General features: G+C 51.6%; 1 protein-coding gene across 1 annotated transcript; it reads left to right on the top strand.

Moving 5' to 3' along the window:
• Window positions 1-21,742: 21,742 nt before the first annotated feature.
• COL13A1 (collagen type XIII alpha 1 chain) lies at window positions 21,743-102,915 on the top strand (the record flags this gene model as incomplete). The annotated part of the gene is made up of 37 exons (XM_081256793.1): window positions 21,743-21,748; window positions 22,072-22,098; window positions 24,855-24,890; window positions 27,767-27,793; window positions 30,322-30,372; window positions 38,185-38,220; window positions 39,032-39,058; window positions 39,669-39,695; window positions 42,822-42,848; window positions 43,698-43,724; window positions 45,594-45,650; window positions 50,330-50,434; window positions 52,797-52,823; window positions 53,591-53,626; window positions 63,800-63,844; window positions 64,757-64,789; window positions 65,615-65,641; window positions 68,131-68,184; window positions 69,175-69,243; window positions 70,744-70,797; window positions 71,957-72,001; window positions 72,368-72,436; window positions 73,768-73,791; window positions 75,528-75,590; window positions 76,634-76,678; window positions 77,032-77,184; window positions 77,958-78,056; window positions 79,381-79,425; window positions 81,859-81,900; window positions 82,878-82,904; window positions 83,858-83,938; window positions 89,123-89,176; window positions 90,613-90,666; window positions 91,699-91,734; window positions 97,750-97,827; window positions 100,784-100,822; window positions 102,458-102,915. The coding sequence occupies 37 exons, from the start codon at window positions 21,743-21,745 to the stop codon at window positions 102,458-102,460; spliced, it is 1,755 nt and encodes a 584-aa protein (XP_081112919.1). The 3' UTR covers window positions 102,461-102,915.
• Between the last annotated feature and the right edge of the window lie 25,612 nt (window positions 102,916-128,527).

Here is a 128,527-nt window from a genome sequence, read left to right as displayed (position 1 = left end):
TTAAGACCATTTTTCATACGTCTTGGAGTGTTAAAAGGTTCTTAAATCATAGTGCCTACAAGGAACAGGTTCCTGACCCTAAACCCGCAGAAAGTCACGTGCAGGCCTCAGACCCATTGTCCCACCAGAGACAAGATGGGATTTCCCTCCCCTTGAATTCCTTTCCTGCTTCCTCCAGGATGGCAGCTGGCGGCTGGCACAGATGCCCTGGTCACCTGACCAGGTGCTTGAGGGGGACTCGGGCAGCAACGGTAACTCACCGTTTCCTTCCGCCCCAGCACGGAGCCCACAGGCAGGGATCAGGCTCGGCAGCCCTTCTGCCCCGTCTTTGGGAAGGGTTGTGGAATTATTGCCTCACGATGGTAGGTCTCTCTTCTTGTTTTTTTTTTTAACAGGAGGAGAGGATGTTGTTTCTCTTTTTTCACATCTCTTCTTCATCCTGGCCCCAGCCCTACCAGCATCCCTGCCACCAACCCCAGCCCCTATTCTGCACACTTTCTGACCCTAGTAGCATGGGGGTCCTGTTTCTTCAGAAGCCAACTGTGTAGTCTTTGCGTCATGTTCAGGGGCTGCTGACATGGCTGGAGTCTCCTGACATCTTCCCAGGCTGCCTCAACCTGTCCCCAGGGCAGGTCACCACTGTCAATCCCCAAGTGACTTTTTGATGGGCGTTTTTTCCCATCTGCTGAAGTCACAATGTTCCTGACCTCTTTCCAGGCCTTGCCCATTGTACACTGCCTTCAGGGGATTTCAGCTTCCCTGAGTTGTCCTGCCCCGGTGCCTGGGATGTGCTGTGGTCCCACAGCCAGCTCCTGAGTGAGGTCAGAGGTCAGGAGAGTAGCTTGCATTGACCATCCGGGGCTCCAGTGAACGGTTTATTAGCCACTGTCTCCATTAGGGGCTGTTAGCACATCAAAGCAGTATTTGTAGAGCCTGGTGACTATGACAGACGTTAGATGGTAGCTGTAGCTACACCATAACCTGCCCCCCCAGGTGAGGTGGAGGCTGAGAGAAGAGAGTGTCACTTTGGTTCTTGACTACAGCAAAGGCGAGATGAGACCCAAATGTCCACGTTCCTTAGCATGAACTTGTGCTTCAGTGCATGACATCCTGTGTTCGGAACTCGGTGAGTTTTGGCTGCACGGGGCAGTACAGGCAAAAAGAGTGGATTCTAGAATCAACAAGATCTGGGTTCGCATCCCAGTTCTGGCATCTGGGAGCTGTGGGAAGTTGGGCTCATTATGGTGTCTCTCAAAGCCCAGGCTTTGCTTCTAGAAGGATGAGGATTACAGTGCTGCTCCTAGAGGCCTGGTGAGGGGCCCTGGGACCACATGTGTAAACCACGTGGCACAGGAGGGCACTCAGTGAATATGATTTTCTCACCCCTTGGGGCGTGTCCAATGTGAGGGCACTTTGGGGACCTTCCGGGGGCCACCCTCGCTCAGAGGAGGCTGCCTTCTGGTCAGGGCTGTGCTTGACTCAGTGCTGTCATCATGGGGACTGCTTGATGCTCTGACTCCTCCACTGTCTCCCACCAGTGAGCAAAAGGACCAGCTGCTCTCCTGTGATGCTGAGGGGCTGAGGCAGACTGGGTGCCCTGGAAAGCTGGCTTTGAAACGGGTGACGGGAAGGGAAGGATGCAGGAGTGGGCAAAGGGAGAAGCTAAGCTGCGGTGTAGTCTCAAGGAAGGCCCAGCCCACCCCGGGGAGCTCTGGAGCCGGGATGGCCCTTCAGCGCTGTCCCAGGTTGGGCTCGGGGGCTGGCCTGCTGTGGCGGCCTTGGACAAAGGGCTTCTCTTCAGCCAAGGCAATCCTTGCAAAGAACTGACGGTGAGGGCTCTGTGCCAGCAGCACCTCTGCCTTCCCTAAGGGAGCCACGCATCCCCCAGGGGAATGCCAGGGAAATGCCAGGTCCCGGGGAGTTTCTGGGGCATTCCTGTATATGCTTCAGAACTTGTGGATTCGTCAGACTCAGTGAATATGTCTGTTCCCCTTCAGCTCTGGCTTTGGAGGATTCCTCAGGCTCAGAAAAGTGGGAGAATCAGGGGGAGCTCTTCCCGAGCCCAGTCCAAAGTCTGGACACCTCAGGGGTTTCCCAGTACACTTCGGACAAACGCCACGCTCCTTGCTCTGGCCTTCCAGATCCTTTGAGCTCTGGCCCCCGCCTGCCTTTCCTGCCTCATCTCATGTCAATCTCTTTTTTTCCTCCCAAAGCTCTAGGGCAGAGCTGCTAATAGAACTTCCTACAGTGATGAAAATATTTTATACCTGTACTGTCCAATACAGTAGCCATTAGCTATATGTAGCTATTGAATACTTGAAATGTGGTTAGTGAGACTGAGGAACTGAATTTTTAATTTTATTTAATTTTAATTTAATTTTACTTTAATTTTAATGGCCACAGGTAGCTAATGGCCACTGAATTAGATATCACAGCCCCAGCTATAAGATCTTTTTTCTGTTTCCCAGACACCCAAGCTTGTTCCTACCTCAGGGCCTTTGCACTTTCTGTGTGGCTTGAACGGAATAACCATCCCTTGGATCCTCTCACACTGGCTCCTTCTCGTTTTTTTTTTTTTTTTTTTTTTTTTGCGGTACGTGGGCCTCTCACTGTTGTGGCCTCTCCCGTTGCAGAGCACAGGCTCCGGACGCGCAGGCTCAGCGGCCATGGCTCACGGGCCCAGCCGCTCCGCGGCATGTGGGATCTTCCCGGACCGGGGCATGAACCCGTGTCCCCTGCATCGGCAGGCGGACTCTCAACCACTGCACCACCAGGGAAGCCCCTTCTCGTTTTTTAAGTTCCAGCTTAGTATCACCTCCTCAGAAAGGCCTTCCTCCACCATCTAAGCTAAAGCATTTTCTCATTTTCTCAAATTCCAGCCTCTCTCCAGTACATTACCATATTTTAACTTCAGGGCAGTTATCAATGCCTGGACTTTTCTCATTTATTTCTGTTTTTTGTTTTTGTTTTTGTTTGTTTTCTTGTTTGTTTTTTGTCTATTGCTTGCAACTAGAAAGAATAATGACAATGTAGAATCTAATATTTACATACCTCTTACTGTATGTTAGGTACTGGTTTAAGTGCTTCACATATATGATCTCACCTAATTGTCACAGCACCCCCATGGTAGGTATTGCTTTACCCCCATTTTACAGATGAGGATACTGAAGCTCAGAGGTTGACTTGCCCAAGGTCACACGCCAGGACTCTGTCTTTTTCACCTCTGTAACCCCAGCACCAACTTAGCACAGTGCCAGACACAGAAAGCAAGAGCTCCATAAGAAACCATTGACTGTGGGCTGGCTAGGACTTTGCTGGGTGGGGAGGCTGGGCTCGTGTGAGCTCAGGATTGGCCTCCAGCGCTGGGTGTGGGCACCGGCCCTGCAGTTCTGTGGAACCCCAGGCTGGAACAGTGGGCTGGAGGTGAGGTCCTGGGTGGTGCTGAGTGTGGCCTGCCTGCAGTCATACCCACCCAGTCCTGGGAGCCCCCAGTGGGCTGAGTGGGGAGAGCGGTGGGGACTGGCTGGGCTCAACTTACAAACGTTCCTCCTGGGCAGTGAAGTGATACTCTCAGCCAAGGTGGACTCGTAGCAACTGAGGCAGGGGCTGGGCCAGGGACTGGGGCTGAGCTGGGGCTGAAGCTGCTCAGCCTGTGTTTATTGTGCTTTCCCGGTGCCTCGGGCAGAAAGGGACCAGAGCTTTGGAGACCACCCAGCCTTTCCCTGCACAGAGCTCTCACACAGCTTGCCCTCCCCACCGAAGCCCTGGCCTCGGGCTGTCCAGCTGCAGAGGGTAGGGTGGAGGGGCTGGGTACAGTGGGTAGAGGCTTCTCCGCTGTGAGCTCCTTCATGCGGATCAGCACCTAAGACAACCTGGGCTCCCGGGGTGCCCTGCCCCCTCTAAACAGCATCTTCTCTTAATTGAAAAGTCAGGTAGGGCCTCCTGTCGGAAGGCGACCTTCCATGAGGAGGGGACAGTGGTGGCCACCAGAGAGGCTTCAACCTCTTGATGCCGTGTCCCCATTTCCTGTGGGCTCCGCAGCCCACCCCTTGTCCATGTGCAGCCCCCCGCCCCTGCAGGGAGGGCTTATGGGTGTGCAGGAGCTTTGGACGAGGAGCCTGAGAGGCAAGCATCGGTTCCATCGAGGCCTCTCTTCTGCTGGGTGGCCTGGAGTAGCCTTCTTAACCTCCCAGCTGGGGTTCAGTGCTCCAGAACTCTCAAGAGTTTATACACATGTGAGGTCAAAAGCAAGGGCAGAAAGTCAGAGCGATGTTCATACAAGGTTTCATGTCGACTCAGTAGTCTCACTTCCTTAGCCTAAGAAAATAATTTATCACAAGAGAGGTGCTAAAGGCACAAAGTTATTCATCATAGCATAAAATACAAAAAACAGAGACTTCCAGATGTAGAGCCAACAAATCTAGGCCAATCATGCTATACTGTGCAGCCATTTAAAAAATGTCGCTTGGAAGGCGGCACAAGGGTCGGAATGCGATTACCCTGTCATGTGAAGTGAAGAAAGCAGCATCCCCTATTGCGTGCTCGCTAATTTCAACCCTGCCTAGGCATGCATGGGGAGGAGGATCAGAGGGGAGAAGGGAAAATGGAAACAGTTGTGTGAGAGCAGGGGGCTGGGGGCTGATGCTTTTCTTTCACGAAATGTCCTTTAATGTTCCTAAAGAGCTGTTATAACAATAAATACATGTCAGAAAAACAAACCAAACTTTTTTTAGAAAGCAAAGCCAAATGCAAGATCCAAAGGGTTTTCACTCTTCTCAGCTCAGACGTGTCCAGTTCCTTGGCCCCTGTTCACCGCAGTACGCTGCAGCCTCAGCACAGACATACGAGGTCACCCAACTCGCAGTGCAAACCAGGTCCGACCCCCAGCCTGTCTGGGTTAGGATATAAGACCACAGAGCCCAACTTCATCCTAGATTTTTCCTTCTGCCTCTTCTCCTATCACATGTTTAAGGCCCTCTCAGTTCAGAAGATAGTGGTTTCCGTCTATCTCTGCTTGCCACCAGACTGCGGTTAGCATTTCTACATCTTCAGTTTATGAAAGTTCTTTGACTGGCAGTTGTGCTAAGAGCCTGGCCAAGGATGGCAAATATGTTTCCTCGTGGGAGCCAGCTGTGATTGATTGGTTGGGGCTGCCACAAGTAGGAGAAGCAGCATAGAAATAGATTGGTTATGTCTGCCACGGGCCCTGGATAGATGAGTAGTGAGGGGTACATATCCCAGGCATTTGCTATTCCAGAGTAGTCTGGTACTACAAGTAGGGCTCTGACATCTGGGCTTCCATCTCAACCCTGCCAGTGCTTCCCTGAAGAATCTTGGGTACTGAACAACTTTGTCCTGTATAAGGAAGAGAGGATGTGCCCTTACTTAGGCAGTGTGCTGTGTGGAAAGAGGATGGACTTCTCAGTCTGATGGACCCAAGAGAGAATGCCACCTCCATCATTTTTAGTTATTTGACCTTGGAAAATCTATTTAACCTTACTGAGCCTTGGTGTTTTCATCTGTAAATTAGAATACATGCAGATAAGATGTGTTATGAGGATTAGAAATAGTGAATAGGAAATGCCCAGTCTACTGTCTGGCACACACTAGCTGTTATCCTGTTCAGAGGGTTTGGTGGTACCATCCAGGCAGGTGGCATGGAAGAAAAGGCCCATGCCGGGTTGCCAGCCTGCTGCCCCTGAGGCTATGTATGTCGTTAGGGCTAACTGGCCCACAATTACATATGCACACCTTAACCATGACCTTGTGGGCAGATAGCACAGCTGCTTTAGACATAATTGAGAGACAGAGACAAGCAAATTTTTCACTTGATTATGCTGTTATAAGTTAAAACAGCAGTCCCCAACCTTTTTGGCACCAGGGACTGGTTTCATGGAAGACAGTTTTTCCACGGAACGGGGCTGGAGTTGGGGGATGGTTCAGGCTGGTAATGCAAGCGATGGGGGTTGGCGACCCCTGAGTTAAAACACTCTGTATTATGACCAAACATTAACATTTATTAATTATTCATCACAGTATATATTTTTAATTGTGTGCATTTTAAAGTAAGATTTAAGAAAAATAGATACCCAGGGCAATTAAGCACCTCATTAATTGTTAATCTCAGTCACTGCTCAACATAACCCTGCTTTACCTCCAAGCCTGAGTAAAACTCAACGTTCTAACTCACCTGCCACCCTAAGGCTCGGGCCTTGTTCAGTGCTAGTCGTCAGTTCTGGGCTTCCATGCCCAGCAGGAGGAGGAAGGCAAAGAGGGGAGGGACGTAAACATGCTTGAAGGTGGCATAACTAAGCAATTCCACACTTGGTTAAAGCTAACTCTCAAACATAAATTCAGTTTGCAGATACTGTTAGGACACTGTTTCTTCACAGACTTCTAGCTCCGTGATAACCAGTGGATCCAGCCATCCACCCATTCATGTCCTCAGCAAGGATCTACTGAGCACGTATTCTGGCTGTGGAATTGGAACACGTCAGGCCTGGAAGATCCCCAGAGATTATGTACGGTGAATTAGCAGCTCAAGGACCAAATGCAGCTTTGTTTGGCTTGCTGAATAGTTTAAAAAAATGTTTTAAATTAGTATCAACGTTTAGAAATCAGAAGATTTTGCATAAAATATCCAATATTGGCTTTTCTTAAATATTTTCAAGATCTGACAATAGTGTGTCTTCATCCCCACCTGGCAGTACTTGGTTGGAACTGATAGGTGGTAACTGTTTTAGGCGCCCAAGCAAGCCTTTAGTGCTTTGCCACAGCCTCTACCACTCCCTATCGCACTACACCTGGCCTGCTTCATTCACTTATTACTTGTCTGGCTGTACAGACAAGTACAACTCCAGTGCCTGTATTACACAGGCACTGGAGTTGGCAGCATCTAATCTCCCTCAGCTTCTCTTAGAATAGTGACTAAAGAGTAAATGATTGCACCCATCAGAAATCTTATAGTCTAACAGATACAAGGAAGAAAAACATGGAATTGGCTTTCTCACATAGAAATGAGACCAATAACTAACTGAATATCTTGAGGGCTTGGAGAGAATCGTGCACAGTACTCTGGGGTCATGGTAAATCAAAACCAGCTACCTAAAGGAGATGGTGTAGAGCTGCGGTGTACATGTGGTGACCTTTGCTGGAGAACTCTGTGTGCCTTTTGGATGTGGCAAGGGAGCATCGCTTGCACACTGCTGACTTCTTGGGGAGGACCCTAGGTGAGGAGTGGGGGTGGGGCAGGAGGTAACTCTTCTTGGGAGGTACCTCCAGAGCTTGTGGGAGGATCTCGCGGCTTCCTGGAGATTCAGTCAAGGATGACAAGTTCAAGTGAGGTTCCAGATCCTTATCGAAATAAGGGTCAGAGCCAGCAGAGTCTGATGGATGCCCCAGCCCTGATTGATTTCCACCCTGACAACACAGGGGGTGTCTTGATAGAAAACCTCTCCCCATTCCCTGGGCCCCCATCTGTGCTCGGGCAGCCCGGCCCCTCTGCCCTGTGCCGGAGGCCACTCCAGGAAACTGGCGGCCAGAGAACAATGCCTGCCCTTGGCCTCAATCTGCAGAGTTGGGTCTGCACTCTCCATCAGCGAGAACTGTCCCGAGATTTCCTCACTCAGGACTTGTGATTCTGACCCCAACCTGGAAGTGTCAGGACCCAAGGAAGCAAGAAAATACGTAATTTGTCCCGCGGGTTCAGAGCTGGTGACTTTGTACTGTTTTATTCAGATGCTTGCCCAGCCCCATCCATCCTGCTCTGCTTATCTCAGCTTACCCTGCCCCCTGCCTGTTTGTTCTTCGTGGTTTCCAGTGTTTTGGGGGCTCATCTGGGAGGCAGTGCAGCACAGAGGCTAACGGCCTGGGCCCTGGAGTCAGCCTGCCCCTGCCAGCTGTGACCCCATGCCGGAGACACCACCTCTCTGTGCCTCAGTTTTCTCATCTGTAAAATGAGGGTCACAAAGATGTTCACCTTATAAGGCTTGTACTTAATATGGGCTGAATATGGTCATGTCCATAAAACACTAAGAATGGTGCCTGGCACATGGAAAGAGCTCTCTGTGTTAACCGTACCTGTGCTTAGAACAGAGGAAGGTGTCATAGCCTTCTGGGATAGGATGTCATTTTTTCCAAGTTCATAACTATAGTAATTATCATAGCTACCATTTACTATATGCTTACTCTAAGCCGGGAGCAGTGTTTAACCTTTTACCTGTATTCTCTCCTTTACTCCTTGAATTCCAACAAGGTAGATACTATCATTACCCCCATTTTACAGAAAAAGACACTGGAACTCAGAGAGGTTAAGCAACTTGCCCAAGATCACACAGCTAGCAAGTAGCAAAGTTGGAATTTGAACCTGTGGCTGTTTGGCTTCAAAGCTCATGCTCTTCCCATGATTCTGGGCAGTTTGATAAGTGAAAAGTACAAGCTGTCAAGTTTCTAACCCGCTACTTCTAAATAAAGAAAGGAACAACGAAGCCATGAGACCGAGTGTGCGTGTGGCTGGCTGTAGTTCCTGCTCAGACAGGCAGTGTCTCGGTGGGGTTTACAGTCAGTCCTCAGTGGGGGAACTCAGGGAGCCAGCTTTAAGAGAGATGAGAGTGGTCTGAACTTAGCCCATGGATGAGGCCATGCACAGTCGTCAAAGGGGCTAGAAAGGACTTATTGCAGATTTTCGTTCTCAACGGTCTAGCCCTCTCGCCCTACCCCCTGTCTTGCTGACTCTTATTTGCTTTCATGGAAGCAATACATGTAGGGGTTAAAAAGGAAAGCTTTAGGGTATAACTGATTCCAAGTGCCAGCTCTGCCTCTTACAGCTGTCTGACTTTGGACAAATTATTTAACTACTCTGGGCCTCAGGAGCCCCCTGTGGAGCAAGAATAGCAAGAATAGCACTGAACCTCCCTGGGTTGTGGTGGCTAGTCAGTGAGGTAATGCATAGCTTTGCAGCTAAGGACATGCCTGGGCTCCGGCTGTATGACCATGGGCTGCTAATGTGACCTCCCTGCCTCAGTTTCCTCATCTGTTAGGTGTGGATAATAATAGTGTCACCTTGCAGGGCTATTGTGAAGAGTAGGTGAGACAATGTATAACAGACTTGGCTCTTGATGGAGGTTGGTGAGTACTTAATAAATATTAGTGTTTATGACAATGATGAGACAAAAGACTCAGGATGCCAGCCTCATAATGAGTTGTCAATAACTGTGACTTTAATATAAAAACAAAAGCTCATCCTTGGGAGGTCCAGGCCTGGTTGTAAAGACAAGACCTACGAAGCCTGTGGCCTCTCCCAGGCCTCTGGGGGGTAACGTCCCGTGTGGGTCTGACCAGGGTCTCGACCCCTGGCCAACCCCTCCCCTCTCTCCCTCCAGCAGTTGCCTGTGGGGCCCGACCTGCAGAGCTGTGACGTTTGAGCTGCCCCGAGCAGGGCCTGCCACAGGAACTCGGATGCAGTGGCCAGATCCGGTATCAGGAAGAAGGTCTGGGGTCAGAGGTGCGGTGCCTCGGAGGCTTGTCCTCCTGCAGGACCCATGTGACAACCGAAGGGAGAAAGCAAGCCCCGGCTCAGGGCTCCAGTGCAGGGGGGCGGGGTGGGAGGAGGGTGGCAGTCCAGTGTCTTAAGACCACTTGGCGCTTCCAGTGCAGTCAGTGGTCACTGGGCCCAAGTTTGCAGGCGAGCGGGCTGCCCGGGGGCTGGAGTCAGAGGGGGAGACAGAGTTTGCTGGGTAGCACTTCCCCTGCCTGTACCTCAGCCTCCCGCCCATAAAATGGGGCTGCTGATACCTGCTCCAACCTTTCAGGGTTGTTTTGAGGATCAAACGAGTAAAGATAAAACAAGATCCTTGAGAGGGCGGAGGGCTGAATGTCAATGAGACAGCCCAGTCCAGGCACATGGCACCCCAGGCAGGAGCTCGCCAGGTGGGTGGTAGCCAAGAGGGAGAGAGGACAGTATCCCTCCAAGATCCACAGCAAAGCCGGCTCTAATCTGGACGGAAGTCAGGGTCCGGCCCCTGAACCCAGAGGGGTAGCCGCAGTCTGACTCTGGGGGTTCCTGGCCCCAGTCTTGAGGAAGAAGCTGGCCAGAAGCTCAGGCTGAGGGACAAGGTATCTGGGTGTCACTTGGAATGGGGAGGCATCTCCTGAGCTAGAGGAGCCCCTGGGAACAGGGATGGTGTCTGACTTTCACAGCATCCAGCACAGCAGCCCCATGCAGCTAGGGCTGAGGAGATGTTTATGATAATAAACACTAGTGCAGTGAGCATGAAGGGGACACAGCTCACGTGTGCAAAGATGCGGTTGTCTTCCCCCTCCCAATACTGCGTTCAGCTTTGCTCTCGAGCCCCTGCCTCTGCTGCGGGTGAGAGAAATAACCTAGAGAAACTCAGCCACTTCCTGTTTAATACTCAGCCCTTCAGACTCACCACTCAGTTAATTCAGGACAACATCCCCTCCTCTCTCATCCTCCCAGGATTACAGCTGCCGTGGCGCTGGGGAGGGGACACAGGTGTGGCCGGTGGCCATCTTCGGTCGGAGCCGTTGTCCATTCTGCGGGGCCTGGCGCTGCCCTCTGCTGTGGCCTCCTGCCAGCCAGCAGCCCTCATGGCCACTTCCTGGAGCCTCGGGGCTGCTTCCCCAGTCACGGGGCACGCGGGAGTCTGGGGTGGTGGGAACTGCGGTAGCTGGACTGGGATGTCCCCTCCCTCAGCGTCCTCAGCTGTGGCCTTCCTCTTTGCCTGCACAGACTGACCCCCCCAGAGCCATCTTCATGAGGGTTCCTGGCCCCAGACACTTACCCTCACCCATTGCCAGCTAGGCCTGGGATTGGCTTCCCCAGAGACATGGAGCCGTGTGAAGAGTGGGTGGAGACTAGAATAGAATCGAGGTTCTGTAGGAAGGAGGAAGGGAGAGTGGGTGCTGGGGAGACAAGAGAGTCTGCTACCCAGACACCCCCTCCACATCCAGAAGTGCAGGGCAGGGCACCTGAGCCTCCCCCATCCCACTGCCTCCGCCAGTCCCCAGGCCCTCGCCAAATAAGATGGGGAGCAAGGTCATGAAGAGGGACCACCTCCATGGTGAAGGGAGGGGTTCACTAAGGGCAGAGGGCTCCAAGAGCCCCTGGAGCTGGCCCAAGACCGCATCAGGTGGGAAGGCAACTTCCATGGTGTCTGCAGGAAGGTGACCATTCGAGTTGCCCTCTGGTGGCTCCAGATGTGGCAGCAGCAGGTCACCGGGGACCTCCTGGGTCCAGGACATGAACTACACTGGAGGGGGTCTTGCTGGCTCCTGTCCCTTTTGTGCTCACACCTCCCCAGTCTCTCTGCCAGTCTTGACAACTGGCTGGGGACAGGGGGAGAGGGCTGCAATGAATGCTAGTTCCTACCCCTGGCATAAGGTACAGCTGGGGAGTCCAGGATACCCAGCCTCTCCACCTCTGTTGCCCCCCAAGCCTAGCCCAGTCCTCCCTGATAAGTCAGAAAATGACCCTCGTGCTTTGCCTACTTGTTTCCCTGTGTCTCACCTCCCAGACGGCTCTAGTTCCAAGATGACTAATAGATTTCACCTCATGTGCCAGCTTGTGCTGATTGATAGTGGCCATGTTGGAAAAAATTGTGAAGCCTTGTCAAGGTGCATTGTGGGAAGACTAGCTGTGATCGATTAGCAGTGTCTGCCACGAGTGCAAGAGTAGAAAGTGTGGTGTGTGTGATTTTAGCTGCTGCCCACTCCTCTCAGGACCTGTTATTCTCCATCAGCCTGAGCTGGAAAGGTCTGGGGATGTCTTGTGGCTGACATCGTCATGGGACAGATCAGAGTCTCAGTGTGCTGGGAAATGGTTAACAGTTGGCTTTTGGGGTCAGGGTGAGGCTGCTTTGTAGCTTTTGCCAATTTCTGTGGTGTGAATACTCCCACCGTGGTTGAATTTCTAGCTGCCAATGTGAACACAGAGTTGGGAAGAGATGAGCACAATCGGCCCTCACAAGACACCATTTGAGTACTTGTATATTTTTTCTAAGAACTATAAAGCCTGCCACCCCTCAAAGCTCTGCCAGTGGTGGGCTGTTCCAGGAAGGGCACTGGACTAGAATTCAGGATCCCTTACCAGCTGTGAACCATAGGTGAGTTACATCCCTTCTGAGCCTCAGTTTCCTCATCTGTAGAATGGGAGCTGGATTGTGGTGAACCTCAGTACGGGGAAGCATTGGTCACAAAGCATGATTTGTGAGACATGCTCCCGCAGCACCGAATCCAGATGCTCTGCCCAGAGGTCTGCCGTGACTCCCTGTAAAGCCAGTATCCCCGCCATGGGACTGCACGGGAGAAGGACTTCCTGTTCTCTTTGATGTGCGCCTCAAAGGGCAGAGGCTGCCTCAGATCTCGTTCAGTTTCCCTTAACATGCCGTCATGCTTGTCCCTGACAAATTTCTCTCCATGGTTTTTGAGCTACTCGCGTTTCCCTCCTTCACCACTCCTCAAGGCAGAGTTTGCCCCCTTATTTCACCTACATGTGTGCCTCCTTCAAGCACGGGGGCCCCATGGCCCTGGGAGGCTGTGCCAGGCTGCTTGCACGCCACGGTAGTGGCAGGCCTGGGTTCGGCTACCCGCTCAGGCACACGTGAGCTCCATGACCACGAACACATACTTAAATTCCCTGGGTGTCGGCTTTTCCATCTGTGGAATAATAATAGTCGCTACTTCACTGGTTTGTTGGGCGGTACATAATGTTCTTTGCATAGTGTCAGGCTCGGAATAATTGCTCAATAAATGAATTATTATTTGTCCTAACAAGGTCTTGAGTGGAGGCAGAACAGGCCATCCTATAGAAGAAGATCCCCAAAGTTGGCAAACCATGGGTGGAGTGAGGCCAGGGCCTCATCCTAGGAGTACAGGCAGGACTATAGGCGCAGGGGGAGTCCAGAGACAGGACGGCTTCTGTTAGTCCATGCAGGATTCCTCACTCTTGGCACTATTGACATTTGGGGCCAGATAATGCTTTGTTGTAGGAAGCTGCCTGTGCACTGCAGGATGTCTAGCAGTACCCCTGGCCTCTACCCACTAGAGACCAGAAGCAGCCTCCCAGCTGTAACAATCAAAAATGTCTCCAGATATTGCCAGCTGTTCCCTGAGGGGTAAAATCGACCCTGGTTGAGAACCCATGTTCCCCCAGACAGAGTGTGACAGGCACTGTTGTTAGCCACCCAGGTCCTAGGAGAGCCAGGGTTACAGAGCATCTGTCCTGGCAGGATGGGTGGGTCGGCACGTGGCAGAGCCAAGTGGCAGGTGGTCAGCTGCAGGCAGCCTGGCAGCAGGCACCAGGCGGCGTAGGTTGGGGCTAAGACCCCAGCTGCTGGGAGCCCAGCAGTCAAGCAGGGTCAGTTCACGCCTCATATGACGTAGAACCTGGGCACACTCTGTGGTTCTCTGCTTCTCTGTCCAGGACCAGGACTGGATCCAAGGTCTGGACAGGGCAGAGCCTTCTGTACGGGGGTTGGGGAGGGTGGTAAGAGGGGAAGAGAGAGGAGGGGCCCCACCCAGCCTGATGACCTTGATGACCTCCAGTCTGGAGAGCACAGGCTTCCGGCTAAGAGAGACCAGGTTCAAACCCGTGCTCTGTTACATGGAAATTAAACCTACAAAAAATAACAGATGCTGCCATTTAAGACAGGGAGACCACCTTAGGCAGGTTGCTTAACCCCTAAGCCTCACGTTCTTCATTTGTGAAATGAGGATAATGCCAGCCTCACGTGGTTGTTATAAGGATTGAATGTGCTGTTATAATGGCCATGTTTAGCATTATGTCTCGCACGTCATAGGCACTGAGTAAATGTGGTTGATTGAGTGAATGGGTGAGTCCTCACACAGCAAACCTTTCTCCCTTAAATCCTTTTGTTCGTTTTAGTTCTCTTCTCTGGAATTTCTCCAGTTCTCTGACATAGGAAACTGTTGATTTCCCAACGGAAGGAAATGAGTTACTCATCTCTGTATCACTAGAGCATCAGGCCTGGTAGATATTAGGTGCTTAAAAAATGAAGTTTTCCTTCCTCAGAGGGCAATGACTGTGCCTTATTCATCTTTATAGAGCCATAGACCAGCACAGCGACTGACACACAGCAGGCATTCATTAAATGTTTGCTGAATGAATAAATGAACATACTAAAGATGGTTCAGAGAAAGGTGTGACATAGAACACTACTTGGGATTCTTTATTGGAGTCCATGCCTACGTGTCCCTTTAGGAGGAACATGACTGTCTTACTTGGAGGAGGTCAGCCAATCCCTGGGAAGGGCAACAGTGGCCTCACCGAGGTGGTAGGTGACAGGATCAACTGCACAGCCATGAGAGACAGTGTAGTTTGTTAGGAAGACCCCTGGATGGGGAGTCAGGAGACCTGGGTTCTGGTCACATCCCTGCCACCAATCTATGCAGTGACACTGCATGGTCACTACCCTCCTTGGGCTTCTGTTTCCCCATCCATTCAATGGGTGCTTGGTCATGCCTTGGTGTGACTCTATCTTTTGGTGCTTGGCCAGGGTGACCAGTCAGTTAATAGCCATGTTACTGAGTGTGGCCAAGTGACCCACATTGGAGACCAACCAGTGACATCAAAGCACTACTGATTTTACAATCGGCTCCCCAGCCACCTTAGAGCTGCTGGCCTTTGAACACAGCACTAGGTGAAGCATCCGCTCTGAAATCCAGAGGTCTGATAAAAGCCGCCAGGGGCAGGGCAGTAGTTAGATTTTCCAAGGGGCCTAAAGATTTTCCAGGGGGACCCTTGAGGACTGTCATTAACAGGGGAAAAAATGTTAGTGATAGAAAAAGTCTTTTTTGATAATTCCTCTATCCCGCTCCCGCTGCCTAAGGTACAGAATCAACTAACAAACAGGGGCTTTTCACATTCCTGAAGTCTGTGTAAGTGACAGGTAGGGGACCACTAGCCTGGAAGAGCTTGACAGAGCCAAATTCCTTTGCATCGGAAAAAGGGGCCCATAAAAGAGAGATGAGAGGGTTGGGTCCAGAGAGAGGGGCCAGAGGCTGAACACAGCGGGCATCCAGGGGAGAGGACTGGAGAGGGAACAGGTCTGTGGGCGATTTGGGGGTGAGGTGAGTTGCTTTCTGAGTGAGAGGCATGGAGAGAGGCAGTGGGATGAAGAGTCAGGAGCTCTCCTGGTTACTAGCGGCTTGTCCCTGGGGGAGAAGCTCAGCCTGTCTGTGCCTCAGTTTCCTCATCTACAAGGTAGGCATAACAGAATCTACTCTGGAGTGGAAAACACTTAGAATTGTGCCCGGCATGTAGTAAGGACCACAGGAGTGTGTGCAGTGATGGTGATGGGGCTATAAAAAAAAACCTTGAAATCGCCAGTAGAATTTACATCACTTGGGAGGACCCAGCAAACTGCCCTTCAGGGACTAGGCTGAGTGCCAAGTCTCACGTTAGCTGCCCGGCAACACCTGGTGATACCTGTGCGGCCGAGGCTGCTAACAGCGAGCCGGGCCATCACCAGGGTTCTGCTGTGTCACCAGGGACACCCCACCTCCACCACCACCAAGAATCTGTGCCCTGGGAGCCCAGCGGGTGCAGGACATCTGCTCTCCATGTGGCTAAACCGTCCCCAAATTGCCGTGGGCTGAACTTTGCCACCAGCCTGTTTCTCACGAGGACACTTCCCCCCCACCAAGAGGCACGGACCTTCCAGCTGGGCTGGCCCCTCTGGCAAGTGCACTTGGGGGATATTTTCAGGTTCTGGGTGACATTCCCCTGCCCCTCAGCCTAATAGGTCCCAGATGTCCCCTCCTCCCTCGACCTCCCTCCCTCTCACTGTTCTGAAACCTCACTGCCGGCCCGCCTGGGGCCTCCTCACCCAGGCATTACACCCCTTGACTGTTTTTTTTTTTTTTTAATTTAAAACATTTTGTTCCCCCTTAACGTGACGGCTTGACAGAGGCCAGCATGAAAGAGGCTGTTTCCTGCTGGAAGGGGACCAGGATGGAGAAACAGGCAGATGAAGGCGGAGAAGGAAGCTGGCTTTGGGAACGTGAGGAGCAAGGGGAAACATAAGCAGTCTTCATTGGCTGAGCATAAAAGAAGCGACGGGAGTAGCAGCTGTCTTAACGTGGCCAGGTCACCAGGGGCTGGGCAGACACACCGGGCCCAGCTGGGAATCCCACTGGCCCTGGGGCTTTGGTGACTCATGTTTGCAGAAATGCCTTTCAGTTTGCTATCTTTCGGCTGCTGCTTTTTCTCTCCCTTACCTCCCCACCCGTCCTCCTGCCCCTTTTGCTGACCATTTGAATTTGTAATTCTCGGCCGTTGTCCGTAATGAGATAGGGCTCTTGCTGAGGCCTGTGGGAGGGAGGAGGGAGAGTAGCCGCAAGGAGGAGGAAAGAAAGGAGAGAGCCTGGAGGGAGGGTAGGGCCAGGGCACAGAGGCGGGCGGTGAGAAAGAGGGAGTGGGCAGCGGACCCAGGAGGGCAGAAAGCCTGACTCAGAGCTTAACAGAAACCAGGACAGGCCCGATAAACATCAGGCGGGGAACCCAATGAGAAACCTCCTTTGGCCCCTGCTGTTCCTGCCTGTTTTCTGTTGCATTTCATATGAGCGTGGAAAGACAACGGGCATGCTGATAATCACAGCCTCCAGGTTCTGTAACACTCTGACCCTTGGCAAAAAGCCTTGGTGCCCAGCGCCCTGTGTTCGGCAAAGCCACCGTGTGCCCAAGCTGGGGCGGGTCCCAGGGAGCCCGTTTTGTGGGGGTCAGAAGCTGAGGTGTGGAAAGGACAGTTCAGGAAGTTAGGGCCCCGGCCTGGCTGCACCTGGGGCCCAGACCTCTGGATTTCTCATCCAGTGATAAAAATACAGAGATGAAATAAAGGGGGAAGAGATTATATTGGTGACAGTGGGCCAGGAAAATACAAACTTCGAAGACCAGATGGAAATCCCTCAGCTGAAGAATTCTTGGACGCTGCTTCTAAGCAGCCTTTAAGGCATTGGCACTGACCCTGGCATTTTCTCTCTCTCTTTCAGGACCTCCTGTAAGTACTCCCTCGAAGCCTGGTCTCACGCATCTGAAAGGCCTTGCTCCCTGCTGGTAACCGGGCCCTGGGTGGGGGGATTGAGCCCCCTACACCCTCCACTGAAGTCTGCAAGGTCCCTCCAGAAGGTTGACTGGGCCGTCATTTTGCTTTCCACCCACCTCTGCGGCCTCCAGGGCCAGACCGTAGTTGTGCCCCGGGCAGAACACGTCCCAGTTGCAATCTGAAAGGCTGGTTTGCCCCATTGTTAGCCTGCTCCTTTGTCCCCCAAAGAGGCAAGTGGAGTCATAGAAGCACCGAGTATTAGAATGAAGAAAGAGATCATCTCTGGTCGGTTCTGGTCCTTGAAAGTCCCCTGCCCTTTCAGTAAACAGGTCGGTGAGCGGCTCTAAGCGTCGACTGCTCCTGAGGATGCGGTGTCCGCACCGCTGAGTGGGCATCTCCATCTGGCCAAATCACTTCGGGCAGGTGGTGGTTGGTGGTGGTGGCAGGGGTTTTATGTAAGAGAGTGATGTCAGCGGGTTAGCTTGGGAAACAACACAAACTAGAGGCAGCCTGTCGGGCTCCTTCCCCTGGCATCACCCTAAAGCCAGAGGCAGGGCGGGGGAGCTGAGCCATTTCCAGAGAACCTGAGAAGAGCCCGAGGAGACCGTCTCCTCGAAGTAATGGATCCAGAGAACAGGGGCATGTCTTCTGAGGACAGCATTTGATATCCCAACAAAAGGCCCAGAGGTCGCCGGGGGAGCTGGGTATCGGAGTTGAAAGGGCCGAGCCCTTCACATCAGATCTTTCTCAAGCATACTGAAAGCAGCCCTATCATCATCCCTTCCTCGGAGAAGTCATTTCCATAGCTGTTCTCTTGATCTGAACCAACAAGAACAGCCGCCTAAGTTGTAATAAGACCACGGTGTTCCATTCCATCTGTGTCCTGAAAGGCACACTGAACCTGGGCTGACGATCCCGCCCAGCTCGCTCGCTGCTCAGTTACAGAGAGGAAAATCCTGTCATTCCCTGAAAAGAGGAGGATGATTTATCATCCATGTTTTGGATGTCAGATCTCAATTCCTGTCATCAATCTTCCAAAATAAACTCTGCCATAGGAAACTTCGACAGACCACCTGCTGGAAATGGGCTGCTTTTCCCCTTCTTTGTGACAAAGCCAAAAAGAGTCCTCACCTCCCCCCATTCCAGGGACCTCCCGCATATACCTCGTTCCCACAGCCAGGCTGCGGGGCTAACCCAAGTCAGCTCTGGGTCCCTGCCTGACTTGAGGGCTGCCCTCACCAGGAATGCAGCATCCTGAGAGCCTCTGCTGGCCTCACCCCACAACTTTCCGCAGCCAGGGGCGGTGCCGTCACTGCTGGGGGCTCTGCAGTGCAGAGCAGATCAGTTTGGGGGGGGGGCGGGATATGAGCCTCTCCTCACAATCCCTGCCTGCCCAGCCACCACTCCCGTGGACTGAGGGAGAGGAGCCCAGGTAGCTTCCCTGAATTCTCAGCTTGACGCAGAAGAGGCCTGAGTCTTCACCCAACTCTGGCTGAAACCGCAAGGCAGGGTGAGGAGGAAATGGGAAGCTGGCCGGGGTGGAAATCACCCCCTAGCCCGTTCTCTCTGCTTCCCGCAAAGGAAGAATGCCACCAGCCAGAGGCAGGGAGAGGGAGATGGCAGCTGGTCGCAATGCCTGTCTGCCACCCTCTGGGTGTTTTTCAGGGGCACCTCTGGGGTGACACTGGTTACTGTGGTCAGTGCCTAGATACCACAACCATGGAGGATAGATTTAAGCAGCAGCAGGAATCATCTGAGTGGTGGGGCCCTCCACTACCCCACCGCTTCTGTCCATGGCAGACATTGCTAATCAATTAAGAGGCTTCTTAACAGAATGCTTTACTCAGTCACTACCAATCCACTGGAGTCCGCACTCAAGCTGACAGTTGCTGGCCATCCCTGCACTAGATCTAAGAGAGAATTTCTTAATTACAGGAATTGTGAGACTGAAGCAGATGACCAAGGGAAGTATGCATGTCTCTTTCTCCGAAGGAATATAAGGAAATGTATGATGTCCAGCTGCCAGCCCTGGTTGAAAATGATCCTTGCTGAAATACTGGCTAACACTTACTATGTGTTAGGAGCTCTTGTGCTTTTATGGAAGCAGTGTAATTGAGTGATTACAAGCATGGACTCTGGAGGCAAGCTGCCTGGGTCCGAATCCTGGCTCTGCCACTTCTAGCTGTGTGACCTTGGACAAATTACTTTACCTCTCTGTGCCTCAGTTTCCTCATCTATAAAATGGGAATAGTAATAGTACCTGCCTCATCCAGGTGTTGTAAGGAATATATATAATTATATGTATGTATATGTATATATGTGTATATGTATATATATCATGCATACATATATATGTGTGTATGTACGTATATTTTTTTCCGTTTAGAATGTATTAACTCATTTAAATTCTAGAAACAGAAGACTTCCCTAGATGATCCCCAAAGATTCTGACAAGTCTTTAATTTTCAGGAAGAAATTATTATTCTTGGTATTTTTATAAATTAATTTACTATTTCATTTTATTTCTACCCCATCTTATTCCAAGAAACATTTCGGGGTGATTTACAAACTAGATAAGGAAACAGTGGAGGGGAGTGTGGAGAGCAGAGGCAAGAAAACAAGGAGAATCCAGAGCTGATGACACCACAACATCCTGTGCAGATGAGCCACAGACGCAGCTTTGAGCTTCTTGGTGGTCAGAGCAAAGAGGGAAGCAGAGCTGTTACAATAGTCAGGGGGCAGTAAGGTGGGAGCACCCCTGGCTGTTGGGGGAAGCATAGCTTTCCCTGGTGCTGAGACCCTAGAGAAGTTCCTCCCACGTACAGGTGATGTCGTTGTTCAGTACACAGGAGCAGTGGGGAAACTGCCTCTCTGTCCCTATCGGGGTTAGACCCCCTGTGTGAGGTTGGGAACTCCCCACAGGCCCGTCTGCCTTCTGGGACAGGAGGGAGGTGGCGGCCCCTTGTTGGCCCACTCCCTGATAGCATTTAGAAATGACAGGAAGGGGGATTGGCTCAGTGCTACAGCTCTGGTTTGAGAACATTGGGTGCCCGAGCTGTCTTTGCGGAGCTGGGAAAGAAGGGGCTGAGTCCCCCGGTTCGTGGTACCCGCCCTCAGGTTCGTTCGTTCACAAACATGAATTAAGGAGCTACTAAAAGCTCAGCACTCCTTAAGGCACTGGGGACACATCCGTGAACAAAACAGAAAGTGCCCTGCCTGCCTTGGGAGCTTACGTTTTAGTGCCTGGGGGCAAAGCAGAGTGAAAGGGTGGGCACAGGCTCTGTGCCTATGGGGCCACTAACCAGCATCCCCCGAGCTTGGTTCTCTGTGGGGGTATCACCCCACCCCTGCCCCCGCCTCTGGGATGTCCTCAGGAGCAAGGGACCCGGTGGGTGGGGTGGTGCCAGGGGCATTACTCCTGGTGCTGCCTGCGTTGCCTCAGCAGCCCTGAGGCAGATGGACTTGTCTCCGGGTGGGCACCCTGAGACCCCCTCCTGGCGCCGCTGTGGGTGTATGGGAAGAGCAGGACATCTGGAAGGAGAGAAACTCACCTGATGGCAGAGCCTCTGGAGGGCGAGACCGGGGGCCAGCTCCACGCACCTCCCGGCCAGTCCTCTGCTTTTCTAATAACTGCAGCATTCAGCGCTCGCTCCATGCCGGCCCCTGTGCTGACTGCTCTACACAAATCATCTCATTCAGTCCCAAGAGGTAGATATGATTGTTCTCCCATTTACAAGATGAGGAAACCGAGATACAGGGAGGCCAAGCGACTTGCCCCAAGTCACCGACAAGTAAGTGACAGCCAGGCAGGCTGACTCCAGAGCCCTGCTCTTAACTAAAGCCTGCTTCTTTCTCCCTTACCAAGACCGCATCTCTCCTGACCCCAGGCCCCGGCCTTGCCAGGGTGGGGCTCAGCTCCAGAAGCTCTCTGCAGGGGGTCCTCCTGCTCCGCATGGCGCCCCATGACACCTCACCAGGCAGCTCCTAGAGCAGTTTCTCCGCCACCCTCTTGTATCAGATCCATCTGGAAGTTGGGGGCCAGAGTGAAAAACACATGACTTTCTCAGAAGTTGCTTTGTTCCTGAGCCCCCTCCTGTGCATATTACTATGCGAATATCTATTATGATCAACCTTTTTTTGAATGTTTTCCTCTTTTCAGTGGGATTTCAGATCCATCATATGGAGTCTTTAGTCTATACCCAGAACTGTTCTAGGCAGGAGTCCTAGGGTCATAAAAAAGAGCTTGAGAAAGACATGGCTGTGGTCAGTGAAGACAGACTCCTGGAGCCACACAGGGTGGGGTCCAGCCTCCCGCTTCGCTGCCAGCGCCAACCCATTGTAGAGAGGGTGGCCTGAAGCTAGTTAGAGGCATTAAAGGAAGTAAGTCCCACTGCCCCCTTCACCATCCCAACATAGAGCAAGAGGCCCCCTAGAGAGGCCCCTTCCCACCTCCTGCTCCCTGGCCATGGTCCATCAGCTCAGATGGGGCAGGCCCAGCAAAAGTGTCCCAGGCTGACTGGCTCCATCAGAGCTGGCATCTGGCTTCCCCTGTGTTGTAAGACAGGGAAGACCAAGCTCCAGCCCCTTGGGCACTTTCCCAGGCCAGGACCAACACACATGAGTGGGGGACACTGAGGCACAGAGGCTCAGAGAGAGGGGACATGCCGGTGAGTCCCAGAGCCCTGATGATCCTTGAGGGACAGAGATATGAAGGGACATTCTTGTCTTTCTGTTCCCTGCACCTGCCCTGAGCCTGGCACAGAGGAGACTGCTGCTAACTGCTTTTCTGAATGAATAAATGAATGAATGAGTGAGTGAATGCATGCTAGAACTGAAAGGAAGCTTAGTGATTATGGCCCCCTCTTCATTTTGTTCATAAAATAACAGAGGCTCATAGGGCACAAGTGACTCCAAGGTCACACAGGTGGCTGGGCTCTGTGGAACAATACCCTGACCTTCCTAAACTTCACTCTTTCCCCCTTTATTTCAGGGTCCTGCTGGAAGACCCGGCCTCCCGGTAAGTAGCTTTCATTTCTTTTTTCCTTTGCACCTCTCTCACGGGCTCTTTCTCAATCCAAGGACAGGAGAGGTTGGGTGGCTGCTTTCCTCCAGGTGTGTCTGGGTGGGAGGCCTCCCTCCAGCGTCTCTAACCTACAGCTGAGGGTGAAGCTCCTTGGCACCTTTCCTGGGGCCCAGGCAGGCAAATGACTGCATGCAGGCCCATCCAGGGCCACACCTGACTTCCATACTGGTGACCCTATAATGGGGGGCTGGATGGGGAGGCAGTCCCCTGACTTACTGGGTGTCCTCCTTACTGGTATGCACCAGCTTAGTTGAAGGCCACTGTCCCTGCTTTGTCCTATGTCCTCTGGTAAGAGTAGACTCAAAAACTTTGTTTTCCGCCCAGTTACCATTTCTGAGTGCTAGAGAGGCTGGGTCAAGTAACCATGGGGACTCTGGGACAAAAGTATCAATAGTACTAACAGCCATGTCTCACTGAGACCTTCATAGGTGCCAGGCACTCTGCTAATCCCTCTTTATACATCTGATTTGTTCACCAACTCAATGAAATGGGTATTATTATGCCCATTTTATAGATGAGGAAACAGAGAGAGGTAAAATAGCTTGTCCGATTGTCCAAGCTTCAGTTGTAGACCTGTTTGGGGTCCCGTGTTACCACACACCATCCCATACTGCTGTTTCCTGCGGTCCGTACTCGACATTTGAGGACCATCTTTAAAGTCTTCAAAGACGTTGCCCTATGGGGTGTAGCCTGGGGCATAGATGCATTGAGTACCGGATACCGTGGGCCCTTGGATGGGTAGTGGCTCAGGCGAGATGCTGTAGCCAGCCAGAGGGCCGAGGTGGGCGTGGAAGGGGAGCCAGGGCTGGCACCAGGCTGCCCTCTCTCCCTGCACTGAAGGCCACACCCCCTGGATTCCAGAGCCTTCTGTGTATCCCTCTTATCCCTGTTACTCCTCTTTTAGACATGAATTATACTGTAACCTCTTGACTAAACCAGCAGCTTCTAGAATTCATGTCCAGCAGTGACTTTTTAAATGAAATGCATGTGGGCAAATGTTTAGCCCTTGAAAATGAAAACTCTCCCAGCAAGTACGAGCCCTGGAGCAAAGGAGGACAGAGGACACTGTCCCATGAAATCCAAGGAGGGGGAACATCAGCTGACTGGGAGAATGTGGGCAGACGTTGTTTTTTTCTGACAGTGTCCACCTTTAAAAAGCATTTGGGGGCAATTCTCAGAGCAGGGGCTGCCGCACAGAGTTTCCAGCCTCTGGCCATTCCATGCCAGTCCCTAACCCGAGCATTTTATGGCCAGGACTGCAAAGAACATTAGTTTTAAAAAAGAAATGAAAAGAAACCAAAACACACCTCCTGCAATATCACTCAGAAGCCCAAGAGTGAGTGGGTTGTTGGGAAGTCGGAGCCGACGACCAGCAGGCCTGTCACCCTCAGCAGGAAGGGTCACAGTCCTGCTCGTGCTTCCGAGCAAAGGGACCTGGGAGTGACCCACAGAAAGATTTGCTGATGCTGGTCTCTTGTGAAATACAAAAGTATGAAGTACACACGTGCTTATAAAAATCACTTGCCTGTGGCCGTACTGGGCTCACTACCTGTAGATGCAGTTTACACAGCACTCACCAGGTGCCAGGCACCCGGAGTTAGCATTCCAGAACCATTGTCTCTTGGCATCCTCCCAGCAGTCCCGGGAGAGAGATCTGGATGTTCAAGAAACAGATCCACGTGTGTATGTATATATATATATATATATATACACATACATACATACATATATACATATATATATATATATATATATATATATATATATATATATATATATATATATATATAAAACAGATATCCACGTATCGCTGCAACCCTGCCACTCTTTCCCAAAGCCTGAACGCTTTACTAAAGATACCTTCAGTGTTGACAGCGTACATGTAACAGCAGCCTAATCCAGAGCTGGTTGCTATTCCCTGGTGCATCCACATACATCTTGGGATGCTAACCGTCCCTCGGGGTGTTTTGCCTAAGTGAGGTCAGCAGACACAGAATCACCCCAGAAATGCCCACCCTTCGGGGGAACCCACAAACCCAGCTCTCTCCTGCCGGGACAAACACCGTCTGATTTTCAGCCCCTGTTGTTTTCCATCCTTCCAGGCCCCTGGCAAACCCCAAGCCCCACCCCAGATTTTATGGGTTTGCACATATATGATTGCAAAAAAATATTCTCTACCAAAAGAGGGAGGAACAAAACTTAATAAGCAGATTTCCAGCATGAGAAGATGTAACCCCTGGCTGCAAAACAAAACAGCTCCCTCTCAGCAGCTGAAACTCCTGTTGCGGCTGAATCCACAGGGCGCGCTGTTGGCGTGGGACAGGGGGTGGGGGCTGGGTGTGGCGGTGAGGAAGGGCAGGACTCTGTTGGTGGCCTTCGCAGACAGAGGGCCTGGGGAGGAGCTGGGGGACGTGGGCGCTGCTCCCCAGCTCCGGCAGAGATAGACCAAGGGAAGTGATTCACCCATCTGTCACACGGGAGCTGCCACTCACCCTGCTCCGTGGCTTCAAGTTCCACGTGACGAGGATGCGGCCAGTCTGTGGGACTGAAAGGGGCGAGTTCACCCACATGACGCCTGGGAATCATCCCAAGTGCCCATGCAAACCAGATCTTGGGTGTGTAGCTAGCCATGGGGTCCTTCACGTGCTGGCCTGGCTCCAGTCACATCTATATGTTTCTGCCTCCATCAGGGGGACAAAGGTGCCATTGGGATGCCTGGACGTGTGGTGAGTTGGAGCATCTGTGCCTGCTTGTGTGGCCATTGCTTGCTTCCCCGGGCTGGCCTGTCCTGCAGACCGTGGCAAGGAGTTGCCTACCCCACCCCAAGGAGGGGTCGGACTTCTCCCTTCCCCCACCCAAGTCTGCTTCAAGGAGGAGGGAAAAGTTTTATTCCAATCCTTCCGATCTTGCAATATGGCTTTACTCTGCAGAGAACTGCCATGGCAAAGGAAAAATCCAAAAACTGGCATGAATAAAGCTCATCGCCAAATCACTACTGAGGACTCCCACCCACTCCACTCCCTAACCTCCCGAGGCTGGCAGCTCACCCCCAGATTTATAGCTGCTCCTGCAACCATCCCCCGGCAAGAGCAGCGAAAGATGGCAAGAAATGCAAACTGAAAATGCTCTACAGAAACTGCAGTGGAGCCAGCTTCCGGAATCATCTTCCCTAGACAGAGGCTAGTGATGCAGAAAGGGCTTGCTTCCAGGCAGGGCCTCCAAATCCTCAGCAGGAGGCTGGGGGTTAAAACATTCATCGTTTCCAGCTGAAAACAATAAGATGATGAAAGGGAATATTTGATAGGGAGCTTGTATCTCAGAAATGGGAAGGTTGGTGCTAGGCTTTAAGGTCCCAGCACCAGGGTTTTTCCTGGTGGCTTCTAGCCTCTGAGAGGCTGGAATGGGCAGCAGCTGGTGGCAGCCTAAGGCAATGATGGCTACACGCTGGCCTCACCACCCCCCAGCCTAGTCTAGGCCGTGGCCCGAGCTGCTCTCCCCGTCTGACCTCTAACTCCCCACCAGCCGCCAGCCTCAACCTCCACCCTGGCTCCTGGTGCCCCAACTTGCCCCGTGCCATCCTTCCGCGTCACTCACATGCTTTGCCTGGTAACCTCACCTCCTGGGCCGGGTTGGCCTTAGGCCTGGGTGTGGCATCCTGTGTGAGTCTGCTGACCTGGTGTGAATCCAGTGCTCAGAGAAAAGGCACCAAGTCATCGCTAACACTTGAAAGTGCTGCCGGTGTGCTTGGCATTGTGCTATGGGCCTTCCACACGTCAGCTGATTCGGCCCTCACGAGAACTGCATGAGGTGGGCCCAGTTTCTACCCCACTGTTCAGATGAGAGAACTGAGGCTCAGATGTTAAGTGTCTGTCCCAAGGTCACAGGTCTAGGAAGTGGCTGATCAGGGACTTTAACCCAGGCAGTCTGACTCCAGACCTGTGCTCTTGACCTTGATAATGGAACTCACCCTGCCCAGACCCCCTCCACTGGTATCACAGCTCTAAGGAGGGTCTGATCCTTAGGAAGAAGCCACAGTCCTAGGCCTAGGACCTGGGACATTTCAGAGGTTCAGGACAAGTGTTCCACGTCACAGAGCTTTGAGCTCCCCAGGGCTACCCAAGAACTGTCTGTCAAGACATGGAGGCTGGGAGCCCTGGGCCACCCCCGCGTGCAACTGTCCAACCACGTCCCAGATCGCAGCACCGTGCAATTCCTGCCTGACCCTGTCTCTAGGCTTCACTTCTCTAACTCCAAACCCTGAGTCCCCCAGGCTGTCACTGGGTCCTTCTCTGTGTAGATTAGGGAGACTGCATTCAGCCACCTTTCTCAGAGGCTGGCTGTGGGTGGGCCTGGGCCAGGCACGTTCTTCACCATAGCCCTCCGAGATCCTGTTTATCAATGAGCGTGTTGGGACTCAGTTTGCCCAGGATTGGGGTAGAATTGGGCCTTGTACCCAAGACACCAAAGTCCTTGCTCCTGACAGGTCAGCTCCAGGAGTCTCTACCCGGCCTGCAGCTGCCAGCCTGCAGGGAAGCCTGCAAAGTGCAAAGCAATCCCTCCAGGCCTGCCCCTCCTGCCCTCCTTCTTGGGCCCTGTGGATGTGTCCCCCCCACCCCGCCAGGGAAGTGTCCACCTGAGCCTCCGGTGGAGCAGGAAGGAGAGCCACAGGAGGTCTCCCCATTTCCTTCTACACAAAGCTATTTTCAAACCACTTTGGTGCTTTCATGCTGCGTGTGCTATTTTAAATGTGACAATGGACCCATTTGGCTGCACAGTAGGAGTCCTGGCATGGACCCCCTGATAAGAGCTGGGGTGGCCAGTGGGTGTGAAATGCCTGAGTTGTTCCCATGATCCACCAGAGGTGGCTCCATGGGCTGCCACGAATGAGGGTGGATTGGGGCCGTCTATCCACTGTCACTGTGCGCGCAGGGGTCCTTGGCCATGACCCACTTTCCTCTGCACCCCGGCCACGTCCTCCATCCCCCAGATGTGTGTGTCCTTCTATCTGTCTTCCCGTGTCCCTCCTCGCATCTTGCCTGGCCACCCCTAACGACTCCTGTCGCGTCTATTGGCAGTTTTGTGCTTGGTATTCGGTTGGACCTTCAAAACAACTAGACTCCACCTCACCACAGAGTCCTTGGGAAAGTCTCTCCCACGGCCACCCCCTCCTCAAATGACCCCGGCAGCTGGGGCCACGGCTCCTCCGGCGATTTTCTGACCTGGGTGTGTCCTCCCTTTTCTCTGTCTCTCTCTGTCTGTCTCACACATACAGACAAACAGACACACACACACACACACACACACACACACACACACACACCTGGCAAGGGGGCCTCGTAAGGCCCCTTCCTTCTTAGTTACCTGGCTAGGGCCGGCCCTCAGGCTGAGACACCAGCCGTCCACGTGCTGTGCTCGTTGGACTCGGGACCTGTCGTGTGTCAGCATCTGTGTTTGTTTTGTTTCTTATTTCACGGTGACTTCCTGTGTTGGGTTGTTGTGCCATTAACACGAATTCTTGTGTGTGTGCTTCTCTCTCATCCTTTCTTTTTTCTCTCCCTCCCTGTCTCTTCCCTGCACTCCATGTTGCATGTGGCCGCCACAGGGAGGAAAGGGCCAACCAGGCGAGAAGGTGAGTCCACACTTTCCCCTCCGCACTGCCACCCCAGCCTCTGCTCCACCTCCTGGACTCTTGGGGGGGCTTCCAGAGGCCCCCGTCCCCTCCTCCTGGCACACAGGCCCCAACGGAGCATGCCAGCCCGGCCTGCTCTGCCCTCGCAGCCTCTCACGGCCTGGTTTCCTAACAGCTTCCGCACCATCGGGCAGGAGTCTTGGGATTCCTGGACTAAGGTCCCAGCTTCCCTGGCTGAGGGGGTGTCCCCTGCCCACAGAGGCTGCATGCGGCCTCTTCGCACTGATTTCAGCCTTAGGCACTCACCCTTCCCAGAGGCAAGGAGAGCAGCAACTGCTGTTTTGTGTAGCTGGTTCTAGCCCCTCCCTAGCCCTCCACTGGTCCCTCAGATTTAGACACTCTATTTGTGCTGCTCCAGAGAGAGTCCCCCCAGGGAAACACCCAGACACACTCCCGAGGTTATAGAGTGGAGTCTCCCAGGAAGCTAGAAACCCAAGGGGCAGTCCTGGAGCATCAGCCCGGGTGGGTTCTGAGGGTTTACAGAGCAATGCTGCTAACCAGCTCGCTCTACAGATGAGGCCCAGAGAGCCGGTGGGGCTTGCCCAAGATCCCACAGCCATAGTGATGATTGGGGGCCAGAAGCAGACCTCCTGATACCCAGCTCTGTATTTCCTTGCCTGGACATTGCAGCATGTATTTCTGCAATAGTCTCTGTCTCCAAAGTAACAATGACAACAGTAACAATAGCACCTACCATGTATTAAGCATAAATTGTATCAGGCGCAGTTTTAAGTGTTTTGCTCTGTTCTCCCAAGTAACGCTGATATAGCCCTTCCAGGGAGGCTTTAGAAGTCTCATTTACCTGAGAGGGAACTGAAGCACAGAGAGGCAAGGTCACATACCCAAAGTCACACAGCAGAAAGTGAGAGAGCTGGCGAGGAGCCCTTATGGTGTCTGACTCCAAGACTGGGGTCCCTAACCACTGTGCTATGCTGTCCTCCAAATGAAATGAAGACTGTGGGTCTCACCCTCACAGGGGGCTAAACCACCCAGGAGAAAGATGGGGGACACAATCACTGTAAGGAAAATAGCAGACACTTGCTAGCCCCTTCGTAGACCAGCTGTCCTTTTAAGCACTTTACACCATTATCTCATGAGATTTTCACATCCACCCTATGAGACAGGTGCTATTATCCCTGCAGTACAGATAAGGAAACTGAGGCAGAGAGACGTTTAGTAGCCCAAGGTCAGCTGTCAGGGAGCAGAGCTGGGCTTCAAACCCGAGTGTTCTGGCTCCTAACGGTCACACTACACCACCTTGTATAAAAACCCTTGTGTAATTACAATGGCATAAACAGTTGCTAATTTGAAATCACTCCTCACCTGCGTGTGAGGCGTGACATTTTACAAATGCATTTCCGTCCTTTGCCCTGTAAGCGCAGCAGAGCCGCTCTCAGCATCCCTTCACAGAGGAGGTACGTGGGCTCAGAGAGGTTCCATGATGGCACAGCAGGACCTGGAAGTGAGGCCTGGGTGTTTCCTCTGCCAGGAGGGGTGGACTCCTAGTGGGAAGCAGCATCCTGCCCTCCTCCAGCCGGGCACAGTCTGGATCCTTCTGCCAGAGCATCACCTCCCACCCCCACCTGTGTTCCATACACCCTTCATCCTCCTTCTGTCACCCTTCCCCAGCCCCCAGCAGAAACACACACACACACACAGAGGTTTATCTAGGCAGCTGGACCACATGGTACTTTGAGCCCCCAGCCCAGCATCCACCATCCTCTCTATGTTGATAACTCTGCCCCAGACTTAACCTCTCTGTGTCACTCTCACACCAGGACTAGAAGCCAAGGCAGCTCCAACCTTCAGGCTCAGGGCTGCTGGGCCCACACAGCAAGTGTGTGTCTTCTCCCCACCCTCTCTTTACAGCAGCTCCAGCCCAGGGCGGGCGGGCTGCTGTTCAGCAGTTACAGGGTGTGAAGCCGTGTGGCCATTTGGGGCTGGGGAAGAAGACCTCAGGGGGTGTGAAACTTGGCTGGGGCTGGGGCAGGTTGGGAACACCCTGAGCAGGGCCCTGTGGGGATGCCTCTGGGGCCTGAGCAGCCATGGCTGAGCTGAGGCCTCCTCTCTCCCTCCCTCCCCCCTCCCCCCTCCCTGTGCCTGCTCTTGCCCATCACTGCACCGAATCCTTTTCTCCCGCTTCCGGCCTGGGACCCCACCGCCCTCTTTCCCTGGTCCCCACATCACATGCTCTTGCTCACGTCTCTTCTATCTTCGTTCCTCCTGCTTCCCCACTGCCCTTCTCAATCCTTCTCGAATGTTCCATCCATCCCCTTTTCATCTCCTCTCCTCTGGGTCCCTCACCTTCCCCCATATCCTCTGCCCCGCTTTGTCCTCTGGCCTCTGGCTCTCGGGTCCCACCCTCACCCGCTCCGCCTTCCCCACCTGCCAGCTGCCCCCTTCTACTCTTCCCCTCCCACCCCTGCCCCCCTCCCTCTCCCCCTCCTCCCTCTTTCTCTCCCCAACAGGGGGCCCCAGGAGATGCCGGGATGTCCATCATCGGTCCCCGCGGCCCCCCCGTAAGTGGCTTTTGCCTTTCCTTGGGGTGGAGGGATGGGTGAGTTAGTAAGGAGGCCTGTCGGGGTGGGGGGCAGCGTGGGTCCTGGCCACGCCTCTGGGTGTGATGGCTGCCCCGGGGACGAGGTCCGCTGGGCCAGGCTTCAGTGCTGCTGTTGATGTTAAAGAAAGCAGCCTGACTAAACCTACCTCAGTTACAGCCTCTCGGGAGGGTTCACAAGGCCCTAGCCTCTAGTCGTGAAACAAGAGCAGCTGTGAGGCGGCCCTGCTGTTCACAGGCAGAGGGAGAAAGCGCTGGCTTCTCTCCCGGGAGGGCGGTGGTGGCCATGCTCCAGCTTTCCCGGGGACACGTTCCAGAAGCCCAAGAAGCAGTTAGCCCAGAGCCCAGGTCTCCTGAGCCAAGCACCCACTCCTGCTCTTGACAGAGCCCAACCCGCCTCTCGCCCTCAAAGGCCCTGTTTCTGTGCTCAGTGCTGGGTCCCAGTCCCCTCCACCCAGTGGCTGGGGGCTTGGGAAAAGCAGAGAGCCTTCCCCTCAGATATGCTTCCTTAGGGACCAAGAGGGGGGCGTGGGCGATGCTGCGGGAAGATAGCGCGACTATGGGAAGGAGGAATGGCTGTTTTTCTCAAAGAGCGTCCGACCCAAGGGACTTTGATAAAATCGCCAAATGTCGGGGTGGAAAGGACCTCAAGGATGGTCTAACACAGCCTTCTCAGAAGGGGAAACTGAGGCCTTGGGAGAGGAAGGGGCTTGGCCAGGGTCCCACACATAGAGGCCGAAGCAGGGTTAGAACCCAGGACCCCAGGCGCCCAGGGCTCCCCCCACAGCAGCAGGCTGCAGTCTCCATGCTCTGCTGTGCTCTTTTCCTGACCTGCCGTACATGGTTGAGAGGGGTGGGGACACAGAGGCCTAGCCTCATGCTCCCAGAGCCTAGCCCAATGGGTGATGAAGCCCCCCTACCCATTCCCCTGCCTTCAATGGGAAGCGGGAGGCTCCTACCCACTGACTAGGGAGAGGAGGGGGGTCAGAGAGCAAATTGCTAAGCTGGCGTCCAAGGCCCTGACGGCTATGCAGCCAGGAAGGGGCTATGGTGAGAGCTGGGAGCAGAGAAGGAGAACCGAGAAGGTCAGAGAGAGTAGCCGAAGGATGGAGCTGGGGAGCAAGGCTGGCGGGCAGGCCAGGGGCCTGGGCTGGAGGCAGGGCTTGAAGGGGCCTGGGCTGCGTGGACAGGCCTTCCCTGCAAGGTTTCTACCAGCTCAGACCACGCGACAGTGCTGAGGGCTGACACTTTGCACTGTGGCAGGCAGTATCTTAACACCTTTACACATAGTAGCTCACTTAATCCTCATGAGAACTCCACAGGTAGGTACTATTAGCACCTCTATTTTATAGATGAGAAAAGCAGGGCACAGCGAGGCTGAGTGACTTGCCAAAGGTCATACATGAGAGTGTGGCCATGGTGCTGGGATTTGACACTCAGCCCGGGCCGTGTGCTCAGAGTCTACACTCTGACCCCTGCTGCTACCCAGCCACGGGGTTCCCATCACCTGTGCTTCTGGCTCACGTGGCCACCGTCCCGGTGGGCTGTAAGCCCCCTCGTGTACTGGGGGAGCCACAGTGTGGATGCCCTGAGCCCAGGTGGGGTGCCCAGCCAGGGGGCGACTAGGAGATGGGGAGGTCACAGAGAAAGACAGTCCCCCAGGTTCCAACGGCAAGGACTGAGTCTGGGGTGGACCAGTTAGGAGGACAGGGCAGTAACACAGAATACAGGCCCTACCCTTTGGCCAGTATCTCTGTCGGCCTCCTGGTCGGACCACGGATGTTCCCTTGTGTGAATCAGGCTGGTCCTCTCACACCCTCTTAGCAGCATCTTTCAGCAGTGTCGTGTCAGCTGGATACCTAGAAGTGGTTGAAAAGGCCCCACTACTGGATAATATGCTCCGGGGTCAGGGTCTGCCTCAGCTCCCCCTGCTTCCAGCCCAGCGTGTATAACTATACCCACCACGCTGGACATGGTTCCAACGGTGAAAATTACCTTCTGTTCCGGTAATAGCAATAGCTTCCCTCTCCTGGACACCTAGGAGGCATGCTAGGTCCTACGCTGAAAGCCTGTGTATGTGCCAGCCTCCTTCAGTCCCTCCGGCCCCCAGGAAAGCTGCCAGCCCATTTCACAGAGCGGGAAACAGAGGTCCATAACTGGCCTGTGGTCACACGGCTCCTCAGTGCTGGATCTTGGTTTGGGCCCAGTCGGCCTCATTCCAAAGCCAGCATTCTTTCTCCAACACCGCCTTCCACGCTTTAAGCTCTACTGTTTAAAAAGGATATTTACCTTGAAAAAACAGTCCTCCCTGTGAGTGTTGTGTCGATGTTAGGAGAGGCTTTATGGCACCAGGAGGCTTGATCAAGCCCAGTGTCCTCGGATTTTGGCCTGTGTGTGTGAGACCTTCACCCAGATGGCTGGGGCCGCCCCTGCTGAGTCCTCGCTAGACACCAGGGCAACCCCCTTAGCTCCTCCTAGGAAGCCACCTGGAGCTGCTGAGAGCAGGGGACCGCAGGAGACCATGGGACCGATTGCAATTAAGGGGTAGAGGTCAAGTGGGCAAGCCCTCTGCGGCCCGGGATGATGGGGAACATGTGGCTTTCCACTCAGCCAGGAAAGGCCTAGGACACATGCTGCTAATGAGAACCAGCCTTGCCACTCTCAGGGGCCACCTGCCTCCTGTCTTGCAGCTTCGTAAACGGTCCATGCAAAGGGGGCACCACCCGGGCACTTTGGAGAAGGATGGTTCACATTCCAGTGAGGCAAGATGCCGGAGCAACAGACCCCATTAAACTGAGCGGGAGGCTGGGACCCCGAGATGTTGGCTGGCCCCACAGGCACTGGGGAGGTCAGCTGCCAGGCTAGGAAATGCACCCCCTCTCAAAGGGAGCTCATTCTTTCGCAGAGACCCCAGGTTCTCTTCAGGGGCCAGGAGGAGCTTTCCAGCCCTCATTCACAAGGAGACACCAGGGCAATATACCCATTGAGTGTTTCTTCATTTATCCGTTCCATTAATATTTGTCAGGCACCTACGACATCCTAGGTGCTGGGTAGACGATGAAAACCTGACTGCAGCCCGCTTGCCCCTTTGCAGAGAGAAGCCATCCCATAGTGATTATAGTACAGACAGTCAGCGCTCAGCTGGGGGCTGTTAGGGAGCTGTGGAAGATACGGAGGAGGCACCTGACTTGGGGTGAGGGCAGGCAGGGAAGGCTTCCGGGAGGAAGAGTTAACTAAACTGTGATCAAGGAGGAACAGAGGTCCCAGGTACCAAGGCTGGGGAGGAGTGCTGAGACTCCAAGGCAGGAGCGGTTCCTGTAAACTACCGGAGAAATGGGGAAAGTTCTTTCCAGAGCAAAGCAAGAGCAAGGATGGTGAGAGGGAGGTTGGCGGGGTGAGCAAGGGCCCGATCATGAAGGACGCAATGTTCGGGAGTCAGGATTTTACCCCGAGGGCAATGCAGACCCCTGGGGTTGTGTTCTGCTGAGGAGGGACACGATCAGACTTGCAGTTTACAAAGCTCCCCTGGGGCTTCCCTGGTGGCGCAGTGGTTGAGAGTCCGCCTGCCGATGCAGGGGATGCGGCTTCGTGCCCCAGTCTGGGAGGATCCCACATGCTGCAGAGTGGCTGGGCCCGTGAAACATGGCCGCTGAGCCTGCACGTCTGGAGCCTGTGCTCCGCAACGGGAGAGGCCACAACAGTGACAGGCCCGAGTACCGCAATTAAAAAAAAAAAAAAAAAAAAGCTACCCTGATCCTTCCTGCTCCAGCACGGAGCATGCTTAGAAGAGGCTGCAGGTACGGGGCTGGCAGGAAGGGACTTGTAATCGTCAAGGCCTGGACTGGAGCATAGTCAGTGGGAGTGGGGCTGGTGGGAGGGCTGGACTGGCGAGATATGTTGGAAGGGGAATTGATGGAATTTAGTGATGATAAAAATGGGGATTGACGGAGAAAGAGGAGTTCAAGGTGACCCCACCTTTCGGACTTGAGTAACGGAGTGCCTGGCAGTGCCCTTCCCCAAAGGGAGAAGCAGATTTTGCGGGGGCAGATGAGTTCAATCTGAAGGTGATAGATTTGGGATGTCCTTGTAATGTTTGGCCCTCCCTTTGCTGCCGGAGGTCAGAGTGAGTGGAGGCGGCTCACGAGGGTGGGTCATACACACCCCCTCCCAACTCTGCGTTCAGTGACATCACTTTTCAAGCTTAAAACGGGCTGTGGTGGGAGTATTTACAGAATCACAGATTTACAGAATTTGGCAAATGCTGTACAAAGCAGGGCTCTCCTCTCCCACTCTCCCCAACGTGATTAAGCATTTACCAGCAGAGTCTTGTTTAAAAGATAGCCAGCACTGACTTGGGGTAGCGGAGGTAGAATAAGGCAGGCTCTGGACAGATCTACGACTGGCCCTCTTTCAGGGGTTAGATAAGAGGGAAGGGAGAGCTCCTGGTAGCGTCCTTCCTACCAGAAACTTCAGTTTGTGTTGCTTTACCCCACACAAATGCAGGCAGGAGGAAGGTAGGGAGGAGTAGACGTAGGGGTCCACTTCCGAAAAACAGGGATGCACTTGGCTCCCTGTCTTCCCTGGCCTTGAATTAAAGGCAGAGATTTTAGAGAGCAATGTAAAGCTTATTTCCCTTGTTCTTGTATAGAAGGATATAACATTAATCTGTAAATTAATCTACAAATAAATCTATCCATAATTTTAACATGATCCTAATACCCATGAATCTGGGGGGTGGAGTTAGGAGTCCAACAAAATAACATTCAATTTCATTTGGAAAAAAAAAAGTTATGAGAATTTCAGAAACTTTTTGAAACCTAGAGTAAGGGGGGTAGGGGAGGAGGGGTTTAGTTGTTCTACCAGCCATCAAAACGTATTATAGAAACAGAGCAATTAAAACAACAAATAGAACAGAAGTAAAGTCAAACACATCTGGGAATTTGGTCCATGATAAAGGCTTCATTTCACAATAGAGAAGATAGATTGTTCAGGAAATGATGCTGAGACAACTGACAAACAGTTTAGAAATCAGAGTAAATTTCAAATGAACAAAATACTCAGATGTAAAACATGCAGCCATAAAATATAAGGACAAAGCATGAGCAAACATTTATAATTCTGAACTGAGGAAGTCCCTTCAAAACATGACCTAAAGACTTCCCTGGTGGTGCAGTGGTTAAGAATCCGCCTGCCAATGCAGGGGGCACGGGTTCGAGCCCTGGCCCGGGAAGATCCCACATGCCACAGGGCAGCTAAGCCCATGCGCCACAACTACTGAGCCTGCGCTCTAGAACCCGCAAGCCACAACTAATGAGCCCGTGTGCCACAACTACTGAAGCCCACCTGCCTAGAGCCTGTGCTCTGCAACAAGAGAAGCCACTGCAATGAGAAGCCCGCACACTGCAACGAAGAGTAGCCCCCGCTCGCCTCAACTAGAGAAAGCCCGTGTGCAGCCATGAAGATCCAATACTGCCATAAATAAATAAATAAATAAATAAATTTTTTAAAAAGCATGACCTAAAATAAAACCCAGAGGCCACAGGAAAATATTGATATGTTTGTCGGCATAAACGTAGAACTTCCATACAGCAGAAAATATACCATAAAAAAGATAAATGCCAAATTGGAAAGAATATTTGCAACACATATGACTCTCAGTTACTATTCTTGACAAAGAGCTTTACTCAAATCAGTAGGAAAAAGATAAACGTAGTAGGAATTATTGGTAAAGAATACAAACAGGCAGTTCACAAATAAATAGGATGAGTCAATAAACGTTGGAAGAGAGGTCCACCTTCAGTATAGGTATGAAGACCTGGAAACTAAAATCCATTTCCAAGCCTCTCCAAGTGCCTCACCAAGGCCTGACCTCTCCAGGAAGTAGAGTCCCAGTTTCCATTTGGTCAATGACAACATTCTTCCCAAGATCCCTGAAAAAGCTTTGGTTAGCCCTGGATTTGGCTCTGGGTTGGAGAGATGCATCCTGCTACCAGGGACAGCTCTGTAATTAGCAAACCATGTCATTATCCCTATCATGTAAACATTACGCAGAGTGGGACTTGAAGATGTTTCTTGGAATCCTCTCCTCCTGACCTCTTCTTCAGGCCTCTCAGCATTCAGCGTAGCTGGAAGTTTACACTGGGTGGTATCCAGGTTTTCTTCTTAGTGCTATTCTTAGCATCACTTATCCTTGAGAGGAGAGAGGCCTGGGGCCCTTCTGGTACATGAGTGGCATCTCCACGCTCTTGCCCTTCGGGATGCTTCCCACAAGCCCATCCCGGGCCCACAGCATGCTCCAGCTGGCTCCCTGCCTGGACCCTGACGGCAGGGACCCCATCCCACCCAGCCTTGTCCCCTCGGAACAGAGGCATCCATGTCCACAGCTTCAAGGAAGACCCAAGCAGCCTGGAGGTGTTTCAGGTTTACAGCAGTTGGACCCAGAGGAATCTTCCTCTGGATAAGGGCCAATTCTGAAACGACTGCTTGGCAAGGACAAACCTCCATTGATCCTAAGACATTGGATCAAAGACAACCTTGCTTTATTCTGGTGCTCCTAGGTTCAGTTCAGTTTAACAAACATCTGATGATGGCAGCTACCATTTCAGTAGGCTTTACAAATATAGCTGAACGACCCTATGAGTTTATACAGTTATCCCCATTCTATAGATGAGGAGACTGATGCCCAGGGAGGTTAAGCCATTTGCTCAGAGTCACATAGCCATTGGTGGCAGTGGAGACACGATTAGAACTCAGTCTGCCAGAGTCAAAACCCCAAGCTTGGGAAGAGACTGAGGCCATCTCAGTCAAGGGGAGACTTCAAGCTGAAAGCTAATCGTGTGAAAGATGTGGTGTGTCCACTGAAAGGCAGGTGAGCCAGGGTGCCCAAGCAGAGAGTATGTAGGAAGATGAGGCAGGAAAGGAGCTAAAATGGTGCATCAGGATGAGATTGAGGCTGACCTTGAATGACATGTGAGCAGAAGAGAACCCTTGCTGGTTCTTGAGAAGGGGAGTGACAGGACCCAGCTTTCTTAGCTCTCCATCACCCTGGACCACCTGGTCAGCCCGTTCCAGCCCTGGGTCTGCACAGTCTCAGGCTTCTTCTCACCTCCGCACTTCTCTTTTGTCCTGAATCTGGCCAGTGAACCAGCTTCTAATCTCCAACCTGAATACCGATCTGTGCACTCTGTACCTCCGGAAAAATGGACATGATTGCTCTGCATCCCACAAAGATTGGGGGACCCAGAGATTGCCCAAGCAGGAGAGCCCTATTAGCCAGGGCGAGAGGACAGTGGGCAGTCTGACCTGTTCTGGTCTGAAAACACATTCCAAAGGCCAATTTCCAACATCCAAACCATCGTTAGATAGGTGACCATGAACAATGACTGTGTAAGTGAAGAGGACTTAGACGATCCCAGTCCAGGAGTTCAGCGCGCTGTAGGCTGAGTCCCCATTGTCCTTGCTCTCCATCCCACTCCCATGCCGAGGTTCAGAGCATCCGGGTGGGCAGTTAGGAACTCCGGCAGGCTACTTCCCAGAAAGACCCAAAGGATGCTGGCCACCTGCTTTTCCCTTCCCCACCCCACTCCCTGGAGGAGATTTCCTATGATGGTCCATCTCCTTTCTCCATCCCGCCTCGCAGCCTGTGTCTCTCACGGATGATCAGAGAGGAGTGGGAGGGAAACCACTGACGCTCTGGGAGCCAAGGTGAACCGGGGACTAAGGTGTGGCTTCCTCTCCTCCTCACCCACACTCACTCCTCTCCTGCTCTTTTCAGGGTCAGCCGGGCACTCGAGGTTTTCCTGGATTTCCGGTAAGTGGAGAGGACTGGTCAGCTGTGCCCCTGGCGACTCCTGGGCCTGGCTGTGTTAAACTTCAGGCAGGGCCGGCCCTCAGACTGCCTTTGCCATTCCAAATTCCCATCGGTAAGGACCCTCTCCTACAGCCTTTCGTGGAGACTAACTGAGGAGAGTAGCCCAGCACTCGGCTCATAGTGCAGGAGGGGACAGGGACATCAACACGGAACTACAGGGATGGCAGACAGGACAGGCTGTGAAGTCACAGGCTGGCCAGCCCTGCAGGACCCTGGACTGTGGGGCAGATGATGCACCACTCGGAGGCCACCTCTGACCTGGCTTTGAGAGCAGATCTGCCTGCTGGGGGCAGTCATGTGGCCCTCTGGATGTCCTGGGAGCCCTGCCTAAGGCCTAAGACAGATTATGAGAGGAGGGCAGGGAGCAGCCAGCTCCCCCTTTCCCGCAGGCCTCGGTGCTGGCCAGCCCTGCTTTCCAGGAACACGCCCTCCACTTTCCACTCGAGGTGAAAAGGACTTTGATACCATGGCGACTGCCACCCGTCAGGTTCTCCCTCGCGCCAGCACGGGGCAGGTGGCATTTCGTTCACTCACAAAGACCCCTCATGGGAGATTCTTTTACTCCCCACTTTAGAATGGGAAACCGAGGTTTAAGCTTACGCATGGTCTCATAGCAGCAAGTGGTGAAGCAGAGATGTGAACCCTAACTTGCTACAGTGCAGAACCTGTGCCCTTAACTACCTCTCAGGCTGCCTCTCTGCCAGGACAGCTGTGATACTCGGTCTTTACATCTGGCCTCTTTCTCTTTCAGGGTCCCATTGGGCTTGACGGCAAACCGGTGAGTGAACCCTCTCGGGCTGTGGGCTCCCCCCACTTAGTCCAGGTCACTAACCCGGGGTCTCCTAGTCCTTCTGCAAGACCCCGACTCCTTGGAAGACGCTTCAGATAAAGTGAACATTCTTGGGGCGGAACGTCGTTGCCAGTGGGAAGGGGAAGAGAGGCCATTTGAATGAGTTGCCCTGTCCCCCATGAGCCTCCCCTGGGCACAAGTCCACGGCCTCCAAGCTGCACTCTCAGTATCTGGAGCAAGAGCCATCCTAGAATCTGCTGATTCCAGGGCCTCCTGGAAGAGGCTGGAAGGTAGTGAGGCAAGGAGGCCGCGGGAGAGGAGAGGGCTGGAGAGCTCTAGCTCGCGCCCTCCCCACCAGCCCCGCAGGGCGCCTCCTGTGTGCTGCTCGGCGTCTCCATCTGGGTCGAGCGCCGACACGTGCCCAAGTCCACAGGGAGGCTGCTTCCCGTCCAGAGCTCCTCTCTGCTCATCTCAGTCCTTTTCACTGGGCCCCAGGCGCACACGTTCACGGGAGGAGCCCTGTGTGACTGGGGGATGGGGCTGGGGTACTTCTGGGGTGCAAATGACTCACCCAGCACTCGTGCTCCTCTCGTTCCAGGGCCGCCCCGGACCGAAAGGGGAGACGGTAAGACCCAGCTTTCCTGCCTTCCCTCGAGGGGTGCGGGGGTCAGCCTGGCCCTCACGGGCCACAGAAGCACTGCGCGGCAGCGGGAGTGGCCGGCCCACGGTCACTCCCCGGCTGGGTGCGACGGGTCCCCCTAGGTCCTCGCTCAGCGCAGGGAGGAGAGGCAGCAGGGGGCTTTTCCACCTGAAGAATGAGGAAAGGGAGGTCCAGGGAGCGTCTGCGCTTGGCCAGTGTCACACGGAATTAGCAGCTAGTGTTCCCAAACCGCCACTCTCACCCAGCACTCACGGGGGGGCCGAGAGGCACCCATCCAGCACTTCGTCCTGAGCCTAATTTCCTCATGCTCCCTGCTCTGGGCCTCCCAGGGCTCCAGGCGCTCCTGCCCCAGCCGGGCACAAGGCAGACCTGGAGAAGCAGACCTCTGCCCCCACCTTCCTCCTGGCCCCTTCCCACCTTCTGGAGAGCCTTAACACAGTCCGTGCCACCCCAGAAGGAATAGTGATGGCCATCAGCAGGACACTGCTCTGTAATCCTCCTAACAGCTTATCATCCCCACTCTATGAAAGGGCAGATCAAGGCTCAGAATGGTTGTGTGTATTGCCTGAGGTTACACAACGCCTAAATAACAGAACAGGGAGTGAGACCCACGTGGTAGGCTCTTACCCTCCACCGTGTCTCCTTCTGCTGCCAGGGCCCTTTGTTTAGAAAGAAAGGGACCCTTCTAGGGGACTCCCCTTTCTGCCATCCCTCTGCCCCACCCCACTTCACCCCCCCGTGAGTCTTCCCCATCTGTTCCGGGGTCAGAACTAACTTGAGCAGGGAAGGGTAGGGCCACCCCTTCTCCCGTGAGCTCACGTCAGTGTGATAGGTCCCCTGTCCACCTCGTAGTCATCCGTCAAAATCCGACAGGCCACAGAGCCATTAGGCTTCTGTTTGGCTTGGCACGGGGACCCCAGGCTATTAATTCAACACGCTGTCTAATGTAATTATCTTGGCCTGCTTATCATCTGTCCGTCTCCCACTCGCCTCCCTTCCTGGATGGTTTACCTGCTGCTGGGCATCCAACATGGGGGGCTGGGGCTCACCCTCACATGCTTAACCTGTGCCCTCACCTGTCAAAAGGGGGTCACCTCTGCCCCACCCACCTCACAGTAGCCCCGAGAATCTGATGTAAGGTGTCGACAGGATCGGGGCCCCCCAGGTGGCGTAAAGGAGAGCCAGGACTCTGTGTTCACTGCTTGTCCCACAACTCACAGGGCTGTCCTAAGGACGAGAGGAGTTAATTCACACCAAGTGCTTAGAACAGTGCCTGGCACAGAGGAGGCACAAGAGGTGCCAAGCTAGCATATCGCCCTGACCTGTCCTAAAGGGGCAGAGGCTCAAGAGCTAATCGGTGCCCTGTGTTGTTGGACCTTGAAATACTTAAAAGAAACGTGAAGTTCAGATTTTTGTTGTACTCTCCTTGCTCTTCAGTATTTCAGTTTATTGAAATAAAACTGTGTGAGATCAACAAAATACCTTGGGGACCACGATTGTCCCATGGGCTGCCATTTGGGATGTCTGGACTCAGTCCTCCAAGTCTCTGCAGTCCCAAGCCCTTGGGTTCTTTCTCTGGGCCCCTGGCCCTCCTTCTCTCATCATACTCCTCTCTCTGTCCCAAGAGAGGGTGGCCTGGTACGCTGCAGTCTGGTTCCCTGCCAGATGCATCATATTCTGCTAAACTTGGTGCTAAACACTTAGCCAACTGCATAGGCTGGGGTGCCACATGGATTGTCCCAAAGACCACTTGTCTCTTCCCACGAACCTCCTGGGAATTTCCCAGTTTGGGGTTGGTCCAGTTGTCAAGTCGGGGACAAAAGAAGGCTTTCCTCCCACCCAGATGGATCTGTCCATGGGCATCCTGTGGTCTTCAAACCCCAAAGAGACTGGCCTGGCAGGTGCGTCCTCACAGGCCCTGACGAAGGCCTGCAGGATGGAAGGGAGCTCAGGGCCCCAGAGGCTGGGACACTGCCTGTGGCTCCAGCCAAGTTTAGAAGCCCTGCCCCCTGAGGTCCAGCCCAGTTCAGAGCGCGTGGCAGAGTGGACACAGCTGGACCTTCACGGTCCCAGTGCCACCATTCACTGAGCCGCAGGGCCTTGTCTCCGTCACCTCGTCCGGGAGATGGAGTGACGCCAGCGCCTTCCTCTCGGGCCAGCGCGGGTGTGAGCTCAGCACATCCTGAAAGCCTTGCCTCCGAGGGGGTCCTCAGAACAAGGTGCGCCATCCTCCCCCCTCCCCTCCACACTGGCCAAGTGTGAAGCCTTCTCAGCACTGGCCTCGGGTCAGGCTCCTGAGAGACCCAGCTGGACGCCATGTCCTCAGAGAACTGAGGAGGTCCACCCTGCACCCGGGCTCCTTCCTCAGCTCTGCGAGCTTGACAAGACACCCTGGAAGGAAACCCCGAGGTCCCTTATGTTCCTCCGAGGAGCCCAGAATATTCTTAAGTCGCTGACTCCCTGCTTCCTCTCTTTGGCCAAAGGTTTCTCCAAAACCCCCAAAGTCTGCAGCGCTGCCCCAGCCCCCGTGTCCCCAGAAGCCCTTCCGGTTCAGTGGGGTTGATGCTGAGGCCTTGGAGAGTAGGAGTTAGAAGGTGCCTTTGGCTCTGTGAGGACGTGGCGTGAGTGCGCAGTAGCAGAGCCCTGCCTGACGTGGCCATGCAGCCTCCTCCGTGGCTGGCCCACAAGATGCTGGTGGTTGCGGGAGTGAATGAAGGATGGCACCTGTTCTTCATCGCGGCCGTGTGCGGGGGGCAGGGCACACCTAGTCACGTCCACGGGTGGCTGAAGGAGCTGGGCCACACCAGCTGGAACATCTCGGGCACCGGAAGACCTGGCGTGGGTGGCCAAGCCCAGCCTTCGGGACTGCAGGCTTTCCAAAAAGTTTCTTGCACAATCCTACGCAGGCCTGCATCTCTGATTCTGCCCGCCTTCTGTGTGCCACTGACCTGTGTGTGTGTTCCTCCCCACAGTGCTTGGCGGGTCCCCCAGGATAGCCAGTTGGTACCTCGCCCCAATGTTTCCCAGCAGAGAGGCTTTGGGCCCTGAGTCCTTAGCCTCAGTTTCTAACTGTCTCATTTCTCTTCTTAGGGACCTCCAGGACAAAAAGGAGAAAAGGTAAGCTGATGGAGGTTTTCTAGAATTCTCATCTCAAGAAGCAGCCTTCCAACAGGTAGAAAGGATTATTTTCAAACTTCAGATTTTATCCACAGAACCAGGGGAATCCCCTGTACCCTGTGGTACATGGTATATGAGAGAGAGAAGGGAAGCTGCCCTGTGTGGGGCTCTTCTTTTGGGGGGAGGGTACAGCCTGGAGCCTGGTCCTTCTCAGCCTCTTTCTCTGCCCATCCAGCCTGCCACCCCCATGGTATTTCCTGAGCACCTCCATGAGCCTCTAGGATTTTGAGGTGTCAGTTTGTAAACCACTGGCCTGGCCCTCTTCCCAGCCTCCTACCTTCTCTGCTTCCTTGAGTTTCTGATGGGGGCTCTTCTGGGCTTGCCCCCAGGCGGATGGTGCAGGGACCTGGCACCCCCGGATCCAAGAAGGCGTCTCCGAGGGCCCCATTGCCCATAGCCTGCCTTGGTGTCTACTATTCCCATCCATGGGCTCCTGTTCAGTGCCATTGGGTGGACCCACCCAGAGGGTCAGCCTTTCCGGAAGCTTCTTCCAGCCAGGCACGGAGCATAACTCCTGACTCTGCCGTCATGGCATGTGATGTATGGTGGCAGAGTCCTGCCCTTGGCTCTGTGGAGCCACGTCCGGGCAGGCCCTGGAGGTTACCGCCCTGCTGCCAGCCAGGCTCGAGGGAGGGAATCAGTTCTCCTGCCTGAGAGAGCTCAGCCCAAGACAGAGCGGGGCAGCGGGTGACGCACATGCATGGTGCGTCCCCAAGTCCTGAGGTTGCCCCCACGGTACAGCCCCACAGCAAGGGTCTGATTCCTCCTCTCCTTCCTTCTCTTCCCCAGGGTCAGTGTGGAGAGTACCCACACCGGGTAAGTGAACCCCAAATACTGATCCATCCCGGGGGCACAGCCCCCAGTTTAGCCTCATCTTCTTCCCTGCAGAGCTTGGGGACCAGGAGCACACAGCCCCCCTCTGCACTCAGCAGCCAGAGTGGTGCCGTGACGGTGGTGGTGTGTTTGGCCAGCTCCTGGGGGTGTGCCTGGTAGTCAGCGTGTGTGTGTTTGTGCAGAGCTGCGTGTCTTGGTACGTCTGCCTCTGTGCTGGCTGGGCCTGCACGCCCCCCGCGTGTGTGTATCTGGAACTCTGCACGCCTGGCTGTGTGCTCCTCTGCACATGGCCTTCAACGGAAGGCCGTGCGGCTTGTGTGAGTCTGGGTCTGGCTCCCTACCCAGCGTGTGTGTGTGCGTGTGTGTGGGTGTGTGTGTGAGAGAAAGAGAGAGAGAGAGAGAGAGAGAGAGACAGCTTGTGTGTGTCCATCTGCCTGCCCTGGCAGAATCAGAGGGACTTTTGGATTAGTCATTGTTTCAGAGGACCCAAACCTCCATGGTGGGAGATAATTGGAGGCTGACTGAATCAATTCAAGGGTAAAGTCTCTGTTTTGCTTCTTTAAGAATCAAGGAAGCCCCTCCAAGTGGAGTGGGGGATTTCGGGGCTGGGATGATCTCCCATCCCCCCTGGCCCCCGCCCAGCTCCTTCCTTTCCCTTGCTTCAGCCCAGGATACAGAGCCCAAAGTCTGCTGTCGTCCTATCAGGAACCCTCAGATGTGTGTGCCAACATCAGAGAGCCATTCTTGGGGATGGGGTGGAGTGAAGGTGTGCAGGAGCCCCAGTGAGCTGGGACCAGAGAAATGCCCCTCTTTTTGTGGATCGGCCTTGCCTGTCTCAGTGGAGCATCTTTAGGTGTCCATCCCCCTGTCATAGGCTGCATCGTGCCCACAAACACACACACAGTGTGGCCGCCCTGGGCGCCCACCCCTGCCAGGGAGTGGTCTTGAGGGAGTGGAGAGAAGCACAAGCCAGACTCAGAGTCGGTCAACTTGGCTCCAGAAGACCACTGGGAGGGCCTTGCTGGCCGGGTCCGGCCACTCAGACTCTGACCCCTGGTTCCCAGGCCAGGGGGAGGCCAAGGCGGGGACAGCCTTGAACGTCAGTGGCTGGGGTGGGGGCGAGGCCGAGACTGGGTTGGGGGCACAGGCCGGCAGCAGCACAGACAGAGCCAGCCTGTCAGCGGCATGTGCTGCAGGGAAGCAGGGGCCCTGGTGTTCCGGCCAGCCTGATCCTGATACAATAATAGAAGGTCAGCTGTGTTTATTTGAAACGATGGGCTCACAGGATTGTTATGTTACCCAAAAGAAAGACAGCATCCCCCAGCACAAAAGACAACACAACTTAAACGCTTTGACAGTGTGTCATCAGCCCCGAGAGGACGCATGGGGCTGGTTAGGAGAGAGCTCTCTGCCCATCAGTGCACCCCAAGAAGAGGGAGCTGGCAGGGAGAGAAGGCTCCACAGGGCCACAGGGCACAGAGGAGCCCAGGGTATGACTGCGCCTGTGTGGGTAACGAGTCAGGCCGGGTGAGAGTGGATGTGGGGATCCAGCCGCTGGGCAGGGCGAGGCAGCTGGCACCTTCTGTTTATCTGGAAGAGCGTAGGAAAGCAGGGTCCTTCTAGGGCAAGGCATCTGTTGGCTTTCTGAGGGGACTGCAGACCTGATGGGGGTGGCAGGCCTCCTGGCCCGCAAGATACAAGATCCAGGCGGTCCGGGCCCCTGTTCCAGCCTGTAGCATCCCCAGGGAGGGAGGGGGAGGAGGGGTGCGCTGGGACGGGGAGCTGGTGTCTGGGCCTGGCACTCACTCTCCCCATTGCCCTGTCTCCACCTCCACCCCTACCCCACACCAGGAGCACCTAAGCAGGTCTCTAGCAGCTCTGCACTCCAACCAGATAATTACCCTGAAGGTTTGTAGGTTCTGGAAGGTCTCCAGGCCCCTCTGCTTAGAGGCTCCCTAGATGCAGAGCCCAACATTGCACGTCCCCAGGCCCCACAGTGGGAGGGATGGGGCCGCCCATGAAGGCAGCAATGACCTGGAAAGGCCACGATTGGGCTCCCAGGTCCCTAGCTGGGTGCATCCTCAGCCCAGGCGGCCCCTGCTTCCTAATGCTCATCCCAGTGGCCTCGTGTGAGTCACAATGCTTTCAAAAACGAGAGGTGGATTATATGCCGTCTTTCTTTTCACACGGGTTCTAACCTCTTCCAAAAGCGAAGTGCTCAGCACCCATGGGTTGAGAGTCTGGAAACAGCAAGAATTTCCAGAAATGAACATTACATTAGATAACATGATTGCAAGTTGCCTCCCCCCCAAAAACGTGGTTGAACATGCAAGAGACGTCTTTGTCCAGTGTCTATTTTCCAAGCCCACTAGCCCCAGGGTGAGACCTCAGTAGCACTTAGCTGGTGCCCACACTGGCCACACCCTCGGGATCCGGGCTTGGCTCTGCTTTTGACTATCCTCCCCAGATCCGCTGACACCAGCCCTTCTTGTTTAGCCAAAAAAAGAACCCAGAGGTCGCCACACACCAGCCTGGCTTCAAGTACCAATTTAGGGTGGTCCTGTGGCTCCCAAGCCAGAGCCTCGGAGTCTGCGCCCCTCAGCCCGCAGCCTCTGTCCGGGACCAGGGACCGGCGGGGCTGGCAGTGCAATGTTGGGCCGCATGTTAGGAGGCCTCTGCGACCCAGCTTGGCCATGGAGGGCAGGTCTGGCCAGGGGGGCCACTCTCTCAGTCGGGGAGTGCTTCTGGCCAATACCCCGAGGGCCCGCCTCCTTCCAGGGATGGGGTGCCATCCAAGGGCAAGCTCAGCACTGCACCCACAAGCATCAAGCGCCCCCGTCCACGCCCGCCCTCCTGTGCCTCACACTCGCTAATCTCTCTTCTCTCTTCCTCTCCTCCCTCCTTCTTGGCCGCCCTGCCATCCTGGTGGACTTTCAACCCTCCTGAGCCCCTGCGATCTTTGACCTTTGCCCTCTGGCCTTCCAACTCATCTTTCTCCTCAGCTGCTGCCTCTCCTCAATTCAGTGCGGCTGGCTCCACCCCCAGTCATTAAAAGGCGGACCTTCCAGGTAGACACCTCCCTTTCCCAGACCACGTGGGGCTTCCCAAGGGCTGGTGAGTCTCTGGTCCCTGTCAGGCCAGCTGGGGCTATAGGTGAAGCGAGAATCTCACTGCACTCCCGTTACATTAATTTGGACAAAAATGGACTCACGAATGCCGTAGACGTGGAAATACACAACTCCCGGGCCCAGAAGCCACAACTACTACCCCACCATTACTACTCACGACAGCCATCACTGTGTGCCGGCCACTGGGCTATGCATTTTACAGGCCTCATTTCATTTAATTCTCTCAGTGGTTGTATGAATTAGGCATGATCATCCTTATTTCACAGATGAGGAAGTAAGGCTCAGAGACATTAAGTAAGTTGCCTGAGGTCACACAGCCAATAAATCGCAGAGCAGCCAGATTCTCCTGCTCTTATTAGCTGTGTGATTTGGGGCAAGTTACTTAACCTCTCTGCACCTCAGCTTTCTCATTCATAAAATGAGGATAATAACGGTTCCTACTGCATAGGGTTATTGTGTATGCACAGCACTGGGAATAATTCATGGCATAGTGCTATAATTAAACTGAGGCTCAGAGAGGTGAATTTGTACCTAAGGTCGCACAAACAACAAGAAACAGAATGGGAACTGGCAGCCAGGTCTTCAGACCCCACATCCAGGCTCTCTCAGTTGGACCTACACCCTTTATATTTAGAAATGCAGATTGCTTAGCATCTGATCACTTGTAACCTGAGTTTGAGAAGCGAGGGAATTTGCAGAGGAAATGTAGCCCACAACTGACAGGTGTAATCGTTGTGAGCAACTGCTTCCTTCTCCTGCCTAACTAAGCCAAGGAGGCTGGGATAGGACCAGATCACAAAGAACAAGAGACCACAGACCCACGGATCCAGGCATAGGCATTGCAGCTTGATGCCAGGCCAGGAATTCCATGGCTGCCACCCATGCCCCTAGCCTTCCTTATACTTGGGGTCAGGGGTTACCCCCAAGGCCACAGGGGTGCTGGAAGTGGCAGGGCTCCGAGATGCTCTCTGAAAACCTGACAGCAGGGCCTGGAGCCCCCATCTGGCCTGACTCAGGAGCCAGGAGCCCAGGGGCCTGCATGTTCAGGCACCTGACTGAACAAGGCTGAAAAATCACTCCAATTTACAGCTAAAAATACAGAGGGACATGTGACACACGTGCCACCCAAGCCTACATATCCCGTTACACCAGCCAAATCCTTGAGAGCCTCCATGTGCTCCTAGCGCTTAGCCCAAGCCTGGCTATTCAGGGGGCCCACTGGCAGCTCAGAGAAGCACCAGGCCCACCCCGCTCTCAGCCACCCCTACCCGTGTCAGACCCCATTTCAGGAGAGCCGAGTCCTTGCTCTCAGAGCGGCCATTCGCCTCAAGCCCCAGCAGCCACCTCCTGGCCTTAGTTGCATTAGCCGCTATGTGTTGAGCCCTTGCTGGGTCCCAAGCACTGTTGTAAGAATTCTGTATGGATTATCTCATGTAATCCCACATGGGCCACCCGGCAGTGGAGGTGGCATCATCGCCACCTCACAGATGAAGAAATTAGGAGGGGCCGAGGCATGTTGCTGCCCCCCTTTTCAAGAGCAAGAGGTGGATAAGCCAGAACTTTTTGTGCTGCCCTGACCTGATTTGCAAAGTAGAGAGAAGAATAGGGGCCCCTGTGCTGCCTGCTGCAGATTCTGCCTAGAGAATAAGGTTTTTATGCTGTCAGCCATGGTGGGACATAAAAAGGCTCGTCCATTTCCTATCAATAAACCAGTATTGATTTCACAGGCTCTATAAGATGCTTAAACATTGGGTCTAACATTAGTTGAAAGAGGAAACTTTATATGAGATATGATGTGCTTAGCAGACGGTGTTGGAAGTCATTGCCAAAGTGCAGAAAGTTGGACTGTGAGCAGTTTTTGCTGGGGGCTTACTTGGAATGAATAGGAATAGTCTGGAGTTCTGAGCTTGGGTCCTGGCTGCCCCCAAATTCTTCTTGTGACCTTGGTTAGGGAGCTCAACTTCTCTGAGCCTCACTTTTCTCTTCTGTAAAATGGGACTTGTGACCCATTTCTGCACCTGCCTTCTCCACCACGGACACTCTGAGCCCTTAAGTGGCTTCTCAGAGGGTGTGGCAGGTTGCAGCCCAGGCCCCAGAGTGGCACTGCTGGTGGCATCTGCCCTAGGATGTCCCATCTGAGATATGATTCAAGCAGATGCTGCTAAAATCTTAGTTCTCATTGTGAGGATGTACACTCCTATTTGTAATCATCATTTTCCTCTGTGGAGTTTGCAGCAAGCATTGTCAGCTCCCTTTTTCATATAGGGAAGCAGCAGTGTCATAGAGGATTACTGAGATCACACTGAGAAGGGTGGGCTGGACTGGAGTCTGGCCGCCTGGGTCTCCCTGCATCCCAGCCTGGAGCGCTCAACACCTGCCAGGCTGTTCTGCCTTAGTCTGTCTGCAGGGCTGGACCCCCATCAAGAGCTGAGCCCAGAACCTCCCTGGAGAGGTCACGTAGAAAATAACATAATGACATGGATCTGCGTAGATCTAGGTTGACTTGGGCTGGCCCTCAGCCCCAAGATCTGGGTCACATGGACCAGGCTCTCTCCTCCTCCTGAGGGAGCATGATCCCACCCCTTCCTCCCTGGGCCCTGGGTCCACCCTGGGCACATGCACAGTGGGTGACAAAGGCTGGGGGATAAGGCAAAGGAATAATAATAGCGACTCCAGAGAGGCACAAAGCACTTTACACTTTCAAAACTCAACTGTCCCCTGAGGTCAGGTACAAATCACATAAGTGACAGAAACAGGCTGCAGGCAGAAAGGATGGGGGAGGGCCTGAGGCAGCTGGAGAGCCCAGTTGATGGCAGCCCCCCGGGAATGTGGGCCTAGCTGGCCAGGGCTCCCAGTTTTTCATCAGAAGCCACCAAGCCAAATTTTTTACATAAAATCTCTTGCCCAATTATTTGGTGAGCCAAACAAAATTCTGTGGCCTCTGACCTAAGGATCTCAGTTGATCCTCTGGGCCAGATAATCAAAAGACAGCAAAAAGCAGTGAGGGGAAACAAGGAACAGCTGTTCTCATTTGATAGTTAGGAGGCCAGGGCGCAGAGATGGTGGATTCGCCACACAGAGGGAGGTGCCGAGACACGCCCAGGCTGCCGGCCACCTGGGCTGTACCCTGGCCATCTGACCAGGCTGGGAAGAGGCCTTCGGTCGGGCCGGGGAGCATCTCACCTGCTCCTCTGCCACCGCAGCAGAGCTCAGCCCTGGGGACCAGCAGCTGATGCAGCGAGTCCTCTCTGGAAGCCCCTCCTCTGGGGGCTAATGTCTTGGCCGTCTCCTCACTGCCACCAGCCCCTGCATGTAGTCACCACCACAGCACCATCACCATCACGCCACCACCGCCTCCCCCAGAGCCCACGGCGGGGCCTCAGCGGGTGCATGGCACTGGGGCGGGACCGCTCTGCAGCCTGGGGCTCTCTCTCTAACGCTTGTTTCCACGAACCTCAGGGTGAACAGGGCCAGGCTGGCATCCAAGGCCCACCAGGGCCACCAGGCCCTCCTGGACCAAGTGGACTGGGGCACCCAGGACTGCCAGGGCCCATGGGGCCACCCGTAAGTAACTCTCCCGCTCTCCACTGCTTCCTCTCCTTCGAGATTTGTCCCAAGAAATCTCTGGAAGCTTCCAAACCTTTCCCTGGAAGCTTCCAAACCCTTCATAACCAGTGGGAACCTGGGTCCCCACTGAACAGGCAGAAACACTTGGCAAGGCCGCTGGATGTGGCTGGCCCCTGCAGGAGCTGCCTGTCCCTGTCACACTCACCTGTTACACTCTGGTTCTGAACACACATTCTGGGACCGTGTGTTCCACTCCAGTCATTGCCTGCCAGGGAGGACACCATGAACAGGCGCCCCCTCCCAGGTTCAGCAGACAGGAGCTTGGAAAGAAAGTTCCCAGGGCCATTCTGATGGCTGTCTCCTGACCCCCGGGCTTAGGAAAACCTGAGTTGGGCACAGTGTGTTCTAAGGAGGTAGCAAGCGGGCATCCGACTGCCTGGCATCCCTAACAGACATGCTTTTGCTGATGTGTGTGGGCTTCCACTCCTGGGCCACCTTCCAGCCAAGTTACACGTCTGGTCGGCCAGGAGGGCCCTGCATCGAGCCTGGGGATTGGACCACTGCCGGGAGGGCCCAGGGGGGCCAACAGACACCCCTCCAAGCACGACCACACTCAGGTCAGTCCCAGTGTCCACCAGTCATCTGTTTGTAAGCCCTGGCCAAGCCCCGACTCTTTCTCAGCCCAATTTAGTGCAAGAAAGCACCAGGGCAGAATAACTTAGCAGGCCCTTGGACTTCTTTGGAGAAAATGGGTTCTCCACCCAGAGCTAAGACTGACGTCAGCAGTTATTAGAGGGACAGGGGTTAAGGACATAGTCTGTTTGATAATGTTTTTTCCACGAGGCTTTTTTTTAAAAAGTGTTTTTCTCCCTTATGACAAAGGCATCATACCTTCATTGTGAAAAATTTGGAACATAGACGAAGTCTTAAGTTGCATGCTTTCCCATACCCAGTGTTCCCCATCATTAACGCTGTAGAGAGTACTTTCCATTTTTCTCCTTAGATCTGCACATAAACGTTTTCCAGGTTGTTGATGTTCTGAATAATATAACAGTTTGTATCCTGTTACTTTTTTCCCTTAATATCGTAAACCATGCCCCTTCCTAAGTCAGGAGTCTCCTGTGATGTGGATTTTAGGACTGCTGGGTCTATCTACAAGGTAGTTACTGAGTTCCCTTCTGTATATTCTTGAACGTCAATGTGCACATCTCTGATGCTTTCATGGTGATAGATTCCCAAAGGTGGAATTGCTGGGTCAGGGTGTCCCTGCCAAAAAGCCCTCAATGAGTACAGCCACATTCCATGGCACTTGGCTTCACATCTGGGCCCTCAACTACCCCAGCTGCCAAAGCTGAGGTTCGGCATAGGGTCCCCCTAGGCTGGGCGACAGCTCTGGCAGGCCAGGGTTGCCATCTTGGCCAGAAGGCGGCACAGCAGAGTGAAAACGTAACTTGCTGGGAGCCAGCTCTCCTGCTCAGCTTGATCCCCGTAACGAATTTTAAATATTTCCATGATTTCTCCCCAGAACGCTGGGGAGGGAAGTTAGTCTCACTTCCATGGGTTTCTAGATGCAAAAACAGAAAACCTGAAAGGAAGTGAAATTTAGGGAATTGAACCAAACAAACCAAGCCAAGAAAACCAAAAAACAAAGCTCAAAATTCACTTCTTTACTGATGGCCCTTGCCCAAACACAGTGGGTAACTCCCGATCACTGAACCCAAGCCAGGTGGTTTTCTTTGTTAGGTTGTTTATAAAGAGAAAAACCAGAAAGCATGCTTTTAAACCAACTGAAAGAGGCCAGACTCGAGCATCATGGTTTTCTCCAGCCAGTGTTTGCCGTCCAGACCCACGCCCGAGACCACGCCGGAGCCCGCCTTCCCTTGTTTCTCCCTCGGGCTCCCGCGGGGCCCATGCCACCTCCCCCGCGCTGGCTGCTGTGCTCACTGTGCCCCAGGGGTGGGGGAAGGAGACAGAGGGCTCCCCCACAGGCTGGCAGGGCCAGAGGCAAAACCCAGGCTTTGCTGGGCAAGGTCGGCTTTCCAGGGAGCGGTTCCAGTTAGGAGGTGGGTGGGTGGGAATCTGGACCAAACCACACTGCCAATTTCACATGATGCCACTGACCTACTTTCCAGTGGGCGAGCACAGCGGAGATGCCCACGGCGCCCATGTGGCTCCAAAGAGGGACATGCGCCTGTTGTCCCCACGTGCCCTCAGCAGGTTTCAGATACCCTTCCAGGACCCTCTGGATCTGCTCTTCAACACATCCAGAACCCATTACAGCCTCCACTGGAAACGTGACGAGCCCCCACCGTTTGCCAGAGGAATCCATCTCCATTCACCTTTTTTCTTGCTTCCACAGGGCTTACCTGGGCCTCCTGGACCAAAGGTGAGGGCCCTCTGGGTGATGCATCAAACGGGCGGGAGAGCTCCCTGCAGGAGGGAGGGGGAGGCGTCACTGAAGGGAGCTGAGAGGGATCTCAGCTGAGAGAAGGATCACGAGTGGCTCATTTCCAGAACGCCCTCGGAAATTGATTGGGTCCCGCAAGGATTGCATTTTTGTGGGCTCAGGCCAAGCAAGTGCTATGGCTGGTATGGAAGATGCGGCCCTGCCCTCCAAGGACATTATGGTCTAGTTGGAAACTCAAAGTTGATGCCCAGGACGCTGTCACAACATCCCAGTAAAACAGCATTTCATAAGGGGCCAGAACTGGAAAGGACCTTCAGGGTCATCTGGTTTCTTTGGAAACCTTATCTGGAAGCCCACGATGTCAAACAGAATCTCCCTTTGAAGCTGGAGTCCCTGCGGCTCTAGGGATGAGAAGTAGCAAAGCACTGATCCCAGCCAACCATTTCACAAATGCAGAAGCTAGGGCCCTGGGGAAAAGTGACTTGTCCAGGTGCCACAGAGGGTCCATGGTAGAACAAAAACTGACCCTCAGGTGTCCTGGGCCCCTGCTGAGTTAACCTTTCCCACCTCCCTCTGCCTCCGCAAGGCAAGGACTCATTCTGAAGAATAGAACAGTCCCTGTTATTGTTCCAGGGATGGCTGGAGGTGGAGGTCAGAGGATTTGGAGTCATTGGGAGGAGGAGGGATGGTAATATGAAGGGGCTGGCAAGAAAACCCCTCTAATGGTCTTCTCTTGGTTCCCCCAGGGAGACCCGGGGATCCAGGGCTACCACGGCCGGAAGGTAAGAAGGAGTGGAGCGGAGGCCCCACCCCCCAGTGACAACCCAAGTGGGGCTCCACCACAGTGCACACAGGGTCCGGACTTCGTCACGCACACACACTTTGCACACATACCAGCGGGAGCCTCGAAACCCTTGAGGTGGGCTGAACAGGGGTTCATGTCTCCACCTGGGGGAGGAAGAGGCTCAGAAGGGGAAGGGCCCTGGGCAAGTCAGTGGCCCCGCTGGACCTCAGACCCAGGAGTGTGTCCCCCGCCAGCCTGGGTGGCTGTGTCTGCACAGAGGCAGGCCAGGTTCTCACTGGCCCCCCTGAGGACCTAGTATGTGGGAACCAGGCAGAGCTTCTGAGTATGGTGGGAGATATGAAAGGGTCCCAACCCTGCTCTCTGGCAGCTCACAGGCCAGAGAGACAGGATTCCTGTACAGATAACCCTGGTGAAGGCAGACTGTGCTAACTGCTACCATTGCAAAGTGCTGTGTCAATATGGGGCGGGGGGGTGGGGGGGGTGGGCGGTGTGTGCAGGGAGATTAATTCTAGGTTGGGAGGAGTTTGGGAATTCTTCTGAGAAGGGACAGCCTCTGAGCTCAATCCTGGTGAATGGGTAATTGTATCGGTTATCTATTGCTGTGTAACAAACCGTCTCAAACTTACTGTCTTAAAACAATTCTTTCTCAGGATTCTGTGGCTTGGCCATGTGGGAGTTCTGCATCTCCTCTGGGCTCACTGATGCAGTCACATGGGATGTTGGGCGGAAAGGCTGGGTGGGAAGGGGGCAAGATGGCCTCATCCACATGCCTGGGGTTGGTGCTGGCTGTGGGCCGAGTACCTCTGTTCTCCTCCACGTGGCCTCTCAGCCCCAGTAGGGCAGAGAGGTTTCCTCACAGCATGGCAGGCCTAGGTCAGCTTTCAAAACGGGTGAGTCCCAGTGCTCAAGTGCTTTTCAAAAACATCTCTTGCATCACATTTTCTGAAGTCCTCTTGGCCAAAGCAAGTCACACAGCCGAAGCATGCAAGTCAGTGGGGCTGGGGGACCCAGCCTCCGCTTCTTCTTGTCCAAGGGTGGCAAAGCCTTTGTGGCCATTTTTAATCCACCACTGTGGTCCTTCAAGCAGCAGATTTCAAGGGAAATGGCATTTTAGACAAGAAAACAATTTGAGCAGAGGCCCAGAGGTGGTCATTACGGTAACTATATAACCTAAAAATCATTTCAATACTAGGCACCACTTACTAAATGCCTACTGTGTACCAGGCTGTCCTTCAACGTGACTTGCATCATATCTAATCCTAAGACCACCTTAGGAGGCTGATACTCTTCTTCTCCTATTTAACAGATGAGGAAACTGAGGCACGCCTGGAGTGTCATAAGCGGCAGAGCAGGAATTCAAGGCCAGGTCCGGGTCTTTCACAGGGTGCCACCTGCCATAAGGAGCCCATCCCGCCCTCCAGGCCCCAGCTGGGAGGCTCTGGCGCCTTCCAGGAGAAGAGACGAGACAGGAAGGAAAGGCAGGACAAGGACGGGGAGGGATTCTGGAAAGGCAGGAATCACTCTGGAGAGGCACATTCCACACGCCGTGTAGCTCTGTCATCAGGCGGTTGCTGTCACCGCATTGTTTTACGGGTGCTTGGTGGGTGAAATGGCAAGACCCAAGAGAGCTTTCGTTAGTTCTGCATAAACTGCAAAGCTTGTACTGTGTCAGGAAGTGGAACTTACAGCCCCCGAGGTTGCCTCCACCCACTCTCGCAGACTCACAGCATTTACTGCCTCTCCTGATGCAGCACGGGGTCGGCTTTCCCAGTAGCAGCCAGACCAGCTCTTTCAAACTGTGAAGAAACTTCAGGGCGGCAGTTTCCCCCCTGGATCAAGGGGATGCCCGCAGCTGGCATCCATACTATGGTAGGCGTCTGCACTCTCCTGCCAACGGGAAGTCTAGTTCATCCAGAAAGGAGGTTGGGGGTCTGCTGCCCTGAGGATGGAGAGGCGTCAGCTTGGGGCTGGGGTGTCATGATGATAGAGGGCCTGGTTCCATGATTTTGGCAATTCTGGGCCAGATTGTGGAAGGAATCATTCAGCCCTGGCTGCACTGAATTTGCAGAGAAAACTAGTGTGGTTCTGCTGATGGAGGGGCAGCTTCTGACCCCTGGGAAGCCTGCTCTGGGGAGAAAAGGCTCAGGGCTGCTAGAGAAGGCTTGAGCATGTAAGGGTGCATGACTAAGGGTAGAGCAGTACAGATGGCTACTTTGAGAAGGAGGGAACTTCCCGTCACGTGAGGTATTCAAGGAGAGGCTGGATAACTATGGGTCTGGGTCGTGTTAAGAGAAACTTCTGTGCCAGATGGGAGACTGGACTAAAATCCCTTCCAGCTCAGGGAAGCTACAGCTTCCTAAGAACAGAGTTGGCTCCGTACCCCCTAGAGAGGAGCAGCCCGCCACCCCACCCTGGCTTGACGATCAGGCCCCTCCAGTCCAGGCCTTTCTTCATCCGCATCCAGGGCTTGTCAGAAGCATCAGTGCTCTTAGGGCTCTCGAGGAATTGAGAAGGCCCTTCTCCTTCATGCTCAACTCATGCTCCCCACTCTTTCTTTCTCTGCCGGACCACCCCCTGCCCTTCCACAACGGCCTCTTCTCCTGGAATCCGGAGGGGCTGTGAGGCTGCTAGCCTCCCTGGGTTTCTGGAAGGCTCCTGCTGCCTCCTCTTCTCCCAGCCTGTCCTTGAGACTTTGCAGTAGGCACTCCTGGAGCCACTGGGTAGTCTCAGCGCCCTTGTCTCTATTCTGGTCCTCACTCTGCTGGGACCCTTGTCCTGTCATCCCTGACGCCACAGCCTCCCAGTCCAACAGAGGCCAGAGGGCATGCACTGGAGACCGATGGCCAGCAGCAAAGAGTCTGCCCCCAAGGACTTGGGGGTCATTCCTCTAGGTCAAGCACTACTCAGGAGGCTATGAGTGCCCGTCCCACTGCCCCAGCCCCCGTGATCACCATGCCCCGGCAGCAGTTTGCTTCCTGTCAGAATTCTGAGATGAAGAGTCTGGTGCCCAAGGACAAGGGCAGCAATACTTCACATCTCTGGTTTAGCCAAAGTCCATTCACTCCCTCTCTGACTCATCCTCACCATGGCCCAGTAGTTTGAGCGCATTATCCCCACTGTCTAGATGAGAAGCTCAGAGAGGTTAATACTTTGCCCAAGGTTGCACAGCTGGTGAACAGTCATGCTGGAATCGGAAGCTAGGTCTCATGAGTCCGAACCCGGAAGGCAGTCGTCTCGCTCCGGTGCAGAAGTGAATGTCTGCTCAGGGGGGTCTCACCCCAGGCTAAGCCATCTGTGCACAGACCACCCTCCCCTGTGGTTTCTCTGGGATGTGGAGGGTTAAGCCCCAGGCTCTTTTCTGGGGCATTTGTCAGATCTCTTTTTCTCTCTCCTCCTCCCCCTCTGCTCTCTGCCTGGAATGAGGCCTGGAGGTACCAACACGAAGGGCAGCTTGGTCACGGATGCTCAGAAAATGAGTTTGCTCCCACCCACCACTCCGTACTGATGGGTGGGGACACCGAGCTGGCACAGAGGCCCCAAGACGCCCCTTGTGTTCAGGGCATGAAGGGACCCGCAGGGTAACTGATGGACCCTCCACATCTGCTTCCATTGCTCTGTCCCGGCAACTTGACACACACGCGGGGCCCTTCTTTCAGTCAGGGGTGGAATTTAACTCTCAGCAAAGACGTCTCTCATCCTGTGAGGTTTGCTGATGATTAGTTCCATCCTCCACCACCACCACCACCCTGGCAGCTGGTCCCAGCCTGGCATCCTCTCAAAGGCCAGCCAGGCCAGCAGGGCAGCATCTCCACCAGCTACTTGAGATCACAGCCCGGGGTCGCCCGCGGGCCCTGCGCTGCCCCAGCCCCGCATCCTGGACACTGTGAGTATTGTAGTGTGCCCACGTGGTACCTATTTGATCCAAATTTATGACGCCAATCTATTTTAAATATGTTGCAAGACGCAAAGTGTGTTTAAAACATTACAACCTTGGCTGTCTTTCAAGAGGCTACGAGTATTGTCAGACTGTGTGTGGATCACAAAACCTGGTGAGAGCCTATATCTAAGCACATGAGAGCTGGTCCACCCGTCTTGGCAGTGGGGCGTGAGTTTGACGCGTGTGGTGGTCTGGGTGTTAAGCCTTGGGGGTTGCATGAAGGACCAGAGCTCTCCTGCAGGCTGCAGGCTGTGCGTCTTCAGACCAGAGGAGGCAGGTTGCGAGAGCCTCGTGCTCACTCAGCCTGTAACTGTGGGTGCTCCCCCTGGAGGCTGCGGGGCTCCCCAGAAACAGGGGTTCCCGGGGAGGAGATCCGATGGGCCCTCTGGTCGGCTGGCTAGGGCACTGGAGCAAGGGTGTGAAGAGCAGAAGCACGCCCACCCCGCCCACCTCCTCATCCCTCCTCAATCCTTCTGCAAAAGGGCAGGATCGTTCTGACCTGCTAGTCAGAGCAAGGCGTCACGTGGGTGGACACGCTTCTGTCGAATGATAACTCGTACCTTACTGGGCCTCTTCGTGCCAAGCTGTACGGGGCCCTTGGCTTGCCTCACCTCATTGGATCCTTATAACCACCCTGTGAGGGAGGTTTTATTCTTAGCCCCAATTTACAGATGAGCAAACCAAGGTTCACAGAGGTGAATCCCCAAAGGGCCACAACTACAAAGCAGTGAGGCCACATCTGTCTGGCCCCAGAGGCTTGTTCTAAATGACTTTACTACCTGGGTCTTATGAACCTGGGGGGACCCATGATTTCCAAACACCTCCCCTCCCAGACCCCCACTTCCTCTACTAGAAGGAAAGAAAGAGGGAGTTGGGCTGTTTTCCTTCTTGTGAAAAGGTTGTGGCTGGATTCAGGCCCTCCTCCGAGCCTCCCAGGCTCTCTATGAGCAGGACCTGGAGCATCTAAGGCAGAGAACTTGGGGTACTTGATGTGTTTGAGTCAAAGAACCGAGGAAGGGGAGTGCTTTTCCCATTGGCACTGATTCCACCCGAATGCTTCCCCAGGGAGCTGGCATGGTCCCAGGACCTCCAATAAAGCCAGGAGAAGGCAGCTGTCTCAGCCCTGCACCCCAGTGGAGAAACCTCCTGAAACCTCCCCACACCCCCTGGCTCCCAGAGGACCTGGGCAACCCCAGGCTCCCTGCCGCACTCACGTGCAGCAGAGCAGTCCGTGCAGATGGAAACCGTAGACGCAGGAGCCTTCTGGAGTGGGGACAGCTCTTGCTTTCAAAGCCATGAATTCCCAGCGGGGGCATCCAGACCATTTCAATTAAAGCAGATCAGGGAGCTGAGACACGGGCCCCAGATCTGAGGCCTCGTGGGGGCTGATGGGACTCCCACTCCGCCAGACTCCAGCCCCCAGCCTGTGCTCTCTGGGCCCTGTTTCTCCTGCACTCCAAAGTCCCCAGATTAATTAGAGCTGACTTTTCTTTTTGGAACTAACTACAAAATCAACTGATCTCAAATCGAGATTACAAGCCAGTCGCCCTTCCAAAGCCCTGGCCTTCGGTGGGGTGCCTGACCCCGGTAATTCCCCGGATCACTTCCTGCCGGCCCTAATTACCGGAGGACCTGGCGTTTCCGCGGTCGCAGGCCTCTCCAGTCTGGAGGTGGCTAGGGCAGAGAAGAGGGAGCCGAGCTGCCTTTCTCCCGGAAGGGAGTCCTGGGAACTCTTTAGGGGAGAGAAAGACATTAGCCCTCCTTGCCCAGCTTTTCCAACCCAGGAAAGGGCACTGGTCCAGACTTAAGGCCTGAGTCACCTGCTGGCCTCCCCCCAGCCCTCCACTCCCCACACTTCTCCCCTGCAGAGAACAAAGAGTCTGTGTGGAGCTGCTCGGGTCCAGGGCCCTCCTCACCCGCAGCTGGGCCGCAGCGGGAGCCTCACGTTAGGGAGGTCTACGCATCTCCCCCTGCTTCTCTGGCCTGACCTTTGCTCAGCTGGGGAGCTGACCTGGAAGCTCCCCACCTCTTTCGAGACTATGTCTTCTTGCCAAGTCCCTGCCCAGCTTGTTCAACAAACAGTAAATCACCAATTAAGAGAGCAGAGCACGACCCGTTTGTGCTCCAAGGAACTCGCTTCCATCCTGTCATCGGGGTAAAGGATGGGTCCTCCTACCTGGAAGCGGAACCAGAATAGAGAACCTATTGATGCTGGTGCGAACTCTGCACAGGGGCAGCTGGAGTCAGTGGCATCCTAAAAGTGGGCGCTTGGATGGCCTTCAAGGTCATTCAGGGCAGCCACCTGTGCTCACCCCAGCACTTTCTTGGCCACAAAGACTGGAATCCACCCCTTCCAGGCCAGCCAGCCGGCGTCCTTGGTTCTTGGCACCAAGGTTAAAGAGCCAGTCTCCCAGGTGGTAGGCAGGGCGGGGCTGGCCTGGGGGTCGCAGGCCAGGTTCCACAGCAGGGACCACTGCCCATGCTCCGTGCATCTGGGGCAAGACCCTTTGTAATGCTTGGAGCGCCCACTTTCCCAGCTGCTGGATGGCCCGGATCCGGTGGCCGAGCTCCCTGCTGGGAGGACAGGAGGTACGGGAGATAAATTGGGGCCCTCGCGTTTTGGCAGACTATGAGCTCTCCCTCCCCAACTAAGAGATTAGTGAGTCAGTGGATCTAAATTTAGGACAATCCCAAACTCAAACCTTTTAAACAAAATAACTTTTACGAAGTGAAACGGGAAAGAAGGAGTCTCTAGGTGTGCTCTCGCAAAGCCATGCCACGAGGAAAAGCTCTGTGCACACAGTGTGTCAGTGTCCTCCCTTTAGCAATGGCCCCGGAAATGCTCCCCGTCCCCAATCCCACCACCCCTGCAAATGAATGCCCTGCCCTCAGCCACCCTGGAGTCCTTGATCATGACTCTCAGCCCGCTCTCACCTCTCCCACCATCCAGAATCAATGTTTTCTGGTGCAGAATGAACCCAGCCGCCGGTTCAGAGGTCAGGCTGGGGCAAGCCCCTGGGGACGAGCCCTGGAGAAGGAGACTGATGAGAGTGGAATGAGCCCGCAGGGTGGGGTCAGCCGGGGCCACCCCTGCTTCCTGCCCAGCAGAGGGGTGGGAAGTGAGGGAGGCCCCGAGATGGGGATCAAGGGAGCCTGGGTCACCTAGAGAATTAAGAGACTCGACCCAGAGGGGAGGGAAGGGGCAAAGGTCAGCCACCCTAACGAGGAGGCTTGCCTCCTTAGAGGCTGCAAGGGGCCCAGATTTCCCCAGAGTGTGCAGTTGTTTCTTTATATACAAACCATCATGGGCTGAAGACAACCCCGATTAGCCCGGAAACCCTCACTCCCAGGGTTCTGCTCTGCACAGCTCACGTGGAGATTGGAAAGCGTGGGCAGACCCCAGCCTCCTCCCCTACTGAGGCATCCCAGGCTGTCCTCCGGGGCAGAAGGAGACCCACTGAGCCCCTCATAGAGCCGCAGTTTTACCCAGAGCTAACGTTCCCTCCCCCAGGGAGCCTTGTTCCGGAACTGCCAACACACCCAGTGTCAGCTCCTCGGCTTTGGCCTCTCAGGAGCAGGGGTGGGTAGGAAGGGTCTAGTCCAATCTCACTTTGCAGACCCAGAGAGAGGAAGTGACTGATGCAGGGTCACACAGACAGCCTTTCCTGGCTCCCCCGCCCAGCTCCCTAGGTGGAGGTGGGAAGGTGAGGGCACATGTACTGGGGGAAAGCTGAGGGAAAGGTGGGAAGAGGAAGAATGGGGCAAACGGGAGATCCTTGAATAGTCAGGGACGCCCAAGCTGACCTCCCACCTGTACCTCCCCACCCCAGGGAACTCTGCCTGGTGTCCTCGGGGTGAGTCAACCCAGTTGGGTTGTTTGCAATTTGAGCAGGGGTCCTCTAAAGGGAAGAGTGATGGGGCCCTCGGCTGGCGCTCTACAGCCACTGTTGCCAGACTTCTGATGAAGTCCTATGGCGCCCTCTGCTGGCTGTAGAGCAGAACTGTGCTCACAGGCCGGCCCCGACTCAGCTCTTTTCCCTGGTGCCTGTGCTTAAAGATTGTACAGCCCTGGCCTGAGCACTGACTTTTCACCCCTATGGGGCACAGACCTGTGGGCCATCCAGAAGAGAGGGCTTTGCCCTGCTTTTGGCCTGCAGAGGGTCTTTAACGGAAGTGACGGAACGCCAGTCACTGGTACCTGCACTTGGCAGACAAAACACCTGTGTCCAAATCCCTGCCCTGTGTGACATTGGCAATCATACCTGGCCTTCCAGAGCCACAGTTTGCTCACCTGTGAAACAGGAATAACATCCACTCCCTCACTGATTAGAGGGGGATTCTTAGAGATTGAATAGAAGAAGGATGTAAAGGCTTAACTCAGTGCCAGACACATAACAGACACAGTAAATGGCTGTGCCTTTCTCCACTCTTTCCCACAAGATGGATTTACCAGAATTTAGCGCCCGGGGCAGGCCTGGGGCACCAGCTTGTCTGCTGTGGTCACTTCTGAGTCCAGCTCTACCACCCCTGCCTGTGGCTCAGGGGTCCTGGTGGGGTCGGGTGAGGGAGGGCTCCTGCATTCGGAGCTAAAGTTTCTGGGCCTTTCACAGAATTCAGAGACTTGGCCCAAAGAGGATGGAGGTGAAGCCATCCCTGGCAGACATGGTTTGTGTATACAGATTACATACACACAGTGGTTCCCGCTGCACTGAGGAGCCAGCTCTGGACTACGGGGCAGAACAAAAAGCTTCAAGAGGAGATGGCATGTGACCAGCACCCCAAGGAGGAATAGGGTTTTGAGCAGAGGAAATAGCAGAAAGGCAGAGAATTCTGAAAACGGGTGAGGTTTTCAGAGAAACAGTGTAGGTGTCAGGATGTGAGGCGATGAGGCCAGGAAGGAGCAGGGGTGGAATGCCATGCTCAGGAGCCCGGCCCCTTTCCCACAGTCAGTGCCGGGCGGTGGCAGTGTCCAAGTACAGGCGTGTTACTGTCCAGTTTGTGTGTTGGCCGCTTATCTGGATGCCAGCGTGGAGGCTCAATCGGGGAGGGGAAAGGTTGGAAGTAGCTCCAGCCTCTGCAAGGAGAAGAGTGGACCAGGGCTTCCTGTAAGATGTCAGGGAAGGAATGAGGTCAGCTGAAAAGATGGAGGCCAGGTGGGGCCATGTTCCCCCTCTGCCTGTGGGATATGCAGCGTGGCCTCCAGGCCCCAGGGTCTGAGCTGCTACCATGCATGCTGCACAACACCCTGAGCCCTGGCTGGGGCTTACACTGGGACTTCTTTTGGGGTTCCCCTCGTGGAGACAAAGGCCTCCTTCCTCCCCTGCACCCCTCCCTCTCTGACACCGCGGGTAAGTCTTGACTCACCTGCTCTCGGCCCCCAATTGTCGCTGGCTGTCACCTCCAACCCCATCTCCTCCTGGTGTGTCCTTCCAAGGAGGGCAGGACACTCCCTGTCCTTCCTGAGCTCACTCCTCCCCTTAGATTTGGCATTTTCGCCAGGAAGTAAAGAGGTTACACAAAAAGACAGGACACTGCCGAGATGGTGGAGCAAAGCCCAAGCGTGATGTCCTGGAGAAGCAGCCCCGTGACTGGTGCCTCTGGCCAGGCAGGGCCAGGAATGCAGAGAAGTGGGTGGGCTCCGGGCCACACCCTGCCTCCATCCACAGCCCCCCGCCGCCCAAAGCCTCCCTGACCTGGGGCCAAAGCCCTCATGTCCTCGGGAAGAGTTAGACCCAAGGAACCTGGAAGGAAAAGGACCCCAGGGAAGAGGAGAGGCCGGAGCCCCGTCTGGCTCAGCCAGCAGTACCACCCATGCAAACGTGCAGAGTGAAAATGGGCAGTAGGCAAGTGGCCAAGGGCGCGGCTCAGGCCCACGGCCCTAGCCCAGGCCCCTGGCAGGCAGGAGACCTTGTGCAAGTCCGCTTTCCCCCTCCCTGGCCTCAGGCTCCTCCCGGTGGGCCTCTCTCTGGGGCTCTTTCCTGCTCTGTGGTCTGCGACTTGGGTCCTTGTGCAGGTCCACCTTGCTGAGAAGAGTGGCCCACCATGGCTGCCGGCAATGGTGGGGACCTCAAGCTCCTCATGGGCTGGACTGTCATCCCAAGCTTCCACAGCAACCACTCTCACTGACATCCTTGCAGGCCATGCTTCCAGGGCCGAGACCTTGGGCCCTGAGTCTGGTCCTCTTCTCACCGTTTCTCTTGTTTCTTCCTTCAGGGAGAACGGGGCATGCCAGGGATGCCGGGCAAACACGGAGCAAAGGTACGCCACCCCCAGGCAGCTCCCCCAGCCCCAGCCCTCTCTCCCAGCTCCTTCCCTTCCCACATCCTGTCTTACTGTAAAGACAGGAGATGGAGTACACATTTCTTCCCATCCTCTCCCCTTTGCTGCCCGGCCTGTCTTCCAGGCAGGGGTGCTCCTTTTTGGCCCGTGAGCCATCACTCAGCAGTGCCCTCCCGACATGGCCAGGCCTCCTTGTGGGCAACTGTGGGTCATAAATGTCCTCTCAGGTACCCCCAGCTCTGGCTGCAGTTCTGAGACCCATGTGGGAATCGGGACCCCCTAAAAATCACCTTCACTTGGAATTTACTAAGTGGTGTGCTTGGCAGCCTATTTACCTCAAAGTTGGTGGTCTTGGGCTGATAAGGAAATGGGGTTCACTCCCAGTCGCTCCCCAGTCCATCAGGGCATAGGACCAGAGAGCTCCCTTGAGGAGAGTCCCACGGGCACCCTCAGGGTCCAGGAGCTTGGTGAACTCAGCCATCTACTGTTGTCCCCTTCCCCATGGCTCTCCCTTTCTCCCCTTTCTCCTCCATCCCCTCCTCCTCCTTTCCGATCCCAAGAAGCCCTCCCCGCATTCCACCCAGGGATGCCCCTGTCTAGCCCAGCCATGGGCTGCCTGACACAGTGCCCTCTGAGTCCCCCAGGAGGGTCTAGGGGCTGAGCAGGTGGGTGGGAAGCCCAGGGAGCCCAGCTGAGCTGTGCAGAGCCTCTTCCTCAGACCCACTCCCTCTGTGCCAAGCTCAGCAACCCCCTTCCCTGTGGGCCTGGGGGCAAGCATAAGCCTCCACATCTCGCATCTCTCCAAGAAGAGGCTGGGAGAGGAGGCTGGCCACCTCCTCTGTGCCTCCCGCTGGGTGAGAAAGTCTCCATGCTTTTCCTTCTCTCTGCCAGGGGGCTCCTGGAATCGCTGTGGCCGGGATGAAGGTCAGTGGACCTTGTAACTCAACACCTGAGGGGCAGGATGGGAGGGATGGAGAGAGGACAGAGTTGGGCTTCAGGGGTTCATTGGGTGGCCACTGGACCAAGGAGGGAGCAGACAGGATTCAGAACCATTTCTCTTAAAGCAACATTTATGCCAGATGCACAGATTGAACAACAGATGTTTAACTAAGCCTTGCAAGTAAGTGGCAAAGGTTTACCAGCCTCAACTAAAGGTCTTGCCAGCCTGCCAATGTGAAAGGAACCTAGCACTTTCCTTTACACTCCAAAATTCAGCAGATGGGGGCTTCCCTGGTGGCGCAGTGGTTGAGAGTGCGCCTGCCGATGCAGGGGACACGGGTTCGTGTCCCGGTCTGGGAAGATCCCACATGCCGCGGAGCGGCTGGGCCCGTGAGCCATGGCCGCTGAGCCTGTGCGTCCAGAGCCTGTGCTCCGCAACGGGAGAGGCCACAACAGGGAGAGGCCCGCGTACCACACACACACAAAAAAAGAGCAGATGGGAGGGGACACCCCGGAAGCACAAATGCTCGATGTGGCTCTCCCAGCAGGTCACTTACAGGGACACCGTGTCAGAAGCAAATGCCCCTTCCTTCCTCTCCTTCCTCCTGGGCTGCCTCACACCTGCCACCCCTCTCACCTGGGGGAAGAATAAGGGACAGTCCAGGAGGGGCCCGAGTCCTGGCCAGCGGGAAGCCCTGGGCTGGCCAGATGCTTCCCCTACGCTCAGATGCCTTCACTTCTCTGCTCCTGCACTCACTCACTCTCGCTCTCTCATTTCCTTACCTGAGTCTCGTTTTTTTTCCCACACAGGGTGAGCCTGGGATCCCAGGAGCCAAGGTACTGATACAGAGGCAACACGTTCTGGGCTGCACCGAGCATCAGGCGTGGGGTGGAGGTGGGAGGGGCTGCTGTTGTTTCGCTCCTGGTCCCCCCGAGGCTAGCCTGGGGCTGGGGACCTGACTGAGCAGAGGAGAGCCTGCTGGGAGGGGCTTGCTCCTCAGGAATGCTCTGCAGATGCCTCCCCCCTCCCCTGGATCCTGGCCTGGGTTGCATTCACACCAGCTCCAGTGGTGACTGTTGTCCCCTGCACCCACAGGGCCCTGTCTCTCTCATCCAGGACAATAAGAGATGTAACATGAGAAAAAGTTTCCATGGTCAAATCCATTTGAGAAATGCGGGGTTAAAACTATTACGCAGGTGTCTTTACTGCAGGCCTTCTCAGAGCCTTTACTATACTAAATATACATTGGGAAACTCTAAAAAAAAAAAAAAATGCAGGGTCTTGTGCAGCATTTTCAAACTTTCTGACCAGGGCATTCTTTTTTTAAGAGGAGCGTCTTATGAGGCAAGTATTCTGGAAACACTGGTCTATGATTACTGCCCATCGTACCCCTCACCACCCCTACCCCATCCTCTTATCAGTGACTTTCTCTTCCTACCCCAAAGGGAGACCCAGGAGCAACAGGGAAGCCGGGGCCCCCAGGTTTGCTGGGAAAGACGGGGCAGAGGGTAGGATACTGTGTCCTTGAGTGTGTACTCCCTTCATCCTGGCCTCTGCCGGTCCCCCACTGCCTGCCCCACCCCTATGGCTGGTGTGCTGCTTGCAGTGTACGGTGGGTGCATGTGTCTCCAGGAAAAAGGGAGTGCCTCGATGGCCTGGCAAAGCTTCAGGAAATTCACACTCAAGAGCACAGCCTTTCTCCTTGAAAGCCGTTGGGTACCAGGAGGAAAGCCTAGAAGGAAGGGAAGCTTTCCCTCCCCCAACCCCCCTCCCCCAGGACCTCTGTAGGGCAGGACCGCACCCTTTCCCTTAGACCTGGCCTGTTTCAGGGGATGCCCCAGCTAAAGGCAAAGGCACAGCCCAGGCACAACAGGGACAGCTGGGGCCTCAGGATTCACATCCCTCTCATCACCTGGGCCCTTATCTGCCCCTCCTCTCCTCCCTTAGCCTGCTTCAGGCCATTTTGTCATTCAGCTTCTACTCAAGGGCAGGTGGCAAGGGGAAGACAGCTAAAGATTTGGTGTGGCAACTTTTGTGGCTCCAGCTGAAAAGTTCATTGAGATGTGAGCACATTACAACCCCAGGGTCCTCAATTTATATTACTACCTATGAGAACCACCAGCCTTCAGGCTATGGAGAGTGGGGCTTCTCATGCTGACCAGGCACGGGCCTTCTTGATACTGGACGCTGTGAATCAAAGTGAAGTCTTCGTGGCATAGAAGGCGGACCTGGGTGCTGGACCTGGCTGTGTCACTGCTGCAGTGAGGGGTCGTCCACAGTCTCGGAGCCCCTTCCTTACTGCAATGAGAGCAGGGCTCAGGGACTTGTGCCATAAGGGAGAAAAAGTGTTCTTCAGGAAGAAGCTAGTTAGGGAGGGGTACTCGTTTACTAGGGCCGCCCTAACACAGGACCACAAACTGTGTGGCTTCTACTACAGAAATTTATTGTCCCACAGTTCTGAGGACAGAAGTCTGAGATCAAGGTGTCGACAGGGTTAGTTCCTTCTGCGGGGTGTGAAGAAAAATCTGTTCCGTGCTTCTCTTTTAGTTTCTGGTAGTTTGCTGGCATTCTTGATGTACCTTGGCTTGTAGAAGCATCACCCCAATCTCTGCCTTCATCTTCACATGGTGTTCTCCTGATATGCATGTCTGTGTCCAAATTTCCCCTTTTTATAAGGACACCAATCATATTGGATGAGGGACCCACCTCATAACTTAGCTAATTACATCTCCAATGGCCCAATTTCCAAATAAGGTCACATTCTGAGATACTTGGAGTTAGGACTTCAACATATGAATTTTCATGGGACACAATTCAACCCATAATAGGAGGCAAACTTCTCAAAATATTCCTCCAAAGGAGAAGTTCTGGTTCGATGGTTTTTGTCCTCCCTAGAGGTAGGAAGGAGGTAGACAGAAAGCTCTCCCTAGAGACCAGGGGTATCTAATTGCTAGACATTACAAACATAAAAAAGAGCCAAGCGGTTTAAAAAAGCCTTTCCCAAATACTGACATTCTGAACTGCTCGCCTGTCCCCAGGAGACCCCCGAAAGTGACTAAATGCTCCTGGCCCCTCTCCCTGCGTAAGTGCTGAGGGCCCCGCCCACACAGGAGTGGGATGATAACAAAACCAGTGTGAAGTGTCCCAAGGAAGGAGTCAGGTCCCTGATGGGGTCCAGCAGGAAGTGGAGTCCTTCCGAGAAGATCCCGTGCAGGGGCAGAGAGAGGAGAGAGGAAAGCCAAGGCCCGACGCTGGAGGGCTGGTGCCTTCGCCAACATCCTGGAGAAACAGTTCCTAACCCAAACTGTCTGCATTTCCTCCGCAGGGTGAGAAGGGGGCTGCGGGGCCCCCTGGGCTACTCGGCCTCCTAGGGCAGAAGGTGAGTAGCAACCAGCTCTGAATGGTGGGTTCTGTGTGAAGGCCCCAGTGTCCATCCCCACCCACATTCCTAGCCCTGCACTTTCACACGGGCCCCAGCACTGGAGGTGTCCCTCCCAGATTGGGGGAAAGCAGCTGGAACACAGCCAGATTGTGCTTTGGGGGACAGAGGCATGGGGTTCCACATGGGAGGCCCTGATTGGCCAAAAAAATTGCCCAAATTCAAAGAATTTAGTGGCTACGACCTGGTCTGATTTCTTTGCACCACCATATGTGAGCTCCGTAAGATATTCCACTTAAAAAAAAAAAAAAAGACTTGGGTCAAATAAGTTTGGGGAAAGCTATATAAAACAGGTCCCTCAGAACTCTACTCAGTACTCTGTAATGGCCTATATGGGAAAAGAATCTAAAAAAAGATTAGACATATGTACACGTATAACTGATATACTTTGCTGTGTACCTGAAACTAACACAACATTGTAAATCAACTATACTCCACTAGAAATTTAAATAAATAAAACAGGCTCCTCAGAGAGTCATGGGCACCTTGGCCTACGAGGCTCCTAGCACCCTGCAGTGAAAGAGCCTGCGAAGCTTCATTTCACTTTGCCTTTCCAACATTGTTTGGCCACCAGACCCCTTTTTTTTCATGTTTTGAATATTCCCAACCTGCGGAAGGAGTGTTCCAGGGAACACACTTTGAGAAACACTGCTCTAGCTCTTGGTCCTGATGGGTGTCTTGTTCTAGCTCTACACCCATTCTCCTTCAGTAACCAGCTCCATTCTCTCCTCAAATCCCACAGCCAGGTTTCTGAAGGCCTCTGGTCCCCAGCCATCCTGGAGCCCACAGTCCCTTAATGTCCCCCAACATTCAGCACAGACTGAGAGGCAGTCTGCTGCCTTCACCCCTTCGAATTGTGAGGGGAGAAAAGACAGGGATCAACCACCTTCTTCCAGAGTTAGTGATGGTAACTCTACCTTCCACCCCCAGGGAGAAAAAGGCGATGCTGGTAACTCCATTGGAGGGGGCAGAGGGGAGCCTGGGCCCCCAGGGCCAAAGGTGAGTCTTTCCCTGGGATCAGTGCTCAAGGCAGATGTTTGCCTCTGGCCTTTATCCTTAGTCCATTTGGGGGACTCCGTGTCCTGGGCGCCTTGCCTTCTCTCCTGCTCTGTGTGGTTTTTCCAGTGGATTCTAGAAAGGTCATTTGGACCAAGCTTCTGCTTCCAAGCATCTCTAGGGCAGATGGATGGTCCCATTGATTCAAATGGCTATGATGTAACTGAGTCAAGGACCAATGGCTACAAGGTCTTAGGACAACCAGAAAGGCCCCTAGCTTAGGATCTAAATCAGCTGCAGGTCAGGGATCAGCTGGGCCCAGCTGGTGTGGCACAGTGGGGGCAGGTAAGGTTGCATCAGTGGGACAGCTGCAAATGGGGCTGCCCACACTTTCCTTGCAGAGGGTGGAAGCTGCAGTGGTAAGACTTGAGTTCTGCAAAGCAGATGCCTCCTGCATTGCTCGGTTTATTTTAACAGCACAGGGAAATAAGGGGGTCTCTTGCTTAGCTTATAAGGAAAGGATTAATTGCATGCTTTGAGGCAATACCCTCATTCATTCCACCGACGTTTATCAAGGGCCTGCTATGGGCTGTGAAGCTGCCGAGAACCTGCCCTTGGCTTGCCCACCATCTAGCAGGAGAAGCAAACCCACAATTCACAGGAATATAGTGTAGGGAGCCACAGGGAACCCCACAGACAGGCAAGATGAAGTGGCAGGGAGGGTCTCGGGCTCAGTGCCACGTTCCCACGTGACTGTGGTGAGAATAGAGCTTCCCTGGTACAAGCACCCAGGCTCCAGGGCATGCCTGGTGCTGAGTCTGTCCCGCTGACCCTGAAGGGCGTGAATACCAGGCACGTCTTAGGTCTCGATTTGGGGTTGGGGAAATCTGGTCACTCTTGTCCCTGTATCCTAGGACAAAAGGAAGGGAAAGCTAGAAGACTGTCCCCAGACTCACGTCCTCTTTCCAGGACCAGGCAAAATCTTGAATAAATGAAGTATTTGGAGTGGGCCACCTCCTACCTCTCCCTGCTCCTCCTGTCCTAGGCCTCCTGGGCACCCCGTCCCCACGTGCCCAGGCCCCTCCTGCTCCCCTCTGTCCCCCAGGCAAGACCTGATGAGGTGTGTAAGTGTTCCAGGCTCCAAAATGACCTGCCTCCTGCCTCCTGCCCCTGGAGGCTGGTGGCAGTCCACAGTTAGGGGCCTCGACAGAACTGGGCACGCGTGTGTTAACCGAGACCTGAGGAGGGCCTGGCAGCGCAGAGCCCAGGGGAGGAAGGGAGTAGTCAGGGAGGGCTGCTAGGAGGAGGTGAGACCTGGGTGGGGCCCAAGGGTGGGAAGGAGTCAGACAGGTGGAATGGGGTGAGTTAGTAGAAGCCAGCAGGGAAAGAGACAGAGACCCAGAGACACTTACTAGAACATCAATATCAAGACCGTCTTTTGCCCCTGAAGCAGCAGTCCCAGCTGCCCTGTGTGCCCTCACCCATCTCTCTCCTCTTGCCCAGGGGGAAGCTGGAGCTGATGGCCAGGCGGGCGCCCCAGGACGGCAAGGAGACAAGGTACAGGAGCCCCCAGATCTAAGAGCTGCAGGATGAGGGTCAGCTTGGGAGTTCAGAGAGAGAGACAGAGTCTTGGCCGTCCTGCCGCTGGGCCTCCAGGCACAGGGCTGACGGCCATGACTCGTGCCTACCATCTCTCCTGGTCACCTCGGGCTTTGGAGGACTTCCACTGAGATGGCAGCCAGGCAAAGGCAGGCCCAGGGATGGGACGCTGGGGCTGGGGCTGACCCGGAGCCCCTGCTTCTGCTAGCTCCCACACCACTGGTAAAGACGGGGCCCCACTTCCCTCCAGCTACTCCCTGTGGATGGGTCAGCCTGGTGCTGCTGTGTCCTTCGCAGGTGCCCCGTGACTGAAAGGCTGTGGGCTTGGGGAGGTGCAGGGCAGGTTACCTGGAGGCGAGGCTCCATGAGCTGGCCAACAGCAGGGTCGGCAGCAGTTGAGTTCCATTAAAGGGTTTGTTTCCCCTTTATTTTTACTTTCTGTCTTGATTTTCTGAAATGTGTTCAGTGTTCACGTTATCCCAGAGCAATTGGAACTATGGTTTGCTTTTCACAATTTACACCACATTTCATTTATTCCCCACAGTTCTGCCCTGTTTCCAACAGGAACAAATCCCCCCATCCCGACCTGCTCCAGGAGGCTGGGTGTTCTAATGCCTCGCCCTGGCCCCCGTGTTTCCTCCCACAGTTTGGGTCTTTCACCAGCAGACAGGAACTGCCTGGGCTGTCCACGGCAATTGTCAACCACCCAGGCAATTGGCAAAAACTTTCTGAGCCCTTGCTCCTTGAGCAGGATAGAAATAAAGAGGGGCAGAGGGTCTGGTCCCTGCTTCTGAGGAGGTGGCTTACTTAGGAGACCGGGGGGAGGTGGCCAGACGGACATGGGTGCAATCACCAACAACTAACATGGGACAGAAAGAAGATCTTCCAGCAAGAAGCTGGAGGGAGCTGGGAGGGAGAGGGGCTTGCTGGCCGGTGGAGGTGCTTCCCAAGGGGTGGAGCCTGCACGGGATGCACAGGGAGCCCTGCGCCTCTCAGCCTGAGCTAAGCTGAGCCTCCTGGCCCCCTCTGGGTTCCCTAACACACGGCCCATCTGGGGACACCAGATTCTGTGTACCCGACTTTGTGCCCATTTCACTCCAATTTTGTCGTGCAACAGGGGCAGCCTGGAGCAGCTGGAGAACAGGGACCCGCTGGCCCCAAGGTACGTGCATCTCTCACCCAGAGTCATAGCACCACATCTCACCTCCCTGGGGTCACAGGGTGAAGTGGCTTGTCCCCGGGGCCTTGCGGGGTGGGGGGACAGGGAAGAGCATCCTGGCCCCAGATAGGAGGTCTGACATTGCAGCCACGATTGCGCTCAGTCTCCCCCAGGTCTGTCTAGTCCAGGGTTCTCACACGGAGTCTTCTCTTTGGTTCTGGAGCCCCTGGGCATCCTCTGAGAGTGTTTGGAGCCCCCAGTAGCCGCCCCAGCTGCTCTGCATCCCCTGTGCAGCCAGTGATGGTAGAGAGCTTGTCCTGAGGTCCCCGCTGACCCAGGCCCTGGGTGCAGGTCTCCTTTGTCTCGTAGGGCTCCAAGGGCGAACCCGGGAAAGGAGAGATGGTGGACTACAATGGAAACATCAACGAGGCTCTCCAGGTGAGCGGGGCCTACCCAGAGACGAGAGATCTGGAGGTGCTCATGGGCCTCCGGGCTGTGTGATGACAGAGCTGAGCGTTGCAACACCCTGACTCATGTCCCTGAGGCCAGGCCGCTGGACAGAGCTTCCGGGGATTCATCCCCTTGCCTTCTCTCCTTCGGCCTCCCCCATGCAGCCCCCATGCACACGGCCCCCTCATTTGAAATCCAGATGGCCTGGCTTTGGGTCTGGGCCCAGCTGGCCAGGTATCCTGGCTCTGGGTCACTGAGAGCCATAACTGGGGCATCCTGGTGCCTGCGGGGTGCTGGCCCACTTGGGGTTCTAGGACCCCATTTCTCCAGCACACACCCTCCCCCTTCACATGGTAGAATCTGTCTTCCTGGAACACATCTACCTTTGTGTCAATGTAATCATATTTCAGGTTCATAAGGTACCCTCGTTTAAAAGCGGGGCTTATCAACCTGGGCGCCGCTGACGTTTGGGGCTGGGTAACGTTGGTTGTGGGGAAGCCTGTCCCGTATGCTGGAGGATGTTCAACAGCGTGCCTGGTCTCTACCCACTAGATGCCAATAGATGCCTCCCCACTCCCAGCTATGACAACCAAAATATGCCTCTGCACGTTGCCAGATATCTCTAGGGAGACAAAATCACCCCAGATTGAGAACCGCTCCTTTAAAGGAATCTTTGTACCTGTGTGAATCCATTTACAAGCTGCACAGTTATTTTTTTTAATGCCAAGAGTTGTCCCTCTAATTTATTTTTCCAGTGGTGCCGTGTTTTGTTCTATTGTGTCTGTCTGTTTAAAGGGAGGTACATCAGAGCCTTAAATCTGGGTTCTAGGAGAAGAGGAAAGATCAAGGAAGGGTCCCAGTGAATGATTAGAAAGAATGGGAGGGACTTCCCTGACAGTCCGGTGGTTAAGACTCCGCCCTTCCACTGCAGGGGGCATGCATTCGACCCCTGGTCAGGGACCTAAGATCCCCCATGCTGCGAGGCCAAAAAAAAACAAACAGAAGGAACAGGAGATGCTGCTTCCCTCCCTCTCTTGTAAAGAGAAAATTTGCAGTCCATTTTAGGGCATGTAGGAATCTGTTGTAGGATAGCATCTGGTGCTCGTGGGGTGCTCCCTGTCCAGTGACTACAAGCCTCTGGGAGGGGAGAGGTGAGGGTGGGGTGGGGTGGGGCTGGAAGGCACAGGCCCCCCAAGAGGGTCTACCTCTACTGTGCTCCTTCAAGGGGCCCAGCGCCCACGTTTCCAGGACTGGGCTGAGGGGACCCTCCATGTGGCTCTTATTTGCTCTTCAACTGATTGCATGGTGTTGGTTTTTAGGAGATCCGGACACTGGCCTTGATGGTGAGTCCTCCTTCCTGATTTCCCCGGGCACTGGGCTGAGGGCTGGTGGAGGGCAGCCTGGAAGCCAGGACTGGAGGTCTCGCCTCCAGAAGGTTAGGGTTGACCCTGCAGTGCTGGGGCAGGGGCTGACCTGAGCCTGAGCAGGGTCATGGCTGTCGTCTGGAGTTGCTCTTCACCGACCCAGTGGTGCACTCCTGTCACAGGACAAATACTGGTTCTCATTGCAGCTGTGTCAAGGAAATAGTGGTATAGAGGAGGATGTTTTTATGTTCTCCTTTTACCCAAACTTTTGCTAATGAATAAAGTGCACCATCCTGAAAAAATCAGTAGCGACCCTCTACCTTTCCCTCTTTCCTAGAAATCAATTTCATTCTCTGCATTTAGAAAACCAGTGAAGGGCTTCCCTGGTGGCGCAGTGGTTGAGAGTCAGCCTGCCGATGCAGGGGACGCAGGTTCATGCCCCAGTCCGGGAGGATCCCACGTGCCGCGGAGCGGCTGGGCCCGTGAGCCATGGCCGCTGAGCCTGCGCGTCCGGAGCCTGTGCTCCGCAACGGGAGAGGCCACAGCAGTGAGAGGCCCGCATACCGCAAGAAAAAGAAAAGTGTGATTAGAAAACCAGTGAATTCCAAACCTGGATTTTGCACGTGTGCCTACCAGTGCCAGGCTTTCAGTAAATATTTGTAGCTAAAATGATTACCACCAGGTTTAACTTCCAAGGCAGAGAAGAGAGGGGAGATCACAACGTTCTCAAACTAACTCACATTTTATGTCATTTAATATTTTTAGTGGCCATGTGTGCCACAGAACACACTTAGGGATGATGCAAAGCCAGAATTCAGCACCAGTCTTACAGTGCCCCAATCCCAGAAATTGGTATTAACCGCATGATTCTGGAATCAGTGAGCTTCATTTGGAAACATTAAAATAGATTATTTGAAATAGCTCTTTGAAGCAAAACTTTCTGAAACTTTTTTTTTTAATTTTAAAAATCAACCTTGAATTAACCATTTACATACAATAAAATGCACCCATTTTAGGTATAGAATTTGCTGAGTTTTGACAAATATATATACTCATGTACCCACCACCCCAATCACTTCAGAAAGTTCCTTCATGCATCTCAAGAGTCAGTCCCACACTTATGCCCGACCCTGAGCCACCACTGATCTGCTTCCTCTCACCATACCTTAGATTTGTCTTTAGTTCTAGAGTTTCTTATGAATGGAATCACACAGTATGTAGGTGTCTGCATCTGGCTTCTTTTGCTCTGCATAATGTATCAGGATTTCTTCCTTCCATGGCATGGCCTGTGCAGTGCTCGGTTCTTTTTTCACTGCTACGTAGTATTCCGTTGTATGAATATGCCAGATGTTCAGCTGTTGATGGACATTTGGGTTGCTTCCTGGAGACATTTTTAAGTCACTGTCGGGGAAGGTCAGATTTATCTTCTTGGAGCCCAAGGAGCCCCCAGGGTGTAGACGGACAGGGAGGGAGAGGCTGATAAGCGTGGCCCTAGGGTCCCCGTCCCCCACTTTAATCCAGACACACTCAGTGCTTATCTGCCTTACACTGTGGGGTCTCCATATTTCCTTTGCAAACAAAAGTGTTCCTGCCCCTGATGAAATGTTTAGAAATGACCAGTCTCTATAAACCAGCCTCCACATACACTTCTCTGGAGACAGGCCACCCCTCCTCAGTTGGAAAGTTCTCCCACGTGTCTTTCTTTCCTTTCCTAGGGGCCTCCTGGTCTTCCTGGGCAGATTGGCCCACCCGGAGCTCCAGGGATCCCAGGCCAGAAGGTAACACTGTCTTGACAAGGCGGGTGCAAACCCTGCAGAAGCCCTGCGTGTGTCTCTGAGCGCGGGACCCCATGGCTGCCCCTCATCTGTGTCCTTCTCATGTTCCCAGAGCCACCACCTCACTCCAGCCTTCAATTCTCCCCAATGCTCCAAGGCACCACCTGCCCACCGACATCACCGCCGCTTCACTCCCCCCATCCTCAGCTCTGCCTTTCTTCCCTCGCTGTCTCTCTCGGGCTCCTGTAATTCACAGAGACCCCTCTGATGTGGTGGGGCCGGGTCTAGACGAGCCCCCGCCCCAGCCAGAGCCACAGCAGGGACCCAACCCGCCACCAGGGCACGTGGCGCTTGAGCCCTCCCCAATCTCACCCCTCCCTCGATTCCTGCCTTGGCTCCCTTTTATCCTCTGCCCCCGACCCCTGTGATTTTTCCCAGAAGGCCAACACATTTGCCCCTCTGTCCTCTGCTCATGAGGTCCTCTGCCCTGAAGTCCCTTCCGGTTTTCCCTACCTTTCAAAGTCTTTGTATTCCAAGCCCAACTTGAAGGCCACCTCCTCCCTGAAGCCTTCCCTGATCTATCAGGAGGAATTCACTGCTCTTTCCTCTCAGCTTGCCTTGGTGATGCAGGCTGGTTGTTTACCTGGCCTCAAAGAAGAGGCCACACCTCCTTTATCTCCCTCCCTGAGTTAAAGAAGGGACTCGGGTTGATGTGAAGTGAAGGGAGCTCCCCATGTGGGGGCCAGGACTGGAAGGCTGAGTTTGGGGGGAGGGAGAACACGGAGGCAAGCACCCCTCCCGCGGAGCGCGCCTGTCAGAGGTGCAAGGTTGTGGCTAAAACGTGGACTGGGATCCAGTCTTCACTAACTCCAGGCCTTGGGCTCACAACTCTGCACTGGGGTCCTCACCTCCAAAACAGAATCAGTGAAGGTACATACATACCTTCTGTGTGAGTGCTGAGGATACCTGACATAGGAAGTGCTGTATAAGTAACAGTTATTGTTCTTCTCTGGTCTGAGAGTGACCTTTAGTTGTTCTGGCTACAGGGGGAGATTGGACTGCCCGGCCCTCCCGGACACGATGGGGAAAAGGTAAGCACACTCCCAGACAAACCTCTGAAGATAATCTTTGCCCTGGTAGGTGAGGGTACAGAAGGCTCTGGAAGGGAGCCTTGTGGGGAAGGGAGAGGGGAGGGGAGGCCCGCCTCTGGAAGCCCAGCCGAGCCCCACTGCTGGCCCCAGGAGGAGCCAGGCTGACCCACGCTGGGATGGGCTGTGGCCCCTCAGGTTCCCACCGGGAGCTGGACAGGCTGTCTGGCTGGTCCAGTCAAGCGCCAAAGAGCCGAGTCCACTGTACCCTCCCCCTCCCCCCGCCAGTCTTTCTTGTTCTTGCCCCTCGTTTCTCCATCAGTGTATCTAATACGTGTTGTTGATCTTTTCTCGAGGGACCTCGAGGCAAACCAGGAGATGTGGGCCCTCCTGGTCCCCAAGGTCCCCCAGGAAAGGCTGGGCCTGCAGGACTGAAGGGAGAAGATGGCCTTCCGGGGAACCCAGGAGAGAAGGGGGAGAAAGGGGAGATGGGGCAGCCAGGCCCCCCGGTGAGTGCTGGGGCCCACCCAGCATGATGTGGCTGTGCGCTGTGACAGCTGCAGCTGGAAACCAGAGTCGGGAGCTGGGGACAGGGCGCTCACCCATTTTCCCTTCAAGCTTTACTTTATAAAGGCCAGTTTCCCGCCTCAAGAGACCTGGGTCTTGTTCTGTCATCTCCTATCTGTGTCCACGGGAAAGTCACTGAGCCTGACAGAGCCTCGGTTTTCTCATCTCTAAAATGGGGATGATTGGAAATTCCCTGGTGGCCTAGTGGTTAGGATTCCAGACTTCCACTGCCATGGCCCAGGTTCAATCCCTGGTCAGGGAGCTGAGATCCCACAAGCTGCGTGGTCAAGGGAGGGGGAACCAAAAAAAGAGATTTCTTAGCTACAACACCAAATGCATAATTCATTAAGGAAAAAAATTGATAAATTTGACTTAACAAAAAAGAATAAAATTAAAATGGGGGTGATAATGCCTTCCCTGGATACCTCGCTGAGTTGTTGGGAGTGTAAAACTGCCTCTTGGGACAACATACCTATATCCAGGAGAGTATAGGGACAGCCCTAGACCCAGGAGAGGTACAAACAAGGGACCTTAGCCCAGGCCAGCTAGGCCTCTGGCTTGACTTGGGAGCCTTCTCTGGGCTTCATGGTTTCCAGGCAGCACCCTAAACACCTGCCCTTGGAAGAAGGTGGCCCCACGTGCATGCCACAGCAGGTCCCAGACTTCAGTGTGATGACCTTGCCCTTGACTAACAGAGATCTTTTTCGATCTGTAGGGTCTAGATGGCCCAACTGGGGAGAAAGGAGAACCAGGTGACCAAGGGAGACCTGGAGTGACCGGATTGCCTGGCCCAATCGGGCTCCCAGGATTCACGGTAAGGCGAGGGGGCCGAGCATCAGGGTGGTCAGCAGGCCTCTGCTGATGAGGGCAAGCAAGCGGGGTGCCCTCACTGAGGGCCTGGCGGGTGCCTGGTGCTGTGATGAGCTGCACTGACCGCCAGCCTGCCTGCCCAACCTGGGGATGGGAGCATCCTCTGGATGAGCAGCTACTCCCTGAGGGGCAGTTGGGTGTCAACAGGGGTTCCAGCACCCTCCGCTCACAGCGTGGTGGCCTCCATCTCCAGGGGCCAGCATAGTTCCAAGGTGCTAGAATCTTGGACTCAGAATTCTCCTCTTAGAAGTGGAAAGAACCTCAGAGGTCAACCAGTCCCACCTCTGACCCAGTGCAGGATACCTCGAAGGCCACTGACTGTGGCTGCCCCACTCAGCTGGGACAGGCAGGCAGCTGGTAGCCTCCTGACATGTCCCCTCCAGACTGGAGGGAATGCTTCCGATGTGGTGTGAGGTACCCTCATCAACCACCCCCCACCCCCATGGCCTTGGCTCCGCTTCTAGAGCCATATTCACTTTCTGTAGCTGCGTAACAAGTCACCACAAATTCAATGGCTTAAAACAACACACACGTATTATGGCACAGCTTCCATGGGTCAGGGGTCCAGGCCCATCGCAGCTGGGGCCTCTGCCCAGTCAGGGTGCCATCCAGCTGCAGCCCCATCTAGAGCTGGGGTCCTCTTCCAAGTTTGCTGCTACTGGCATAATTTTCAGTTCCTTCTATAGTAGCAATGAGTCCCTCAGCTCCTAGAGGCCACCTACAGTTCCCGGCCACTCGGCCTTCCCCATAGTAGGCAGATCATATTATAGCAGCTTGCTTCTTCAAGACCAAGGCCAGCAGGCGTCTCTCAGTGCATCCTAGCAAGACAGGTGTGTGAGTGTGTGTGTGTGTGTGTGTAACATACTTGTAACACAGTCTTAACCTATCATTTGTATAACATGTATACTTTGTAACGTAAGCTTGTAACATAATCTCAAGAGCAACATCCCATCATCTTTGCCAATAGGCCATATTCTACTGGTTAGAAACAAGTCCCAGATCCATCCTAGAGCCTCTGCCCTGCAGGATCCATACAGAATATCAGCCTCTCCCACGTGCTAGAACCTCAGATTCAGGAAGTCAGTGATCACAAGTCCAGTGCCCTGGCCTTCATCCTTCAGGCAATGCTACCTCTGCAGCCTCCCAGGTGGTCCTTGCTGATATCTAGGCCTAGTCTAATATTGGTCAGTTTTGTCACAGATTTGAGGGTGTCTGTCCCAAGATCACCCAAATGCTGGCATCCACGCCATGTTGTTTTGTGCCCACAGGGAGAGAAAGGAGAACCCGGGGAGAAGGGTGACCCAGGAGTGGAGGTAGGTTGTGCCTGCTCTGCGGCTTGTGTCACAGGGATTATTTGACAGGGACCTTGTCACACCACTGTCTCTCCAGTGTGCACATCACTTCCGTGCTCTAGAAAGAAACTCACAACTGCCTGGCACAGGAAGAGTGCAGGAAGCTGAACATTTCCTGAGCACCTCAGGGGTCAGCAAGGACCCACAGGTCTGCTCCACGGTCTTCCCATTCATCAAGTCCCTCAGCGGTATTCACACAGCACCTGCCATGTTCCATTCCAGTGCTAGAGCCTGGAGACAGGAAAACAAGACCATCCCTGTGCAGCAAACAGTCCCCAGTCGTGGACACTAGAATGGCAGCAGCTCAGGGAGTCGGGCAAGCACCCCAGAAGATGGGTCATTGGAGCAGGGTCTTGAAGACTCTGTAGGAGTTTACCTAGAAGCTCCAGAGGTAGGGTTTCCAGAGACAGGCATTATTCTTTTAAGAAGTGTGGTGGTTAAGGGAAAAGGGGAGAACAGTGGAGTGAGAGGTAGTCAGGATGGAAGCCAGCTTCTCATAACAGGGGAGGGAATCAGGCTCAGGGTAAGAGCCAGGAGAGCAACAGTGGTCAAGGGTATATGAGGGAGAGGCCATTTGGTGGAAGGGCCTGGGCCACCCAGACACTACCGCAGAGAGAGACCACCAAACCCTCGGTCACCCTTCAGTGTCACCAAGCCCCATCTGCATTTAGTAACACAGACCTGATTATATAACATGTATGTTATTTATTTGGATAGGCTCCTAAAGAAATGCTCTGAAATTCAGGAAAAGCATAATATGCAAAAATGTTCCTTCCAGATGTATTTAAACTAAAAATTGGGAACAGGCTGCATTTCTAACAAGAAGGAAATGATTAAGTAACTTACCACAAAATACTAATGGTAATAATAGTCCCCATGCTGGAGAGCTTTCCTTATGCCAAGCCCTGCTCCAAGCCCTGGCTAGGTAGGAACTCATTTTTATTCCGGTCAATGAATAACACATCAACATTGAAACGAGGCTTGTGGAGAACATACAAAAAATGGAAAAATGGGCTTTGTGTTAAGTGAAAAAGAGAAGAGAACCAAATTTTATATATATATGTGATATCATCATAAGTATAGACATACATTCAAATACATTTTATGCATCAAAAAAGAGTAGTTAGAAGGAAATAAAGCAAAATATTAGCATTACTCCGAGGTATTTATTCTTTTTTCTTCTTTCAGTTCTCTTTAATTTACTAATATGTTAATAAATTTGTATTCCTTTAAATTTTTTTATTTTTTAAATTATCATATAGTAAAATGATTATATGGTAAAATTGACTTTTCGACAGTTCTATGAATTTTAATACATGCATAGATTTATATAACCTCTACCCCAATCAAGATATATGAATTACTTGTTTATAATAAGAAAAAAAGCAGTAAACTTTTTTTTTTAAGAAGGTAGGGTTTCCAAAGATTGAGTTCCCTGCAAGGAGACAATAGTGTTATGGGGTTAAAAAGTCCACATGTCCAAGCGACAGCAGGGATTCCCTGTCTGCCCAGTGCAGAGGCTCCCTTTATAGTCACCTGGCAGAGGGTCCCCATGCTGCCCACACTCCAGGGGATTCTGTCCCTGGGAAGGTGAGGTGCCCAAGGAGAGTCCAGAAGCTGGTGGGGAGACCCGTTCAGAAAAGAGCAGGCAGGTCTCCTTCCTGCCTCTTGGGTGGCTGACTGTGGAGAAATGGATGTCCATCTTCACCAGAGACAGAATCTACCCTGCACAGCATCCTCCACAGAGAGGAAGACCGCCCCGTGTTCCTTCGTGTTCTCTGTCCAGTCCGAATCTCTTTGACTTTAACCTGCCCTCAAGAGAAACAGAGACCCACAGTCCCCATCCTGTCTGTTACAAACCTGGGGAGCTTGAGGAATGTTCTTCAGAAGCATCTCAGTCTCCCCCCATTCCAGACAACCAGTCTCTCTTCCTTTAAGCTAAAGGTCTCAGACCCAAATGCCAACCAGGACCAGGCATGCAACAAATGAATGCAAGAAGTCTGGGTTAAAAATAATAGGGGGTGGTGAGGACTGAGGTAAACCGAAGAACTCAAGCCCCACCCGGAAGGGAAAGCTCTCATTGAGCTCCAGGCGACTGTAGCCATGCAAGAACAAGAGCCTGAGGCGGCCAGATTTTCTGGTTTTTCAGAAACATCCAGAAGAATAGACATTTTGAGGATATTTCATGGCAATGTTTGTTTGTTTTTTCAAAACACTGTGCAGGCTAATGAGTTGCTATGAGTTTCTGACCTGTTCTAGGCCTTTGGGAGACTGTGTGCTGGTAGTTCTGTCCTTCGGCCTTGCAGTCCCTAGCCGGACCCCAGGCTATGGCAGAAGGCAGGAGCCCTTAGAGTATAACAGGGGGTGGGCTAACTGTCTCCCTTTGGCTTCTAGGTTCCTGGGCCACCAGGGCCAGAGGGACCTCCCGGACCTCCGGTAAGTTTGGAGGGCTTGTCTGTGTCTCAGTCCACTGTGATTAGGTCCCTAACACCCCCTCCCCATGGCGGTCACTGGGCTTAACCTCAACCTTAGGTCACTATCACCTCCTGCTTCCACGGTGGGATTTTCACATCCACAAGCCCCTCCCTGCTCCTCTTCCCTCCCACCTTAAACAGGCATCGTCTCTGTGACACCAAGGAGCCTGGGCATTGCCCGGTTTCCCGGAAGCAGTTGACTGGCATGGCAGCCCCAAGGTCTGGTCCCAGGGTCTGGTCCCTCCCTGCAGGAGAAGGAGTCATTCTGTCACTCGGTTCTGCCCTTTGCCATCAGACATCTGCTCCTCTCCCGCTTTTATTCCTGCTAACCAGCCAGCAAGAAGACCAGGATTAAAATAGAAAGTGACCCATTTAAAAGCAGCCCCACTGGATTGGCCTTTCCATGGTTACAGATGATAAGGCACCTTTAAAGGGACCCCTATGCATTGGGCCTCGAGGGTCCCCAAGCATCCTAAACCAACAGATGCTGGTCCTTGCCTCTGCCGAGTTTATAGAGTCCCCGTGGTGATGGGCCACCCATTGTCATTGGTACAAGTAGTAGTAGTAGTAGTAGTAATGACAGTAGCCAAGGTATATTGAAACTTACTATGTGCCAGATGCTACTCTAAGCACTTTGCACATATTATTTAATTTTTGCTGTGTTCCCTCTGAATTTTGCCTTCATGAGACTCTGAATCTTCTCTCATGAGTCAGCTGTGTGGGCCACAGAGAGATTCTCAGTCCCTGGCTGGGGAAGCCTGGCTCAGACCCCACCCCAGGAAGTCCTAAGCTGGACCCCCCTTAGCATTCCCTTCTACCTCTCCGGGGCAGGGGCCCCAGGCCAGGCTCTGTACCCTAAGCCCTTGCTTTTTTGTGGTCCAACTTGTGGACAAGGAAATCGACTTAACTAGAGGTGCTTTGTTTTGATTCCAAACGCAGGGGCTCCAAGGCGTTCCTGGACCAAAGGTAAGAAGAGATCACGTGACAGGTGCTGGGTGAAGGGGGTGGGGGAAGGTGCTGTGTCAGTGAAGGCAGAAAAGAGAGAAAATGCTTCAGAGACAGGGGACCCAGCTGACCCCTTCCCTAAATGAAATCATGTGACACTTCAGCCAATGGGGTACCATTAGGACAGAATAAAGTCCTATGGTCCCGTTAACATCCATCATTGACACTGGGCAGGCTTTGGATTCAGGATTTTCCCATCCATCAATCAACCCTACAGAGTGACAGGTTAGATTCTTAACCAGTGATGAAATCCGTTTTCCATGTAACCTGCCCCAGACCCTTCACTCACCCTGAAGTATAGGTGGCAGACAGAGGGTGGCCTAGCAAGGGACCCCTTCCCAGGACCAAGCCCACTGGACTCTGGCCTGGGACTCTCCCAGCTCCCACCCCCAGCATTTCAAATGGATAAGAGGGGCTGGAGGCTGCTGGCATGACAACAGCCCTTGTCTCCTATCCTACACTGGCATTCTCCAGGGGACTGTTAGGCAGTTTCCTCTCCTGGTTAGTGTGGGAGCCTCAGAGCTCCAGTGGTGGCATTTCAGGCATTCGCCATCCAGTATCTGCAGGGTCCCAGTTTTTCTGCTATGCAAATGGTCATCTATGCCAAAGCCTGACCTGGAACTGACCTATGGGTTTGTCCCTACTCCTGCCATCCCTTTTCCCTTTGGGGACCGCAGAGTTACCACAGAGATACTCTGTAGTAACTGACTGTAACTGAGGTAGAGCCGGGCTAAGAATTCAGCAATTCTTGGGGTCCCCGGCCTGCCACCCCTGGGTCAGCCACCTCTACCTGCTCCCTCCTCTATCTACCATCCCTCCCCACCACCCATCCCCATCTGCAGGGCCCCAGAATGCACGAATGAGTCGTCTGGGCCATGCCCTTCTGTGATCTCGCCCATCTCCCTTTCCTTCAGGGGGAAGCAGGGCTAGATGGAGCAAAAGGAGAGAAGGGCGTCCAGGGAGAAAAAGGAGACCGAGGCCCTCTGGGATTACCCGTAAGTATCGTGGACCCGGCAAACTGGTGTGAGGGGCCTGGCCGGGCGGTCCTGAGGAGGTGCTGGGCAGGGCCCTGGGAGAAGGCCACTGGAAAACTCGAGGTTCTAGAGTTCTGAGCATTCCAGAGCTCCATGGGGTTCTGCTTTCCCACCTGGACAAGACCGTAGGCTCTAACTCTCTTACCGAGGGCCTCCTCTGGGCTGGCCCTGGCCTAGGTTCTGGAGGAATGTGAATCTGAATACGACAAAGCCCCCCACCCCAAGGAGGACCCAGCTGGGAGCCAGAAGGGGCCCAAGAACAGATCTCTGATCTCAGCTAAAGGCCCCAGGTCAGGGCGGGGGCTGCTCAGAAGGCGTCTGCATCTCCGGATGTCGGGCCTGGACTGGGCGAATTCCTTTGCCCCAAGCTCCAGTGACTGATGGTCTCATCACTGTCTCACCTGTCTCCAGGTGAGCGCATCCCTCCACCCATCCCGGAGCCCTGGGCTCCAACCTCCCTCACACCCCAGTGAGGTTGGCACTCTTTTCTTGTTTGTTTTTCAAGATCTGGAAGGGACTTTAGGGTTCCCTATAATCATTTTATTGGTGTGTTCAGAGAAAAAAGTGAGTCGCTTGTCACATATGAAGTCGATGGCCTGGCTGCACCAGAGGCTGCTCCTTCACTGAGGCCACAGCCTTGCAAAGGGCTCTTTCCAGCCACTGAGGCTTCCTCTGTGCTGGGCACAAGCCCAGTTCCCACCCCCAGGAAGCTGTAAAAAGCAGAGGAATGATGGGAAGCCCAGATGCCCCAGCTTGGCAGGGTTTGAAGGTCTGGTTAATGTAATCACAGCAACCAAACAGCAAGAACAAAAGGTATGATTACACCTCATTAGTGCATCAAATGTGGGAATATTTAAGGAGCGGATTCGCTTGACAGACTACAGTAAACTGATGACTTTAGCAGACACTCTCCCATGTCTTAAGCTGTGTCCAAAATGACTAAGTACTCTTTACTATTAAAGCGCCTTCCTGCCCACCCCCACTCAACCACAAACCTCTCCTTGTTCACCTTCATGGCTCCAATAACCCTAGTGAACATTGGGGAATTCAGTCAGGGGTTGAAATGAAGACCATACAGGTAATATAAACAAAGAAAGCGCCAGACGAAAGAAAAAGTACCCAGTCTATCTTTGATTTTTCAACTTTTGATAGAGACATGGGTACAGAGAAGTGCTTTGGCTAGCTTAAGAAAACAACAGAGCAAGCAGTGTTCATAAAGGGCAACTAACGTGGACGTCAGAGGGACAATAAGGAGTGGTGGGGACTGTGGTAACAGCCCTACTCAGTTCAGCTGACTGTTGCTTTGGGGGAATGAGGGTCCAGGATTTCTGCATATTCTAATTTTTCTAAGGAAGCTACACATCTGGCATTTGATGGGATATCTCCTCATTTTCTAATATTAAATCAAAATTATCTGCAATACTGCAACCCATACAAAATACGTCAGTGGCCCACGTATGGCCCCAAAAACTCCAGTTCATGCCCTCTGCGCCAGGCCTCTCAAGATAACTCAGTATTAACGCTGCACAGACAAAGTATATGGATGTTTAGCTAAAGTTCTGTTTTTAGGCTTCCCCTCAGTGTTTTACTTCATAGAGCAGCAGCCGGTGTTTCCAGGCACATCCTATTGCGTTCCTCTTATTTGCCCTACAGATGTGGTTCTCAGTGCTGGCTGCACATTGGAATCCCCTGGAGCTTTCCAAGTATGCTATATTCTGTTTGAATTGGGCTGGGGTAGGGCCCAGGCATCTGTATTATTTAACATCACCCCAGGAGATTCTGACATTGTAGCTGGGTTTGAGAACCACAGCTCTCTAGGCCATAAGCAAGATTGGTCCCCGAATTACGTGGTCCTAAAACTGAGAAGCGAGGCCCTGTAGGATCCTGCTACCCAACACCCTTCCCCCAGGAGGAAGCAGCTCCCTGCCCTCCCTTACCTGGGGGTATTCCCCCACCTTTAAAATCCTGAGGCCTAGGCTCGTTCCTGAGGCTCAGTTGGAAGCAGATTTCAAGAATTCAGTCCTTATTGGCCTAGAGTGTCCCAGTTGCTCTCTCCCTGCTTTGTCGTATTGGCATCATCAGATAATTGTACCCCTGTTCTCCTAGGTGGGTTGTAGGGGCAGCATCATAGCCCAGCATTGGAACAAGAACGCTAATTCCCACTGTATATATCACTTAATGCTGCATAGGGAGTGGGTCTTAATAGCGTCCCACCTGCCAGACAGTTTATTCCAAGGGATACATGGCCTTAGACCTCTGTCCCAGTCAGCTGCCCCTAAAGGCTTTTTCTATAAGAGGCCTTGTCTGGGATAATATGAATGGACTGATTTTGTGTTAAGCTTTGCAAACTGTAAAATGCCAGAGAAATGTCAGGCATCATTAGTATTGTCATTTAAGGCCCCAAGTCCTCCCACCTAGCTGAAGTTGAAGTAGGCCAGCCTCTACCCAGATTTCAAAGCTGGATGCTGTAATTCAATGCTGAGCCTCCTGGGGTCCCCCAGTGTGGCCTCGCCCCAACAGGTATGCAAAAAAGGCTGGGAAGACCACCCTCACCTGGGCCCCACCTGCCATGTAGGCGTGTCTTCCCCAAGTAAGACTGGTTCCGGGAAGGATGCACTAGCTCTGGTTCCAGACACCTCTCCATGAATTTACTATCTATACCTCTTTCCCTGGAACACTACAATCCCTTGGAAGAGAGGTCTCTGAGAGAGGATGAAAGGAGAGAGGGGAGCAGGGGGCACAGAGGATCGGAACGGCCACCTGCACTGATCTCCACCCAGCTTGCTCAGCAGTTGGCCACACTGCACTCAGTGTCTCCATGTTTTTGTTGGTTTTCATGTGAATACATTACCTGTCCTCCCAAGCTTATTTCTCCCATTTTGTTTAATTACCAGCATTTATGTCTGTCCAGAGTCACTGCTTCACTCACCTCTTCCCTCCCTGGTCCCTTTTTCTCCCTCCCATTCCTCCCTTCCCCTTCTTTTGGTCAAACTGTTCCCTTTGTCCAGGGAGCTTCAGGTTTGGACGGCAGGCCTGGGCCACCGGTGAGTGTCACTTCTCCATTACCCCTCAACCCCCCCCCACCCCACCCCACCCCTGGCCTGTAATCCCTTTCGTCTGTCCTGCTGTGGCCTCATTTTTTCAGTGAGGCATGCCTTATCCCACCACCAACACCAGAAAGTGCCATCTGTGCTCAGTTCAGAAGTGCTTATTCAGGCCTCTTGACCAAAGACAGCTGGCCTTCACCTAAATTTCCCTGTCCGTAGAATGCACCCAGGGTCCTCAAATCTGAATTTCCAGAACACTGGCTGTGGGGTGGGAGGCTGCTCCAGCAGCAAAGACTCTGTTCCTATAGGAGTGCTGACTTCAGCCTGGGACCCCAGCCCTAGGGGTTTGGGCCGTGACTCATCCCCACCAAACACAACAGTGTCTGTATGTGCCCGTCATGCTGTGTTGTCTTCATGCTGTGAGCTCTGTCCATCTCCTGTCTGCCCACAAGGGCTTTCTAGTCCTGTGCAGCCACCAGTCTGGTGTGTACATGGGTGGGGACCACACTGATGGGTGAGGGCAGGTGTAGCGCTTAGGAGCACACAGGCGAGTCCCAGCTCAGTGTTCTGACGGCATGTCACAACCACACCTTTCACTTCCTGTGGCACCACAGCTGCCCCCCACCACAGTCCCTTTCTTTCCATCCTCCTCGCACCTAGCACACCTTTCCCAGGTGGCCAGTCTGGGCTAGGGGCATTATCTGTGGCTGGAATCAGAGAAACCATGACTTTCCTCTCAACTAGTTATTTCATTCATACTGGACGGAGGGGAGCAGTGCACATTCATATATTCTGTCCCCTTTGGACCTGAAGGGTTTTTTTTCTTAAAAAATCAATAACACAACCTTAAAGGAAAAGGTTGGGAAGAGTGATCCTGCCCTGCCAGGACATTTACTGGACACTTCCTAGGTGTCAGGCCCAGCACCAAATGTGTGACATGTATTCATCCATTCTAACCTGGCCGCAACCTAGGAAGCAGACACTCATGCTATTATTCCCATTTTACAGGTGGGAAAACTGATCCTTAGAGAAGCCAAGAAACTTCTCCAATATCACAGTTATAGGCCTTTGAGGCAGGACTTGACGCTGGCCGGTGACTCCAGAGTGCTATTCTGACACTCTGTCACAGATGTCCACAGCTTTCCTTCTTCCCTCAAAGGAGCCACCGAGAACATCTTCTCCTCTTTGTTATTTTCATGTAAAGTAAATCAGCCTTTCCCCACCTTGCTCCTGCCCTGCCTATCGCAGCGACATTCGGAGCACCACCGGGAACTGCCCACAGGCCCAGGCCCAGTCCTCACGTCCTGAGCAAGAACTATACTCACCGAGGCAGAGCAATAGGAAGCTTGGAAATATAGACTCCGTCTAGTCGGGCCGTGAATTAGGCACCTGGAGAAGGTGTTTAATTATGCCTCAGCAAGCCCTGCTGTGGCTCTCATCAACACAGCTCTGGGCTGCAGCCCCGAGTCAGGAGTGCTTAGGACCCACCTCCCTGCCAGGCCAGTGTCAGCAGACATCCGAAGCATACTAATCCACTCTCCAATCCAGCCTGTTCCCTAGGGCCTGGGATGGGGACAGAAGGCCTGGCCGGAGGCTGAAGGCCAGGGCCAGGGCCCACAGTGGGGGCGGGTGGCGTGGGCGGTGGCTGAATGACCCTCCCACGCCTGCCTCTGTGTGTGCGTCTGCATCGGTCTCTGTGGCATGAAGACCCTCCCGCTGCATGTGGAGCTGCGTCAGCAAAGGGGTGCCAGCCCCCGACCTCCCCACCCCTGGGATGGCGTCAACTCCCTCCCAAGCGCTTCTGGGAGCAAACTAAGCAACTGTTCTGCCGTTTTCAGCCTTGGCAAGCTTGGTTGTGAAACCAAAGGGGTACCTTCCTCAAATCTGGCTCTGAGGCAGGGGGGAGGTGCTCTCTCCCCGAGGCCCCCAAACCCAAACAGGAACGCGGCCCGGTCCAATGACCGCCCTGAACAAGCCTGGCCTCGCCAACCCTGAAAACAGGGCCTCTGGACCTTGCTCATCTCCAGGTGTCATGCGGGGCTCCCGGGGCTCCCCTCGGCGTCAGGACTCTCACCTCTGCACTCTTTCACCTCCCCAGGGTACTCCGGGACCAATTGGAGTTCCAGGCCCAGCGGGACCAAAGGGAGAGAGGGTGAGTGCTCAGCGAGCCGGGAGCCTGGACCACCGGGACAAGGGGCCCCGCTGCCCCTCTCAGCCTCGGGTCCTCAGCCCCTGCGCCTGCAGCCCACAGGGCCACCGCGTCAGCCAGCCATCTCGGCCCCCATCCGTTCCTCCTCGACCCGGCGGGCACCTCATCCATGTCTTCTCTTTTTTTTTTTTTTTTTTTTTTTTTTTGCGGTAGGCGGGCCTCTCACTGTTGTGGCCTCTCCCCTTGCAGAGCACAGTCTCCAGACGCGCAGGCTCAGCAGCCATGGCTCACGGGCCTAGCCGCTCTGCGGCATGTGGGATCTTCCCGGACCGGGGCACGAACCCGTGTCCCCTGCATCGGCAGGCGGACTCTCAACCACTGCGCCACCAGGGAAGCCCCATGTCTTCTCTTGATGATCCTCCCAGCCCATGGGGTGGCAGGCAGGCCTGAGGTGCTCATTTTGTAGCTACAAGTGGACAGAGACTTGGAGAGCTTCCTTCACTCAGCTTCCGGTCACCTGGCATCGGTCCCAGGTGCCACACAAGGCCCCAGGCCCTGCTGTCACCGGACACGCCTCAATTCTGCAGTGATTTAGGGATACGGCATGAAACAGAGTGCCAGGTGGTGTTAGAAAACCTGGGAGACCTCGAGAAGCCAGGAAACCTGTGCCTCAGGCCGGCTGCCAGGGGTCACGTCTCCCGCAGCCAGGGCGGCGGGCGGAGGCGGGAGAGTTCCGCGCGTCGGCTCCTCCCAGCCTGGCCCGGTTTCCGCACCGCGGGGCCTGGGGTCGCTGGGGACCCAGCTTGGGTGCTGGACCTCTGAGTGGCCGTCTGCTGGCCTCTCCGCCTGCGGGAGCAGCTCTCCCTCTTGCCTTCTGCCGCCGGGGGCTCTGTCGCTGTGCTCTCGGCTCTCGGGTCCCACGGCTGGCTGGCGGAGGGGAGGGAGGAGAGGGTGGGGAGCTTCTGGAGAGAGGCGTGGGCTTCCCTGAGATCACCAGCCACTTGGGGAACCAGGGTGGCTGCTCCGAGGGGTGACACAGCTTCGAAGAGAAATCAGAGCTTTTTTCCTCTCGCCGTTCTCCCCCGTCTCCCTTGTCCATGCCCGTTTCCTGCTCCTGTTCTCCCCACCCCTGCTTCTGCCTCTGGCCAACTCGTACCCCCGCTAGACACTGTCCAGTCCTTCCTAAGCGCGTTGGGGGGCCAGGCTCCGTGGAGGGAGGGTGAGAGAGGCTTCCAAGCCCCCTCCTCGGGGCAGAGTCCTCAGCCGTCACCCCACCTTCACCCCACCCTCCACCCAGCCCTCGCTTCCTTGTGTGTAGGGGGGGTGTCTCTTTGAAGAGACTGGAAAGGTTTCCCAAGTTTTGTATGAAAACAGAAAATGGCTGACGGGAGGTTGTTACCATGTCAGAGAAGGCTTATGTGTTCTTTCTCCGGTTTCAGGGCAACAAAGGCGACCCTGGGATGACAGGACCAACGGGAGCAGCTGGGCTTCCTGTAAGTCTCGTGGACTCAGAGGCCGCTCTCCACCTGCCCTGGTCCCCCACAGAAGCACTGCCAAAACCGAACACCCAGAGCCTGGGGCAAAAAATCCAGGGCCAAGCGACAGTGCTCAGTTCTGTGGCAGTGGAAGCAGCCAACAGCCACTAGCCCACCCTCCTGAACTTCCCCGCCGGGCACCGCTAGAGGCGAGCCCTGGAGCACACGGCCCCCGTTAGGGAACCATGTCCTCAGCCGTGTGCACCGTCTGACTGGCTGTAGCAAACACAGATGAGCACCTTCCGCCGCAGGGCTCTGTGCTCAAGGCAGCGAGGGTCTCACAGGTGAATGTGCCACGGCCCGTACCCTCGAGGAGGGACCGAACCTGGTCCAGATCACCATCAGGCAAGGAGACGTCTCCTGAGACGGGCAGCTTCCCACGGGACTGGCTTTCCATTTGCAGCCGACGTCTCCTTGCTGGCTTATAGAAGTCGGCTGCCTACAAGAGCCAGGACTTTGGTTTCCCACCCGCTTGAAGGTCATACACTTGTTCGTGGGTTCCATGCTCGGCTGTGCTTTGGCTAAGTAGGCACCTCCAGCCAGTCTTTGCCTTGTGCCCACTCCCCAGCTAAGGACAAGGGGAGCAGCTGGCACCTTGAAAAGAGGGGCTCAGGAGCTTTGGAGTCATTTTTCTAGCAAGAGGCTGGTGGGAGAGCCATCCAAATACCTGTCCTTCCAAGAGAGGTCTCTGCGCCCAGACCGTGTCCTCAGCATGAACCATCTAGAAGAACTCGGCCGCAGGCCAGGGCATTGGTGCAGAGTGGGAAAACCAGAATTGTGTTTGACTTTACCCATAACTCGTTATCTGTCTCTAGGTCAAGTTCCTTGAGCAGTTTTCTCCTTTGTCCCCCTTCTGTAAAATGGGGATAATTAAGCCTGTCTCCGATGAATTAGGCACCGGTAAAGAGCTTTATGAGCCTGGAAGGAAGGACTGTATGGCCATCCTGTGCTTTCTCATTAATGTGTCTTCGTTTCTCTGATTTATTGCAGGGTTTACACGGACCACCCGGGGATAAAGGAAACCGGGTGAGTCTGAGTCCTCGCACTTTGGCTCTGGTTACTAATGTCATCATGGTGAGGTGGAATGACCAACTGGGGATTCCTGACCCAACACGAAAATACAGTTTTTCCTGATATATCATCCTAAATTAAAAGGCTTTATAGTGAGGGGCTTCATCCATAGCGTTACAGGGAGCCCGGGACCTAATCTTGAAATTGAAGCATGTATTTTTCCGCGTGGAAAGGGGAGGCTGAATCCCAGGGCAGCCATCAGATTAGCATTGCCATCCAGTAACAGTAGTCATGTGCCCAGCTCTCTCTAGGTTGCCCTGATAATGGGCCCCTAAATGATATTTTTATATCCATCGTTGCTGAGTCCTAGTCTTCTGACACTTAGTTTTACCAGGCATCCCAGGCCACTGGTGAGAGAGAAAATAAATCCCAGTTCCAAGAACAAGCAGACAGCTGTTGTATACAGCCAATCCTTTAAAAAAAACTATCCCAGCCATTATTTCTCTTGGGAAGAATTGGCAGGACTGTGAAACAAATCATGCCTTTCGAGGCCCCCAGCTGTCCCTTTGGTTTCTGCCGTGTTCACCAGGACGCAGTTACTAAGCGTCTGTCCACAGCACCCACAGCCACCTGATGGCACATGACACGTGGCACGTTTGTGCCCAGGAGAGATCATCCCACTACATCTGAACGAGGGATGACTTTTGGGTTCCTTTCTAGAACATGTCATTGGCTGCCTCATCACATGGGTTCTCAGTGGGATGCACGTCCCCTAGAAGCCCAGGAGCATCTTCTAGTGGGAATAATACCCAAGGATCTTAGAGGTAAAAGAGGAGTGGGACGAACCGATGGAGAAACGAGGCCCTGAACTATGATAACATGTTCTGAGTTCCCAGGAGTGTTAGAGCAGGTGGCTTCCAGAACCCAGGCCTTCCGCTGATCTTTGAACACCGATAGCCGTGTTTATGGCTAGAACATGCCAGAATCTGTACGTTTATATCTGGCATCAATGCAAGTCTCTTCCATTTAAGATCGATTTATCGAACGCTTCCATATTCCTAAATTTTCCTTTCTGGCAGCTGGTCAAAAGCAATCAATTTGTCCCATCTATTCTATGAACAAGAAGGAAGAGACAGAGAGACCCCTCCCAGACCGTCCATGGGGAGCCCAAGTCTAGGAACCCCTGGAATAAACAGACCTACTTCCAGAAATGGGCCAGCCTGTTCAGGCAGGCTGGGAAGCCCACCTTCGTTACTGTGGCATCCAAGAATTTAGGCCACTAAAATAATTGATCATTGCACCTCTCAGTTGACATACTAACCTCCTTTCTAATTTAGGTCTAAAGTGTTCCGGTGTTCTTTGTTAATTCGATTAACACTTGTTAAACCTATCTCTTATGACTTTTTCAGTTGGCTTGAGGCACTGGGCATTTGAAGGCTGCAAAGCTAGTCCTCCCATTGGTGGTGACTGTGTGCTCTAGAGGACAGGCAGGTGGACAGGGGCGGGAGGCTGGTGGCTCTGACGCTCAAGGAACAGAGGTCATTGAATAAGCCGCTGAGTCCCCACGATCCAGTGGGGAAATATTTCTTCTCCACTTGCCGTGTCCAAGGTTTTATACACTTCCCCCCAGTCCCACATATAAATCAGCAATATGTCAGTAAAAGTCAAGTCCAGAAAACAGGCAAGGTACCTGAGCCTTCCTCTGAGCGCACCATAAAGAACCAGTCGACTTCTTCTGAAGGGCAGGTTTCCAAATCAAGGACCAGCTTGTTCTTCCATCCAAGACATCTGACTCTCTGGATACCAGAACATCCTAGAAGAGTCCCACCTACATCTCACCTCCTCTTCCAGACCTCTTTATACCACCAGCCCTAACAGGACTTCTGAGGGGAGAGATGAGGGCTTGGTAATAAAAGCCTACAAAATGAAGAAAGGTCCAGGCAGAGTCAGCGCTGTGCCCTGACCAGTGTTTTCTGGTGCCTGGAAGCTCAGCATGCTGACCCTTTTGTCAAAGTAAAAGGCCAGGAGTGCTTAGATGACATTCTAGTTGGAAGCTTCACTGTTTCTCGTGGAGGTGAAGCTGGAGATGTTCAAAACACCCGTGCCCACTGAGTGTGGAAGGGGGCTCCCAAGCTTTGCCCCCTTCACACCCGGGTTCCCCATCAGAGAGGCTTGGGCGGGTTATCCTATCTCACAGCCTTAAAGCCATGCTTCTCCAAGTCCCGCCAGAGGATGGTCTTGGAGTCTCCTTTCTGCTCATGGAAGGAGGACGGTCCTTGTAGTGGTGGCCAAGGCCCAGAGCCCAAGATAGGCAGTTTTCTAAGGGGACACACATACCAGGGGAAAGATTCTGTCCTTGTCACTAGGGGCATTCTCCTGTCCCTTAACAGCTCTGTGAATTTGGCTCAGGAGCCACTTTTAGGATGAAACAGTCCATCAGAGGATAAAGGGTGGTGTGAATTTGGCAATTTGGGTATCAGGAAAATTGGGTGTAACCGTGGAGCTGCCTGCAAGCCAGCCAACTGAAAGGTCTGAGAGCGTGCGGTGAGGCTCCTCCCACTCTGCGAGAGGTGCCATCTGGGGTGTGTGTGTGTGTACATGTGCGTGAGTGTGGGAGAGTGCACGTGTGTGCATGTGTGTGCACATATATGTGTGCACACTTGTGTGTGTGCGTGTCTTGCTTCCCCAGGCCCCCTTACCTCCTAGCTCTCCCTCCTCTGCTCTCTGTCTCGGCCTCAGCCTGCTTCTTCTTTCCTTTACTCCTTCACTATTTCTCCCTCTAGATATGTTCACCCTATTATAATAATCCCATAGCCCGCATCCTTACCCTTCCACTCCCCCAACTTCAACTTATTTCCTCTAAACGCAGTTTTGTACGTTTACTTATTTTTTAAAGAAACCCCTGCCGCTTGACTCTCTTTGCCCCTCTCCCGTACCAGCTAGAATCCCCTCTGCACCAGGGCCCTTTTCGTGTCCTCTTCGGAAGAGGGGAGCAGGGAGGATGGAGGTGAGGTTACTACTCTACTGTCTTCAAGGGGCACCCAATTAAGGCTATTTCCTGTGCCCTTAGAACATGACGGCCCAGAGTGCAAGTTTCCCATCCTGAAGGGACCACCGCCGACCCTCTGTTACCCACAGGCACATCATCACCATCCCCCACTCCCCGGGAGCTTCTCTCACCCTCTGAATTTAGGGAACTGTGCTCACTTTTGCACTGGCCTGACCCAAAGAGAATAAGGGGCCACATTCCTGAGAAAGTTTCCCATGGGTCTTCCCCCTCCAAACAGCTAGTGGTTTTGCTTGTCCACTGTCTGCAGATTAATCGTGCCATGACTTCCTCATTGGTGGGCATATCTTAGAGCCAATGAGATGACCCCTAAGATGCATATACATGTTTCCTCTTAAACACATCTTATTTTCTAAGTAAGCATCTGCATTTTAGAAAACTCACTTAGAAAGATGTGTTGGCAATTGCAGGCAACCTCTGGAATCAAGAAATGTGGGTAATTTCCAAAGACCTGGAGAAACGTCAAAAGTATTCTTATCCATTGCCTCCCTCTAAGGAACCCTGCAGCCTTCCACTGTGGGAACACGGTAGACACAAGACCGTGCCGCTGGCAGCAGCCTTGGCTCCTGTACTGGCTGACAAGAAGTAGCGATCGTTACTGCTCTCTTTATGAAGCCACTGTCATTTACTGAGCACCTACTGTATTAGTGCACATTTAGTGTTAAGCGCTAAATGTGCACAAAGGCCTCGCAACAAAGTTTTTTTTTTAACATCTTTATTGGAGTATAACTGCTTTACAATGGTTTGTTAGTTTCTGCTGTATAACAAAGTGACTCAGCTATACATATCACAACAAAGTTTTGAGGGAGGTATTATTATCCCCATTTTACAGATGAAGAAACTGAGGCTCAGAGAGGTTAAGTAAGTTCCCAAAGTCATGTGGCTGATAAGAGGCAAATCCTATTCTGGCTCCAAGCCTTTGCTCTGACCACTTGACCACCCACCCCAAGGGACACTGTGGAAGCCCCCAGGCATTAGACAACCGGCCTTCTGTAGAGGAGGAGAGTTCCCAGGAAGACTCTCCAGGGGCACACTTGGCCCCCTTATAGAGAAACCCAACATATAAAAATCCAAACTCAAATTCATTACAAAGAATTTCCCATAGCCCCGCTTTAAATGGAGAGTGACCCTGACACATACAAAATAGGGTTCAGTTTAGAAAGACGATGTTTACTGAAGCTTTTCAGAAACAAATGAATTTCTTGAACCAACATACCCATATACAAATAGCTGCCTATGACTTCAGACCAGGATGGGCCAGAGACACACATAAAATGGGAGGATCCAGCTGAGAACCAGGTGCCCCCTATGAGCCGTGGACACACACATACACACGTGCACTTGTACACACACGTGCGAGCACACACTAGTACATGCACACACTTGTGTACACATGCGCAAGCTCATATACACACATGCACAACCATGTATGTGCACACGCCTACATGCCGCATTCACATCCACATGCACACACACCCCAGGGCTCTAAACAAAATCACCTTCCCTCCTCATAGAATATCAAATAGAATATCAAAGGGACGAAAACCCGTTGGGACAAAAGCTGTCAGGCCAGACCCTTTCAAAAATGAACCCTCAAAGAGAAGGAAGTGGGTCCCCAGGTTCATTATAGATGCACTCTGGGCTCAGAATTAGCAAAACTGGCCACCAGTATCATCCATCTGCATTTCCTCCCACCTCTGGCTCCCAGCCTATTGCTCCCTGCCCCCTCCGCACCTGCCTTAGCCAAATTCTCAGGTTCTTGGAGGGGTGGGCTAAGGGACTGACCCCTAATCCTACTGGGGAGAATATCCTAATTGAGAGAATCTATTTTTCCCTCTTTCATTCTTTTTTTTTTTTCTGTCTCTAATGTTAACACATGAATGATCCTAAAGTTTTTATGTTATTTTTTTTTCTTGGACTAAACCATTATTTACAGGGGGAGAGGGGGAAGAAAGGCTCTAGAGGGCCTAAGGGGGATAAGGGAGACCAAGGAGCGCCTGGATTAGATGCCCCCTGTCCATTGGTATGTTTCCATCTATCACTTGGTTGTTCTGGGTTTTTCCTTGAGGTTTGCAAGCTGGAAACAAAGAAGGCAAATAAAAAGATGAAAACCAAATGACTCCACTGATGCTACCAAAACCAACCTGTTCATGTGGCTGATGAAATTCTGCCTGCTGTTGGTGTTGCCCTAAAACCACAGCTGCAAGTCATTCCCGCTAAAGCCCTTTCCTTTGAAGATGCGGAACAATTGATGTGTGGAAACGGAGACACCAGGAGGAAAGGGATTTGGGAGCAGGCCTTGGCTCTTAGCTCCAGGCTGGCTTTGGAAGCCAGTGTAGCAATTGGGAAACCCACCCCACATTTGCCTTCTTCGTTTCATGGCCACCTCTGTGGCCAGCAGTTCAAGCTGTCTGAATCCCCACTTGGTCAGGATGCAGGACACTGGGGTTAGCGTCTCCTGAGGGCCATCTGTGCCCCAAACTGGGCAGAATGAGGCCAGAAAGGGGCTTTCATACACAGCCTCCCAACGCGCACCAGCCATCCGGCTAAAACCTGTAAAGCTGCAGACCAAAATCTGTAGACAGACCCCCAGGAAGCCTTCCCAAACCAGCCAACGAGGAATGATTCGTGGCACATATGCCGGGCTTCTCAAGTGTCCCTCGACCCATTTGAAGGTCCTGAAATTATGATGCGCTAAAGTTGAAGTTCACCTGTGTTTACTCCAAGTGAGTCTAGATGGAGAGGGGGCTCGATGTACACGTTCCAGAGCTCACCTCTCCCAGGAGCCAGAGAGAGCGCAAAAGCTGAACTGGGGAGACGGGAATCAACTGGGATCTGGGGTTTATTTATAGATGCCTCGAGGGTCCTGCATCCTGGCCAGGGTAGGACAGGGCCTCTCCACGCCACAGTCGGAGCTGGCCAGCCTTGACCTAAATAATCATCGTGGTTGGTTTTGTGAACAGGGACACCGAGGTTTTAAAGGAGAGAAAGGGGAGCCGGGGTTACCAGGGCTGGACGGACTGGATGCCCCGTGCCCACTGGTATGGCATCACCCTTCCTTGCCTGCATGGCCAGTGTGGGCTTCCCCACGTGTGCGGCTTGTGCCTGCGTGCCTCTCCCGCTGCCCTGCACACTCCTGCTTGTCACTCTTCACTCTGTAGACACCAAGGGTCACCCTGCCTTAGCTGGTCCTCAGGGGGCTCCCGCCACGTTCCCCTCTTGCATGCAGAGTCTGCCAGGATGCTTTCTTGGCTTCCTCCTGCAGCTGCTTCAAAAGCCCATCACCTTAATGTGAGCGGCCCTCCCCACCCGATGCCAACCTTAGCTGCATCAGACCCTCCTTTCAGAACTGCTTCTAGACAAACCTGCCACCAGAAAGAAAGCCAGGGAAGTGGATTCTCAGGACAAGTTATTAGGATTGTGACTTCTCTTCCTTCACACACTGCAGTTAGTTGGAAAAGCATTGGCAACACATTTCAATGAGATGCCTGAGTTGGCCCCGTGTCCTGCTCCACTCCAGCATCGCACGATTTAGCAGAGGAAAGACGGGCACCTTATGAACACGGGGAAGAATGAGGAGTTCTAGAACCAAAGTAGAGGAGGGGGTACGCTGACTGTTCTTCCGGCATAGATCTGGGATCACTGCCCCGGTGACACCCCCAGAACCAGGGGACGGTCCAAAATCAGGATTCTAGATCCTGTAGGGTTCATCCTTTTTGCTTAAATCCCAGAAGACACTACAAGACCCTCCCTTGGTTTCCCTTTTTTTTTTTTTGTCTTTAGGTGGTTCACAAACAAAAAGTCTGGAAGAACCTGGAAAGGTTGAGAATGTAGTTAAGGAAGGGAAGGGAGAGACAGGGAGGGAGGGGAGACATTTAGGACCCGCTCCCAAGCATGTCCCACCTAAGTGGTGGCATTTCTGGTCCCGCTGGGCCCAGTCCCTCTCCAAGCAGGGACACCCGAGGCTTCTACAGCAATCCTTTCAACATACTGCAGGGGAAGCAGAAGAGGGCACTTCACTCCAAGGCAATTGGCTCAAAAACTTCCTGCTCTCCTAAATTTCTGGAGGAGGTTTGGAGCTCATGGATCTAGTTTCATACCAGTAATTGTCAGATGAGCATTCCCAGCCTCACATCCCCACCCCAGGGTAACACAGGAATTATCTTTGAACAGAAGAGAAAAAGTTATTTAAAAAAAAAAAAAAAAAAAAAAAAAGATGCTGTGTGACCCTGACAGGTGACCATAGAGCCCCTTGAAGGGAGTTTTTAGGACCACACAGGCAACACAAAGGACGGCAGAGCAAGCAGCGTCGCAAGCCTCCCGTTCCCGCCGCGCTCCCCACCTTCCCACCCCCACCTTGAACCCCCAGCATGCAGCGCGCACCGCACAGGCGCCTTTCTCAGCCGTGGAATCTCCCGCGCCCTCCGCGGCACCTCCGTTAACCAAGCAGCGAGGCGTCCCCTCTGCCGTGACCCTTCCCACGATCTGAACACTTGAGTTCTGCCGGCTGCAGCCTGGCTTCCCTGCTTCTCACCCACACAGTGTCACTCCCCTCTGCCTGCCCAGCCCTCCTCTGTCCCCCCTGCCACCATCCACGTGCCAATGGGAATGCCCCTGTGGTCCACGGAGGCTCCTCTCCCTTCCAGAGACCGTGTGAAGTGTCGCATTGTGGCGGGCTGGGGAAAGGGACAGAGGTTTTCATGGAACCCTGGGATGCACCACCTCGCCCTGCAGACCCTCCCAGACCCAGAAGGGACGATGAAAGTTATCTTGATTTGACCTTTAATGCAAACTGGCATTTTCTCCAATAACATTTGTGTTACTTTTGCTGTGGAAGTGTACATGCCTTGCCTTTCTTGTTTCTCATTGTTGCTGTTCGCCGTCTCCTGCGCTGTGTTACTGTGGGCGTGGGGCGGGGCTGGGGGGCTGTTGATCAGGAATTTTGGTACAAGGTAACTAGACTTCTGTGGCCGCCGTGCAGGGTCGGCTGTCTGCTGGATGCCAGGTGAGTGGTTTCGGCACCTGTCATGGGTGGATGAGTAGGTCCAGGGCACAGGGTGCTCCCATTCCGGCTTCGCGGGGGCTGACCACTTGCTGCGGTCCCCTGAAACCCCGTGTGCATCTCTTTCTCTGCCCTGGAGCCTGGAGTTCTAAAATCTGGGCTGCAATTCTAATAGACCCGGACTGAGAACCAGATCTTTGCCCTGGTTCAACCTCACCCTCCCCACCTGCCTCTCAGTGGTTTCTAGGTTCCCACAGGGAGTGCCAGAGCAGCCAGGATAGCAGGGCCCGAGGAGACTCGGGACGTCCTGAGGCTGTAGGTGCTCCGGAGGTGCACCGGCAAAGGGGACAAGGGCACCCGGTGGATTCCCATTCCACCACTGCCTCTTCCCCCCAAGTCCCCAGCAGTGGCTGTGCCAGGAGCCCTGCCTCCTTGCTGAAGGCACCTCAGGCCCACGTTGCAATGCCTGTGAGATCATCCCTCCTCCTCCTTACTGATCACCAGATGGGAATTGCCTAGATGTCCTCCCCCAGCTGCTAAGGAAGAGAGAAAAAATCAGAGAATGGGAGAAGTGGGGGGCGGTCGTTTCATAGAGCCGCACCTTCCCCAGGTTTTACAGAGGAGGAAACTGAGGCCCCCAAGTGCTGAGTGACGCGCACAGGCACCCCACACTCAATACAGCCCGAGGGGAGACCAGCAGGCCTCTGGTCTCTCCTCTCCACAGCATTCAGGTCACCTCTGCTTGCTGAGCCCCCAGGCTAGCATCTTGGCCTTGCACTGTAACTACATGTGAGCTTGGCCAATGGGCAGACGGGCAGGCTTGCTTCCTGCCTCCTTTCGGCTCGGCCCTGGGGTAGAGAAAAGAGACAGACTATATCAGGGGGGCCGCACCCTGATCAGCCGCCGCAATGTTTGTGGCCCTTGTTCCCCCTGTCCTGCTGCTTGGTGGGCCGTCCCGCAGAGTCTGAGCCGTCTGCCTTCCTTCCTCACTGCAGGGTGAAGATGGCTTGCCAGTCCAGGGCTGCTGGAATAAGGTAAGGCTTCCCAGGGTTCTAGTGCCTTGGAGCGGCGGTGTCCTTGGGCTCCTTTCTCTCTGGTGGAATAAAGCACGCACGATTTCCATTCTGGGCCTTTCTGCAGATGAGGTAGCAAGACATGGGTCAAAAAAGGAACGATCCCACCGGCAGGGTGCCCATTAAACACCCTCGCACTCACTGCACAAAATTGAGAACATTTAAAAATGATTTTTAAGGCATCCGCAACCCCGAGTGTATGGAATTTCCATGTAGTCAGACAGATAAAATCTTTATGCTTTGTGTGGTTAAATTATACAATACTTCTCCTGCAAGGAGTTCTAAACCATGTTTTAAAATTAGTTATTATTAGCTAGTCTCATAGTGTTCGTAGGAGGCCATTTAAGCCATTATCCAGATGTAGGAGATCTAAGTTTTTTAAACTATAAAGTCACATAGATTCTATACCTCCTCCTAGAGATTGGCCAGCTCACCACTCTACCTTGCGCCCCTGGAACTTAAGCTCCATGCTTCTGCACATGAGACCTGCAGCCCAACCTCTCTTGGGTTCCCAGAATTCCTACCAGCAATGAGGTTTCATTTGTTCACACTTGCCCCTGCATTTGCCATCGTTAAAGCCACCTGGCAGCACTGGGCTGTGCCCTTACATGCAATCACCCCACTCATCCAGGGCCTCCAAAGTGCAAGGCTCCCCGGCATGACCAGGGCCACTGGTTTGCTAATCCAGAAGCCCAACTTGGTCCTGGCAAAGGTAGCAGCTGCCATGCAGCCCCACCCACGGCCTCCCTCCACCTTGCCTCCCACTCAGAGACTTCATGCCAGCCCTTTATCACTGAGGTCTCAAGGTGTGGGTTCATCCTCATTAAAGGGCTGGAGTCCACTACCTGCCTGAGAGTTTGCGCTTAGCTAATCTAGTCCTGCCCAGTGAAAGCAGTCACACTTACAATGAGATGAATACAATCCTCTGGCTAAGTGCCCACAATCTCATTAGTTCACGGGATTCACTAAAAGCAATGAAACCACCCAGGTACCTAAAGCACCCCTAACCAGAGAAAGGGAAAGCTCAGCCCTCAACGGAGATGATGCCTCCCCAAGAATCTGTCTCTCTCGCTGTGCCTCACCCTCTCGGTGAGTTCCTGTAGACCTAGTTAGCTCCAAGAAGGAAAGGGGTATGTCCCCTAAGAAAAAAGATCTTCTTCGTCAAGGTTGCTGTGGATGGTTAGGAGATAGAAATGGTTGGGCTTAGCAGGGGAAGAACAGCCTACTCTCGAGAGCTACAGTGTCTGGGAGAAACAACTAGAGAGCCTGGTGTCTGTTGGTTCACACCATAAATTCATTTTGGGAAGATGCAGTTAGTTCAACAGCCAGGCCTCCAAAGGCAGCATAGGGAGAAAGAGCCCTCTAGTGGCCAGGATGGGGAATGACTGGAAAGAGAAAGCGGTTTCCCACCCTCAGGATGCTGAGTCAGCACCAGGGTCTTGGAACGAAGGGGGTTCCTGGCTCCCCCAGTTCCCCTACCCAAAGCTCCCATCCAACCCAGGACAAGACCCACCTCGTCTCCCACAAGGGAAATAAACACTCACAGACCAACTGACGCTAACTCCATGTTGCATTGTGTTTGTTTTTGTTTTGCAGTGATGCCTCTAACCTGGGATTGGCCTGTGTGTGTGTTTGTAAATAGAATATTTATTTTTATACAGTTTTCACTTTTTGAAAATGCCCGAAGTATGATGCATCTTACAGATTATTAAAAAAAAGGAAAGCCTGCATATTTTGTACAGAAAACACCAACCTCTTCCCTTTTGTTTACAAGATGTTTTGTATACGTCTAAGACTCTAATACACTTTTCGTTAGTGAGTACGGCTGTACGTTTGCATGATATTTGTGCACACTTATTAAGTATTGAAGCTTAATAAATTATTGTGTTCCAGTGCCAAAGGGGGCCAACCAGCACTCAGGTGCTGGCTAGTTTATGTGTGACTTCAGAGATACGTGGAGTTCCATGGTGTTTGCTAAGCTAGGTGTGTCTCAGAATATTTTAAACTCTTATGGATTTTCATTATTAAAAAAATTAAACATGGCAATTCTTGATCCTGATTCATCACTAAATTAAATACATTCTTTTCTTGTGAAATCAGGAAGTCCCAGAAGCGGGGGTCCTCAGAAGTTTAATGGTTTGAACCATTAAGTCCAACAGAGGGAGGGCTGGGATTATATTAAGCAATCTCTATTATAATGTACCCCAAGTTCATTACCGTGCCACGTGAGTGTGTAAAGTTCAGTTGTGCTGAAACCCTCGAAGCCCCCAAGGTTACAAAGGGCTACTTGCTACTGCTTTTGTTTTTTGGTGGGTTTTTGTTTGTTTTTCTTTCTTTTGGGCTGCAATCACTAGTAGCAGCTATTGCTGATGATGGCCATTCGTTTGCTATAGATTTGCAAGGTCTACTCACAACTAGCAGTTGAAAAGTTTGCCTCACAGCCATTCCACTCCAACAAAGAACGCTCAGAAAACAGGAATCTGGGCAAGATATTGGCAATCTGAAGCTGTTTTTATTTTTTAAGAAGCAGAGTTTTACGTACAGAAGCAGGTTTTCTGTACTGTTCTTAGTACAGTGCTTATAAAGGTCTTGCTGCTTATAAATAAAATAAACCTATTTTAAAGACTAGGTAAGTATTACCTATGGGGCAGCACACAGGTTTACTGTTACGTGTTACAACATAATTGGTGCTTCTAGAGGGCTTGAAAATAACGAAGTACTTGGGTAATTTAAACACCCCCCCATTTTGTTTGCACTTTAGTTTGTCTTTATATGTATATCCTTTCATCATAGACAGCACAAAGTCACACTGAAACGGAGACCCTGTCCACGCATGGTAACAGAAACTCCAAGTTAATGAGCTTCACATTCGTGCGACCCCTGCCACATTGTGGGGTGAGGTCGCGCTCACAGACTCTTATCTTCACGGGACCGCAACATGCTGCCCAGACCCCAGGGACCTTACCAGCATGCTTACCAAACATCCACTCAGATATTTTGGAAATCAGACACCTTCCTCCCCTGAGTCTTGGCTTCCTTGTTTGAAAAGTGAAGCAGTTGAATTAGAGCTGCTGTCTGGGGTCATCTCTCCCCTCCACTGGCGGCAGAGCATGAGGGACCCAGGCCCCAGCCACCAGCTGGTACACGTTGCTCTTTCTACTGAGGGAGCATTCCAGGATGCCACACTCCCCCGATAATCCTCAGCCCAGGGATGTTCCTCGTCCCGAGCCTGCTCCCCAGACGCTCCACCAGGCACAGTGAGGGCAAGCCTGGCCCTTTCAGGGGTTAAGACAATATTTTAATTTTCATTTCTTTTAAACTCAAAAGAAAAAAATGAATATATAATCATGAATCCAGCCAGGGTTATATTTATCTTTCTACCAGAGCAGTCACAAAATATAATTTTTTTGTATTTTTCTGGAGGAAGGAGTCCACACAGGCAAAAGTGCCCAGAGCCCCTGAAAGTCGTAGCACAGCTCTGCCCAGCCTCTGCTCCTGGAGATGTGCTCTTGCCCTGGCTCCACTGACTTATGCCTTCTGCAATGCCACCGTCCTCACCTCCACCCCCTCATCTGAGGTCCTGAGGAATCAGAGTATAACCTGGTTTTCCTAGACCCACCGCCTCATTCCCTTTCAGGGTCTCACTGGAGCAATCAGAGCCCACTGATGATCTCAAAGTAGAGTCAAACATAAACTGGAAAGATCCAGAAACTGAGATTCTGTGTTAGCTGAAGACCCTGAATAACTCTTGAGCAAACCAAAACCTTACTCTGTTTCCATCCTGGTGTTATTATTCATTTATTTATTACACCTCAGCTAATAAATACCACAAAGGATTCAAAGTCACTTGCAAGAATACAGATAATAAAATAGAAATATGTGTAAAGAAGAGTTTAAACGTCAGAGTCAAGGAAAAATAAATCAGAGGCAGTGGCAGGTGAGCCCAGGGTAGGCAGGGAAGAACCTCACACATTTCACCCCCAGGGGCCTGGTGGGCAGAGAAAAAAAACAATCAGCCTGGTTTCAGCATCCACACTGCCCTCCCCTGGGGGGCAGTTCACTGAGGCTGGACGCTGTGTACACACACTGTCTCCCACCGGGGTTTGGTGCCTCGTGTATCCTCAACCCGGACATCCTCCCCATCACAGGGCTGCGGGCGGCACACTCCCAAACCCCAGGCTCCTGACGTCAGGGAGCCCCAGGCCTCACTACTTGGACCTTAACCCAGCTCAGCTCCATGTCAGATGGGTTAGAAGCAGGGAGACAAACGGTCAGGAAGCAGGGGGGCTCAGCACTCATGCTGGCAGACAGGAGAACAGGAAGAGGCAGGTGCTAGAGGGACGGTGCGGGGAAGGGGGCAGGTGCCTTGCAGGAGGGATGGACTGGGGGCGCCGCACAAAGCGCTGGTGGCAGAGAAGGCTCGGGGAGGTTAAAATGCTCACTCTGGTTCTGGGGACTTGCAGCCCCCCTTGTTGAGAGCTGCTCGCTCAAGGAGTGAGTGAGGCACCAAGCCCTGCCCGGGGGGCAAATCACGGCCCTGTTGGTGAATGTTCTCTGGGACCTGCAGGCAGCTGGTCTGGAGAACCACCTTCTCTGGCTCGCTCCCCTCCCCATGCGGTGGCACCAAGCGCACCTTGTAGCTGGCACTGTCTACTTAGAGACTTGCAAACACCCAGCTGGACAAAAGACTGAGCCAGTGCCCTCGTGGGTGACAGTGTAACAGAGTCCTCTAGGCCCAAATAAGGACTCTCATCAAGGTCAGCCACTTGTGCCTGCGCAGTCATGAGGCCAAAGGAAGCCCCACCTTGCTCAGGAGGTGACGGCCCTTCCACACACCCCACTGCCCCATCGCAGCCTCTCCCAGTGCTTCCTTCCTGCCTGGCCTCCCTTCCCGGGGCCCACTCCACCTGGCAGAATGGAATACCACAGACGTGGGGAGGGTCAGGGTCAGCCCGTGAAGGGGGAGGGCACTGGCTAGGAGTCGGGAGCCTCAGCTCCCAGCCCTTTCTATCTGGCTAACTATCTGGCCTAGGGCAACGCACTCCAAGTCTCAGTTTCCCCAGGTGTCAGTGACAGGTGACCTCTGACATCCTGAAAGCCCCTGATTCCACTGACCGTTCGGCTCCTGGGAGGACTGGGATGCTGGAGCATTCCATGCCCCTCCACCTAGAGTCATCTTGGGCTGTGAGAGTATCGTGCATGGAGCTGGCCTTGCAAATCTGTGTGCCGCACGCGTGTGCTTCGTAATCCTGAGTGACAAGACTCCTGGACTTGCCCTGGGGCGTGGGTGACTGGGGCAGCTTTCCTGGGGCAGCCGTGGCTGCAGAGATGGGGTCTCTCACAGAGGTGTCCACGCTGCTGCATTCGTCAGACAGTCAGCAGTACAGCTCTAACCACCCGGCATGCAGCTGGAGCCCCAAAGCCCCACGAATGTACAGGGACACTGCTGCCTTCCTCACACCAGGCTCTCGGCTCCCCTCCCGGTGCCCCCCCCACACACACCCGCAGCCTGGCCCCGCCCCCTACCTGGCACCTGGACACACTCTCAGGCAACTTGAGATGTCAAGCACCTAAGACTCCATCCACACCACCAAAAAGAGGGCAGGCCACTAATGAGTGACCCAGGAAAGAGGAGGAAATCCACATGGAGACGGAGGGCAGAGAAGGAAGCGGGGGACAGGGAGGAACAGCAGTTCATTTCTCCAAGGAGGGGAACTTTCAAGGGTGAAGGCTCCTTGCAGCACTGGAGGACGGGGCGGAGGGCGCAGGGAAGGGAGCTGGATTTTCGGCCAAGGCAGAATTCCACATGCAGTGACCCTCCAGTTCCTAGACCAGCCCTGCTTCTGAGGGGGCAGAGCTGAGCCAGGGACGGAAGTCTTGCACCACGGGGGCCTCCCCAGCAGGGCCTCCCTTTCCAGGTCTACTCGCTGGCCCCTGCATGCACCCTCTGCTTCCCCCTCCACACCTGGCCCGTGCAGGGCCCTGGGCCTGGAATGCCATGCTGTCTCAACTGTCAAAGGTCTACCTCCTTCTAAGGCCCACCTCAGACTCCATGGCCCTGGGAACCTCTCTGTGTTCCTCAGCTAGATGAGTCTCCCTCCCTGGAACAACGAGGAACTCTGTCTGCTTTTCTTCCTCCACCTTCTATTAGACTAGGAAAGTCAGTCTCCCATATTAGACAATGAACTCTTAGTGGAGAAGGACTTTCTCATTCACTGGGCTCCTGAGGGACCTAGCTCAGGTCTCCCTGCCAAGGGCCCTGGCCGGGGCTCATAAACTTCCCTGACCTGCTGAGTTATCAATCTACTTTATTAAGCACCTACCACGTGAAGGCACTGGGAGGCAGCTGGGGCTCTTAAGGACCGGAAGACACAGCCGGCCCTCCAGGACTTAACAGGGTGCCCAGCAGCGCAAGGACTGTGCTGAGTGCTAGTGAGGGCGCATCTGAGGAGGCCGCGGATGCCAGCGTGGCCAGAATGAAGCGAGGCCTGGGGGGTCCAGGAAGGAATTAATAGCAGAGAAGGAGGAGCTGACCGCTGCAGACAGGCGGGCCCCTCCCTTGCCTCATCCTCCTCATAGAATCTTCCGGTGGGCAGGATCCTGGGCCACACCAGCTTCTCAAATCAGGGGAGGGCAAGCAGGATTGTGGTGGAAGTGGACAGAGAGGTCCAAACTGGGAGGGTACCTGCCAAGGTCACCAGGTCAGTGGGACCCCCGGCTCAGGGAGGCACCCCTGCATGCCCATCACCGCAGGGCTCTTCCTCCAACACCCCCTCTCTCTGCCTCCTCAAGGGCCAGAGTCCATGGTTAGTCGCCAAGAAGTGAAGCCAGGCAGCCTGAGCCTTGGGGAAAGCGCCTTCCCCTGGAGGAGGGTGAAGACGGAGCGGCCCCCGGACAGAGGGGCGCGGGCCGAACCCTTCCCGGGGGTCTGGCTTGAGGGGGTGATCAGAGGGTGACCACGGGAGAGCGTGGGACACCGGCGCTCTCTAAGGGCCAGCGCTCGGCCCGCAGAGCGCAGGCTCACCCCGCCTGTCTCCCCAGCTCTCTGCTGGGGTTTCTGGCGCGACCCTCCAGCTAGCGCCCTCTGCTGTTGCTGCACCGCAACGGCGGCCTTTGGTCAGGGAAGAATTGTGCATCTTCGAGAGACCTCTCCGCAGAAGGGGCCGCCAGCACTGTCACACTCTGAACTTGGAAGCCTCCCCAGGAGGCTGCGGCCAGAGGCCGGTCACCTGTCCCAGCGCCTTCTCAACCGATTTCCTTTAACTTTCTTCGGTGCTGCCACGATTAACCCTTTAACTTCCTGGGTTCTTTCAAACGTCATAAGCTGACCAGCGTACCAAGCTGCAAAAGCAGAGAGCTTTGTCTTCGAGAGGAAGGCACAACGGTGTAGTAGAGGAGAGAAGCCCACGAGCGACTCCTGGGCGGTGAGCTTGGATGTCTGGGCTGGCCCTCAGAGCCAAGGGCCTCACGTATCTGGTCTGCAGTCCAGAAACGATGGAGAGAGGCAGCAAGCCACCTATTTGCGAGAGGATCTGGAATAAACCTTCATCCGTTAGCAAAATTGTTGAAGGGACAGTGCCTGGAAATTACCCTTCACTGCCTTCCTTCTCCCTCGGTCACCATATGCAGAGGCTTGGTGGGTACCACGGGGTTTTTTACTGCCAAATTAACCAGCCGCTCAACGCTCCTTCCATCCCTGGGGCCACGGGAGAAATCAAAAGCATCCCTATATGACATGATACATGAGTGAAGGGATTTGAGGACTTTCAATGACTCACAGGATCCTGGACATCTGCATATAGTCAAATGGTCTGTGTCACCTGCCAGCAAAGCACCAGCTCTGAACCAACAACATTGGAGGAAGACAGATCCATCACGGCCACCTTTTGAAGAGGAAACTGCTGGTGCCTGGGCTCACTTCACTGTAGAAATGCAGTGAAATCGCCTGCTAAGACACATGTTTCTTGCACTCCGTTCATTCCAAAGACAAAGTGTTTTATTGCAAAAGTCTGCCAAAATAAATGCGCCTGCAGCTCCCGCAGCCAGTGGGAAGCACTCTGGCCTGGGAGGAAGGAGGTCTGCATGCTGGACCTGACTGCCCGGGGCCGGCTGGGCGACCTTGGGCAAGAGCCTCCCATGCTCTGAGCCTCCACTCCCTCCGTCATCTGTAACCTGGGGCAGGTTCTGCCTACCTCACAGGCCATGGAAGGACTATCTCCATGAAAGGAACTGGAACACGGGAAAGGGCCGTATAAAGGTTAGACAAAGAGATGGTTAGTATTCCGTTCGGGGAAAAACCTTGCTTTTTGTAGCCAAACCTCAATTAACTGGAGTCACTTGAGAAATGGTTCATTAAAATTTCTGGCAAAATCAGGTTCAGAGCAGGCCCTCTCGTGTCCACACAGAGGGCCTGCTTGACAAACAACATGGACACTGAATAATGGAGATGTGGAAATGGTGGCCAACCTGGGGGAGGTGGGGACAGGATGGATGTGGACTGTCCCCACTCCCCAGGAAGTTGCTTTTTAAAACTAAATTTCCTAAATGTTCATAGGGTTTTTATTTTCTTTTCCCTAAAAGGAGAAGAATCAGCAAATTTTTTAAATCTTTCTTTAAAATTCCAATTACCCATATCCCTGGTTGAATGAGGATTTTTCTTTTTTGCTGATTCCAAGATAAGGTGTGTTATTGGGAATCCCGTGGCAGTCCAGTGGTTAGGACTCCTTGCTTTCACTGCCGAGGGCATGGGTTCGATCCCTGGTCAGGGAACTAAGATCCCTCAAGCTGCGCAGTGCAGCCAAAACAAAAACAAAAACACAAAAAACAACCAAAAAAATAAGATGTATTATTGATTCTGGGCCTGTACCCAACTCCCCAGCAGCCCCGCCCCACTTCTTTTTTTCCCCGCCCCCCTTCTGCTCCCCACCTATGCCCTCTTGGACACTGAGGCCGAGATTCCCCATGCAGTCAATCTGTCATCTTAAGTTTAACAATCATTACCTTGGTATTTCAGTAGAAAAAGTTCAATTGCACTGTGTCTTGTAGGAAACTTCAGTGCAGTTAATTGAAGGTTTAATGTATTTTTAAAGGGAGTCAGAACCTAATTTTCCGAGTTGCATAATGAAGATCAACAGCTTATCTGACTGATTATATAGATTAGAGAGTAGGAAAAAACGGTTTCCAAGAATAATTCCTCAATGATAAAAGTGCTCATGAATTACTTTTTTTCCTTGTGGTAATTATTTTTGGTAAGGACCTATCCGTACTGCAGGCAGTGGGTCTTTTCTATGGAAGAAAAAAAATTACCTGCATATAGTTTGCTGATGGTTTAAGTTTCCTAGCATTTCTGTTTTGATGTTAAGGTGAGATGTCTTCTTTTTTTTTTTTTTACTAACTGTTGCATTTTTCCTACGACTTTTAAAAACTTATTTCCTCCGAGCCCTCCTTTGGGTCAAAAGCGCCTCCTGTGAAGGCAACCTGGTGCTAAGTTCCTGGAATGAAGCATCCTACACCCTGTGCCCACCCTAGGTGTCCCCAAGAGCAGGCTGTCCCATCCTGACCCCTGCAGGGACCCCTGTCACATCCTAGCGCCTTTTACCAAAAGAGAGGTCATCTTTCAATGGGCAGGACCTCTCCTAGCTCCAGGTCCGTCACTGGTCTCCATGGCGCCCCCATCCCCACATCCCTGCAGTGCCCTAGGCTTGTGTCTCCTCCCCTTGTCAAGCAGATGGTGAGAGCCTGGAAGGTTTCTACCTTCTTGCTGCTTTTGTCACTTTCGCAAATGGTTCCCAAGGCCTCTCATCAATCTCTGACCCACCCCCCGCAAGGGGTAAGACCCCCCAGCCTCTCAGCCTGGACGGTCTTCTCGGCCTTTCCTTTTGGTGCCCCCTGAGGATTTCTCACCTCCTTACCTTGCATCCACCCACGTTCTGTTTTCTTCATTTTTCAGTTCTCTCTCCATTCACTCCTCACCCTCAGACCACTTGGCTCCCTCGGCTCTCCCTCTCCTCATCTCCTTCTGCCTCCCTCCCCATCCTCTGACCAACCCCCCAGCTCCCCTACGCTTCCCGCAGCTCAGTCCATGAGCATCATTTTAGCTCATTTGAGCTCACCGCTGCAAAACGAGGCCCCTGGGGAGAAAGATCTGCAATCTGGTCAACGTGTGTGACAGCTTTTTTTCCTACCAAATTCTCCTAGTGCCTTTCCTTTAAATAGAGTCGTTGACAGATGTATCATTCACCTATTATGTTCCCCATAAGAAGAGAAATCCACACCTTTGTTTTATTTTATTTCATTTCGGGTTTCTATTCTGAGTCTGATAAAACATTGCTTTTAGGACCTACTGGTGAAGAAATGCTTTATTTTCTTTGTTTTCTGGTTTCAGGGTCATAAGCAAAGTCTCTAGGGGTTTTTACTGGTTTAAGTTCAATAAGTCAGAGAAACTTTTCAGTATAGACCTGCGACACGCTGCTTCTCCAGAGGAAGGCAGCAGGCTATGGCGCAGAGTTTCCGCTTCCTCACCCTTAAAATGAAAGGGTGAGACTAGATGTAATATTCTGTGATTCCATAATTCAATAGCTTTTTTGCTGATTTGAACAGATCAAATGCATTTTTCCCTATGCCTATCAGGGATTTGTTTGGTTTGGTTTGGTTTTTAACCATGTAGGTGTCTATGTTTTCTAATTTAAAGCGGGGTTCAGGGCATCCCTGGTGGCACAGTGGTTAAGAATCCGCCTGCCAATGCAGGGGACAAGGGTTCGCTCCCTCCAGGAAGATCCCACATGCCGCGGAGCAGCTAAGCCCGTGTGCCACAACTACTGAGCCTGCGCTCCAGAGCCTGTGAGCCACAACTACTGAGCCCACGTGCCACAGCTACTGAAGCCTGCACACCTAAAACCCGTGATCCGCAACAAGAGAAGCCACCGCAATGAAAAGCCCGCGCACCACAACAAAGAGTAGCTCCCACTCGCCCCAACTAGAGAAAGCCCGCGTGCAGCAACAAAGACCCAACGCAGCCAAAAGTAAATAAATTTATTAAAAAAAAAAAAAAAGAAGGGCTCTGGCTCAAGCCTGGGCTGAGAAACACTCCCTCCCCGCTGAACCTGGGTGGAAAGTTGTTTTGGACAAGGAGGGACAACAATTCCCTGTGCCGATTTTTTCCTTTTCCTTTGGGAACCCACTTGGTTTCCTTCCATGCATGAATTGCTGGAATCTGGGATGAGTTCTCTAATACATGATGAGACGTTCAGAGAAACCCAGTGCCAAGTATTTGTGGCAGAAGTCATAAGAGCTGATCTTTCTCTTAAAAACCGACTCTTTGGTTTATAGCTTAGCCAAAAGCAAGCCAGCTAATTCCATAGCCATCCAAGACCCCCATGAAAGACCCTCAGTGTTTCCCATGAATGAGCAGGGGTCTGCAGGGTTCCTGCCACCATGGCCATTAAAGTTCAGTGTGTGCTCCAGAATGATCAATGTAAGAAGGTAAATCGCTAAGTGGCTCTGTTGTTGTCCTATGGCCAAAGGGGTGTATAATTGTGTTTAAGAGAAAATAGCAGCTGTGTCTTATGTGCTACTGGAAGGTGTTACTGCAGGTTCACGCAGGATGAAGTGATGTCTCTGGGAATATGACTGTGCGTGGACCATGTAAAAACACGTATCTTCCAAACCCCTGCCCAGCAGGGGTTGAGGCAGAAGAGAAAAACGTTTAACTATACCAACTGGCCTAGAAATATGCTGTTCCCTGGCACACAGACTCGGAGGAATTGGCTGGCTCTCCGTTGGGACACAGTCTCCAGTCCCCCGTCCAAACGTTAACCTAATCATAAAGCAAGCAGGTCCCCACTTGGAAGGAGGCCCTAAAAGAAGTCTGGTTTCTCCAGCTGAAGTTTTCTGAAGTAGCCACTCATGCGGGCATCCCCTACCAACTCCTGAGGCACTCACATTGGGCTCTTCAGAGCAAGTGCGTTTCTGAACATCAGTGCTCACAGCTCCCAGCCCATCCATCCACAGCACTGCCCGTGGAGGAAGACGCCTTTCTGGGGCGCTGGGGACCTGGGGCCTCTTAGTCTTCTGCCACCAGCCTCACAAAGGCATTCAGTGGAGGGTGGTGACCCCAGAGCATGACAGCCCAAGGCCTTAGCTTCAACCTTGGCCTCTCTCCACTGACCACAGGGACCACTTCTGGGCAGAATCCCTGTGCCTCAGACCCTAATTTTCTCCAATAGCCAGACTCCACCTAGCACCATGGCCTTTTACATTCATGATCTAAAAAAGTCTCCAAAGAATTTTAATGACTCCAATTTAAGTTTGAAAGCTTCCTTTATAAGAAACATTATAGAATCTCATATCATATTCCAGCGATTCAGCAAAAATGCCATTTTACCAGGAAAAAAAAACATGAAGGGCAAAATGCCTGATTCCCGCATTCCCAGCATTACCTTTCTGCCTAACTGGACTTTGCAAACTTCCACTGCAATCCCAGGCTGGTCTTTCCAGCCTGTTTATTGAAGCAATTGGATTTTACACATTTGTTAATTTTACACTTTCATTTAAGCTTGTTTTTACTTGTGATTTGGTACATTTGGGGTACAATGTTTAAATGCACAGTATTTTATCTCCATGATGAGCTTGATAATGGAACAGAGTTTCTTCTGCTTCTCACAACCTTCAGATGATTTCAGAAATGTTTCAATCTTACACACCCATTGATATATTTTGTGCTGCAGCTAACTTCATACATGTAAATATCTTCTGTTATATCTTGGTATTTTAAGTACTGCCTCTTTTTTAATTGTGATCATTATCACTATTATTCTTTTATCATTCTTAATTTTGGATATTTTTTCTGGTGCACTCAATTTATTTTTCTAATCACCTTTGATATTTTGGAATTATGTGAGTATTCGGGGTTAGTAGACATAGGAAAGCACTTTGCTTAAGCAGTGAGCAAGCTCTCTGATAGATATTGACATTAAAAGATCAGTTCTTCTTTTTTTTTTTTTTTTTTTTTTTTGCTGTACGCGGGCCTCTCACTGCTGTGGCCTCTCCCGTTGCGGAGCACAGGCTCCGGACACACAGGCTCCGCGGCCATGGCTCGCGGGCCCAGCCGCTGCGCGGCATGTGGGATCTTCCGGGATAGGGGCACGAACCCGTGTCCCCTGCATCGGCAGGCGGACTCTCAACCACTGCGCCACCAGGGAAGCCCAAAGATCAGTTCTTCTAAACACTACCTATATGGTTTTCTTTCATTATCAGGTGCTATTTCAACAAAACTTGTTTCTCTGCTAGATTGTTCTGTCCTTCCCATTTCTGACTTTGATTTTTAATTTCCTGTGATTCAATTTGCCAATGCCCGATCATACCGGGTCAAAGACAGCTTTCTGCCTTGGCAGTGGGGCCTTCGCTCCACTTCAATAACTTCCAGGCTACAAGTAAACCACAGGGAAAACATCCCAGGTGGTCGGGATGTGCCTAAGGACCTATGACTAGATGGCTTCGCAAGTGGCTTCTTAAGTGTTCTGAAGTAGAAGGCAGAGCCCCCGGCTAACCCATACCCACATCTGTTTGAAACCTCTTGCCTCCCACTTTGCCACAACTAGGCAGGCCACAACCTGGCATTCTGAGTAACTCCATCCCAGCCACTGTGACACCAGGGTAAGGGCCCTGAGAGGGGGTCAGAAGACCCAGTTTTGGTCCCAGTCCTGCAGTGGTGTAGTAAGTGACAGCCCTTTCTGGTCCTGGGTCCCATTAAGTGCAAAGCTGGATATTCTTTGCAACTGGAATACTCTCTACCGAAAAATGTAGCTGAGCAAATGAGCCTATTCCTTGAAATGTAGCTTTGCTACTCCCAGATGTGGGTAGGATTTTAGCAAATGAGTACAACTACTCTTTTAAGTAGAAAGCCCTACCCCCGGAAACCCACAAGGGCCAATGGCCTGAACCACAGTATCCTAAGGCTCAAAGGTGAACCCAAGAGAGTGATGTGGGAAGATCAATTACTAATTATTCTAAACAAAGGCTCTTTTGGAGAGGCCATCAAGCTAAAAAGATGAAACAGTAACTGCCTAAAATCAGCAAAATGGTTAGGCAACTGTTAGCCTAATGCACTTAAACTCGTAAGGAAAAAAAGCGCCAGAAAACTCCCTGCCAAAACTGTGGTCCTTCCTGTCTGTGTCATCCTAGAGTTTTATATGATATTTTGTACTTAGTATCTATGGTGTAAATACTTTCAGTTGTAAAAGATGTAAATGTGAATTATATATTTTCTTTTTGTCTTTTGTAAAATGGAAGTTGATCTAAGTAATAAATTACAAATCATCTACATCTTGTTCTTTTTTTTTCCCAGAAATTATATACCTTTAACATCTCTCAGAAGGGAAAAAGAGCTTCATGATTAAAGGGAGCCTTCATTCCTAGCTAATGGAAGTAAGATGGTATCATATAAAGAGGAAAGGATTAGGGCTCAGGAGAGTGGGTTTTAGTTCTGACTCTTTCATTAACAGATGTGAGACTGGCTAAGTCACTTAACCTCTTGGCGCTTCATCTAAAAATGAAAACAGCTGCCACAGTTGTTTTTAAAATTTGAAAGGTAGCAGATGCACATGGAATTACTAAGTCTTAACTTTCATTATGCCAACTGGCTGGAGTATAAACATTTTATATAAAGGAGATTTCTGTTTAATATTTTATTTTGCTTAAAGTCTATTTGGGGACAAAACTAACAAGAAATTGAATGTGAAGTTAACTTTTTCCATTGATATGTATAAGACCCATGATTAATAACCATAACTATTTTATTAGCTTTAAGAGCATTTAGGGAAGAAATAAATTTCAACAATTTTTAATGAAATACTCAAACTTTGAATATGTTCTTGGTTTGACGAAAATTTCTTCATCGGTGTCTAACATCACATGAAGAAGACTTCTACCAAGGCAGAAATACAGTCAAATGACCTGGAATTGACAATCCATCCTAAGTGGGCAGGAATTCCCAAGGGGTGTGGAGCCAAGGAAATCTTGCATGTAATTCCATTAAAGCTGAGAAGTGCCATCTTACTAACCTTTGTGGATGACCAAACTGAAGCTATACAATTCAAAAGCAAGCCATGATGAATAGCAGGTTGCTTCCCAGGTCAGCTGACCAAAAGGCTTGACCTTGGCTTCCTACCATGTCAGAGTAGAAACAAGCCTTTGAGATCACCTCCAGTCCCTTCCTTGTGTATATGAGAGACAGAATTTTTGTGACTCAACATCATGGTCTCTCCAGCTCATGAGAAAGACAGCTTGGGATAAAAGGACCATCCAGGACTTTCTCTGGGGCTGTGGCCCCTCTCTCTGTGCCTGCTGTTCAAGATGATGCTCGTGGAAGGCGGGTGAGAGGGAACTTGCTTCATTCACCTTGTCACCTATATACGGGCCCTCTGTCTTCAAAATAAGGCATCGGAAAGACAGCCATTGCATTGAGCAGTTTGGGGGTCTGAGTGAGGGGCTTCTAAAAGTAAAAACGTCTACCTCTCCCCTCCTTTTCCAAAGAGCAGAGCAGAACTACAACCCAGGAGATAAGGGTTCCAGGTCTGGCTCTGCCATTAAATGTGACCAGGGACCCTTCCTGATCTGAAATGATCACACAGGGATGAAGCATGTAAAAGCACCTCTCTGTTTTCTGTTTCCTGACATTTTCTTTCCCACCATCCTCCCCCCACCCCCAAACTTCTATCAGCTCCTTGATGCAGAAGTGATGAAACAGATAAGTACTTTAGATATATAGTCCTGTGGTTTCTAATGATTAAACCCAACAGTGCAGAAAACAGCATTTAAAAAAAAAAAGAAAAAAAGGTTTCATCTGTGTTTTGTTCTTGTTTTAAATGACTGATGTTTAAAAGTGCCAGAGAGCTGATCTGTGTAACCAAATCTCAGAAAGACACAGAAAAGGGGAGTGGCTGAACTTTTTCATAAGCAATCAGGCTACAGAAGGATTTTCTGTTAAAAGATAATATTTAGAAAAAGGTAAAATCATGACGCTCATACAGATATAAAAATGAACACATGTTAAAGATTTTATTTGACTCATATGATGAGGGAACCACACCATTGTTTTAACCAGTCCAGACGAAAAGTTTTAAATGTACATATTTATGTAGACTAATGGAATGTTGAGCTGAATTACAAAGGGAGCAAAGCCCATTATTACTATCAGGACAGAATATACATATCTGTCCATAACCTACAACTTACAAAGTGTTGCAAAGCCAGTGAACAGGTCTAGAATCTGATAACCCAGAAGGATAGGCTGTAGATGAAACATAGTTTTCCACGGAAACACAAAAATATTTTTTACAATTGTAAAGCAATACTCTGCTTTATTTAGTACCCAGACATTTCACCAACACTAAAACCCATGATCATTTTCAACTTGTACGTTATGCTGGTAAAAGTGTAATCAGGATAACCCTTGAACAGATATTGATGGAGCCCCATATCTGAGCATTAACCTTCTGACCCCTGTGAGCTCTGGGCCCTCCCCCTCTCCCTGTTCATTGTCACCCCACCCCCACTCCCATTTAGCTTGGGGCTAAGAACTCTTGACATAAATAACTAACTCAGCAGAGCTTATCAAAAGCAGATGTAGTGCAGGATGTTGACCCTGGGTCTCATAGCACTCATCACTGCGTAAGGAATAAATCTCTACGTTTATATGGCTAGAGTTTTCCCTCTGAATTAAAGACCCCTGACTCTTCACACTTGTGACTTAACTAGGAAGGCCCTCTTTGCTACTGGCCTCTTAATTCAATGTGCTGACAGTTAAGATGCTCTTAGCATAATGAATTGCAGTCTCTCTTTTTAGAACTCATAAAGCCCCCTCCAATGATGTTTTATGCGTATCACCCACCTGGCCTTTTTAATCTGGCTGGCAAATTCACACCATCTTAGTCCTGGAGACTTCTTAGTCCCCCACCCCCTCCGCTTTTTTCTAATATTAATTTAATTTAAGTGGTCACTGTAATATTCTTGCCACAGCTGAACAGTGGTTTCCTTAGGATTGCTGGATTTCAAGTTTAAATAATAAATCAGAATATTCATTCAAGATGGGGCTGTGACACTAACAAGGGATGTGGCCTGCACTAGCTCTTCATCTCCCAAAGCCTCTACTTCTCCAAAAAAGTGAAATCACGGAACTCAAAATCTCTTCTGATACTATGGTGACCTACAGTGATACCTGGAGATCCACTGTGGTCACTGGTATTTTTATATGGTATTTATATATAGTTGTTGTTGACAGCTGTAAGTGTGGTTGAAAACAGTCAGCGTACTACCTCTCAGAGACAAGATTTGTAAGGTGGAAATTGAGGAGAGATTGGTTTGGATAGCACCAACACATAGAGATCTCTTTCCCAGCTCATGCTTCATTTGAGAGAACAGTAAATTCCCCCAAATGAGCTGGTAAATGCCATCTCCAGGGATTTTGAGCTTGAAGAGGCCTTGAAGAGTCTGAGTACCGAATATTGCAGAAGTAGACTGTTTACCTCCCTGGCTCTTCAAGAGTGAGGATGGGTCATGCTGAGTTAAATGCAGTCTCATTCAGTCCCTCCACCTCCAGATTCTCACTGGAGGTGTAAGAATACAATGTAAATAGAGAGAGATTCAACAAAAACAGGGGCCTGGACTCTTCCAAAATATCAGTGTCACAAAAAACAAAGACTGAGGAACTGATCCAGTATAATGAAGAATAAAGATTAAAGAGACGTGAGAACTAAGTAGATCCTGGGCCAGGAAAAAAAAAAAGAAAAGCTATATAAAATTCATTATAGGGCAATTGGAAACATTTGAATATGGTCTGAGGCTTAAATAGTATTGTGTCAATGTTAAATTTTCTGTTTTTACAATGGTATTGTAGTTATAGAAGTGAATATTCTTGCCCTTAGAAAATACACACTGAAGTACTTAAAAGTAAAGGGGAAGGATAGCTACAATTCTCAAATAGTTCAGAAAAAAATAGAAAGGGATAAAGATAAAAATAAAATAATAAAACAAATGTGGGAAAATGCAAACAATTGGTAAATCTGGGTGAAGGGTATGCAGGAGCTCTCTATACTACTCTAATTTTTCTTTGAAATTATTACCAAAAAATGTATTTAAAAAGAAGACAATGTAGGAATAATTTCAAAGTGTTGAGATGAATAATTTTGAACCTAAATTTTATATCCAATCAAACTATTATTCTAGTATTAGAAAAAAATAAAGACATGTTCAGATGTGCAGGACTCAGAGTATTTCTTAGGCCATGAACTCTCATTGCAATTATTACTAGAAGGTGTACTCCAGAAAAAAAAAAAAGGTAAAAGAAGACAGTTCTGGTATGTGCATAGAAATGCAAACCACACCATGAGACAACACTTCACACCCACTAAGATGGCTGTAGTAAAAAAGATGGATAACTGTAAGTGGTGACAAGGATGCAGGAAAAGTGGAACCCTAATAAACTGCTAATGGGAATGCAAAGTGGTGCAGCTACTTTGGAAAACAGTACGGCAGTTGCTCAAAAAGTTAAGCACAGAGTTACCAAATGACCCAGCATTTTCACTCCCAGGAATAAGAATCAAAAACATATGTTCACACAAAAACTTGTACACTTATGTTTGTAGTAGCATTACTCATAATAGTAAAAAAGTATAAACAACCCAAATGTCCATCAACTGATGAATGGATAAACTGAATGTGATGTATCTATATAATGGAATATTATTCAATCAAAAAAAAGGAACGAAGCACTGATCCATGCTACAACATGGGTGAATACTGAAAACATTATGCTACGTGAAAGAAGCCAGATCTACCAAAATGCAAAGAAATACGAATTAAAACAATTATAAAGCATTCCCAATCAGATTATCAAAAATTTTTGTTTTATAATATTAAATTGACAAGAATAAAAGGAAACAGATACTCTAATATACTATTAGAAAGGATATAAATTCAAGACAGTTTGGCAACATCTCTCAAACTTTTTAACATATCTATTAAGTGAAGTTGAAATTCAACTGAAAGGAAACTACCACAGAGAAATTTTCACATATGTTTCAAAAAGGAACACACAAGAGTATTCACTGTAACACTGTTACAGAAACAAACAGAAACAAATCTAAATTTCCATCAGTAGAGGAAACATTTAAAAATTCTGGCATAATCCCTTCTGTAGAATATTAAATGGATATTAAAGAGAATAATGTAGTACTAATGTGAAGCTAGCTCTAAGATACATTGTGAATTGAAAAAGCAAGTCATAGAAAATCAGAGAGATGATGTTACTTGTAAAAAGAAAATAACTGTATATGTACTTATATGTATGTAGCTACAAAGAAATAAAATTGGAATTATGCTCACCGAATATTTAACAGTAATTAACCTCTAAAGGGAGGGGAGACTCGTGTGCTAGAATGAAGGAGGGCTTTATTGTTTCCTCTCCACTTAATAATTATTTTAGTCTTTTACAGTAAGAATGTATTCGTGTATTCTGTACTTTTTAAGGCAAAAGACAAAGAAAGAAAAGTAACCTGATTGAGGGGGAAGTGTACTAATAGAAAAAACAAAGTGGAAGGAAATACTACAGTGGTAGTATCTATGGTGAAATTAAGGCTGATGTTTCTCTCTCTCTCTCTCTCTCTCTCTACCTCTCTCTCCAAAGTTTCTGTAACAAAATTCCAAACTTGCTTTTGGAATGAAAAACTTTTTAAAAAATGTGTCTCTAGGCTGGACAGTAAATTCCCTGAGCACCTGGTATTTCTCTGACTGGCCTCCCAAAAGTAGCCTAGCCCTTCCGAATAGAAACCTAAAGATCCATGCATCTTTAGGGAAAAGGGATGGGGACATCTTTTTGTATTGCAGTTTAGAATGGTTTCCATCAAAACAGTTAAGTAAACTTACGATTTTATCTTTTTAGATTATCATGCAATCATAAAACCATATGATAATGATAAAGATGATGATGAAAAACTGTTTACACAGGGAAATGTTTTTGACAGTTTTAAGTGGAATGAAAATAAGCAGGAAACAAGATGGTAGACTCTAATTACATATGGACAAAATTAACAAATGTAACTCACAAAAAAATGTTCCTGATATAGAGTGACAGGATTATGACTGATTTTTTTCAATGTTTCTCTTAAAATTGTTCTAACTGTAGACAAAAACCATTGGGAAGAAAAGGAAATGAACAGACAATAAATGGGAAATAATTTCTTTGGAAGACAGGTACTGTCTATTAAAAGTAAAAACAGAAAAATTCGGATCCTTAGTCCAGAAATTGCCCTGTGTACAACTTCAAAATATTTTTCAAAATACTTTATATATCATATATCAATATATGAATAAAATATATATGCCTATGTATTACATATATTATAATTATATATATAAATATATATAGAGAGAGAGGGAGAGAGAGAAAATGCACAAGAATACTCAGTGTAACATCGTTTGTTATAAAAAAAAGTAGGAACAAACTTAAAAGTCCATCAATAGAGGAAACATAAAAATTTTTTTTCGATTTGTAAACAACATATCTGATAAGGGGTTAATAGCCAAAATATACAAAGAACCCACACAACTCAACATCAAAAAAGCAAACAGCCCAATTAAAAAATGGTCAGAAGACCTGAACAGACATTTTTCCAAAGAGGACATACAGATGGCCAAGAGGCACATGAAATACTCAGTATTGCTAATCATCAGGGAAGTGCAGGTTAAAACCACAGTAAGAGATACCTCACACCTACCAGAATGGCTATTGTCAAAAAGACAGCAAATAACAAGTGTTGCTGAAGATGTGGAGAAAAGGGAACCCTCCTACACTGTTGGTGGGAATGTAAATTGGTGCAGCCACTATGGAAAACAGTATGGAGGTTCCTTAAAAAGCTAAAAATAGAGTTGCCATATGATCCTGCAATCCCACTCCTGGGCATATATCTGGAGAAACCTTTAATTCGAAAAGATATGTGCACTCCAATGTTCACAGCAGCACCATTTACAATAGCCAAGACATGGAAACAACCTAAATGTCCATCGACAGATGAAAGGATAAAGAAGATGTGGTATATATATACAATGGAATACTACTCAGCCATAAAAAAGAATGAAATAATGCCATTTGCAGCAACATGAATGAACTTAGAGATATCATACTAAGTGAAGGAAGTCAGAAAGAGAAAGACAAATAACCATATGATATCACTTATACGTAGAATCTAAAATATGACACAAATGAACTTATTTACAAAACAGAAACAGGTTCACAGACATAGAAAACAACTTATGGTTACCAAAGGGGAAAGGGGGTGGAGGAAGGATAAATTAGGAGTTTGGGATTAACAGATACACACTACTATATATAAAATAAGTAAACAACAAAGTCCTACTGTATAGCACAAGGAACTATATTCAATACCCTGTGATAAAATATAATGGAAAAGAATATGAAAAAGAATATATATATATATAACTGAATCACTGTATTGTACACCAGAAAACAACACAACATTGTAAATCAACTATATTTCAATTTAAAAAAAAAGATGTGGTATATATATAACAGAATACTACTCAGCCATAAAGAAGAATGAAATCTTGCCATTTACAACAACGTGGATGGACCTAGAGGGTATCATGTTAAGAGAAATAAGTCAGACAGGAAAAGACAAATACTGCATGATTTCACTTACTGTGGAATCTAAAAAACAGAGTAAATGAACAAACATATTAAAACAGAAACTGAGTCAAGCATACAAAGAACAAACAGGTGGTTGCCAGAAGTGGGGACAGTGTAGGGGCTGAGATAAACAGGTGAAGGAGATTAAGAGGTACCATAAATAAATAAATAAATAAATGTGATGTGGCAGTAAATAAATAAATAAATAAAATGTTTTCCGTTAGAAATGTGAAGTTGGGGGAATTCCCTGGCAGTCCAGTGGTTAGGACTCAGTGCTTTCACTGCCAGGGTCTGGGTTCAGTCCCTGGTCAGGGAACTAAGATCCTGCAAGACGTGCAGCAGCGCCAAAAAAATTAAAAAAAAAAAAACAAAGAAATGTGGAGGTATTTTCTTGCAGTCAGATTTAGAGGCATGAGATCTACTATGGACTGAATGTTTGTATTCTCTCAAAATTCAAATGTTGAAGCCCTATCCCGTCAATGTGATGGTACTTGGAGGTAAGGACTTTGGGAGGTAATTAGGTTTAGATGAGATCATGAGACTGGGGACCCCATGATGGGATTAATGCCTTTATAAGAAGAGGAAGAAAGACCAGATCTCTCTCCTCTCTCTCTCTCTCCCTCTCCCTCTCTCTCTCCCCTCACCATCAGAAGGCATAGCAAGAAGGCAACCATCTGTAACCCAGGAAGACAGCTCTCACCAGAAAGAAACCATGATGGCACCTTGATTTTGGACTTGTAGCCTCTAAAACTGTGAGAATATACATTTCTGCTGTTTAAGCCACCCAGCCTCTGGTGTTATGTTAAGGCAGCCTGGGCTGACTGCAACACTCAATAAACTCCAAGTAGGATAAACACACACACACACAAAATCCACAACCAGACACATCACAGTAAAAATGTTGAAGCTCAAACCCCAGAATAAAATCTTGAAAGCAGCAAGGGAAAAAACAACTCATCACATATAAGGGAACCCCAGTAAGATTAACAGCTGACTTCTCAGAAATGAGAGACCAGAAGGCAGTGAGATGATGTATTCAAATTGCTGAAAGAAAAACCTGTCAGCCAAGAATGTTACAGCCAGGGCTTCCCTGGTGGCGCAGTGGTTGGGAGTCCGCCTGCTGATGCAGGGGACGCGGGTTCATGCCCCGGTCCGGGAGGATCCCACATGCCGCGGAGCGGCTGGGCCCGTGAGCCATGGCTGCTGAGCCTGCACGTCTGGAGCCTGTGCTCTGCAACGGGAGAGGCCACAGCAGTGAGAGGCCCGTGTACCGCAAAAAAAAAAAAAAAAAAGTAAAGAATGTTACAGCCAGCAAAACTATCTTTCAAAAATTAAGGGACCTTTTTGGGCTTCCCTGGTGGCACAGTGGTTAAGAATCTGCCTGCCAATGAAAGGGACACGGGTTCAAGCCGTCGTCTGGGAAGATCCCACATGCCGCAGAGCAACTAAGCCCATGCGCCACAACTACTGAGTCAGTGTGCCACAGCTACTGAGTCTGCGTACCACAACTACTGAAGCCTGCACCCCTACAACCCGTGCTCTGCAGCAAGAGAAGCCACTGCAATGAGAAGCCCGCGCACCACAACGAAGAGTAGCCCCCACTCTCTGCAACTAGAGAAAGCCCGCATGCAGTGATGAAGACCCAACACAGCCAAAAAATTTTTAATTATTAATTAATTTATTAATTAAGGTGCTTTTTTATTTACTTAGATGTTTTAAATAAGATTCAGTATGAATCTTCAAGACAAGAGTAAGTGATCTCAACACTCTTGCTATGAATTTAAAAGTTCTCTAAAGAATAAAGTCTATTAAAAATTTTTCAGAAGTGATGAAAAAGATTAGACAGAAGCTAACAAATACTGAATACAGGCAAAGAAGATTCAATATATGGATACTAGGAGTCTCCAAAGAAGAAAATTAAAACAACGGAACAGAATAAATACCAAAATCCATAGTTCAAAAAAACTTTCTTGAAATAAAAAAAGTTTTGAAACAACATTTTATTTTTTTTTATATTTGTTTATTTTATTTATTTATTTTGGCTGCACTGGGTCTTAGTTGCGGCACGCGGGATCTTCCTTGAGGCATGCGGGCTTCTTAGTTGCGGCATGCAGACTCTTAGTTGTAGCATGCATGTGGGATCTAGTTCCCCAACCAGGGATTGAACCTGGGCCCCCTGCATTGGGAGCACAGAGTCTTACCCACTGGTCCACCAGGGAAGTCCCTGAAACTACATTTTAAAAGAATACATCATGTACCTAAGATTATCAACACAGAATGACCCATACCACAAAATATTCTAAAGAAATTGCTAAACTTACAAAAAAAATACTTTGGATATCTAGTCAAAACAGTAGATGAGTTATAAGAGAAAGAAAATTAGATTATCATGAAACATTTCTACACTAATATTCCTCCAGAAGCAAATGGAGAATATTTTTAAGATACTCAAAGAAAGAAAATACAAGCCAAAGTTTCTTATAGACAGTAAAGGTAGCATTCAAGTGCAAAGGGCATAAAGTGTTACCAACACACAAAAATATAGGGAATATTGTTCCCGTGAGAGTTTCCTGAGAAATATACCAAAGAATGAGCTTCAGTCAAACAAAATGAACATTTAACATAAGGAACATTTAACATAAGGACTGGTGATAAGTAATAAACGAGTAGTCATTTATAGAATTAACAGCAATGAGGCTTAAAAGGGAGAGATTTATAGTATGCAATGGCTGAAGTACAAACGAGTAGATACAGTTTATTTTTAAGCGGGAGTAGAATGGGGACACAACATGCAAAAATTTATGTTAACTGCTCTTAGTAATAACTCTGGTGATTGTAATACTACAATTATTCTGAGGTTGTTTTGTGTGAGTGAGGGATAGAGTAGATGGGTAATTATGGGATATTATATTTCTATCATCTCTTCTGTCCTTAAGAATCAAGATTCTTGGTGTAGAAGAAAGGAAATACAGATGTAATATAGAAGAGGTTGAATTGTACAATTCTGTCTTTATGAATTACAAGTATCAATATGAACTCGAGATATTTTCTCTCTTAAAAGAAAAAATACACACACAGACACATACACACACACATAAAATCTTAGCTCTGTTCACTAAAGAAGTCTGAAAACAATGACCAACCTAATAGCAATGATCATCCCTAGCAGAGTGTTTAGAATACCATTTTCTATGAAAAGACTTCTTGGGGAAGTTGCTATTCCTGGTTTGGGGCAGGAAATATACAAGATGAGCCTGGAACATCTTGGCATACTAGATAGAGAGGAATTTATTAAGCTACTAAGGTGTTAAAAAGACTCAAAGCCAACTTGAAGAGGCTGCCACCAGCCAGAGATGGGGCAATTTGAGCTTCAAAAAGTATAATTGCAATAGGTTAAAGCCCATCAATCAATAGTTAATAATCATATTAAAAGTGATTTTTTAAACTAATGGGTCATCTTGAGAGAATGATATGAAACCAATTTGTTATCTTAAATGAATCATTTACTCTGCCTTCCCATATAAGCTGTACCATGGATAATCAAATAGTCATGAGGACATGTGTCTGTTTATAAAGGTACTCCACCTAATAAATGAAAAAGAAATTAAAGAACTAGAATATCTCCATTTTGCAATCCTCAATGAATTAATACATTTAGGCATTAAGCATTAATATTAACATCACAAAAAGAGAAACAAACAGGCATTATGCACCTCCTGGTGAAATCTTGCCAAAGGAACTGAACCCAAATCGAATCAGACCTCTGTATCTGGCTACCCATTTGCAGGAAATATAAAAGACTGGAGCAATATGTTGAACTACACCAAAAATATGCATCAGCAAAAGCCAGAGCATGCGAAATTATAGTCAAACAGTTCAGTTCTTCAACAGATCAAATGAAAGAAAAAGGAAAGGATGAAGAAGGAATCTGTATATTAAAAGAGACTTAAAAGATGCATAATAACTTTTTTTATGGGCAAGACTAAACTGTAGTTTCTAGAGATGTACCCGAGGGTGATAAAACTACAAAGTAGCATAAGGAAGCTATCACTACCAAAGTCAAGATAGGGACTTCTGCTTCTGATCAAGATGGAGTAACAGGGACCAGATTGAGCCTCCCGCCTGAAATAACTAAGATACCTGACAAAATATATGGGGAAAAATCTGTTTTTAGATATTGGCTCTCTGGCTGCACAGAACAGTGATTCCTAAGATAGGGGAAACAAATGAGATGAGCTCTAAAATTGCCCCGGCTTACTGCCTGGAGAAAAGATCCAGGCCAGAATGCAGATAGGAGGAAACCAACAGTCTTCCTGAGCTGAGGAGACAAAGTTGGGAGTTCAAGGAGGCCAGGTGGCTAGAGTCCACCGGGCAAATTACAGGAGAGGAGAGGAACACATTGCCAGAGCTCCAGAGATCTGCAGAGAGCAACCCTTGAGTACTGATCGCACATGATTATAAGGAAACTACCAAATTGGGGGAAATAACTACTCAAACAGAGAACGGTGAACAATTTCTGGAGCTCACATAAATCCAGGGAAAGTCCATGACCTGAGGAAAAACCTTGTAATTCATGAGGCATTAAGTAGTGAGGCAAAATCAGCCCTAGAACAAAAATTGCTCTGATCCCACCTAACAAAGCTTGAATGCAAGCCTCAAAGTGATCAAACTGTTTCCAAGTAACTTCATGGAATCCCAGAAGTGAACTCAAGAATATCTGCAGGAATGGGGGCTTCCCTGGTGGCGCAGTGGTTGAGAGTCCGCCTGCCGATGCAGGGGACATGGGTTCGTGTCCCACTCCGGGAAGGTCCCACATGCCGCGGAGCTGCTGGGCCCGTGAGCCATGACCGCTGAGCCTGCGCGTCCGGAGCCTGTGCTCCGCAACGGGAGAGGCCACAACAGTGAGAGGCCCTCGTACTGCAAAAAAAAAAAAAAAAAAAAAGAATATCTGCAGGAATGTAAAATATCCAGTACCCCACATGTTAAAGTTTATAAGATCTGGAGCCAACTAAAAAATTACCAGACATGAAAAGGAACAGGAAAGTGTGACCCATAATAAGGAGATGCAGAAATGATGCAAATAAAATTAGTAGATAAGGACATAAAAAAACTGTAATTACATTCCAGTAAAGATGTTAAAAAAATGTAATTACAGTACATGTATTCAATAAAGTAGAGGAAAGATTGAGCATATAGCAATATGAACAAAATACTTTTAAAAGACCCAAATGAACTTACAGAGATGAAAACTACAACACCTGAGATTTTAAAAACACACTGAGCAGGAGGAACAGCATATTGAACATTGCAGAAGAAAAGGGTAATGAACTTGAAGACACAGCAATAGAAATTATCCAAAATGAAACAGAGAAAAAAGACTGAAAAAGAAAAACCACAGAGCACCAGGGAGCAGTGGGATAACTTCCAGCAGCCTAAAAAAGTACAATTAGGGTCGCCAAAGAAGAGGGAAAAGGAGGGGGATGGGGCCAAAGTTGAAGAAATAATGGCAGAAATTTTTCCAAATTTTATCAAAATTATCAAACACATATATCCAAGAAGTCCAGTGAACCCAAAGCACAAGATACAAGAAGAAAACTCTACCAAGGTATATCATAACCAAACTGCTTAAAACTAGTGATAAACATAAAATCTTATAAGCAGCCAGCAGAACAAAGATAAGAATACAACTAACTACTAGATGGAAACAATGCAAGTCAGAAGATCATAGAGCAATACTTTAAAGAACTAAATGACAACAAAAATCTGTAATCCTATAATTTTATACCCAGAAAAAATATCTTTCAAAAACAAAAGTGAAATAAAGACTTTTTCAAGCATGAAAGAGCTCAAAGAATTTATTAGCAGCAGACCTGCACTTCAGGAAATATTAAAGGAAGTCCTGCATACGGAAGGGAAATTATAACAGATGGAAATCTGGATCTATACAATAGAATGAAGAGCACCAG

The sequence above is a fragment of the Mesoplodon bidens genome, assembly GCF_964165515.1.
Source record: "Mesoplodon bidens genome assembly, chromosome: 1".
Taxonomy (NCBI): Eukaryota; Metazoa; Chordata; class Mammalia; order Artiodactyla; family Ziphiidae; genus Mesoplodon; species Mesoplodon bidens.
Note: the sequence above shows the minus strand (reverse complement) of the source record. Positions and strands in the feature narration are given on the sequence as shown.